The 141896-nt window shown below is 53.9% G+C and overlaps 2 protein-coding genes across 2 annotated transcripts; one reads left to right on the top strand and one right to left on the bottom strand.

The window, feature by feature from the left end:
* Positions 1-64790: 64790 nt before the first annotated feature.
* On the bottom strand, positions 64791-141105 carry PTPRU (protein tyrosine phosphatase receptor type U). The gene is made up of 30 exons (XM_064471567.1): positions 141014-141105; positions 123694-123822; positions 113465-113736; positions 113306-113387; positions 112489-112604; positions 112105-112279; positions 111180-111473; positions 107951-108259; positions 104127-104236; positions 103500-103701; positions 102550-102652; positions 102146-102419; positions 100411-100447; positions 99755-99893; positions 96008-96165; positions 93536-93726; positions 92254-92326; positions 91176-91252; positions 89562-89598; positions 89106-89203; positions 88895-89011; positions 88043-88197; positions 86386-86521; positions 86143-86292; positions 85804-85977; positions 83625-83765; positions 75520-75645; positions 72732-72889; positions 71504-71639; positions 64791-67968 (listed from the first exon to the last, which is right to left on the bottom strand). Exons 1-30 carry the CDS (start codon positions 141084-141086, stop codon positions 67906-67908), a joined length of 4305 nt encoding a protein of 1434 aa, XP_064327637.1. The 5' UTR covers positions 141087-141105; the 3' UTR covers positions 64791-67905.
* Positions 78350-80971, top strand: LOC135316812 (heat shock transcription factor, X-linked-like). The gene is made up of 2 exons (XM_064471568.1): positions 78350-79555; positions 80215-80971. The coding sequence occupies exons 1-2, from the start codon at positions 79037-79039 to the stop codon at positions 80719-80721; spliced, it is 1026 nt and encodes a 341-aa protein (XP_064327638.1). The 5' UTR covers positions 78350-79036; the 3' UTR covers positions 80722-80971.
* Positions 141106-141896: the final 791 nt, after the last annotated feature.

The following is a 141896-nucleotide window of genomic DNA, read 5'->3' as shown; positions in this document are numbered from 1 at the left end:
ACGATGGGTGGTTGAGAGCAGAGCTGGGTTTTTAGTGCTCCAGTCTAGTGTTTAACCCATTAGACCATGCCCCAGAGATGCTGCCAGCTGGTGGCTTGCCAGCACCAGGATGCTCCACCATTGCTGTGGCATTCAAGTGGGAGTGAGTGAAAGCCTGCAGCAAGGAAGAGTCCATAGGAATTTTCTTATTGCCTACATTGTCTCTCCAAAGCAAGAACAAAAATTAAAAACCTGAAATTTACCTATGCAATGAAATATTTTCAAAATGCTTTCCACCACATCAGGAGGTTTCGGGGCCATAAACAGCTCAGGAATTAGGAAAGAATTAAACTGGTGCTTTTTTGTAATTTTCTGAATTATTCCTTTGGCTTTCGGCCTTCCCGTTCCCACTCAGCTGGGACATCCCACTGCAGACCCAACTTTACTTTCCCTCTGGGAAAGGTTTCAGAGTGGGAGGTGCACCACCGCTCTCAGCTCATCAGCGCATCAGCAAAGCTAAGCAAATAGCGTTACATTAGGCTGCATCAAATCTCACTGAAGCTGGTGACCAGAATAGCTGCCTTTCACGTTAGACAGCTGTAAGCCATTATGAGCACCTGGATCTCAAAAGCCATCTACCCTTTAGAGACTTGGCCCACCCAAAATCTCACACCAGGCTCTACCCCCCCGGCTAGATACAAACCATCCTGCCAAAATTCAACTAACCGTCTTCCAGGGACATTCAGTCCCCAAAATCACATCTCTGCTGAGCTTGGGTCAGCGTCTTAGACAAGATCTCCGCTGAACTGCTGAGCTTTGTCCTTGAAAACCCATTCCCATGCTCACCAGTCAAAACCCAAGGAACAGAAATGTTTTTGTGATGGACAACCTAGAGAGACAGATACTTGCATGCGTATGTATGTGCGTACGTAGCCTAAAAGGCTAACGAGGGAGATGATTTTTAGTACGCCACATGAGAAGTTCCTACTGTCCTTAAGCCAAGATCTGAGGTTAAGAGGTGGAAATGAGGTTAGTACCCTGTTAGTTGCAGAAATACCCAGTGAAGGCTCATTCCCAAGGCCCAGCCAGGGCAAAATAGAAAAAAAATCAAAAAAGGATAAAATTGAGTTTGTTTTTATAATTCTCAAATTTATGAATTCCGGAACATTTTCAACATTGTCTACACTAAAATAAGCGCTTCCCGCCCTTTTCTTCCCTTTGCAATGTTCTGAAGCATTTTTAGGGTGTAAATCTTTCTTCAGCAGAGCTGGGAGGCGTGGGGTGGCTGCTCATGTGCCCCCCTTCATGTGACGCTGATCGTTCCCCAGCCCGGGCCGTAGTAACAGCGATGGGGGTGGGGATGTCGTCGCCTTAGGACACCCCGTTGAGCGAGACATGACCGCTCACCTTAGCCCTTGAAGGAAAGGGGTGAAGCAAAAGGGAAAAAGAGACAGTGAGAAGGGGAGAGGGAGAGAGAAACGAATTGCTTAAAACTTCTATTACTCTTCATTACCTTCTGCTTTATGTAACTTCCAAGGTTCATTTACCAGCTGTAAGTAGCCCGGTGCCTTTGTGTGTAAAAGTTGTCATGCCTATTGCTCCCATTAATGTACTGCATGAAACTAAAGGTAGCTCGGCTGGCGCCGCGAAGCCAAATCAATGTAACTAATGTACCGCGTGCAGCAAATCCGTAATTGTCCGTCGTTGGATTAGATGGATGGGCTTCGAGTGTTTGCTGAGAACAAGGACAGAGGGGGGACGACTGCTGGTGGGAGCTCCAAGTGACGCTTCCCTTGAGGCACAGACGATTGCTTCAAAAACTTTCCTTTCTTTGGCGACGCAGGGCCAGGTGATGTTGGATCAGTGGCCCGAGGGGTCCATTTAAACGAATGTCTTTTTTTTTTAGGGTTAAAATGTGCTTTTTGCAGAGAATCCTCAGGATTCCTTTGAAGTCTGTTGTATCTCTGCACAGACCCACTGGTTGGCTGTGGCCAGGACAGCCAACACCCCAGTTCTGTATAAAAACAGCAGTGAAGTGACACAACATGTTCTAAACACAGAAGAACGTTCAGATTTTACCTGAGGGAGTATAATTTTTTAATGTATTTTTCTTAGCACATACTTGTAGGCTTGCTCATGCCCTGAGCTCCCACAGGAGGCATCTTGCAGGGTTTTTTTCTTTGGGCCTCTCTTAAAAAAAAAAGAAAAAAGAAATGTTTTTAAAGAAAATATGCTGTAGCTCGATATTTAGGTGTGGAAAGGAGGGTGGGAGCAGCTGGCAGTAATGGGACAGCCCGGATTATCTACAGACCTTGGCTTATCTGGGTTTGAAAGTTGCAAACTGAGGTCTTCAGCCTGCCGGAGGCTCCCCAGCGTTGGTGAGGTCTCGGGTTTGCTTCCCAGCTTCCTACTCCAGATACAGCCTTCATGGAAATGAGCAGAGTTTTCTTGTTTGCAGTCATCAAAATATCAAAATATATGCATAGATAGACAGGATTACTCATGCCTTGGAATACATATTTTAGAGAAACAGTATAAATATTTTGAATTGTCATTCTTTAATCGTGTTTCCTTAGAGTTTGCTGGGAAGGGAGGATGCAACAGGCAGGGTGTGTGGGCCCCTGAGGTCTGCTTTTGAGGAAAAGTCTGCCTCTTTCTTGCCTGTTTTACTGCAGACCCCTCCAAAGAAAGGCTCAGAACAGCCTCTGTGTGACGGTGTCCTTCCTTCCCGGGCGGGGGAGCTGTGCTAACGTGCGCATCTCACTCCTGTGGGCTCTTCTGGAAATCCTAACACTATGGCAGCAGCTGTGATCTAACTCACGGCCCCTACGTTGTAGCCAGCCATATATAGCTATGTTACACACAATAAAAATAATTAAGCATTTCCAAGTCCATCGGCTGGTCTCTAATGTTCCTGGATGAGCCTGATGGTGTGTGCTGTGAAGGACACAGCAAAAACTGGTCCCTGCTGCAAAGACCTTGAAACCTAAATACATGAGAAGTTCAGAGGGGGACGGAGAAATAAGCACTGAGAGGGACAGTGATTTATCCAAGGTCACCTAACAAATCAATGGCAAAAGGTTTTCCAACCCCCACAGAAATCCCTCACAGCACAAAAATGTTTTCTTGTAATGCAAAAAATCCTCTTTTCTATATTTAGGTGCAGAATTACTCCTGAAACGCGTTAGTTCTCCAGGCTCCTCGGACAAAATAATGTTATTAGACCGAATGCCAGTGGAGGCAAAGATGATTTGACGTTTCATTGAAAATTGCACCCAGGACTATTAAGGAAGGGAAACTTATTTGGATGCGCTGCAGGCACGAACTCTTCAGATTTACACTTTTCAGTCAGAGCTGCCTGCAACCCTTCTGCAAAATTGGAGGAGAATTTCATACTTTTTTCTCCCTCTCTCTCTTTACACTGAGACAAATCTCCAGGAAAATTCATTACGTGGTTTAAGTGATGGGATTTATCATTCCATTCAGCTTCTCCAACTCGGAGCTCTCCTTGCTGTCACACCAGCGAGGCAATTCTAATTTGTTTCTTTCATATTTCCCGCACGAAGTTCACCTCTGAATGACGGGAAGAAAATAGAGATGAGAGCCTAGAATGGCTTGGGGCTATACGTAGCACCGTGGGATGATTTTCTGCCGGCTGCTTTGCTGTCTGGGGCTGGGGAGCCTTTGTAAATGGGAGACACTCCAGGCCAGTTCATGGGGACCTAATGCTATGAGACAAGGCTCCTGCATGGCACTGGCACAGATCAGAAGCCCAAATGGGTCTCTCAGCTACCATGGAGGAGGTTTCTCACCCCGAAAGGAGGGCTGCTGGCTCAGCTGGTCCTTGCGTGTACTGCATTTCCCTGAGATATCCGCATAGTCAGAGCTCTTCCTCCCATCCCTGCAAAGCACAAGGATGAAAACAGAGCCCTTCACTCAAGGACAGCTTCACACCTCCTCTGTGTAATGAGAAATCTCTGCTGGGCGGCCAGCATCGCCGGGAGGTCACCATCCTCCTGAGACAGGGCCAGAGTGTCCTGCAGAGCAGGGAGGAGATGCGCCAGCAGCTGGCTTAGTCAAAAACACCCTGGAGCATCATGAAAAAGCCACCAGCGCGTGAACGGCCCCAAGGCAACAGCGGGCCAAGGACAGATGCAGCATCCTCACTCGTGTCCCCCGATAATCGCTCAGGGTCCCATCTCAGCTGAGGTGACAGTCCCTGCTCCCCGCGCTCACTGTCCCTCCTTCCCCCGCCCAGGCTTGCGGGGAGGTGACCCTCAGCAAGGCACCGCGCAGCTGGGGAAGCCTCTGGGCTTTGAGCGTCTATTTTAGACAAGACCTAAATCTGGGACCCAAGTCCCACTTTAAATGCCTTTTATTATTTTAAATGTCCTTTATTAGCTCCAACCTTTATCTAGCGTTAATAATAAATTGATGACATTTCCTATTAGCCTCATATAAATACATCTTTGGCTAGTAAGCACTGTGGCCATATACCCGGAGAGTTTGTCTCTGTCTGCCTAGAGTTATCACCCCATAAAGAAGAAGCTGCTCCACACGATCATCTAATTGATATATTTTGCTTGATTCCCAATAAGCTATAAAAAGGTAGGTTCATTATGGGGAAAACTACAGTTTTTATCATCTTCTGCCTCATTCTAAGGGAGGATGAAAGGAAGAAATCCACTTTATGTTTACTAAAATATTTAGAACAAGCTGTGAAAGATGGAAAACATTTTAGAATAACTATAAGTTGTATTAATATGATAGTCCATTCTTGAGAATAAAAAGTAGTCGTAGGTAGGTAGATGGCTATTAAAGAGATAAAGAGACCTTACTTCAAATTGACACATATCTTATTTGATTGCAGCGCCATTCCCATGCGCAGTTTCAATGTTCTTTCTCCACTAACACCAAATTAATTAATTTTGATTATTGTTATTATGGCAAACGGCGAAAGGAATTAACAGTGATGAATCAGGCGCTTACTGCAAAGCGCGAGCTGGATTTCCTCCCGCTGAGACACGACCAGACCTGCGCACGGCTGCAAGGCCATAAAAATGATGGAAAGAAATGGGAAGGAATTCATGTGGCAGATTACAAAGATTCTTTGCAAGTTAACGTCTGCCAGACTTTGACGAGACCCAAGATCATCCCTGTGACCTACAAACAGAGACAGAAGTATTTTTACCCTGTTGAACTACGCTTTTGGCGCAGGAGGGGGTGGCGCGGTCATGGTGAGCGCCAGGACTGAGCCTGGCACCGGCTGAGCAACCAAAGGGCAATTTCTGCAGCTGCAGGACGTTGCCCATTTGAAAGGCAAATTTCAGTAGCAGGAAACCTGCAGGGCTGGAGAAGCGAGGGAGATCTGCAAAGCAGCTCCAGGGCTGCCGAGGGGCCTCTCAGGTCCCATCCTCTTGCCCATACCACGTTTGCAGTCAGCCCCACAACTCCTCTCCAGCTTGACTTGAACTGGCTTTTCTTGTTTTTTCCCCAGGGCATCACTGGGATAAGGGAGGCACCACTCACACTCCTGAAACTACCCCCGTTTTCTCCACTAATAAGCTCTAGGAAAATATCGAATGAACCGCTCCACGCCCCAAGTTACAGCCTGATTTTTCTTATATTTGTCAGGCCAGTGGGAGCTCGGCTGCAAAGCAAAGAGATGAGAACCAGCTCCTCTCATCTGTGCAGCTCTCTGCACCAGTCTCACTGTGCAGCCGGGTTCTGGCGTCACTGCTCAGCTACGTGGGGAAGGCACAGTGCTGCATCTAGGGCAGGAGATGTGGGATTCGGACGATCTGTATTCAAGTCCCACCGGGGCTGGAGAATCCCAGATCTTTGGGGGTTTTTATTCTGGCCTGGGAAAAGCTGGCATTGGTAAGTCTAAAAGGGCTGTGGGGAGAAAAAAAATTACGACCCTGACTGACGGGCATGTTGGAAAAAGGGAAAAAAAATAAAAACGAAACCAGCCCTACACAAATGAAGTTTAGCCTAGTTGGAGCATCCTAAAGCTCCAGCTTGTTCAAGGAGGGGATTGAGCTCAACAGCTGAAGAAGTCCCCACGAGAGGGCATTGCTGCAATGGCTCTGTGCAAGGCCCTGCATTTCCCTGCTGCTGTTAACCCCTCTGCAAGATGGAGATGGCAGTTGCAAAGTCTTCCTCCTCACACCGCGTGTGTCTTGGGGCTTGTCACAGCCACAGACTGGGTCTGCTTCTGTCAGCTTGGGGTGGACCCCTTCCACCTCTCCCCATCCCTGACATTAACACGTGCTCTAACACATCCTCATCTTAACCTGAGTGCTAGACCTGCTGGGATAGAGCTCACATTTTCGTGCTGCCCTGCTCTCACGTCGGGCAGGACAGACCGAGCAAACAGCATTTCAGTAACCACACAGTTCACACAGGCACTGAGGCGAGGGGGTGTTGCCTGGCTCGCTGGCATTTCACTTGCTTTCCCCTCCATGCTCTCAGGCTATTTGGCAGTGGGAACATGACTGTAGGCAGGGGCCTGGCACCTCCCAGCTTCTGGCGGAGACGCCAGTGGCATTGCTGCAAAGTGCCCTGCGGTACTGGGGGTGTTGGGTGTGCAGCATGGCACCGGGGCGGCCGCTGCACCCACGGGTTATTACGGAAAGTGTCACCCAGGCAAGCTTTTATTGGAATTCCCATAATTAATGTGCCTCTACCTTGAATCCTAGCCAGCACCTCGCCAGGGCTTACGCTTCCCTTTTACACAGCTGTTAGGGCTTGACGGGCCAAGGCTGCCAGCTGAGAAAGTTGAGACGATGAGTGTTGCGTAGGGACACATCGGCGATGCTCTGGGACACCCACACCACCCCTCAGCCCGGGGTGGCCAGAATGGCTCAGAGGTCAGGCCGAGGGTCTGTTCAGCAGGTTTGGGCTCTGCCAGGCATGGTCATTAGCTGCTTCGTATGGACAGGCAAGAAACTCTGGGCTTCACCAGAGAGCTGGGCAAGACGCGGAGGTTTGGGTCCCTGGGTGGTTTGAGCCTCCTCTGCCCTCACAACGGAGGCTCTTGCACTTTCTTAAGGATATATTTTGAGCTTTTCAGAAAAATAGGCAACAAGCAACACCCACCCATACACCAAAATTAATTTTGAATGGCTAACACAAGGCACAAGATAAGACCCAGCATGAGCCCTCCCCTAGCCCAGAGACCTGTCCCAGACACCCCATACCTGCCCCTACAGTGACAGGCCTGGCAGCTTCCTCTGCATCTGGTGGTGATGTTCCCATAGCCGCGTGTTTTGCATGGTCAGGATCATCCCCAGCCATTCAGGAGCTGCAAAACCAATGAAAACTTTGAGAAGCTAAATTCATCACGGAGCAGACGCCGTTTATTTGTTTATTTGTAGACACGAAGAAACAATACAATACTATTAGCAAGTCCTCAGCCACGCTGAGTGCGCACGGAAATAGCAGCGCCACGTCTCCCTCTGTTGAACCCAGCGGGAGAGCAAGGGCTGATTTAACAGGGAGGCGATGCAGAGGTGGCTGCGTAGGAGGGAGCGCAGGGAGAGAGGCATCCTGGCTGGCACGGATGTGGTACCCCACGTATAAGGGCACCGCATGTTCCCATCCCATATCTGAGCCAAACTGGGGGTCCTGAGGTGCAGGGATGTGGGAGGGAGGGGGGGATAGCAGGGTCAGAAGATAGCAGCAGGGGAAGGTACATTCCTCACCGCAAGCGTGGCATTCCTTTGGGGTGAGATTTGAGACAGACTAATGATTTAGGGGGGTTTATAACAGCAGCAGCAATACTAGCAAGCAGAGTTTGGGAGTGAGGGAGGGGGATGCACACATCTCCCATTTAACAGTCTCTAACCAGTCGCAGCATCACCCAGGCTGACCCAGGCTGCTTCAGCAGAGGTTTCCTTCCCATCCTAACCACTTCGGGGCTCCATCATCCCTTCCCTCTGGTGTAACCCAAAGCCTATCTCTGCCCCCCTTTCCCACATCTAAGGGATGCAGCTGTTTCTCTATTACAGGGAAGTTTTAGGAGCAGAATCCATTAGGGGCTCATTTACAGCCATGCCCTTAGGCAGACGCAAACCTCGCTTCGCTGAGATGATAGACTAATCCATCAACCTACTTCACCGCTGGCCTGTTCCGTCTGGAAACGGCATTACTGAACACAAGTACCTAACACCAGCCTGCGCCTGTCTTCTCACTCTCTTTGCAGCCTGGAGATGCTCAAGTACTCCTGGACCCCTGCGACTGACAGTCCCCGGAGAAAATCCATGCAGCACCATGCCCACGAGCCCCACTGCTGTGCTAAAGGGAGAGGGGCTCTCCACTGATCTGCAGCTTTTGCAAACATGTGGGCTGTAACCTCGCAGTCCGATCACAGGGATGAAGTTTGAGCATCTCTGGGACAAGGGGAAAGACCCAAATTGTGTCCAAGCCCAGGGCTGTAGCTTTCCTTCCTGCACGGAACTAACAACGTCAGATCAAATCTGAATTTACTTCCAGCTCCCGTTTTGATCAATCTCTAATTGTTTAGCAGAGGCTATTTGTTATAAGGGTATAAAAGCAGCCTTCTGGATCAGCCCAGAAGTCCATCTAGGCCAGTGTCCTGTACGGCCAACGCAAGAACAAGACAGGTATGAGCCATAAACCCTTCCCAATTCTAACCATCTGCAGCTCAGGGCCTTCCTGAGCCAGAAGATGTATCTGTAAGTAACTTGTATTTAAAAGCCCTTGATGGCCCTTTTCTGTATATATTTGCCTAATGCCTTCTCAAACCCATTTCTGCTTTTGGTCTCCGCTAGCCCTGGCAGTGAGTTTCACAACTGAATTACGCATTGTCTGAAACAGTCCTTCCTCTGTAAGGGGAGAGATAAAGTTATCTTGAATTTCATCTGTTGCTGGCATCAATCTGAACTCAAATCTTTCCTGAAGCTCTGTGAGGAAGTGCAAGTCATGCCTGCTCAATGCGTGGCAGGGTCCGGGTGCCCAAGGGATCCACAAGGGAGCTCTTGGTCTACCCAGGGCCATCTATGTTCATAAGGTGCAGCCTGTCCCTGAAAATCTCCCTAATTCTGGGTAAGTGTATTCCTATTAGGACCACGCCAAAGAACTGCACTTTCAAGCCTGTTAAGCTTTCCCATCATGACCAGGTTCCTTTTAAATCTCTTTCCATCCACTGATCTAATGGGACAGAAGATTTTATTTTCTTCCAGAGATGGAGAAAGTAAAGCAATTAATTTTTCAAAGTCATGCATCAAGAGAGGCGCTTGTACATCCCTAATAAGACATGAAAAGAAAGTCAACCCTTTCTAGAGGCTGTCAGACTGGATCCTCAGTCCATTTTCAGCTGGAGATGGGACAGCTCTGTCACGTCAGGCTAGTTATAGATCAGGCCAGATTTGACAGTATCAGCCTGACTTTCCAAAGTTTCCACCAGCCTTGTATCAAAGTGAAAAATAAATCACAGATCTCCCAAATGCTGTTCTCAACCCTCTCAGCCAGAGATGCTTGTGCATTTGTCCAAACAACTCTGTCCCCTTCCCTCTGCAAATTTCCAAAGGAGGCTCTAGTGCTGGGAAGCCTACATTTGTTATCTTTTACTGATACGACCTCATCACTATTTCGCCATAAACATTGTTTTAGTGCTGAATGGTGATGCTTTGTTTTATCGGCGCTCTCTCCACACAACCCAGATGGTGACAATGTTCCTTTGGGTGGTTTCTGAAGTACATGACAAGAAAGGAAGGACTGGGAGAAATAAAAAGTTCCTAACAACAAAAGGGATCAGCACACACCTCCATTCTCCTGATGTTAAACACTGCTGACACAGGCCCTACACTGCAGAAATCTGTAGCTTCCTTTAAATTAGCAATTCCACAGACACAGTAGGAGCTTGCATAAGAATTGTCCATAAAGGGAAGAGAGTCACAACATCAGCCTAGCATGAAACCCTGGTTTCTGCTTTTTAATTAAGATTTCAAGCTTGTGTCTCCCCTGAGGTGCTGTGGAAGGTTTTGCCAGATACAATGAGCAGCCGGGGTCCCTCTCAGCAAATTAGCTTTTCATAGGATCCTAGCTCTGCTCACATACCCTTTAGCAGCAAATCCTCGGTGCCGAATTTGGGGTACAGCATCCGCAAGAAGGTAAAGTCCAGAAATTGGGAACTGGGACCCCATCCTTGCAGGCTCAGGTCCTTTTGTGACTGCCCTTTCTCAGCAAGGTCTTCGGGTGATACAGGGAAGCAACAGGGCGGGAGTTTTGGTGCACCTCAACCTCAGTATTCAACACAAAACCAGTAACTCTTAGGATGACGTTTCCAGTGCTAATACCTGTGTTTATATTTGTTTAAAACCATTCTCTGCTCTTCCCTGTACTCTTAGTATTCTCCTGGAGCTTCTCTTTCCCTAGCTGCTCCTGCCTGCCGTGCATCCCTGCAGCCAGAAAGCAAAGTCAAAGAGACACGAACTATCAAACAAGTTATCTTGCAGCATTAAAGGCAGGTGTTGGCATTTGCATTTGTCCTGTTCCACTCCTCCATCTATTCCCTGTCTGTAATTTCAGAGCAGAGCCCAGTGGATTATAAACACCTCAAAGATGAAGCAGTAGCAAAACTGGGGATCCCTGCAGAGTGCTAAAAATAACCTTACAGACACAGGAGTCACAACCAGAAATCCCTGTCTCCCTCCCTTTTACCTCACTGCCACTTTAGGATTCATTTAGGAGGAAACAGAGACGCCATGGATACCCCAGCATACCTCTCCCCTGGCTATTGCGGCTTCAGGTGTGTCAGGATGCACTGCTGGGCACATCTGTCATCCCCGTTAATGCTTCCCCTCTGACGGCAAACCTTTCCTGAGGCTCACATCTAGCAAACACCACATCTTCCCCTGCCTATCCCTGCCTCCCCACAGGCAGCGCTAGATCCAGCCCAGGCAATCCCACAGAGCAGGAACTTTGCTGCCTTTGCACAGGGGCAGCTGAATTGGTCCCCACTGGAGACTGTTAGATGCCACCTGCAAAGCGGAGGGACAGGTGCCCCTGAGCAATGCATCCCACTGCTGGCTGTCACTGTATAAAGGGGACAGCAAGGAAGACTGCGCTGGAAGCACCTCTAAAGATTCCACAATCACTCTCATAAAGCATTTAATGTGTAATAAAAATGGCAAGTAAGTTATCAAGGGCTGATATGGAGAAGGAAGCTAATGCCTTGCCCTACAGATGTTCATAAAATATTAAGTAACTTTAAAAAGAGGAGGGAAAGGATGCAGTTCGATTGAGCACTGTTACAAGCAGGACCACTCTGCCAAGCAGTCAGTGAAATGCAGGATTTCTTTAGGACTCATTAACTCCCATGCCAGCGTTAATGGTCCTGTGGCCATTCATTCCTCTTCCTCCACACCACGAGAACAGCTTTATTTAGAAGCTGAGATTGGAGCCCAGCTCCGCGAATAACATTTGCCTGGATGTAATTAGGCATCAGCAGAGCAAAACCCCCCCAGCCAAGGGAGAGTGGAAATCCAGGTCAGGCAGTCCACCCAGCTTGAAAATAGATTAATGTGGGGAACTGGATGCCGTGGCGTGAACTTTTCAAGTCCCCATGTTTAACTGGGGGACAGAGGTAAACTGTGTAGAAAGTTTCTTTGGAGGAAAAGGGTTGGCTGCCCTTGGCAGTGAGCCGGGGGCTTTCATGCCCACTCGTCCAAAGGGATGGACCAATTCAAGCCAGAACCACCCGAGGAAAACCTGCCCGGCTCCTCGTCCAATCCTCCTGATGGATTTGCACTGGAGCTTGTTCTGGCACTGCTTTTTCCCCACCATTTCCAGGTGCAGGCAGCAGCGGTTAGACTAGGCTTTGGTGGGCAGCTCTAGGCAAGGCTGTGCTGCCAGACCCCGGCAGGGAGGAAGACTGCAGAGCACCTGCCTTCAATGAATGAGTAAAGAGCAGGCGATTTCCAGGCTGGTGTGCAAGAACCTCTCCCACGAGCAGTCGGGAGCCAGGAGAGATGCCGTCTGTCTCACTGCAGCGCAAAGTGCACCCAATCTGTCAAGCCTGGGTGATACAAGGGAGCAAATCGGTGCATCGTCAGAGCGACTCAGAGACAAGAAGCAACAAAAATCCCAAACTGATGTTTTGACACTTTCTTGTCCCGAATGAGGACAGAAAATTCAAAACATGTGGGGGGAAAAAATGGCAGAACTGGAATCCCATAGAATTTCCATTCAGATATATCAAAACAGCTCATCCTGGCACAGCAAAACATCAACCTGTCTTTGCCCACACTGCCACTGAGCCTGGGAAAGCTGTGGGACAGACACCGAGGCTGGGCTGGCACCCCGGGAGCAGGAGCCACAGAGGAGAAGCAGTTCTTCATGGTCCTTGAGCCAAAGAGGAGGTCGTGGTCTTGAGCATCTCCCTTGGGAAACGTAAACACCTGAGTTCGCATTTGGCTGCACCACAAATAATGAGGAGAAAACCATTTTGATAGGAATAAAAGCTATTCTTTAGGCTGAAAAGATTCAATTTTTTATATAAATGTGTGTGTCTGTTTTAGTGAAAAGGCATTAAGTGTCAGGAAGAAAAAAAAAAGACTCCTGAATTAAGGCTCATTTCATTTAAAAAATGTTGAAAGGCAGAACGCAGGCAGGTGTTGTGCAGAGTTTTCTTTGTTCATTGTCACAATTCAGCATGAATTTGCAAAATACTTTGACTAAATCCATTCTGATTTTTCTGTCAGAAACATTCCAGGTGACAATTTTTACCCAGAAAGCTCCACTTGTGGCAACTCAGACAAAACAGTTTAACATCAGCCCAGAGGGAAATATTTCGTTCCTACTTTCCTGAAGAAAAGAAATGAACACTTCCAACAAAATTGACACTTACAGGGGGAGATATTTTGCAGAAATCTCAATTTTTAAAGAAACCCAGTAGAAAAGGGATGTTTGAATGGAAAAACCTCAGTTGAGTTCAACGTGTCCACGACCTCACCTAAAGCTTGCCTTCCCCAGGCTAAAGCATCGGTTTTAAAGTATTGAACCAGCATTTCCAAATGCAGGCACCAAGGTGAATGCGCAAAACCATTCGCAGACTCCCCAGCCCCAGAAATCTGGAGGCGACGTTCAGCTGCCGGTACCCGAGCGGAGCCTCAGGAGCTGAAACCAAAGGGCTGGTATAATCCAGCATGTGTTTCCTGACATTGATGGAGTGACGTTAATTTATAGCAGCTGAGAGCCTGCCCCGCAGCCCTTCCCCGGGCTCTGCACCGTGCTGAGCACTGGCCCTGGGTAAATCTTCTGCTGTCCCCTCCATATGTCTGTCTCTGCCTCTGAGAGGGGTTATTTGCTCAGATGGGATGGAAGGAGAGGTGTAAACATCTGCGCCAGCCACAGCTTTTGCAACAGGGAGGACCAGCTCCCAGCTACGTAGCAGCGCCGCAGCGCAGCCTCCCTACGAAAAGGCTGAGAGCTGACTTATCACAACCAAACCCCCTTTCCAGGAGAGGCACCCTGAACTCCCCTTTCCAGAGCCATAAACTCCTTTTTATGCTTGAATTCTTCAGAGATGGCAAGACCAGCTGTTGCCCTCCAAACTCAGTGAGTCAGACCTGCTCCCACAGCATCCAAAAACCATCCCGTGCTGCGGCATGGTGTGCTCCTCCTCCTGCAGGACCTCAAGGGGATGAGACCCGAGGAACCCAGAGCGCTCAGGGCTTCCTCTCACACTGCTGGCTTTGCTAGACTTCTTTTAACTCCTTATTGAGCTTTAGATTTATTTTTTCTTTTTCTGCTGCTAAAATTTTTCTCCTTTACATTGGAAAACCTAGATTAGACTTGCCTTGTTCTTTCTCTGCAAGTCTCTTTTGTTTCATCTCATTCCTGGATGCAGCCCAGGTCTCGTTGGGGTGGAAGGAAGGAGGACACCTCCCCACCTGCGGACTCACAGCTGAGGTATCTGCATTAAAGGAAATCCCTACATCAGAGGGCGATGGTGCCTGCAGGACACTACTGAGCACTTTGTGGAGATGTTTCTACTTGGCATAAATGTGCATTTCGGACTGGCAAAGCAGGAGTCCTTCCAAACTCACTGTGCGGATAAAGGGGGCTGCAGCCAAGTGATGTAAATTAGAGCAGACCCTAAGCTGGCCTGATTGCAGCAGACCTGCCACCAAAACAGTGCTGGCATGGGACTGAGGAGCCATCCAAATGATCTCCAACAACGCTGGACTCACCTGAGCCCGACTCAAGCTTTCCCAGGTTTGCATGATTTCATTGCACACCTTGGTGGAGAGGTCCACCGGTAGGAAATGGGGATGCCACGTGCTCCAAACACAGCGAAAGTCTGAACGCGAAAGCCAAGGGATGTGCCAGGGCTGATTTGTGCTCTGAGCACCACCGCAGAGCTCAGCTCCCCGCAGCACCGAGAGCCGTCGGACTTGGAGCCGAACTTCACAGCTTGGCCTGTGTGCTGGGGGGAACCAAGCTGCCAGTGCGCATCTCAGCACCTTACCATTATTATTATTCCTACTACTAATACCACCACCACAACTGTATCAGCTAGAAATCCCAAGCATGCCCCTGCAGCAACGCACTGTAAAAAAAATAATAAAAGAAACCCTACAAAAATATGAATGGTCCTTCCAGAAAGGGTTTATATTTTTCTTGGCTAATGGCCCATCCCATGATTCGGGTTGAGCCAAATCCTAAATTCTAAGAAAATCTCCATCATCCCACTTCTGTTTGAAGGGAAACTGCCAACATGTCTCACCAATAATCATCTGAATCTAAGGAGAGACGTTCAAATTTATGATGGGAGGCAGAGAGCCAAGTCCCATTGATCTTCAGTGAAAATCCTTCAGTGAAGAATCCCTCATCCCCTGTCACCGGTGCAAAGAGCTGGGCTTCGCCTGCACAGACTATTTTGCTCTATGGCACTTATCATCATCAGGTCTGAATCCCTATTGCTATCCTATTATTATCTCTGATTAAGTGGGGTGGAAGAGGAAATTAGGCGATTCCTGTGTACTTTTAGGCTTGCAAAGATGTGCCTTAACAAGCTCTGTTTAACCCATTTGTTACCTTCAAAATAAAGTTTCCTGGGAGGGCTTTCACCACTGGGCTGTAGTCTCTCCCTCCTGAACCTAGGTATTAGGCTCAGGCACAGCACAAGTGGGTCAGGGTAATGACTCGCTTTCAGTATTTAAAGCCAGCCCAATAAATCCCTAAATGACTTTCTAACAGTGCAGTAAACTCCTCAGAACATAATCAATGTACATTAACAAAGTGCTGGAAGGCCAAGAAGTTCATGGGGGTGGGTAAAGCACATACCATGAATCTTTCCCACGTTGGTCTATTGGGCAGGAACCTCCAACTCCCATATTGCATTTGACATTTATAGATGGGAAATATTGTCTAAAGCCATTCATAGGCTAGCCTGGGTTTTTCAAAGAGGTCTGTTGGAGCAGAAAAGTCTAGGCTTGATTTTTTGAAAAGGTATATAAATGCCTTAAGATTCACGTGCATACAAAAAGGGATTTTTACACGTCAGAGAATCACAGAATATTTTTGTGTTGAAGGGACCTCTGGAGGTCTCTAGTCTGACCTCCTTCTCAGAGGAACTTCAGCCAGCCTCAGCGTTAGCTCAGGACCTTGTCCAGTCAACTTCTGAATATCTCCAGGGACGGCAGCTCACCACCTTTCTCAGGGTCATGTCCCGGGGCTGCAGAGCCCTGCAGGGAAGAGGCCTTAGTGCTAGGCAGCTTTAGGGGCTTCGTGACATGCGATGGCATTCAAAGGATGCCCGTTCCCCTATGGAGAGTGTGTGCCTAGTCATCTCCATCTCCTGGGGCTCAACACACCAGAGGACATGCCACTGCATGAGACGCTGGGCAAGAAGGTACTTAAAAGACCTGCTTGCTCTTTTTTCCACTGTATGTCAGCAAAATTAGTCACTTCTAAACTCGTTGTATTAGTTTTACACCTTAAGAGGAAAATGGGCCCAGACTTTGGATGAGTTTCATTCACCCTGACCTGTGCATGGGTTAAAGCACTTAAATCAAAGTTACACACCTTCAGCTCTCTATATAATATTTATGGAGGGGAAAAACCCCCACCAAAACAACAAATTATCTCATACTGCAGTCAGCTCTAAGGCAAACACTGGGCTTGGAAACTAGCTCAGACTTGGACACATATCAGCTTTTCAGGTTAGGCCAGACAAATCTTGCCCGTGGACCACCGTCAAGCCCCGAGCTCCAACCAGGATCTCCAGTCATCTCATTACCAGTGTTGTTACGGGATCAAGAGGTCCTGATTAGACCCTACACCCTGTTGTGCTAGGAGCTGCACACAGACACAAAGCCAAGTCGTGGCCCAAAAAAGACTGCAATAAAAATAGACAAGACAGATGGAGGCACAGATTTAAGGAAAGTCACCCAGCAGGTCGGAAGCAGAGTTGAAATGAGAGCGCAGGCAAGTAGCAGGTCCGAGATCCCCCAATTAATGCTTTTTCTTTGGCACTAAGGCACAAACCATATATTTCAAACTGCTCTGGCCACCTTGAATTCAGAGCCCAGAAAGCTGCAAAGCTTGTTTCAGAGATAGCTGGTACAGAGCCATAATGCCTGAAAACAGCTACAGCCCCAGACTGCTTCTCCCAAGACCCACAATTCATTTATGTCCCTGCTTTTCAGTCGCCCATGGCAATTTTCTCCGAAGCTGGGCATCCTGTCCAACTCCCACAGCTTTCCCTGGGCTCTGACTCATCTCACTAACCTTTTCCCAAATCCTCCTTCCTTTGGAAATCGAGATGTGTTGCCATTGCATCATTAGTTGTAATAGCAGCTATGATTACTGATAGATGTCATTAATTATTAGGCCAGCAATCACGTTAAGTATGTTTTTTGTTCATTATTACAGTGCTATATTTGTGTTAATATAATACTTACAAATAGTATTAATAGTAATTGCATCAATAATAATACCACAGTTGTGAAATGTTTATATAGCTTCCATCTGCTCAGAGATCCACTGTGATAGATAACGCTACAACCATCTGGCATCGCTGGGTGCTTTTGGCTCGTAATTATCAGTATGGCAAATCAGACAGCCGTCTCCATCCCAGGAGCTCCCACTGGTTCTGACTCGCCAGCAGCCGTAAATCACCTCTAAACTGCAGCCACTCCTGTTAAGGAAGACAGGAACCCACAGGCAGGAGTTGGGGGCAGCAAGACGTAAAGCAAGAGAGCTTCTTACTGCGGCGTGCAAAGAGGCCCGGAGAGGGGAACCTGCAAAACCACAGTGAAGTAAGGAGAAACACATCACTGCAAAAGCGCAGCCACTTTCAGAGCAGTTATCATTTCAGTTTCAACTGCTTTGAAATGTAGCACATGCATGGTTTTGGCTTTGAAGGCAATCTCTCCTTTCCTGGGCCAGTGGGTACTGCCCTAACGTGGCCCTCGCACGGCAAACACAGCACCCCACCGGACGCTATTATGCAGGCTGTATTTAATGCCTGAAAAACATCCTATAAGGTAGACATGGCACCTGCCTCTGTGTAGGTTCCCCCACATCACATTACCAGTCTCACTGCAAAAAGAAGAGCAGGGCAAGGGGGTCATGCCAGCACCGGCAGGGGCAGGGGGTGCAGGTTTGACAACAAATCCTGGACCCCCACAAGAAACCCGCACACGCTCAATTGGTCACAAGCGTGGCCGCCCATGGGTACACCCACATGAGTTTACCAAATGCCTGGTGGAAATGGCTAAAACCACTCAAAGAGGGGGTCATGCTCAGTGACCCTCTTTTTTCTTCACCCCCGTGACCAAAGAAAGAGCTTGAAGGCAAAAGAAAGAGTGGTCGTGTTCTCCCATCAAAGGTAACTGGATCTTGTCCCACAGGAGGAAACTGTTGGAAGAAGCTGCTGAAGCAGCACCATCCTGGCCAGGGAGTTTTGGTCTTGAGCACCGTGTCGTGAGCAGGATTTCGGTCCAGGTCTTTCTCAGGAGGTCTCCCAGCAGAACAAGCCTGAAAAACACGACTGTTGGGAAGGGTGTGTCAAACGACTAATGTTCACTTCTGCTTCTCATCAACCCCCGGAGGAAGCTTCTTTTCCAGAATGCAGTACTTCTGCTCCTGCTGTGGCTGCGCAGAGCTGCATGAAAATGAAGAGAAACTTGCAGAAAAAAAAAATTGTGGGTGGATTTGATCTCCTCAGGCAGGAGGTCCTGCAGGGATGGCAGCAAACCCAGGCCCCCAGGAGGCTAAGGATCTCCATACTGGCTTACAAGTAGCCTTGGAGACCACTGATTTCCTTCCAACACTGAGATCCCCAAGCAATACGCTGATTCCATGCCTAATTCCCCTAGCTAGAAAGCAGGGATGATGTTGTTTACCTGCCATTAGGAAACCCTCTGTCCTACCCAGGTAAGTCATTCAAACAGCACGTGCAGTTTTGGAAGATTCACTTTTACTTGCTGTAGCCAAGACAACACAAAAAGGTCTGGTTGCTGGAAAACTCCCAGCCCCTGGCAGCCAGAATCACTTCATTGCAATCTGGGAACCCACTTTTGATAATCTTGACCTACAGAGAGTACTACCACAGCAAATCCCAAGCAGAGCCTTTGTGCCAGGAGGAAAGAGATGGTCTCCGTGTCAGGAGGTCCTTGGGATTTGCCTATGAAGAAATCGAAAGCAGGACAGTTCAATTCTAAGATAGACAATGAGCTACTTCAGGAAAATAGCAGGAATCAGCACCAAAAATCTTGTATTTACAAATGTCACATGAACTCCTTTTACACCCTCTTTGGATTTTTTTACAAGTTTTTGGAGCTTCCACAAGATTTTCTGTTTTAAGTCAGAAAGATCCTTTCTTTTCTTGTTAGAAATGGCATTTGAAGGTAGAAGAGTTCATTCCAAGACAAATATCTTTCAAATATTCTCATCAAACAAGGAAAAAAATTCAGGCAATCTGGCATTTTTCTCTGTAGAAAAGAAGAGTTTTGACCACAACACCTTTTTCCAATGGGAATGTCTTTCCTGTGAAAGTATGTCTCGTTCTCCCAGGCATGTTCCTAAATGCAGCACGTTCAGGAAAAGCAGCAAGACGCGGCTCGTCCCCGCTCACCAGACACACAAAGGTTCTCCAGCTAAAATTAGGTGAAATAATGACACATGTAAAGAAAGGAAAAAAGTTTCAAATAAACTCTCCTTTTTTTCGCTCCTCCCAGCTCAACTGCAAGCTCTTCAAAGTTTTTCCTCTCATTGAGTTGAGTCATTAGTCTTCAGATAAGTGATGCTTGAGCCTTTGATTAAAATTGCTGGGGAGCGTCTCTGCATGATTAAAGAGAGATAACACAATAAAAGGAAGAGGACTTTACACCATTATTATGGCAAATAAGTGCAATTCCCAACCTGAGAGCTGCATCAACTTGTCTAATGTAATAAATGCTTCCCCTGTTGGAAATGTGTCAAATTAGACTTCAAGATGTCAGCCTTCAGTTTTCAAAGGCCTTGAAGCTTTACGGGGCGCTGTGTGACTGCAAGCCTAATACGAAGAAGAGCTGGAAGGTGACACTGCCCCATCGAGCAGGGCACAGAGGGAGTGATACGTGCTTGTTAGCGGCTGGCAACACCGGAGCAGTGTCTGCCACCTCCAAAAGGCAGGAGAGGGTGCAGGCAGACATGCAGATGCATGATGCCAGAAGGAGGAGTCTCGGGGTGGGGTGGAAGGGTGGACTTGGGACCCAGGAGAGGCAGGTTGCGTCTGCTCCCGTGCAGCAATGCGCTTGCACATGCGGAGGTCTGCCCAAGTCAGAGCCACCAGCTGCAAGCTCCTTGCTGTGAGGCTCTCCAAACACCTTCGTCTAGGGAAAAAGCATCATTTCCATCTTAGCCAAACAAGAATAGCTGTTCTGAAGGGGGAAAAAAGTCTTTTTTAGTCCAAGGAGAATATCTACCCAAGAATTTATTTCAGATTTATCTCACGATCTGACTCCATGACGTAGACAAGCCGAGAGTCTCTGCTTTCCTCCTGGAAGAATGGATCATTCATTCTCTCTGCGAGCATGACGTGGGGCTGCATTCTCTAACTCAGAGAGCAAAGGTACAATACTGCTGGTAGCTTGTAAAAGTGTACACAGATAGCTCATAGAAGCATCCTATCTGGGGCTTAAAATATACTAGTTTATCATGCAAATGATATGTCAACAGAATAGCTGTACTTGGCAATGCTTCCCAAAGTAAATTAAGCAGTTAAAGGTGCCACGTGTAATATTAAGGAGGTTATGTGTTACATATAATAGGCAGATGAAGCCAAGTTGTCAGGAAGCCAGGTTTCCTCAGAAATCTGAAATTCAACTCAAAGGAACCAAGGTTCGTGCATCTTCCCACTCGAGCAATGCAGAGATGGTGATGTTTGGGAAAAGCAAGGTCACGTTTCTGCCAAGACACCTCGAGGTGACACGGTCCCAGCTGAGGCCCCGCTGGGGTTTTATCCTTGAGACGAATGGTCCGGTCTCGGCTCCCCGGTTGGCATTTCAAGAGCCGGTGCACGCTGAGGGCTCGCATTGTGCGTTTTTCACAGCTTGAGCTCCATGCATCTGGGAACTATTTGCAAGGGTAAAAATAATGCATGATCCAATCTTCTCAAGGCTTTTCGCTTCCTGGAGGGTGGAAAAACCAGGCAAGGAAGAAAAATAAAAAAGGTCTTGGATTTTGGATTATTTCAGCTCCACAAATTGCTCCCTGAGGCAAGTAAATGTTGTAAAAAAACATACACAAATATTCAGATTCAAGTTTAACCAAATACCAGGACATTTGGATTTATTCAAGTGCCAGCAGCCCCCAAGTTTCCTAGTTATTTCAGGCTCACTTACATCAGCAAATGTTTTCTGTTTCACAGAAACTCGAAGTCAAACCTGGGGGCTCACAGGGCCTGAAAGAGTCAAATAAGTGTTCCCTGCCTGCCCCATGCAGCAGCTCATTACACTCCAGCCCTCACACTGCTCTCCAAAGTGAAAACGGCTCCCATGATTCATGGAGAATCAAAGCTAAAATCCCATTTGCTTACAGACGTGATGCTTGGCTTTAGGGGGTTGTTTTAAAGGGATGCGATGGAGTGAGATGCGGGGACCAGTGCTCCTCTGTCCCACCTTGCCTGGGATGCTAGTCCCACCCAGACCCCAGCCCAGAACCCCCCTTCTCCAGCACCTCCAGCCTCTCCCAGGTCCCCTAACCCGTTTGGCACCCAGTATCTTCATGGGCACCTTATTTTGAAGGGAAATCTCTTATCTCACTTATGCTCCAAATTTCAAGACTACCGTTAGCCTTTAGGCTAATATTTTTCACACATCCTGAAAAGCCATCCCTCCCCCTGCGCACACGTGCGCACATTCCTCATGGCCTGCTTCCCCTCAGGGCCCCATGGGACAGAAGAGACAATAAAATTTTGGTAAAGTAGGTGTTTCTTAGGCATTTTCTAACAGTTCACAACCCCATTTAAAATCCCTCTGAGAAGTACAGTAGGATGCGACACATAGCCCTGAAGAAAAGACGGTTTTGAGTTATTTGCTTCCAAAACATCCAGTGATGATGAGAAATCCAGCAATATCACCAAATCAATTCCTTTGCTGTTAAAAAACCACCGCCCTGCTCCTGGGCTGGGCTGTCCTGGCAAAGCCGCCCGGCCACTGATTCTTGTGCAAGCCTTTCCGTGCCATGTTGTGAAGCTCTCCAGAACGACCGTTTCTCTTCCCCACAGGTGTAATGGTGCCATCAGCCGGCTATTACCCTCTCTTTGCTAAATTAAGCAGATCACACTCCTTGATTTGCTCTCCGAAAGGTGTGATTTCCTGTTCATTCATCTTTTTCTGGCTTTTCTTTGAATCTCCTCCAATATTTCCACGTCCTTTTTGAACTGTGGCTACTGTGCCAAGTACAGGAGTATCATAACTTCCCTGTACAAAACTGGCCAGAGGATCACAAGTTGCTCATCGGTGACCTACTGCCTCCCCAGGGCTTTCCTCAGCCATCTGTTACCCGATGCTACACCTATTCTCTGCATTCCTTGGCTCCACAGCTGGGCTTCCTCCACCAGCTTTAGCCATCTAGGAGTTAGGTGATTTGAGTAAGTCACTGGTGTAAGTTGTCTCTACTGTCAGTAGAAAGAAACAGGCATAGTCCAGAGGCAATTCTTCCCGCTCTAAGGGTTATCTAAGGTACAATGAATAACTCCTGCTCTGGAGGTGCCTGTACCCTTCCCAGAACTAGAAGTGAACCCCGCATACCTCATGTTTAGATGGCCTTGGTTAAGTGAGATGAATGGTCTGACATTTGACCATACCAAAATACCATGTTTACTTGACCCAGGGCTGCCAGGCAAACCCGAAGCTCTATATCATTAACTGGGGCTCTGCAAGGGCCACTTTTCTTCACCAGTCTTCATGTCACTTTTAACATTTATCAATGAGGATTTAACAGATTCTTCTCTGTTTTTTTTTCCCCCTGGCTCATTCCTGGAGACATTAAATGGGACAGTGTCAAGACCAGCCATTTAGGGTCTCCACAAGAAACAAAGCTGTGTGATGAGAATCCCTTTTAGGACTCCATTTGGAAAACAATTACAAACCTCATTTATTTAATGTGCACCGTGTTGATTTTGGATGGCTCCGCTTTATCCATTAGGATGTCCTGTGATATGAAGCCAAATGCTTTTGAGAAGTTTGACCGGCTTAAGACTAAGTGTAGAGGGTGACAGCTGGCCTCCCTTAGACTGATGGGCTTTGAGGGCAGAAAGGCTTGTCACGACCAGGGGTTTGACCTCCTGAGCGACACCGGCTATAAAATTTCATCCATTAGGCTCCTTTGAAAGCCCAACGATAAATCTTTCAGGTCCAATTCTTCCCCTATACAGCTCCCCTGGAGGCACCACAGCTGCTCAGAAAGCTCCGTACGGTGCTGGTGGGGTCAGGGTGGGAAGGGTCCGGCTCCAGACGTACTCAGGTCTCTCCTACCTGTGCTGGCCTCGCAGCAGACTCCCGAAAGGATTCATATTTTCCATGCTGCTAATTTTAGGCCTTTGCTTTCCAACACCCACAGACTTGGAGACACAGCCTGCTGCCTCGCAGCAGCTTAAATGCTTTCTAGTGGCCTCAACCCAGAGATTTACACTGAGCCAACTCACTTTGAAACCCTTCCATAAAAACGCCTTCTGCAAACAGATTTGTTTCATTATCGTTGGGCCCGAAAGTGCCTGAAGTAACAAACAACTTCAAACTCCCTCGAATTTATTGTGGCACTAGGTTTGCACTTCATTTAAATCCTGTGTACATGTCTTATGGGGGGACAGGCAGGGGAAGGTGGATGGAGGGCCCTGGTGCAATGTATCAGTGATTATACTGCAATAAATATTGGATGGAGGATCTATGATAACATCTATTACGGCTTTATGAAATAGTGATAGCGTCTGAATACATATTGCCTCCTGAACAGCTCGTTCTGGAGATGTTTAATGAAAGACATCTGTCGTTTTATCCTTGAATCTACATGCAGGTGAAGCATAGTCTCCATCCTCACTGTAATCTCAGTAACGGCTTCCAGAGCTGTAAGGAAATGGCTCACCTATCCAAGGGGGTGGAGAGGAGAGAGACAGAGACTCTTATGTATACGGAGTCTTCCGTTTTGGAAATGAATTAACTTTGTGCTTGTCTGAAATCAATCCCTGCACAGACAACTAGCTTTAATGGGACCAATAAAAGACAGCGCAGGCTGCCGTGGTGAAGCAGCAGGAGAGAATGGGGACTCCCAGAAAAATCAGCTCATCCTTCAGACCTTTACCCCTGCCTGTGCACTTTTCACCATTTAACTCTGGGTGCAACACTGGGGCACAACAGCCCTCCGCTGTGCGATGCAAACACACTAATCCGTGGTACATATTCACCCCAAATGCCCAATGTGTTCCCAAATTAATGCCGGTGGTGTTATTACTCAGTTTGCAAAGTCTCTCCTGGCACGCACATGCATGCGTGCACACAAGCACCCCATACACCTGATTATATTTATCTTTACAGAACTTTCTTTTTAACACTTCTGCCTGCACAAAGCCCAGCCTCCAGCTCCTCCCAGCACAGGGAAACCAAAGCACACCATCTCCGCGCAACTTCCACTCGCTGAGCCCTAACTCCCTCTTTTCTCATGTACAAAACTCGAATGCCCCATTGCATGCGGCTGTGCGGTGATGCAGGTCAATGATCTACAGCAGCGACAGCCCCCAAAAACCTCTCTAATGTACGGGGGCTTGGATGCAGCCCCCACACTGCCCTGCTGCCACTTGCACCCTGTGCCACCAAGTCCATTCTCCTCTTGGCCCATCCCTCAAACTGGACATTTTGGGGGGAGGGAGGGGGAAAGAAAAAAGTTGGTTTCCTTCCACAACGCCCTTCTTACTCTCTTGGGGAAAGAAAGGCAATGTCTTCACAAAAGACAGGCAAGCCTTGCATGAAGGTATGTCCTGAAATACTGTCCCAGGGACCGAATGCGCTTCCCAGGGACGGGGAAATTTCGATGCACAGCAGTGAATCTCTTTGTTCACCTCCTGCGTTGTGTCTAGATCAAACCCAGGGACACTCCCCTGGCAAAGGACATACTCCCTGTTGATCCTGCGAGCAGAAGGTGACCCTCTGCTGTGAAGACAGAGTGGGGCAGCACCCAGAAGAGAACCGGTTTGGCACCCGCTGCTCTTGGCCCAGTCAAGGTTCCCGCAAAGAGCAGCGCACCAAACCTGTGTCGAGCCGACCGAACTGTAGCTGTTATTCCTCGTTTTCTGCTGCGGCGTCAAAGCTGAATCAAGAGGAATGGGAGGAAAGTGTGCTGCCTTCAGAAGCCAGATATAATTGAAGAGCAGTGACCTTTCCTCACCTGCAGAGAGAAAATGTACCATGAAAGTGTAGTACAAAGCAGCGTTGGCTCAGTTGCTGTGCTTTGTCCCCATTCAGTCCTCACTGAGGGCGGCCTTCACTTTATGGGTCCAGCTGCTTGTTTTGCAGATGGGAACACACGTTTCTGCCATTCCTAGCCCGAGCTATGGCCCCAGGTAATGGGACAGACCTCCCAAGCTTGAACCCCAGCAGCTCCTACCCAACCCTAAGGCCAACCCATTGACTAAAGTAACATAGAGAAAGATTCTTGGAAACCAGGCACCATGTGTTTTTCTTTCCAGGTTGGTGCTGCTAAATAGAACCGAGCCAATGGGCCTTTCCCCTTGCCTCGGCAGAGCCTGCAAAGCTGATTTCAGCCCATTTAACTCCAGGTTGTGACTGTAATACTGGTCCATGGACCAGCCTGTCAGCATCCTCCCGCCCTGGCCTTGCTCACACACTCGTCCAGAATTAATCCTTTCACCTTTGGGCTTAACTAGAAAGGACAAACTGCCAGCCCAGGGACTGCCAATCTGAGCCTCCTCAATTACCTCCCGAAGGACAAGAACCCTAATGAAACCTTATTTCCCAATGTTTATTTCCCACCAATACAAGATCCTTCCACTGAACCATGGCAACATCAAAAGAGAAACCAGAAATGAATGTGGTATCTCAGACATGTTTTCTGCAGCATCTCATAAGATCAATAGCAGCTTACAAGCAATGCTTGCCTGGGAACCTTTTCCCCCACTGTGAACTGACTTATCCATCCAGCAAGAGCCAGAGTCACTGCGGAGCAATACAACACCTTTCCCATAATTTGTTACCACATAGGAGAGTCTACTGTATTTACAAAAACAACATGCAGCACTCCCCTGCTCGCTGAATTTATGATGGGTGCGGCTGTGTTTCTCTGTCCGTACTCAGCAGGAGGAAACCCCGCGCCAGAGCCACCCCTGCTCTTCGTCCAGGGAGGCATCACCTCCACGGCCGGGGCACGAGGGAAAATGCTGTAAAAGCATTGTCAGAGACGTTTCTTGGTCCTGTCCCTTCACACTCATTCAATTTTCCTCTACACGGGCTGTGAGGCAGGAGCAACATCTCACTTCATGCTTGTGCAGACACTGGCCCTGAGAAGATCTTAAGAAAGGCATAAGAGTACCAATATAATGCAGGTGATAGACGATAACCTGCTTTTGTTGGCTTTTTTCCCTAGTTTCATTTCATAGTCTAAAACGTGTGTTTTTCTTTAATGAAAACTCAGCTTAGCATTATAAGCTCAGCTTCTTAAGAAATGGCTCGATTTTAGCACTATTATTTTATGAAAATGAGGGCAAGATCTTGCCTCTTCCAGTAAATTATGCCACTTTCTAGTTGAGGTTTCAAAGGAGTTCCGTGAGCATCCTGAAAGCCCTTGTGTGGACATTTTTTACTATGGTACCTTAAGTGGGGTATTAAAAAGCAATTTTAGCTAAATCAATGCAGGTTTAAATAGTAGCATAAGAAAAAATAAACACATGCTCCTCCTGACCATTTATAGGCTACCTAGATTACTTTCCCAGCCCCAGTTTGAGAGCAAAGTGCTCCAGGATCTCAGCTCACCCATCTCCAAGCAAGATCAGATGCGTGCGGGTACCTGCAGGTTTAGAACTGACGTGCATGGGGTTGGTACTGCCCTTTCCCCTTCTCAAAGAGACCGGTCCGTAGGCTCAGCTCATCTCTGCCCAGCCCCTGATTAAGGTTTTCTGTTCGAGAACGCACACCTCAGAGAAAGCAGCCAAAACGTACCATTCCTCCTTTCCCATGCCACCCTCCTTCACCTTCCATCTTCTACGACAGCGCAATTCTTCTACCTCCCTCCGTCAACCCCTTTGCAATGGCATTTCCCTTCCTGCTGCCAAATGGATGCTTAGGAGCATGGAGACAGTAAAGCATTGCTCTAATGTCCCTTGCTGATGCATAGTCTCCTCCCATTATTGGTACAGCAGCATCAGGTTATATGCTGTTAATAGCCTTTCCACTTGTTTATAGCTTCTCTGGCATCATTCCTGGATGATCACTGCTGTTTTACTTCCCCTCGCTGCTTCAGGGACGACCTCCCCTCAAGCAGCGGGACTCACGTGTCCTGTGTGCGATGTGCAATTCAACATGCGGGAGCTGGCAGGGGGGCATTACCAGCAACCAGCGCATCAAAAACACATTACAACAAAGCCGGTGAACCTCGTCTTGGATGGGGTGGCAGTGTGGGGGGAAGGGGATGTTTTTCTTTTTTTTCTTTTTTTGTGAAGCGAGTGAATAATTCATAGGCAAACCATTGACATGATAAAATCCTCCATTTCTCCTCTTTTGTGAATTGACAGTGAACAACTTTTCAATTCCTCCCCTCTGCATTTTCATTATCCAGAATTATTCACTAAACAATCGCTTGGAAAAATTCTGGGGAACAAATTCTCTGCTGGGGACATCGGTGCTGACGTCAGTGGAATTAGCACCAGCAGGAGCTTTGGTTCAGAGGCGATGGGCCATCCACAAACCTTCCGGCAGGAGGATTTGGCCTCTGCATTTTGAGCCATGCTGATCAGCTGTGACGGAGCAGGGAGGCTGGACGGTCCCATTTTCTCTTCCCTTAGATAAGCAGAGTTCTGCAAATCAGGTTTTCCATCGTGAATAGTTATGTTTACAAATTAACAGGGGTTGAAATCGCTGAGCTGCAACGATATATCGCATTGGCGCTTCCAGCGGAATTTCTGCCAGTGTGTTTCGTCTCCAGCCCTGCAGGACAAACGGGAACAAAGTGGGATTTCTAGATTTCCATTTCAACGGCTGCAAATGAGCCCTGCCCTTCCCAGAACACTCCGCACAGAGCCATACAGGGCTCTCTGAACCCACCGCCAGGCTCACCCGTACAGCTCGCTGCCTTTGATATTCATGGGAAGCGAAAGAAAACAACTGAATGTTTGCTTTTTAATTTCATGGGAAATTTTGAAAGTGGCTTTCGCTCGGTTCTGCACTTCATTTATTCATTTACAGACTGACCCAAACCCCATAAGAACAACTGAATGTCTTCAGTATACCGCAGCTCTGACTCAGAAAGTCCTTGATATTTATCTGCCTGCAGTTTCCAATAAGTTAAAGCCAGCTGACCTAAAATACGAAATTCCGAGGGAGCTCTCTGGCTGATGACTCCCAGTATCTGACAGCAATTGTCCGGGGTGTATTTTCTGTATTTATTTATTGTAAATGAGACACCTGACACTATGAGATCATAAGCAATTTCCAGCTCTCTCCAAATCACCGGTAGGGTTCCAGTTCCGAGCCTCGCAACACCATCAATTCTGCTGCAAAACTTTCTGTGCTGATTTTCAGTAATTTGCAACACATAACTTGGAGGGAGAGAATTGCTTGCAGTTCTCCCCTTCATCTCCTCATAAAAATCAGCCCACGTTGGGCAGGCCAACCAGACTGTTACGACCATAAAAAAACCTACAAATCTGGAGAGCTGATTCTCTGTTCTTCGAAATGTTTTAGGTCAGTGGCAAAATGTAAATATTTTATCCCTACTTCTAGTTCTGCCTTGGTGAGGATATTAACTTCTTTGGTCATTTCTGTGATTTAGCATCTGCTTTCCCCATATCACGTCCCACAGCATTTGGAGGTAGGTTAATTCCCGTCACCATCCTGTGTTTACACAGTTGACAAAATAATTTCCCACAAGTGACAACGGTTGGTAAACTCAAACCCGATTTCTGCAAAAAATTGGGATCTTTCCTTGCTGCCAGTTAAAAGTTCTCCCACCGCAGAGAGGCGAATTTCACACCGAGGAAACACAATTGCAGACCAGCAAGCTTTACTTCTGTGGTGCCTCAGATAATTGCCCAAGCAGGCTGGGAAGAGCTTCGTGTACAGCTGAAATCGTCACACACTTTCCCCTTTAAACCCCCTCCTTTGGCGTATGGCTTCCACCCGCTCCAGCACCTTGCAGCAGGACTGCACGAACGCTGTTAGCGATTAGTAACCTGTTCCCCGCGGATGCAAGGGTTGCTCGTGCACTCCTGTGCCAAGAGCGAGCACCCCACAAGGGACGCCGTGCCTTCGGCTCCGGCAGCGCTGCTGCGGAGGCAGGCAGACCCCGCAGCCGACACACAAACCTGCTCATCCTGTATTTTAGCAAAGGATCAGGGCACATCCATGGGTTTATAGTTTCAGCCTCAATCTCTCCAAGAGGTGCATCTCTGTGCCTCAGAATGACTCATTTCTGGTACGGGCAGCTTTTTCTGCCTACCACCCTCCCATCCTGGTGTCTTGGAAGATGCCACCTCAAGTTCTAGTTACCCAGCCATGCCATTGACCATCAAACATTATCTACTCCTTTATGCTTAAGCCAAACAAATACAAACCTCAAGGAGAGAAAGAAATAAAACCCAGGCCACCATATTTAGTCCCAGACAGCACAGCCGTGCTCTTCTCCCATCAGCACGGGCTACCCCAGGTGCTGGGAGCGCAGCAGAGTTGGGGCATCATCAGGGATCAAACTGCTGCCAGGAAAAAGGCAGTTGGCTGATGCAAAGGTGATTATCCCTTAGCTGAGTTTTTTGTTTGGTGGGGTTTGTGGGGGGTTTGTGGTGTTGGAGTTTGTTTTTCCAATAAAAAAAATGTGTAGGACCTGATGCCTGAGTTTCCTCATTTGGGGCAGGTGATCTGATGGCTGAGGTGAGGGTGAGAAGCTTAGGGACTGACGGGAAACCGTAGGCACAAAGAGGTAGCCCAGATTTTTTGATATCTAACCCCTGCTAACAGTGAGGATGTGTAAAGCCCTTTCAAACAAGGAGGACCCACATTGTGCTGCTCTGTACCGTCACCAGGGCTAGAATCAGAAAGAGAAGCCACCACAATTGCTGGCAGAGTGCTAGGGGCTCGTTAGAGACACAAGGCTCCTTAACCTGGCCACTGCACCACACCAACATGGCCACACTGCTGCCGAAAGCTAGTATGTCAGCCCAAGGTTGCAGTGCACAGCGCAAACAGATCCTGGATGGAGGCTCATGGTGACACCAGGAGCCAAACCCGGAGCAGCCCCCAGGCACGCAGCTCCCCGCTCGTTCCCTGACCTCCGCACACCCAGCGCAGGCACCGTCTGCAGGCGACAGCCCCACAGGTCTGACGTGTGCTGTGATACAGCCCGTCTGCTATGGGGAAGCAGGAAAAACACATCTCTCACCCTCTTTGGTGGGTCCCAGAGGACGAACCTTCCTAGCTCGAGGCAGGAGATAATTCTCGTGCCTCCTGGCCTCGCTCGATGTGTTTGCAAATCCTCCTGGTGTCAGCTGTCTCTAGGCATCCTGCAGCAGAGAGAGGGTTTTCATCAATATTCAAGACACACAGACGCAGGGAGAGAGAAGACAGGTAGGGAGAGCCTCTCTGCCACAGCCGGGTGAATGGATCTTGCTCGGAGGCAGAGCAGGAGGGTGGTTGTTGCAGGGTCTGTGTTCTGCCACAGGCACCAGCCAAGTTCTGGTCTTACAAAGTCCTTTTGTCTGTGTCCACGGCCACCCTGCGATGGCATTGTGTCCCAACCCAGGCCTGCGGATCGTGACAGGGAGCCCTGGAGCCGTTCCAGGGCTTTGCAAGCTACAAAGAAGCCCTGGTTCTTTTAATTAGCCGGAGAATGTAAATGAGCACGGCGTGTGCCCAGGCCCCTCCTGCAGAGCCCAGGAGAAAGTGTCACACGCTTCTGGGATCGCTGTCAGCAGATGAAAAAGCCATTTGGCACCCAGGCCGCTGGCAGCGGGCTCGCAGGCAGGCTCTGAGGGGCAGCATGAGCAGCAAGCACCCGCTGCAAGCAAGACCAGCCAGCTCCCGCACCGGTTCCCTGGCGTAAAAACCCCTGGGAGCTGCACGCACCCGAGATCAGGGACCACCCACCCTTGCCTGCAGGGTCCACAGAGGAATTGTCCCCCAGGATCAAGACCAGTGTTCTGGTACCACCAAAACCTTCTCCCCATCCATCCCCACACATTACCTGCATTCGTCCCACCACACAGCCCCAAACACCCATCCATCCTTCCCCCTACTTGCTCTTCTATGCATTTCTTTTCTTTAGGTCCTTTTCAGTGTGTCTCTGCTTATTTAAGGTTAGAAAGTCAGTGTTTGCCTTGTCTCATCCACTCTGTAGGAGTCCCTCCATCTATGAGGGAATAGAGGAGGATGCAGCCAAGCATCCTGCGAGAACAGGACCAAACAAACTCACCCGCCCTGTGCCTGGGAACCCCCCACCAGCCTCCACTATGCGGCAGAGAACAGTGGGGGCAGAAAGAGCTTTATTAAGGGGGACCCAGGGCAGGCAGATACCCATAAGGGCCTTTTCAGAAATATCTGAAGGCCCTGATTATTCCATACCAGGTTCTCCTGCTGCTCAGAGAACTGTAGGTTTATGCATTGTTGGCTTTCAGCTTCAGTTTAATCCTCTGCTTTTGTTGGTGTTACAGAATTAAAAGCAACTGGTGCTGCAGAAGAGCAAAGAGTGCACCAGAAAGGAGCCGGTGACCCATCGAGCACATGAGACTAATGAATGTAGACCGTAATTATTATTGACCCAAGACAAAATCCCTATCCTCCTTTTACTGGGTGCAGTCCATACTACTCCAAAAGACCAGGCTGAGCCATAATTTACATATTATTTACCCAGCAAATACCAGCCAGGCACCAATGCTGGGAACCCCTGAGGCATGGGGCGGAATAGCTCAGGCTGGGCATTTGCCTGAGCCCTGGGCTGATGGAGCACTGCTGGCACAGGCAGTGCCCACGTAACACATTCAGTCATTGCAGCACCTTTTGACTCAAGCTCTACAGGGTAGCATCCTTCTAAGAGGCCAAAACAGCAAGGGAGATCAGACAGGACCTGGGCTATAACCTCCCCAGCCCCAACTCCCCCCCGAAACAGAGACTATGCGTCAACCTTTGTTGCTCCCCCCTCCACCTTACACACTTGCTCCTCTCTGTTCCAATTAAAAGGAAGAAAAGTACAAGATCAAAGCAGGGAGATGGATCCTGTGGTGCAATGGGACCAAGGCGCCACGTCCTTCAAGGGCATGGTCCTCCTGGGAGCCTTCTGGCGGAACGGGGAGAGAAGAGCCTTCAGCGAGGCGAAGCCAAGGAGAGCTCCGGGCAGCCCCGCGGCTGGCTCTCCAGTTGGCATCACTGACGCTGTGGTGCCCTGGAGCACCCGTGTCTCTGCAGGGGAGGCTTTCATTGCAGCCCTCCAGCATGAGGAAATGGAGATACTCAACTCGCTGATATTACTCTGCAAACCAGAGGGGGAGGATGGGAAGGGGAACAGCTTGTCCCTGCCTGTCGCTTCGTGGAGGCTTTGCCTTTCACTAGTGACAGCTGATTAATTCCCAACCAAGTATGGGCAAAACTGGTGCCCCCGTCTGGTGCACAGCAGGGAAACCACCACAAAGATTAGCCCCTGACTACAAGTGACCCCCTGTGGAGGCAAGAGCCACCAGGCAGCATGGGAGTCCCCAGGACGCAGAGGTCGTGAATCATACTGTCCATGGGTACCTGAGGTATGAGCCATGCCCTAAGGGCTGTAAATGTGTGAACTTTCATTGCCAGGAAGCTCTCTCCAGGTGGGCTGGCCGTTTCCCTTGGGTAAGAGGAGGAGGGATTGCCCGTGCCTAGAGCCAGCGGTGCCATCCCCACTGTGCGCAGGAGGAGGGATGGCAGCAGATCTAGATAGTTTTAGGCACCTGGAGAAGGACCCGAGCTTGCTGGGGTCACAGTGCAGTGAAAGGTGGTGGCCAGCTGGGCTCCCAGCCCCATGGCCCGAGGCTCCAGGTGGGCCCTCACCAGCTCCGGCACCTACAGCAGAGCTTTTCCCCGGCTGCTCAGGTGGGAGGACACCAAGGAGGAGGGGGCAGGAGATAGGTGTCTGCATGCCCGGCACAGCCCCTGCCTCCAGGCACCCACGCAGGGCCACAGGGTGCCCCCTCCTTCCTCTCCCCTCCCGGCAGCACAAGGCACGAACCTGCCCTCCTGGACGCTGCTTTTCTGCTGGTGGTTTCTGAGTCACATCATTGATGTCACCTCTCTGCGTCACCGGAGCTCGGAGATGGATTTAATAAGCCTTTGTTTTCTTCAGCTAAGAAAAACCTCAAAGAAGCTTAGTCTCAAGGATCCCGAAGAGCAGAGGTCTCTCTGCTACTGCCACTCTCCCCACAGGAGGACAGATATAACTGCAAGAGGGTCCGGCAGGCTGACTGACAGCGAAAGCAGAGAGTCAGAGATCTGGGGAACAACATGCCAAAGACACACAGAGATGCCTGTAGCCTCACTGGAGCCTGCTACATGCCACCCTCCTCACAGGACACGGCAGGTGACATACTGCGATGCCTTGCACTGCCCTAAGTGTACCCACTTGCCTGGACGAGGGAGAACGGGCAAAGTGGTGGTGGCTCCACGCCTGTAGTCAGGGGACCCGGCAGCATCTCTGAGGGCTTCTAGACAAGAAGCAGAGATGTTGGCCTTCGCTCCCGCTTGGCATCCGTACATGCACGCTGGCACTTACCTGCTGGCACCATGCTCTTGTCCTGCAGTCTGGGGCCACCAAACCAAGAGACAAGGCCACGCTAGCATCTTTCTTTGGCTGCCCGGGAGCTTTTGTAATTCAGGTCACACCCAGGGAGTGAATCCTGCTTTACACTAGTATAGAGGGAAATTTAAGCCTCTAGTGTTTTAAATCCAGAGGCACAAATCATTGCAAAGCAGAAGGGAACAAAATTCATTTATGAAAATCAAGGGAAATGAGCATTTTTCTCTCTTTTATGAAGGTCACTAAGAAGGGGAGCATCACGTGAGGTCCCTGGGAAACCCGTAATGTAAATAGCCAGTGGACAGAGGGCATCTACTATTAATGAAGGTGTCTTGCCAAAATACATAGGCATCATATAAATTATTAGAAAATGAAATTCCAGTTAATTTGCTGCCTGGTCAGCCACAGTCCTCCTACCATGCTCGTAAGCCCAGCCAAAAACATCAAGAAAGAATTATATTGGTACTAGGCCAGCTGGTCGGCTTGATTCAGAAATCAGCACCACCTCCAGGACGAGGTGGGGTGAATGCTGCAGCCCCGCGGCCGGGTCATGCATTGCCACCCTCCCGTTGCAGGAGGGGGGTCCGTGGCTGCCATGCAGGTCCTCGAGAGCCAAAAGTGAAGATTCTCCGCTAGTTTGAGGGCAAGAAGCCAAATAATAATTTTTTTTAGAGCCTTGCTTGGTAAGGCTCACTTTCCCAGGGGCTCTAGAGAGCGGCTGATGTGCAAAGGCTCTAGCTGGTGGGAGTCTGTCACCTCTTGGCATGTGTTAGGGCTGAAACAGGCTACAGTCATAGTGCTGCAGACCAAAAAAAGGCCAGAAAAATCCGAGGCAATTCAATTTTCCTTTATCTCCCTACCATAACCCCCAGCTCCAGGCTCAAGTGCACCCATTTCATCCCAACCAGTGTCCTGCCCTCAGGTCGGGACAACAGCAAATGCCTTGGGAAGGACTCAAGAAGGGGATGACAACACGGGCACTTTCCAGAAAGCCTCTTCCAGCCCACACCCATTTGCAGCTCTGCAGTGAGCAGCCCTGGATGGCTCCTTCTGCCCCGTTACTCTCGGACTCTTCTCACCTTGCCCACAGCTCTCCGCTCTCTCTTTCTGAGATTGCAGACAGGGGCTGTCTCTGTTGATTGGGACCAGTGGGTTTCCAGACGACACGGAGATGACAACCACCCCCTTGCTCTAGCGATGCCTTGATCCCATGGGTAGGAAGAGACCCAAAAGGGGGAAGGCCAGCGGCGTCTTTCCCTTTTTTTGAAGGCTGCAATGATTGAAAGCAAATAAAAGGTGCAGGATCAGGTCTTGCACCTATAACCTGGAGTGGGTTTCAAGTACAAATCCTGTTCTAACTCATTCCCATTACCCTTTTCCCTTTGCTGCTCTGAACTATTGGCGCTTCATAGTACCAAATATTCAGCATGCTCCATGTAATTTTAAAACCATTATGTAAGCTGCTCTCTCCCCATCTCTCGATGTCTCCAATTGGTGTGTCAGAATGTAATTAGCTTTTGATGGGATGTTAAGATTTCTTGAGCTCCTGTGGAGAGGCAGCATGGGGAGAGGCGAGGCAGCGGATTGTGATTGTCACTCCCCATGGTAAGTGCTCAAAGACCCTGGAAGACTCATTTACAAAAATATAAAATAAATAAAAAAAATCCGAAAGCAACAGACCCAGTAGGCTCTAGTTTAATTGACTGAAATCACTGAGATTTTTTACCTCTGTGCTTTCTCCTGCTTGGAGAAAGTGGAAATTAACTGTCTCGTGATCGACAGGAGAATGCCATGCTGCGGCCATGGTCAGGGCTCTATTGCAAACCCGGCTCCTCCAGAGGCTGAGAAAGTCCTGTCCGAGCTGTTCATTCCTGCATTTCTGACCAAGGCTACGCTGTAAGCTTTGCTGCTGCAACCAGTCTCATCGTACTCCTCCACCCGCACCGGGACTATGTCCTCCAGCAGCTCTTCAGAAAGCCGCTGACCCCCAGCCATGCCGCCAGCACCCTCGCCGGGGCAGGACACCTCTCCCACGCAGCAGAAAGGGCAGGGAGATGTGCTGGTTTCCTGCAACTGCTTTCGCCACAGAACAGCTGATCGTGGCGAAGTGCAATCCACAGTCTACCTCCAAACGAGACGACTCTTGAAATCCAGATCTGCAATTTAAGGGTAGTTTGGTGTCTCTAAACAGCGTGGCAACCTCAGCTGCCATCCGTGCTCGGGCTGAGCTCCTTCAGTGCTTAGGAAATGACAGCTCTCCACCACGGTGAGGCAGGACAGCAGCTACTGCATTCCACGGATGGGAGACAGGCACACCGGGCATGGGGTGGCAGGTTTTAACAAGGAAGCAGCATTTACTAGCAAGGCCAGATGCTTCAGCATCTAGTTTGTCACCCCCTGAGTCCTTTTGCAGCTCTGGCTGCGGGATCCCATTGGAAGAAAGAGGACGCGGGTGTTCTGCAAAAGAATGCTCGTCCTTATTGATGTAAACCACGTGGGAGACGGGTGTTTCAGGGCTTACAGCCCCAGCCTTAGATGCTGCAGAAATCTGTCCTGGACCTTTTACAAAAACAAAGGCATGTTGGGGTCACTTTTCCAACCTCACAGACAGAATATGATGAAGACCTGCAGGACCTGTGCCCTAACAATCCATGCAGGAAATACCACATTTTCAGAGCCTTCTCCACACTCTTCCCCACTAGCTGAACCCTGTGGCAGTGTAAAACGAGGATGACAATTCCTCCAGGACAAGTTTTCTGCAATCTGGCCCGGCCTGAATTGTCACAAGATCATCTGCCCCAGCCAACGACAGCACATTGAGCATTTGCATACCTACAGATCTTTCTTATATCACCGAGCAGTATATTTGCCTACACATCAGCCCTGGCCCAAAGCCCACTAAAGTCATCGGATGCTTTTCATTAACTTCAACGGGTTCTGGATGAGGTTGGCTCAGTCTCATTCAAATGAATCCTACAGGATGCTCAAGCACACGTGCTTTCAGATCAGCCACACAACCACTGGCCTAAACACAAACCTGCCACACACTCCCTGCAAATGCACGTGGCCTGATATTAATACACCTCTGGCTCCGAATTAGTTGATGATGTGAAACACAGACACATCCGATACAATAATGAGCCATTCCCATCAAATGCCAATTCAACCGGATAATAGGCCATATTGATTGCTTCAAGGCCCAGACCAATTTCACTTGTCCTTTTAATGATTATTATGACATTATCTATATTATTTCTACTCAGCAAAACTAATTCCTCTCTCCCCACCCCGTCCCTCTGGATGTCAGTCCATTCAAGTCTCCATTCCTGCTGAGACAGAAGCTAAGGAGACCACTGCAAGGACTAGACTTAATTCACTTCTAAAGTGTTGTCAGGCAATTGCATTTTTTCCTCTAATACTGCCACTGGCATTAATGGAAAGAAAACAATAAATGTATCTGGTCACCTAAGTAGTCAGCCTCCCCTTTCATAGCTCTGCTGACATTTCGGTTTCCAGCACAGACAGTAATGCATTCCATTTTAATTTTAGCAAATGCTTTCTTTATGATCAAAGACATTTTTCACTTGTACTTGTTTGCATCTCCCTTAAAATTCAATATTTCATTTGGCGATGCAGGGTTATTGCCTGCTCCTCAAAATAAAGCATATGTGGCACAAGGATATTTCAAATTATTTTTTCCGGTTCCCTCCACTCAAGAGCATCAATTGCCTTTCCAGCCACTCCTGGGAGCAGCCGAGAGGAGTCAGTCCCCGTCCCTGTACCCTGCACAGTGCAGCTGGCCAGCAGGGCCGCAGACGAGACGTGGGACTTCTTGGGGCTGCCCTGTACAGGATCACCCAAGGAAAAAGCAAGAAGAGGCGTTTGAAAAAGCTTTTCGTATCCTGGGCCAAACACACATGTGGCTGCACTTACTGCTGCGAGCAGAAGCTGGATGTCCCCGCAGTTTCATCCGTACAAGACCCCTGTAGGCCGGGCGTGCCGATGAAGGCAGTGGCTGCTTCGGGATGCCTCTGTCCCAACACGCTCACCTTTCCCATATGCCAAACTGCCCGAAAGCCACAGACCCAGAGGCTGGGCGAGCTCAGGGCTCCTGCTGGCTTTAGACATCTGTAATTTTCAGGTGCTCTGAATAGAAAATAATAAAGCTGATGAGGTTCTTTTGCAGCAATCCTCCTCTCCCTTCCCTGCCAGGTTACCCCAAAGAGGTTTGGGCAGGAGCAGGTGAAGGTCCCATGGCATGTGCATTGAGGGGATGCAACTGGGGGACTTCAGTCCCCAGCTTTGGGGTCCAGGTCTGTCGCAGACCCCAAAAAGGCATTGGACAACATCTAAGCTTTGACCCCAGAGCTGTGACCATCAGAACCAGCTGCCTCAGAAATATACGGTACCTTGACACTCACACACTCAAAAGAAGCACCCGCCAGTCTTACAACCTACGTGGAGAAAACGGACAGGCAGTTTGCAAGATGCAGCATCGCCTATGGCCAGGGCAGCGTACGCCAAAGCGACACTGTCTCCTCTCTCTGCTGTGCCTTTCCCAGGTGTCCGCTCCTACCCCCGTGCAACAGCATTTGCCGTTGATCCCCCTCGCCACGGCAAAACCCAGTTCCTTTAAAGGCTGCCTTTGGGACCCATATGTCTCAGAGGATAATTACCAGATGCTTTTACCCGAATACCCCTCTGATCTCTGGCACTAAATAGAAATTGACAAGAGAAGTGGGTTGGATATATACATAGCTATTTTCTAATTTTCCGAGCAAATTTGGTTAAAGCTGCTGAACAAGAAAGCCTGAAACCTCAATAATAGAGCAACCAGACACGGAGAGGTAAGACCAGAGCTCTGAATTCAAAAATGGTTCCGCCCTGATGGAGAGGGACAATTTGAAAGGCTGAAGGAGATGTTTGCCCTCCCTTGGCCATTATGTTAAGGCTGCTGAGAAAGGCTTCCCAGCAAAGAGATTTTCACAATACAGCTATAACTCTGCCAGGGCCCGGCATGAGACTCCTCAAGTGGTCTGAATCCATCCTTTGACTGCCTTGACTCAACAAAACAGAGGGAGACGTTTTGTATACGGGCTGCTAAAGGCGCTCTGTGCTGGAGACGGTGCCCCTGTGCATAAACACCTTGAATAATTATAAAGCATTTCAGGTAGGAGGAGCCCCTTTAGCAACCTCTGTGCTTGCACAGGGGGATGGAAAGAGACCTTAGCTGGATGGATTTCTGCAAGGTGAAAGCAGCCAGCGCTCGAGTTATTCTGAGAGCAGGAATCAGCACAGGAGTTTGCCTCCCAGCTTCTCTGATGTCCCGTAACAGCAGCACAGAACAAAAGGCTTTGTCTCTGTTCGAGAAAGGGAGGGGTGTCCCAGTTCCTGCACACCTGCCTCGGCAGCGGCGGCACTGGGACGTGGCGGCACTGGGATGCGGCTGCCCTGCCTCACCTCTCTGTTCGTCGCTGTTGCTTGCAAGAGGTCTCTGGGAGCAGTAAGTGCATCAGCTCGAAGGAAGGGACCAGGAGGGTCCTGGGCAGGAGGAACAGAGCCTCTCGGTGCCGGAATCAGGAGCAGGACACAGAGCTGCTGGGGAAATAAGGCACTGCTCAGTGTCAGAGCAGCAGAACCTGCCCAGAAGTAGTTTTGCCCTTATTATCCACATCCACAGATCTCTGATTACGTGCGATGCAGAAGCTTGGCTTTTTCCTAGGAAGACTGGCTGTTGCTCACGCAGCCACGAGAGCCACCAGCTTGTGCAGCGGGTGTCGGTGGCCAGATCCACCCACGCCGCGTGTAAATGGCTGTAGCACCAGTGGCTCTGCTGGATCCCACTCTCAGCTGAGGAAAGCTCTCTTGAACCCATGTCTTCTCTGTGCTGTTCTTTTGATTAACTCATTTCTGGTAGCTTTTCAGGACATATTATCATCTTACTCACGGGTTTAGGGTTCATCTAAGATGCTAGGATTTGTTACCTCCTCTCTTCTGCTGTCTTGCTTTCTCCCAAGCCTAGTTCCCTCACACCCACAAATAGCTCTATTTTGGTTTCCAGTACCAGGAATTTTATTTTAATCGCTCCCCAAATTCAGATACAACAGAGGATGTCATGCAATTGTTTAGCATAGATGCACTACTTCTGCTCCTTCATGTATTTATTAGGCAGTGCCAGAAAGCACCACACCTCGGGAGCATCCTGGCTTCGGCGCAATGCAGTGCCTGGGGCGTCAGTCCCTCTGGAGCACATGTGGAAGGACAACTCTTCTGATCACAGAGAAGAGCCCAGCAATAAAAATCCATAAAACTAAACTGCATTAGGAAACCTCCTAGACTCATCTTCCCATATTAATTAATTTAATGCTACTAACTAGCCCTATCATCGATCCTTTTCAGTTTTTATTACAAGCTTTTTAATGGAGGTGGAAGGAAAATTGACTCTGCCTTAGTGTGGGTAAAAGTGACACGTTAAATATCAGTCCCAAGAAAAGTCAGACACTTAGTGTTAAGAAAAAGAAATTGGAAAAAGAGGAGGAAAGGCGAGAAGACCAAATGAAGTCCCCTACGATGAACATTTTCTGTGCCCACACTGCCAGATAAACCTGATTTGAGCTCCTGATTTGTTCAGAGCCTGCCAAGAGCAGGCTAAGAGATGAGCTGCAGCTTAATAAAATCAGCTCTGTCTCTCCTACAAGCCTGATGACACCAACACATGAAAACCATGGAGATAACAGAGGGTTCCCAAGGGCACAGAGCTGACAGCAGAATTTCCTTGCTGTCTTGAAACCACACCAATCAGCAACCATTTCTTCAGAGAATTTTGTGCCTCCTGGCCTTTGTCTCCACATTTTGCTCTCGTCTACATCGCCTCCTATACACTGAGTTCCTTCACTCTGAGGAGCAGAAGTCTGGTTGCAACGACGTGGCTCCAGAACACCCTAAAATCTCAGGATGAGGCTGCCTGCCTTGCGGATACCCACACATATCAGAACTGAGATGCTCTTGCTGGACAGGCAAAAGATGTATAAGGTATGAGATATACTCTCATAATTCCCATCACCTTTAAGTTGCTAAAAGTTTTGGACATTCCTCATAGCTCTCAAGTGCTCATAAGCTTTTTGCCTAAGAGTACCAAAGTGTCTTTTCCAATCCTAAGCCTAGGTATCTCTGGAAAGTTTGCTGACCTCTGCTTCACCACCTTTTTTCAGCTGGGAAGCTCTCTCCCCTGCCTAAATTGGCTTTGTACCGTTCTTCCAGTAATGCAACTTCCACTGTCACCTCTCTGAAGAGCACACTTACCTCCTTTATTAATCTCTGGATTTTGCATTCACCTTCTCTGGGCAGCTTGTTAAAAATGGATCTGTTTGTGCTTCTATCGATTTCAGGTGCTATTAACACTAATTGCCCTTCCTGCAAGTGGATTTCACACTGCTTTTGCTGAATACCTGTTCCCCTCCCTCCACGCTGGCCCGGTGCGGGCTGGCAGGGGGGTCTCTCCCATCCGCGCGTGTGTGTGCCCGTAAATTTAACCAGCTTTGTGTTGAGGCTCAATTCTGGAGGTGCAGTAGGTCTGAGCACAGGCTTAACGCCGGTGTAAACTGGGAGGAGCACTGCACAGGAGGAGATGGAGGTGCAAGAGAGGAGAGTGAGACCAGGACCCCTGATAAACACCCGGCGTTTGCTTTGCTCTGAACTTTCCCGGGTCAGGAAACAGTCCCACCTTGGAGGAGGGATTCCGTCCTGCTTTCTCATACCCAAAGCACCCAGCTCGGCAGGCACTGAAGCCTGAAATGCTTTGCTCTGAAGCCCTGCTACAGCAACAGCAGCACCAAGGGATGTGTCTGGTGGAGAGAGGGAGAGCAATAAGAAACATGGAGATCAAGGGGGATCTTCTTCAAAGGCCATGGCCTGGGCTGAGGGCAGCCTAAGGACAGCTGTGGAGGTGCTCAGAGGGGCAGAATGAGCCTAGAGAGCCCCATACCCATCCCTAACCCAGGTGTCAGCCCAGGATTAAACCCAGCAGCTACGCACAAATCCCTGTGTCTGGCTGCTTGGATGTCTTGGGCACCACCCTGGCGTTTTAAGGTCCAGGAGTCAAAACAACAGCAAGACCCAGGGCATCTGCACCCTCGAGAGCAAACTGCTGAAATGGCAACACGTGCTGGTGTTTAAATATTAACGAGTCAATAGCCATTAAATCCTGATAAACACCCAGATGCAAAACGCTAAATCTGGGGAAACTAATAGGATTATTAGTGCAGTAGGTGGCTTAACAGCAGTAAAACTTCTCAGCGTGTTCTGCAGCTGTGCTTAGGTTGGGTCTGAATCATGCCCAGCCTGGACAGAAAGAGCTGGAACCAGGGAGCTTGCCTGTGCCACAAGCCCTTTTCTGCCCTGTGCACATGCATGTAAGCATCCTCTCCCCTCTCTTTACTACGCATCTGTGCCCCAAAGGACTGGACTTTACCTTTCTGAAATAGCCAAACACCTCCGTCCCCTGGAGGATCCCTCCTGCCCGCACAAACTACACACCTGGTCCCAGTGAGGAGGAAACCCTCTCCCTGCACATCACCCGCTTTCCTGCCAGTGGCCATCTCACAGCACAGAAAATCAAGACACTCCTTTACGTACAAACTGCTCCTCCAGGAAAAGCTGCAAGCCCACAGGTGACCTGCTTCCAGCCCTTTTCACAGGAAAAACCTGAGCTACAAGGTGCTGCACCAGGTGTGAGCCTCCACCTAAAGCTCTGAGGCGTGTTCCACAGGGTCAGGTACCCAGCCCAGAAATGGGTCCAGCATGGCTGGGATGCAGCTAGTCCAAAGCTTGGGAAGCCATTTCTCTCTTGCTAACAACAGACTTGGAGCCACCAAATTTTCATGAAGAGAAAAAATATAGAGTTAAAGAGGAATAGCCAGTGTAAAAGCACCACATGGTGTCCACATACACACGGGTATGAATCTAGGTCTTTCTGAACATTTCTACACTGTGGAGAGCAGCAGCCTAAGGAGATGTATCTACCTAGACCGTGCAGAACACCTCGCTAGCCTGGTTGCAACCCTCATACACCTCCTGCAGACGCGGCTCCGAGATTCGTGCCATAAGGCCTCAGGAGATGGGAACATGCCAGCGTGCTGCAGAGGGACACCCCAAGAGTTTCCTGCCCAGGAGATACAAAACTCGGTGACTGCAGAGAGCCAGCAGTGTGAGCAGGGCAAGGGATATCCATCCACATGCCACCGTGGGCCTTCAAAGGGAAGACAGCCTGTGGAGAAAGGACGGCAAAGTTCAGCTCGCTGGAGCGGCTCCACCTCAGCTCCTGGGGTCAGCCTGTGGGCGCCAGGCTGACACACAACAGAGCCTTCCCCCCGACAGAGGAGCTGTGTCCTCGGGTTGGTCTCGCTTCATGGGCAGAGACACCCAGCAAAAAACACCCCATTGAAGGCGGGATGCACCTGTACCAGGCTAACCCCCCCTCCAGCCTCTGCTAAACCCACCTCTGCAACCCAAAGGACAGGATCTGTAGGGAGCAATGCAAACGCTGCGTTTCCACAGCTCGAAGAGAAGAGAGGCTGAGTCTGACTATACGTTACATCAGCAATAAATGTCATCAACTAAAAACAGGCTTCAGTTTCTAACCGTTGATTTTCAGTAAAAATAAAGACTGAATCCTACCAAGCCTAGTTAACTTGCAGGCAAGCTGACAGACCCAATCAGCTTGGTTTTCTTTAAACACTGTGGTACATGAGCATCTAAGAACTCTTACCTCCCGGTTACAGAATAGACCCTCGTTAGAAGTGGATTTTCCACTTGTAAGTGTGCCCTTACATCTCAGGATATAGAAAAAGCAAGTCAAGGTCAGGCATCTTCCAGTGCAAGAGCCCCCTTATCCCCCAGATGCTCTCGTATTTACAGCTTTTCTCCCAGTATTTCTTTTTCCTAGTATTTCTGTCCAGCCCAGATGGAAATGACTGAAGTAATAAAGCTCCCACTGTTTCCCCTGGAAGATTATTCCATGGTCTAACGGGCTTTTTGCCATTATTTTTTTTCCCCCTTCTTGACAGCTGAAATTTGATGTAGTTTAATTTCATCCCGTTATGTCAAGGTATGGAAAGAAATGAGAAAAACCACAGCTGTAGAGAAGAGTGCCTGAGATGGCAGAGGGACCTAGAGCGAGGACCCAGAAAGGTCTGTGCAGGATGAGGCTGAATACTGGCAGATCCTGTCACAGTCCCAGCGCCGCCGCCAGCCTGGTGAAGCAAGTTGGATAGTCCATCGCTCTCTTCTCCCCAGTCTCTGTTTTGCCCATGAACCAGAATAACAACCAGTTATTCCAGGTGCTCCCAGCAACTGCTGGTTGGGTAGGATAGACAGAAACACAAGCAATTTTGCATGAAAAAATTAATCCTTTCTCAACTCGAGGGACTAAAGTTCAGGGCATTGCAGCTGTAACAGAAAACGCTCCTCCGTCCCTGATCAGGATGTGTTATTGGGGAATAATTAAAAACAAGTCAGGGGTAATCAAAGGTAATTAAATACTCTCAGTGGGGAGCAACATGCTTGTGGGATGCTGCTGACAGGCAGAGCGCTTTCTGCCTGCACGGCACGGCAGCCCTCCAGGAAGGTTATGAGAGAGATCGGAATGGGGTGCGCGAAATGCAGCCCCAACTCTGCACTGGAGTTCGGGGCTCCCACAAACCACACAGGAGCCAAGCCTTGAGGCCAGACAGGCTCACGTCTTTGGGTTTGCCCACGTAGGACATCTTTCCCACCGTAAAAGGCAGGGAGAATTTTCTGAAGGAGCTTAGCTGGGGCGGGGGGGAGTTGCAGCCTGGGGAGGAGCTCGCAGCGTCGCTGACAGCACGCTCGCCAAAATGCAACGGGATGAGGCCACGCCACCTGCGGCAACTACCAGATACAAACAGGATCTAGGACAGGAGTAAAGCAACTGGTGGGACTGGAAAACACCTGGCTGGAGATGGGAGTTCAGCCTGAAGAACAAAAGCTTTCCCGAAAACTCAGCAGAACGCTGCTGGAGAGTGACATCTTCCCTGCGCTATTGGGAAAGGCTAATAACTATGGATTTATGCAGTGCTCCTAGTTAGACATGCGAGAAGTTTTATAAATACCCATTTACCGTTTTATATGAGCTTCAACTGCATCCAACTGTGTAACAATAGGTGGAGCTAGAACTACTGTCAGCTCAGAAGAAGGAGAGCAAAGCAATGTGCTAAAGCTAGTTTAAGAGCCAGAGTTAAGCCTGAGTTGGACGTGGGACATGCCCCAAGCCACCGGTCTTCAAGACCAGCCTGAGCACAGCTGTGCCCCACAGCTCATGGCAGACAGAGCCTGACCGCCAAAATACGTTGTATGGGAGTGACTTTTGCTTCGGGAACGACTTTCACATTAACACAAGACAATGACTTCATGGCTCTTACTACAGGCTTTGTGCCTGGTTGCGTCCACGCAGCCAGCACCGCCAAGCCAGGGCTCCAGACTTGGGCATTGGCTGGTTGTTCCAGGAAGGGCAGACCTCCAGATCTGTAATTGCAGCTTAAATCAAACTCAAAGTGCACAACCTGAACCAAGGCACTTTGGGTTGGGTTACACCGCCTGTATAGATGTTGCCGGGGGATGCTTCGTTCAGCCAGACCCTCACATACACTCAGAACTAGATCAAGTAAATTGGAAGGAGTGAAAACGGCCCTGGGCTGTGCTCAGGAGGGAGTGCTGAGAAGAGAAATATTTCCAGCAGCACAAACACCCCTATAGCTTTGTCAAGGTGGGACGGAAAGGACTCGCCATGCCTAATATATTCCCCGCCACAACATATTTTCCCCCTCTCCCATAAACCAAGAACTTGCTGAAGGGATGCCGAGCCCATGCCACGAAACACCGCAGCATTCGCACAGCAGGAAGGTGCTGGCCACGCCGCTTCGGACCGCGACAGGAGCCAGGCTGGCCTTTGAGGCGGTACCACTCCTCACCCACTCAGTCTTCGGCGCCTCACCCAGGCAGGTCTGCTGCTCTGGCTTCCCTCAAAGCCAGTGACAGCTAATTGGCTGTTTAGCATAAATCCAAGCTCCTGCCTTCCCTTGGGATAGAGAGAGTTTTTTCCTTCACTTCAGAGAAGCTAAACAATCTTGCGTTGGAAGGCAGAGTGAGGGGGACTGTGTAGGCTTGCAGCAGCCCCAGGGAGAGAGGGCATTCACGATGCTCTCCCCTGCTTCAGCCCCAGGTCAGTGCAAGCTCCAGGAGCAGACAGGGCTGACAGTTTCACCTGGGACATCTCTTGCTGTAAGGAACCGTATAGCATGAACCCTGTAGCTAAAAGCAGAAGGGAATTACAACCCCTCCTGCTCCTTCAGAAGCTGAAGGAAGCAGCTCCTGAAGGGGCGGGATGAAGACAGGCAGCCCCACACTGCCAGGGGCACAGCAACAGTCCTACCTGCTTGCAGGCACTGGTTACCAGCTGGGCACGGACCTTTATTCCCCTGCCCCCCCGACCCCTCACCATTTATGCATCAGCCTTTGCTGAGCTGGGCTTAGCCAAGGGTAGGCAGTTGGGGTGTGGGTGGGGGGTTGGTGTGTGCATTTCCCTACTTCTTGCAGCTCCTACAGCAACTCTTATAAATACCTGACCATGCTCGGGAGGGCACCTGGTCTCTGCGACTGGGTTTCCCACACCGCCCAGACAGCCTTTGCCCTCCATTTTCAAGGCAGAAAGAGGGAAGAGGGACAAAGTCATCTGCAAAAGGCTATCCGTGCACAAAGCCCGTCTTCCAGGCACAGAATGCGACTGCCTCTGGGCTGACTCACAGCAGCAACAGAGGAAATATTTAGCGCAGGTTAAAGAGGATGTCTCAATTCTACTGGACAAAGAGGCAGAAATACAGATAAGGAAAGAAACCCTGAAGAAAGAAACAGCGTGAGTAGCCCAAGACATGGCAAGAATAGTAGCGTACCTTTCCCCTTTCCTCGGTGCTGCTGCTCCTATACAGGGGGACCGTCTGCTCCCCCAATTTCACAGGAACCCAGATGTCACCGTGAACCGTCTCGTGGGGCTGGGGGAGAAGCAGAGAAGGGTTGGCTTTCCCTGGCTCGTTGCCGTTGGTGTAACTGCAAAGCAGAAGCGCTGAAGGGCACAGCCAAACTGAGGACTGCCGGGGCCTCCCGCACTCCTGCGGGCGATGGCGAGAGCAAGGAGTTACGGTCATTAAATTGTATCTTTCTGCTTCGTGGATGCAAATACAAGCTAAAAATCCTTAGAAGAAGCCTGAGAGAACATAAGAGGTGTGGATCATCCCACACGTTTACCTCTGAACCTAAAGGCACCCTATGGAGGGGTGGCTCAGAGCAAAGCAGGGGAGAGCAACGTCCTTAGGACCCACAACCCCCCGTCCCAGCTCGGTGAGCACTGCGGCCGAGGTTGCTTCTGGCTTCTGCACATGTGCTGGCCCTGTGAGGCCATGTTATAAAACTAGCCTCCCTTCAACACTTCATTATAAAAAGTGGTCAAAATTACAACCGAAACTGTATCCCGCAGTTTGTTGACTGGACATAGGGCAGGGTCTCAGACCTCCCAGCTGGCACGCAGCCAGCCTGAGCAGTTGCCATGAAGATGATTCTTAATTACACTGGGCCATGCAGGAAAAAAGAAAAAAGAGTTGCAAACCAAATGCTTTGATTAAAACAACTGATACTGGAGCTGTTCTGTTAAGACACAAAACTACCCACTTTATGGCAAGAGCTCCTTGCAGGAGCTGGTGGCTGTAAAAGATACTGGTTTCTCATCTGCTCTGAAAGCAGGGTTATAACTTGAGGGACACAAGTTTCCTTCAGCCAGGACAAGCGTGCCTGAAGCCCTCCATTCCAGGTCCCCCTAGCTTGGGCTGGGGACAGTTGCCAAGGCCCCAGCTGGGACCAAGAGTTCAAGATTGCTCTGCTCACACCAGGCTCCTCGGAGATCCCCAAGAGGCTCAAAGTCGTGAGCAGGATGGCTGCACCTGCACCCGCTATTGAGGATTTGGGTCCAGGGGCAAAATTTTGCCTCTGAGTGAATTCTCCTATGGGGATATTCTTCAAGGAAATTAATGAAATTTAATATTACACGAAGGTTTAAGCTCTTCACCAGGGCTGTGGCATGAACAAGACATTTCTTCTATAAGCAAGCAAGGTGACCTCTCCGGTCCTCCAGGACCTTCAAACATCTCCTCTCATTCAAGGGTTTTTAAGGCAGCACTTCAAATGAGAGCCTCTTCCCTGCTACCTTAAAAAGGGCAAAAAAACACATTGACAAGGAACATTAAAACTGCTTTAAAAGCATCAGAAGCAGAAGCCTTTCTCCAGGCTCCAGAGCCACTGTTGAAGCCAGGCACCAATTGCCCTGGTTGGCCGGGCTGCTCCCCGAGACAGCTGCGGGCAGCCGCGGGCGGCTGGGGTCGTGCTGGTTTTAATGGAAACCCGTTCACCTTGGCTGCATTCAGCGCACGGTGTGAAGTGCCTCTCTTTGTGAGACGCACTAAGTAATCCCTGCTTCCCAGTAAGATAATTAAGTTCCACTCGGTGGTGCGACTGCTACGATTTAAAGCACACACGCAGAATGAATAAAGGGTTGTGGGTTTTTCCCCCTAATAAAAATAATTGGATTTTACCAGCTGAGGGTGTTTCTTCTCCCCTTTTCAACAGCATTGCCATGGCGAGCTGGGCATGCTCAGCGCTGAAGCTTGGGCCATCCTTTCTACAGCAGGACCCAGCGAGGTGTGCACCCTTCACAGCACCCACTGGATGCACACAGAGGACGACACGGCCCCTGTTCTGCAGTGTTCATACTGTAAATAGATAAGAAACCAACCACAGCAGAACAATCTGCCTTTAGGAGCATTAGTTGATGTGAAAATAGAGAATTACTGGGATGACATCCTTATGCTGCCTCTGTTTCTGGAGGGTGTTTGACATACCCATGGGAACAAACACCCCCGTGAGCTGGCCCTGCAGCTGCCCGCACCGTACCGTGGTGACAAATGGAGCCACAACAGCAGTGACTACGGTGCCCTGGGGATCCCTGGGCTGGGTAAGGCTGATGCCTCCTCAAGTGTGTCTCCGTGTGTCCATATAGCTCTGGGAGGCCGCATATGGCAATGGCTGCTGGCACTCACGAGGTATAAGGGCTGCTTCGATTGAGGCTCTCTCCAAATGCCATCTGCCAATGTGGGCTGAGCCTCTCCACGTAGGACTTGCATGAGGAGGGGCTATTTCCATCCCGGATGAAGCCCGGAAAGCCTGAGCATCTCTTAAAGGGTGTGGGATCAAAATTCAGGAACCCATGAAATTTCTAAGCTTTGGAAAAGACGGTCATCTTAAATACCAACATGTTCACCTGCAGACCCCAAAGGATCTTGGAAAACACTCACCTGCTCCATCACAGCAGCAGCACATCCCTAAAAGTGGTGGGACATCACTGGCCGAATTTGAGCTATCCTGACCTAGCTTCTGTATCAGCCCCATCTCTATAGATCTGATGCCACTTCAGTAGAAACAGAGCTGTTCATGTTAGCATCAAGAAAGGATTAAATTCCTTAGTGAGCCGGTAATTACATTTTTACTGTAGTTTAAAAAGGCCATTTGAGGCCCTACGGAGCAAACATTTTCCCTTTTAATGACACCGTAATAGATTAAGAGGGACCTGTCTCCCAGCAAACATTAAACAAAGGAGATGGATTACCCTGGCGACCGGAGCGAGTTGATCTCCTGGGCACAGCTTGTGCACGGAGACACCGGGAAAACAGCTGCAACAGCTTCGGCACAGATGTGGCACAGGCAGGTCAGCACGGGCTGCCTTCACTGCCCCTTCCCGTCTCCAGACGGCCACCACGACAGTGAAGCTGTGCCAGGAAAAAAAGAAAACAGAAAGTGCTTTTGGGGTGGGAGGAGGTGTTTTTGCAGATGTTCTGGTTATTACAAGATATTGCCTGTGTGGAGGAGTGAAGGGGAGAGGCAGCGGGGGAAAGGAAATATTTATCAAGCTTCAAAAGAAACCGATGGTTGCAATGGAAGGGAAAGCGCACGCAGATTGGCTCCGATGGGAGCAGAATTAGTCCCAGTCTTGTAAGGATTTTTAAGTGTTCCCTGCTCCAGGCCACCACATCACTGCCAAAACCCGAGAGGGGTCTCTAATAATCTGGGTGCTCCGTGCAAAGCCGGGTGCTGCTGTCTGCCCAGTCAATGGGGGCCAGCAAGGGGTCCCAGACATCTGGGAGTATCCCCCATCGGCATCACCAGTGCTTTGCTCTAGACAGGCATCCAGCCAGGACACACGTTCCCTGTGCTGGCGGTGGGCCACGCCACCGACCCAGGAGGCTCGGCCGGTGCCTGGGCTGCCCCCAGGACATGAGCCATCTCCAGGCAGGACTGGAGGGGGGACGCACTGACCATTTCCACCACCTGCAGCGGGACTTTAGCCCGGCCAGGGCTCGCCGGTGGAGCCGCCTCCAGGAGAAGCGTGTGCGACTGGCAGGATGGAAATCTGCCTAATTAGCAACGGTAAAAGCAGCAGGGGCCTGGGCAGCCCCTGCCAAGCAAACATGTTCAAATCAAACTGCAGCTTCTTTGCTCCAAAGTTTACAAGATGTTTCTTTCAAACCATCATTAAGGCCTTCTGTCATCCCCCTGCACCGCCTGGCCCTCACGCCGAGGCTGAGATGCTAACGCTCCAGCCCCGTTCCTGTCCTGCTCCTGCTGCCCGTGAGGAGGAAAATGTCAGCACTTTGGCGTGGGTGGCATGGAAAGGCCAAGGAAACCTGAGGGATTGGACTTATCCTCTTTCTGGGTCATCTTCCAGACACGGCAGCTCTGTGAAAGGACACGGGGTAGCGGTTTCAGAGTTCTTTGGGAGTGCCAGGCAGTAGGGTGGCTTCCCCTGAGGCTGTAGATGTGTGAACCAGTGTTTAAACCAGAGCTGGCCAGCCACGACTCCAAACGGCACGCAGAGAAGCAGGTACCCCCAAGGGGCAATGCCTCTCAGAGTGGGACAGGTCCGGCAGGAGGCACGTCTGCTTGGGTCTGATGAAGGACCCAGCTTGTAGCAGAAGTCTGGGAAACTCCTTGGCCCTAAATAGGGGCTGGCAGGGAGATCAATGGGGAGAGAAATTAAGGCAGGTGACGGACATGTTAGACATCTCACCTGGATGCATTAAAGACAGGTGATAGAAAGGAAGGGTCTCCACAGGGAGGAGGCCAGCCCCTGACGATGGATGCAGGTGGGTCCGTGGGGATGGGATGGGTAGACAGCTAACTGGGACACAGTGGGCTCAGCAAGCCCCTGCCATGGAGGATGTCTCCTGCCTACCTTGGCTTTATTCTCTCCTCTTGACTTGCTTTTCTGCTGTTGCTGGAGACCCGGGATGATGGACTCCTGGCTCCTACATGCCACAGGCATTTCCTGGTCGGTGCAGCATCAAGTGGTGGTGGGACAGAGTCTGAACCAGAGCTGAGCTGCACCCCCGCACACATCCCCAGGCAATGCAGGCAGGGATGCAGGCAGGGAGTGCAAATATATCCCTACCAGGCCATTCCTTGTCATCAGCAGAAGGCTTTCAAATGGGAATGGCCCACGCCTTGAACACAATTTTTAAAAATAAGTTAATTTCCTTGGACTCAAATGCTTGGCAGCAAGTCCTACCTCTGGGTGAGTGCCCAGGCACCTTCCAGCATCACAGCAGCCCAGCCTGCTGCTTCGCTGCTAATTGCACTGCCCCAAACTCTCCATTCACAAGGCAAGCCTCAGGTGTTGGGACACAGCACTGAGGAAAGTGCCAAACGGCAAAGCCCCACACTCTGCAATCAGCTTTCCCTACTGAGTTGCATATCCACCCTTCATCATGAGGACCTGGGTGCACCTGAACAAGGGTGGGGGACCCCAAACTTTGTTCTGCATCCCCTTGGCATGTCTTGCCTGAGGGCAGTGAGCCAGGTCACGAGAGACCGAGGCGAGGAGGCAAACATCAAAAGGGGAAACGAAATGGAGAAACTCACCCCAAGTCCCCAGCCACGAAGAAAACCAGCCTTCCGCTGCCCTGCACAGAAGCACTCAAGTCCTCCTCCTCTCAGAGTGCTGCCTGATTTTCACTTTGTTGCCTGGATCAGAAAAGCGCTTTCCTGCCCAGTGGGGCATCCCTGCAAGGACCGCCCCGTGTCTGGACTTTGTAGAGGCTCTGTGGCTGGCCACCTCCATCACTTGCAATTAGCAGATGATCAAACTAGCAGACAAAGAGCTACAATACAGTTCTGGCCTGTTCCTGGCCTCTCATTACTCATAAATGGTCAGGGCCCCAAAGCAGCATACGCAGACCCTACTTCAGAGAAACTACAGCAGAATTCATTGCAAGACAGCACAGACAGTGAGCTAGGGTAAAAAATGAGCAGGGGGAAAAGTAGGTGGTGAAGCAGAGCCACATGTGATCAGCACAGCTTGCAAAACCTGCTGGGTGAATCCCCACGGCTTTTGCTTGTGCTGGGGTTTGCTCTGCTCCAGCGAGGCTGCTGCTCATCCCAAGCCAGCCCTGCCGCACGCTGCTGGGCGAGCGCCGATGCCTGCCAGGGAAGCGCTGGTTGCGGTGGCTGTTAGCAAGTGGAGGAGCAGGTACAAGCTTGGTCATTTTGGGAGGTTCATGCCCCTTTGTTGGGCATGAGCAGGCTGCGCACCTTTCCGTGCATCTGCACAGAGAGACACACTGATAGAGCAGCCACCTAACGACCAGCACAGCTGTAACAGGTAGAGCTGGTAGTGCTGGCTCCAGATCAGAATAAGCATTAACAAAGAATATCATGGAGACTGGCAGGCTCTCGGTGCTACTGGTTAAAGGGTTTGCTGCCCCATCACCCCCCCTTCCTTGCAGTGCCAGGGCACACACTGGGCCACCGTGGCCACCCGCAATCTTCCTTGTGGTACAACAGCACCGAGCAGCCGGGTTGGGGCTTGTGCTCAGCTCAGCCACGCCAAAAGGAGAGAAGGTACTTAATAAGGGGGCATGTGGACAGTGGGATTGGATACAGGGCAACGCAGAAACCAGCCCCGCAGAAATCCGCCTCTGCGACGCCGTTGGAAATGCACACCAAGCTTCGCAAAAATCTGTGTTTTGGGGTGGAGGAAGGCTACGGAAAAAGCACTGGAGAAATATCAGGTTTCAACACTCACAGTGTTGTGTTATTTCCCTTTTGGTGCCACTTTTTGTTTTGATTGAAAAATATTTTGTGGTCAGACACAAACCTCACTCTTGCCTGAAGAGCCACCTTCAACATGAAGTCCTGTGAGCTCCTCAAAGGGAACCGTTTAAAATTACAGAAAGCATTTTCCTAGCTTTGCCTCTTCCTTCCCAGGGAATTCCAGCATTTTTTGCTCTTTTCCATTTGAAACAAAGTCACATATTGGGGTCTCAAGTTCCCTGCCACACTACTCACAGCTCCCGAGTGGCAGGGCTCTGGCCCTGCTCCCACTCCAGGATATCATCCCAGGGAAAAGAGCCTGGCAGGCTTTTCCACACAAAACCATTCCTCCTGGAGCCAAGCCAAACACCTTCCCCTCTTGGCATGGCATGCAGAGGCCAGCTGGGCTGTCAATAGTTATTTAGTTAATGCTAAAAAAACTCCTTGGATCAGGAGAAAAACAGTATTTGCCCACAGGAAAATGCAACCCCCAACAACTTCTTCTGGTCAATTAAGGCAATGCTGCTAATTAGGGTTCCATCTACCTAGCTCACACACTTTCCTTGGCCAGCAGTTTGCTGCCCACCCTTATGCAGGCCTTAGCCAGCCTAAATAAAAAAAAGGCCCAAGAAAGCCATGGAATTGGGCAAGGACAGGATGCAAACAACTTCAGCTTCTGGATCTCGGCATTATATTTAATGTCAGCCAGAGAAATTCAAACCAAGGGGAGGCATTTGCCAAATAATCTACCTATAGGGCAGCACGTGCATGGGTTTTTAAGGCATTTGTGTCCCACCTTTGTGTTTGCTCTTGCTATAGGTGTGTGGAAGGGGAAAACCTATACAAGCATAACGCATCTGCCCTGTGTGGATGTGTTTCAGGCTTACTGGATGGTGCGAGCCTGTTTATTTATGTCTGTTTGTGTATCTGCATTCTGGCTGTTTGTTGGTATGGGCTGCATTTCCCTCCACATATGTCTCTGTGGCTACGCGCCTGATTGCGTAGGAGAGTTTCCCGTGGTTTTTTGGTGCCATTCCCAGGCAGCTCTGACAGCAAAAGGCACAGTGTGCAACGGGAAATTATTAGACAGCAAGGGAAGAAGGGGGAAGCACTGAGAAACGGTTAGTTTGGAGACAAAAGCCAAGTGGGGAAACAAGTACCCTAGAGGGTACTTTGATGGGTCCTCCCAGACACACAGCACGTGTGATGTTTGGAAGGGCATGCTGGGGTTGCACAGGAGGCACCCATGGCCGAGCAGGGTGAAAGGGAGAACCACAGCGAAGGAAACATGTTGCAGGTGCCCCACTGGATGGCTTGAACCTGCATCTCATTCCTTCTGGGTTTTAAAGGGATGTTTCACACTCACCCTTTTCTGGCATTTACACCAAGAAGCATCTGGAGCAGCAAACCTGTCTGCCAGCACCTGCATGGCTCAGAGGAGTGCCATGCCCATGCCACTGGCATCCCACACCAAAACACAGGGCTCTTCCTGGTACAAGGGTCATCCAATTCCTCCCACAGTGACTCCAAGCACAGCAGCCTCCAAGATAACCAGCCTGGATGGCCAGCTCTGCCGTTCAGACAGTGAAACGAGACGAGGCCACATCATGCGCTGAGCTGCGATGGCCCCAGGAGGCAACTCCTTGGTGCATCTGCGCTTCAGGAGCCACTTTCTCCCACACTAACAGACACAGCGCTGCCATCCCGTAGGCAGCTCACCAGGCAGTTGCTCACACACCTTGGGATAACAGCCATAGGCTCCACCAACCCAAAGGCTTCTTACTTCCCAGGGGTCTGTATATGAATGTTCCCTGGCCCTGAGGGCCTACACTCCTTCATTGCTGTCACCTGTGAAGCACCTGAGACTTGCCTGCCCTGGCTAATGAAGGTTAATGGCTTAATGATTCATCCATCCTTCAGCCCCCTTAAGAGCTTCCTTCTCTGTGTACTGACAGGCTGGGCAGCTGTTCCCTGCTCTAGTGGACTTACAAGAGAATAACTGGTTGCTTTGGGCCCCTAATACTATTCTCATATGGTCCTTCTGTGCTGCATTTGGGCTTGTCCACCACTTGTGACTGAATTTCCCTTTCCTGGGAAATTCTCTTTGCACATGAGTGTGCAGTGTGTCCTCCCCCCTGCCTGCTCATCGCCATCGTCCTTGTGGAGGCTCAGCCCCATAGCAGAGAGCAGATTCCCCTTTCATGAAGGGATTTGGCCATTCTTATCCCAGAAGGCACTCAAGTGGCCAGACCTTTACCTTCTAAATGTCTTATAATACCTGTGGGATGACAGAGAAGAGCACTTGAGGAAGCTGCCCATGGAGGATCATGGGGTGCAGGTGGAAATAAGCCCCCAGAGCGGTTTGCAGGCACTGAGCGATGTTGGCTCCCTCTGCCTTCCCCCAGCCAGACCCACATCATCAGCCCCATGGTGGGCCACCTCAGCTCCGTCCCACCGATCTGCACCCCTTGCATGGATAACAGCCCATGGCGTGGTGGGGGTGCTGGGCAGGGGCTGCTGCATCTGCACAGACCCCCTACACCCCAGCTCTTCATCCTCTCTATTTTCTAGCAGACATTGAGGTTCAAGCTTTCCTAATCCCCCCACGATGTTTCCCTCCCACCCACAGCACAGAGCAACCCACACAGGCCACTGTGTAGAAGCATCGCTCAGGTTATCTCCATGACAAAGGTCTCTGGGGGTCCCATCTATTACACTCCTATCAGCACCCCTCTTTGGTTCATTTCTTTAACTAATCTTCCCTGTGCATCTTAGTGGAAACAGCCCAGAGATAATAGCAGCAGATATGCGTTGACCTATGGGATTCCTGGAATGATCAAACTGTCAGATAATGGAATAAATCTTTCTCGTGGGCTGGGGATTAAATCAGAGAGTGTTAGCTGCTGCGGCTTCTTATTTATTTCTGTTCTCTTAAATTGCATTTCCCTTCCCCCATGAAGAGTGCCTGCTACCTACAGCTGTAAATTACTGCAAACCTTTATGGCAAGTTTAGACACTGAGTCTCTTAACCTTGCAAACATCTCTTGTTTCTCTTTATGGTCTCCGAAAGCTCTCAAGAAAGAGAAAGCAAAAAGGGGACTAAGCTTTGATAGTAAGCGCCTACCTCGGCATTGTACAAGAGCGTGACCCGGTCTGAAGATCACCTAAAATGCATGGCCTTGGTGTGTAACTCTCGGCTGTTTCACTGACTGGCTTCGAGACCTTGGATGCAGCACTTCACCTCCGCTTCAACAACCCTTCATCCGGCCCTGTCCTCTGCAGCCTCTTGCGGCTGAGGACGGTCGGCGCCCCGCAAACGGGGCTCAGGGAGCTGAGGGCGCTGCTCTCGTACATAGGCACATGTCCTTCCCCCCAAATGGAGCAATTCCCCATTTGCTTGGGGAGGCTGCGCCTGGATATCTGGGCATCGGGCAGCATCTCTGGGATTTGGGTAGAAGATGACCGTGACAGCTGTAGAGCTCAGGACTGCCAGGTTAGCTCCAAAAGAGTGGATGGAGAAATACCTAGAGGGGGCTTGGTCTCTAGTGTCCATATAGCAGGAACTTTTGATGTGATGAAATATGAGAAAAAAGGAAAAGCAAGGAAAAGCAAGAAGAGAAGAGAAGAGAAGAGAAGAGAAGAGAAGAGAAGAGAAGAGAAGAGAAGAGAAGAGAAGAGAAGAGAAGAGAAGAGAAGAGAAGAGAAGAGAAGAGAAGAGAAGAGAAGAGAAGAGAAGAGAAGAGAAGAGAAGAGAAGAGAAGAGAAGAGAAGAGAAGAGAAGAGAAGAGAAGAGAAGAGAAGAGAAGAGAAGAGAAGAGAAGAGAAGAGAAGAGAAGAGAAGAGAAGAGAAGAGAAGAGAAGAGAAGAGAAGAGAAGAGAAGAGAAGAGAAGAGAAGAGAAGAGAAGAAGAGGACAAGACCCAAAATCACCTAAGTGCAAAATTTGCTGTGAAATTATGACTAGCCTGGAAATGTTTCTACATTTCAGTACTTAAGTCCCAGGTTCAGAGGAGGGTCCTACCCAACCCCCTGATGTTCCTCCACCTCCCCAGGGTGAGCTGCCCCTGGTCCCCATGAATTAGCAAAGCATAGGGAACCTCCAGCCTCCAGCACGATGTATCTAGACGCCACTGAAGACGCCCAACAGGAAGGTTGGCTGTAAGACCCTGCTCTCCTCCAGCAGGATCCAGCCGCTCTTGCCCACCTCCCCGCAGCCCACCACCCAGCTCCCACCAGCACCCACCCCGCCGCAGGCAGCCAGCCCTGCCCAGAGATGGGGCCGGGATCCCGGGAGTGCCGTGTGAGTCACACCAGGCACCACAAATCCAGCAAAATGAGTACGATAGCTGGTGCTATTCAGGTGCAAAAAGCTTTGCTGTAGGGCATGTCCTACAAGGAAAACTAATCCCGTCGGAGCTGACTGCACAGGCTTCACCCCGCTGTACCGTGCCGCGGCGGTACTCCTGGTCTGCAGCGGGGGAGTGACACCAGAACCAGGCTCTGCAGGCCAAATTAGGCTAGCGGGCAGTATATTGGTGTTGAGATTAGCAGACTGATATCAAGTCCAAATGTGGCACATTAGCTTGAAAACACCTTTGCTCTAGGCTGGGGGGAAGCAATCAGAGAGGAGAGCGGCTGGTTGCGCGGTGCTGCCTGGTCCTGCAAAGCCAGCTCTCCTCTCCCTCCCCTCAGCAATTTTCACCATAGGAAACTTCCTTTGCATACAAAGCGATGTTTCTTGAGTTACTTCCAATCCTATTTGCAGCGGCCGGCGGTGTTCGGGGCCAGCTCTCCTTCCTCCCTATGCCAGATGCGCTCACAGCCAGATGCGACTGCGTGAAAAGGAGGCAGGAAGGGAGGCAGGGACTGTCGCACGGAGGGATGATGGTGTAGGTTTACATAGACCAAAATCTCTTGTGACTTTGTAATCCTTCCTTGGAGCAACAACTTTCTGAATCCTACCTCAGCAGCCCCCAACCCATATGCTCGCCAGGACCCCACTGAATTCCCAGGGACCTGCAGAGCCACCGGCATCCTCAAGGCTGAGCTCGGGGACAGCCTGCCCCTTCCCAGCCCTTCCCGCAGCCACTCCAGCCTCCCTGCCTCGATCTAGACACTTCTCGCTGTAAAGCTAGTCTTGGAAAAGACAAAACAAAACAAAACAAACGGGCTGTTAGACCTAGTTACCAGCCAGACATTCCTAATCAGTTTTGATTTTATAAAAACAAAAATCCCAGAGACACTGAGCCAGCCAACCCCTCTTCAAACCGCATTAAGTGTCCCACACAACAGGGAGAGACGAGCTGCTCCATATATACCCTTTTCTGTGTTTTTTAACACCATCCATTTAAGGACGGTGAAACTTGATCAATAGGCAGCACCGGCGTGGGCTGCCCGAGGTGCTCGCGTGCTGTTTCATTAGAAGATGATTGCTCTGCTGACAAGCTGCCGCCACGAGCCCACACTGCTACCCGCGGGGGAGCAACAGCCAAGTTCAAAGCCAGTCCTTCGAACCCACCCGCTGCTGCACCGCGGCGGAGCTCGAGCCGGGGCGGGTTCGAGGTCTACGGGGCAAAGTACACGGCCCATCGGGTGCCAGGGAGGTGGCACAGCTTTTCATGTCCCAAATTAGAAAACAAAACACCGCTGGCGCCCCAGGGGAGCTGCGGGGAACTTCCATTCAAACAGCAGCGAAAAAGCTTCAGGGCTTGGCGCGAGGAAGAGAAAAATCAGTGCGAACCGAGCGGTGGGGGGCTGGCGGCTGGGGGCTGGCATGGGGGTGGGGACGTGGGCTCGACTGGCCGACGCACAGTGTGTTTTTCTGCACCTCCCGCCCCACCACGGGGACAGAAGTGTGCCTGAGCCCGCCAGCGCTCAGCCGAAACCCCACTGCTGCAGGCAAAGGCTCCCCAGAGTCACGCCTCTGGGCTGAGCTGATTTTTCAGCCGCAACCTCTAAGCTCCCAGCAGAGCACTTCCCTGAGTCTCAGGGACAGTTCACCCTGCTGCTCACCTGGCTGCAGCCACCGTGCATCCCTGCAGGGATTCTTCAGGCCCTCATTTTCCGATGTCCTCGGTAATTTTGGGTGCATTCGTGTCTGACTGCCCCAAGAGATGCCCGAAGTTCAGACATGGCTGAGTGCCTCCTCTTTAGAAATCTGGCAGCTTTACCAACCAGCTGAGCCCTTTTTAATGGGCAGCAACAACATCCCAGGCACCCTGAGCAAGTCTTGCTTTGCTAAGCACTGTGCTGTCCTTGGCCAAGAGCTCTGTCACAGCCGGGGAGGGCGGCAGGACGGCAGGATCATTGTCCCCAGGGTGACAGTGAGTGATGGGAGATGCTCTGCCCGGTACAGGGGACTGCCCGGAGCCCTTCCCCAGCGATGCCGCGCACAGGGGAGCAGCCAACTAACTCCAGACAAGGTCATCCCAGAAGAGGTGAAGCACGGAGAGATGTCATCCTGAAAGTCCCCCAAAGAACCACCAACAAAATGAAGGAGCCGACCCAGATCCCCTCCGCTCTTGCCTCACCCAAGGGACCACCTTCTAGCCCGCCAGCAAACGGGCAATTTTTCATGCCACCGGCACCACCAACGAAATCTCTTTGGGATTGAAAGTCCTCCCATGGCCGCCTTCACCTCCTGGGACTGGATAGCAAAATGTTCTTTGGCTGCTGACCCCGCAGTGCAGAGGGTCTGGCGCATGGAGACATGAATCCAGCACATGGAGATGCAGCTCCAGCACATGGATGTGTGACTCCGGCAACCATTAACATGGAAGGGCAGGCCGAGCACCGTCGTTGGCCATCGGAGATCTCCTAGTGACTCAAAGGGCTTCAGGCTGCTCAGGGAAGGGACGACCAATTATCCGCTGCTGTTAATCTGCAGGGACATCCGAGACCACAGATAAATCACAGATAAAAGCTACCTCTTCCAGCAGGAACACCTGCCCTGTCCTGTAAACCTCTAAAACACAACACTAAGAGGAAAGTTAAATGATTCGTTTGGTTTTCAAAACCACGTCCTGAGAAAAATAACAAATTTTTTATCCTGAGGAAAATGCTTTTGGCAGCCCAAGCCCCGTAAGCTGCTTGGTAGTTCATTTTAGTTCACTGAATGTGCTTACACACGTTTGATTAGACACTCTACAGATTTTTTCTGTTAACCTCCCGATTTGAAATTCTCCCCAAATTTCCCAAGCAGGATTTTCTTGTCCAGCCCTTTGTATTTTATCTCCTTGCTGAAATACTGCTTTATAAATAGCAAGAGCTTTATCTTGACTCTAACCAGCAACCTCAACTTAAAGCTAAATGCATAATTTACTGCAAATTAAACTTAATGGGACTGGAATAATTATGTTGACTTTTGGAAGTACTTAAGGATAAATACATGATTAGATATTTTGCACACCGTGAGGAAATATTTATTTTGAAATACGAATTCTTCCCATTGAGCCTTTTGATGGGACATTTAGAGGTGACACTATCAGCATATAGATTACAGTACCATTAAGGCTACTTAAATAAATTACTCTGCTGCATTTGTAGCACTGGAGAGATGGGAAGTCTCCAGCGAAGTGTGGTGCCTGTGCCACTGGTTCACCGCACGGGCACGGGGCACTCGGCACAGGTCCTGGCGGAGCCCTTCAGCCTCAGCTCCCTGCGCCCACCACGGAAGACGTGCTGTGGGCATCCCTGCAGAGCCGGGCTGGCTGTGGGGCCGAGGTCATCCCACGAGGTAATCCCACCCAGGGACCCTCCGCGCACTTCCTTGCAAAAAACAAACTGAGCAACATCGGTACTAACTCGTACTTTCTCCCCAGGGAACCAGTTTTTATGGAAATTGCTCAATTTTAGACTGGCTTCCTTTTTTCTCCTGCAAGTCAAGAATTTAGGGAAATTTCAGCAGGAGGAGGATGTGCAGGATCCTTATCAGCAGTTCATGCTATAAAACCAATCATGACCACAAATTGCTCTTGCTTTTTGCTTGCGTTTTAAGCTCTTGCTGCTTATAGCTGCCCAAGAGGTGAGCAAAGAATTTTCAGCAAAGCGCTTTTGCAACGGGAAATCCCAGCTCGCTGCTGTGTGGGTTAAGGCAGCCTCACGTTAACCAAAACATTAGGTGAGGGGGAAACATCAAGCCAAAAATGTCTCACCCTTCTCCTCCTCCTCCAGGCTCTGGCTCCCACAGCTGCCGCTCGGCAAAGACATAAATCCCGGCCTGGTCCAGGCTGCTGCCGGCATCCCACCCTGCTCACGCGGGACGTCAGGCACCGCCCTGGGCTTAGCACAGAAATGGTAGAATGTGCAGGCTCCTCTTTTCTTTCGATAATGTTAGCAGAGTTTTCCTTTTCCTTTTCCTGGGCAGCTCCCCATCACAGCAAAAGAGAAGCCCCGTGAGCAGCCCAGGTGAAACCCTGGCTGGTTTGGGGCTTTCCTGGATTTTGGGTTCATGCTCTGCCGACCTGGGAGCTCGCCATCTCCGCACACAGCCAGAGGGCCAAGGGCTGAGAATAACCAGGCCGTAACATAAGTGAAACCCGGTGATATCTGCATGGGACGGACTGAGTTACGGAGCTAAACATGCTCCCTGTAGGATGGGGGGGTTGGTGAGGCACCCTGGCTTTCCTGCCTGGACCGCTCCAGCTCCCAGTTTCGGAGGTGAGCTCTGGTGCTGCTGCTGCTGGGAGCACAAAAGTAAGATATAAACCGGGGTTAACATTTTTTACACGTGAGCCCTATGTCAGCACAAGGCAGTGGGTAGCCTGAGGACCACCCCAGCGCCCAGCATGCACCTCCCATCCGCCCGCTCGTCCCCAGGGCCGCATTATGGTGCCTTTGAGATCAACCTCTCATGACCAGTCCAGGCTGTTGGGCTCATTTGCAAAGCAAGGGCGGACAGCTGGCCCAGGGACGGAAGCATGACACATGTCCCCATTCCGGTCCCACTGGATGAACTTGGGAAGTGTTGATGCTCGGCAGGGTCTCCAGAGGCTGGGGATCAGAGAGAGGATCATAGGGTCATAGAATCACTAAGGTTGGAGAAGGCCTCTAGGATCATCAAGTCCAACCACCAACCCAGCACCCTCATGTCTCCTAAACCATGTCCCCAAGTGCCACGTCTACATGTTTTTGGAACCCCCCCCAGGGACGGTGACCCCCCACCTCTCTGGGCATCCTGTGCCAGGGCCTGACCGCTCTGGCAGGGAAGACATTTTCCCTCATCTCCAACCTAAACCTCCCCTGACGCAGCCTGAGGCCGTTCCCTCTCACCTGTCACTGGTGACTTGGGAGCAGAGACCAGCCCCCCCCTCACTCCAGCCCCTCTCAGGCAGCTGCAGAGAGCGAGAAGGGCTCCCCTCAGCCCCCCCCCTTCTCCAGGCTAAACCCCCCCAGCCCCCTCAGCCGCCCCCCCAGCACACTTGGTCTCCAAGGATGGTGATGACCTGCCCAGCCTGAGCCATGGACAGCACTTGGCCTCACAGATACATCATGGGTGATAAATGGGCCACTGTAACTGATTGAATTCAGGTTTCACTTTAATGAATTAATCTGCCAAGGTTTATCTGGAGGGTTTTAACGCACTCTCCCCCCAGCCCCACTTTTGCCCTCACTCTTGACTCGAGACAACTTTTAAAATGTCACGTAAAAAGGAACAAGCCAAAACATGAGAGCCCCAGGTAGAACCCACACCAGGAAGGGACCCACTTTGCCTGAAGCACTGGAAGCATGGGGAACACCAACGAGCATTTGTACAGGGCAGGATGGGGTTGGTGAGGACAGAGCAGAGCATCCACTGGGAACAGCAACCCCTCCAGGCAAGGAGGAAGGGGGCCAAGGGGGCCAGAGATCCCACCTCTGCAACTACTGCTGGACACCAGCCGGGGGCCGAAGCTGAGGTCCCCCGCACATCCAGCGCTGTCTGTCAGCCTGAATTAGGGAACCAGCCTGTGAACAGATCAAGAGTACCCAGGTCACCTCCAACAATACCATGACATTGGCTTTGGGAGATTATTCCCAGGTCTACCAGGGGGTGTGTACTGCAGAAAACAGTACAAAGCAGGCGTTGAGTTGGTGCATAATTCCCGAAGGCCAAAAGTTGGGCGTTGGATGGCATATTTGGATTAGTTATTGAAAAGCAAAGTGTTCCTTTTAAGCGCCTTCTATCTGCCTGTGCCTGGCAGAGCGCGGCAGTGAGACCCGGGCGCCCGCAGCCAAGGCGCCCTTGGCTCGGCAGCGCTGCAGACCGGGGAAAGAAGCATTTCGCTCCATCCCATCCCCACCTCATCCCCATCCCCGGGCTAACCCCCCCAGCACATCACTCACCTGGACACGCTGATGAACCAGAGCTGGGACAGGAGGGACGTCTCCGTGAGACATCGCTATGGGACAGGGACCCGGACTCGTGGCCCTGCCCCGGCTCCGCAGGACGGTGCCGGTTACCTGTTGACCCTCCTGGGCTGCCCATGCCTTATTGACATATTGCAGGGATGAAGCAAGGAGGGAAAGTGATGCCACCCACCTCCCCGAGCTTCCAGGGCCTCAGAGAGCCACCACACCCAACCACCACCCTTGTCCCTGCAGAAACAGCTCCTTTTTTTCCTGTAATGGGGCATAGCAGCGAAGGGGCAATTCATCATTCCTGGTGGGTGCAGGGCCCCTGGGAGCAGCTGCTGTTTCTCTCTTCATTACGGACCAGCCGATGGAATGATGGCTTTCATAAAACCAGGGGGAAAGGTTTTTTCATCATTAGTGGCTGGTGACAGCAAGTGCCCAACGAGCTGTGGCTGAAATACAGCTTTGGAAGAGCGAGGCCCTGGCTCCGGCAGAGAGGGGACCGCGGGGAGGAGGGAAACCGGGCACTGAAGAAATCAAAAGCAGCTCTGGGTGGACGAGCCACCAAGCTGGTGGCCAGCCCGGCTGCATGCCCTGGGGCCAGGCTGTCTGCTGCAGCGGAGCTGGGGAAGCTGGGCGCTCGGAGCCACGCAGCAAAAACCTTGCAGAAGGCTGTCTTTCACTTATTTTTGAGAGATGTAAATTTATCAGATACTTTCCAGTTTGATTTGGTTTCAGGCTTGTTTTTTACACACAGTCACCACCACGGATAGCAAGCGGGCAGGGAAAGGAATAAGCAGCAGCAGGATGGCCTGGGGGCTACAGCTTTGCTGGGAGACTGGAGCCCCTCGCCGAGCAGGGGACATCAGCCCACTGCAGCCCCCCACACCGCGGGCACAGGAGGTTGCAGGGCTGCAGGGGCCAGCCCAGCTTGTGCCCCCGGCGCCCCGGGAACTGCCACTGCTCGAGGCCACCCTGCCCTCCAGGACAGCACCGCCGGGCTGGGGGACAATGGGCTCACCCCCAGGGACGCCCCTGCCAAGGGCTGACCCCGCAGGCCAGAGGTGACGGGCACACCCAGAGCCCTTCCCAAGTGCAGCTCCTGATTTTAATTTGCATTATCCCCCTCTTTATTAGTTATTGGTAAAATGTAATTACCGCATCCTTCACAAACCTTAATTAAAGATGAAAAACGGTCCTGACAAATCAATTAGATTTTTTTCCCCCCCCTTGGTCTCCATTAAATTAAGACTCAAGTGTTACTGGTAGTGTTTAATATCACAACAGATTAAAGTGAAGGCTGCTTTGTAATAAATAAATCATTGAAGACAATGCAGGATCTTTCTTCTCCAGAAGGCTTTTCTTACAATAGGGTTTCATTTTCCAGCTGGAAAACGCACTTTTTCCTCTGTAACACCTCTTCCAGCAACAGAAAACTTGCATCAGAAGCGTTGCAAGAAGTTGTGGGCACCCAGGTTGGCTGGCAGATCTTGCCCAGTCCAACCGTGCCGCTGTTAGGAGGAAACACACAGCAAAGCCCTGCAGGCACAAGGCAACACAGCCTCCTCTGCGCGGTGATGGGCAAACACGACTCCTCTGTGCCGCGAAGGTTTTGCAAGTCCTGGAATTTAACGCTGCAAATGTGCTCCCCCAAAATACCCTGAAAAGCAAGATACGGCCGATATGGAGGTGTTTTCTACAAGCTGCCTGGTGGGTACCTGCATCGGGGCTCGCTGCATCACAGCTCCCGGACCGGAGCCAGCGAAAGAAATCCAGAGGCCATCACAAATTTGGAACATTTATTTATGCAACTGATTTTCTTAAAAGGAAAGAAAGCAAATAATAATAAAAAAACAGTTCACAACAGCTGGATGTGTGTGGTACAATCCACATCGGACACGTTCCTCCTTCGCCATCCCTCCCTCGGTCCCACCACACCGTCCCCCTCCAGGGTGGAGCCGCCTCGTGGTACCAGTCCTTTTGGCAGCAGCTCTTGGGTGCTGCCAGCTTTTGGGGTCACTTTTTCTCACACAGACAAAATCGTTCCAATTTGCTGTTCTTCTCCAGTTTTAATATTTTTTTTCCTTTTTTTGTCGTTGTTTTGTTTTTATTAAAAAGAAAAAAAAGCACCACTCCAATCTGTAATACCAATAAACATTATCCATCTTAAGAACAGTATTTATATTTTTATATATATATTTCTATATATATTTCTATGTACAGTATGTCCTTGCCTCATGTCATACGAGCGTCTCAGTAGGAGTTGGAGATTGGTTGGTTTTTACAGCACTTTGATTTCAAAGTCTGCCCTTCAGAAGAGATGCCCTAAAAACCCAGAGACAGCCAGCAAGAAGATATAAAATAAAAAAAAAACAAACAAAAACCCCTCACTTTTAAAACATATATACAACTCCTCTAGTCTCTGGGGTCTCATTAGGACTACATGGGGTTTCAATTTTCTTTCTTTTTTTCCTTTTTTTTTCTTTCTGGCAACACTTTACCTGCAAAGCACCGGGGGATGCTCCCTCCCTCTGCACCGGAGGGAGGATGCAGGTGGCCCAGGCTCCCGGAGGGTCTGCGATGAAGCAGCATCATCTCTCCAGCCCCCAGGCACTGGGGCTGAATGGTGCCACCAACATCCATCCCCAGGCATTTCAGAGGTTCAGCTCAACCATTTTCATCCCAAACCAAACAATTTCTGCACCCTGGCACCACCCTGCACCCACCACACAGCGCCTTCCCCATGGCATCCTGGGGCAGCACGGACACGTCTACGGAGAGATGGGGATTGGGAAAAGGACACTAATTTATTCCAAGTCAAGGCTTGAGATGCGAGTACTGGTGTTACCAGGTACCAGACCGCTTTGCAGGGTCTGGTGGGGTAAAAAGACTCTGCAGTCACGAGATAGCATGGGCGCACGGCAGGGTTAGATGGCAGGGATAGAAAGAAGGGGAATAATGTGGTATAGCCCTTGGAATAAGTTATTGTCAGGCCGTGTGAATTATTCAGCAAGTACGCAGGAACACCAAGTGTCTGGGCAAAACCCTCCGATGCTGCTGAAACCTCATCACCACCCCTGGGTATCTGGAAGGCAGCGGGTGGGACATCCTCCAAGGTGGAGAGAGGGCAGAGATTTAGCTTGTTGTTCTCTTCCACCCTTGGAAGATAGATGGAAATATCTCCTGGGTTTGCTCATCCAGGGCGCAGCTGTTTCGGCTCTGTGGCCCTCGAGCTGCAGAAAGGTCCAGCCAAATGGCATCTTCCAAAGCTCTGAGTCATGGCATGGATCTAAATGAAACTCCCCAGGGAGAGGGATGCCCAGCCTCTGGGCAGGCAAGGTCGGAAGCTTCCCCTGTCCTGGGGAGATGGGGCTGAAGGATGGGGAGATGAAGGATGGGAGGGGATGAAGGATGGGGCTGCCCACGTGCAACCTCCAGCTTATGGAGGACAGTTTCTCATCTGTTCTGCTCCGTGCCCCCCAAAAAACGACTGTGAAGGGTTCTGCCTGGCCCTCAAGACAGAAACAACCTCCCTTCAGTTCCTCAAGTCTCTGAGGCAGCTCCCAGACCTGCATCCCTCTGGTTGCACCTTCTCCAGGCCATTTGCAGGGAGAGAAAACCCTGACCACAGCTTGATTACAACCAGGCTCTCCCCCGTATGCAGAAAGCCCTGCCTGTAATTACAACAATATCAGACAGAAAAAGTGACATCTCACACCTGACCAGAGCAGGATGAAGCCAAAAAGTATCAGGCACCTTCAATCACCATTCACATACGTTTGGCCCCAGGTGGCACTGGGGGTGTGGGGACCTCCCCATGCCCAGCCCCAAAACACTGCCACGGCTCAGAGCTTCAGCACAGCTCACCCCACAGCAACGGCACCACCAAACCCAACCGTCCCGCTTCACCAACCCCACCAAAAGCCAAGCAGCATCGATGGGCAACTGCCTGGGGCAGGCGTTCGGGATGGACCCAAGCTCTGAGGATTTTGTTTCTGGGCACCAAAGGTGTGTCACATGCAGCGATTCACTAGGAAAGGGTTAAAAATGGCCCCGGGGGCTGGTCCCTTTTGGTCAGCCTAGGAGGAATTAATTTGCTCCAGATGGAGAAAATGGTGCAGAGACAGAGGGGAACCATCACTTGAAAAGCTTTGCAAAGGTGCCAGGAGGGGTCCGGGTCAGTCCCTGCAGAGGGACATCACATGCCCGGTGCCCTCCACATCCCACCACCATCCCACGTCCCCGCGCTGTCCAGGGCTGGACACACAAAGGGTTGCAACTCACAGAACTAAAAAAAGCGAAGATCAAATTGATGGTGCAACGGGCAGAAACTCAAGAGCTCCTCTCCAGGGTCTTTGCTCCGGCTCAGAGTGTGGCCCCACCAAGGGCAAAACCTGCCAGCAGCCGTCTGGGCTCCTCAGAACAGCAGCTTCGATTCCACACACACAATTAAAAAAGCAACATCTCTTCTCCAAATATCCATCCTTCCCTGCTGGGAAACAGCCTCGGTTCCTTCTGTCCACCTCCTCCCCTCCCTGGCCTCCTCTCCAGCTGCTTTAGAGATGCCCAGGCAGCACCGCAGGGCCACGGCCTGCACACACCGACGCCACGACCGTGACTCCAAGTGATGCCGGGACAGGACGAGTCGTGGCATCCAGCCCCCAGCCGCTCGGATGTGCTTGGGGCAGGAAGAAAAGATGGAGAGCAGAGGATGAAGATGGGGACCCACCAACACGTCCCCACGTCCTGTCGTTTTTTTGTCTTGATCTGATGGGTTTTCTCGTCGGGTCCTTTGCTGTTTCCCCTCCTCACCTTCAGCACTAACACAACGTCCAAGTGCGAAACGCACGGTTGGCACGACCCCTGCGTAAGCCCTTGCCGCAGCTCCCCTGGCGAGGTGCTATCTGGTCTCCAGGGACTCCAGATATTCCAGTGCTATGTCGTAGCAGAAATGATACTGCTCCTGTTTGGAGAGAGAAAAGAGGGTGTTACGATCCCAAGCAAACTATTTCCCAAAGCTTTTCAAGTCAAAATAAGTTTCAACAGCCCCAAGGACAAGCCTGTGAGGGGTTCTATGGGATGACCACACAGGTCAGCCCTCGCTGAGGGCTGCGTCCCTCTCCTGTCCCCTGTGACAGTCCTGCTGAAGCAACAGCCGGCAGGAACTCTGCTCTTGGCAAACAGCCCTTGCTGGGGAAGGGGACGAGCCATTCCGCCGGTCCAAACACACTGCACGCACCGCATTTCCAGCATTTCAGGGGCGCACGGCACCTTCGCCTCCCCCGAAGGACAGACAAGGACTGCGACGTCCTGCTACCGTGAAAATACAGTTTATTCACTACAACCAGGGTACAAACCAGGCAGCACCAGTGCGGGGCTCCACCGACCAGCCTCTCCCACAGAACCCCCATGACCGCTGCAGAGGTTGACATCTGTCAATCAGATGGTGGCAGAACTGATGGGGTCTGGGGTCAGAGGTGTCCGAAATAAAACCACGGGCATGAAATCGAGGGGTGTTTTTATTTTTTAGTTCAGCGGAGGCTGCAAATGGGCAGCATGCCCAGGTGAGTGCCATGGCCTTGCTGCACCCATTGTCCAGAGACACCCTGCCCCAGCTGCCAGGACGTTTCTCATCACAAATTCTCCTGCTGCAGATAAAAATTTGCCATTTTCCACCCCTGGCAGGGTTTTGGTCTGGGTGTTTGCTTTGCGTGGGGGGAGAGGCACGAAGGGAAGTCCCAGGAGCTTTCACTTCCAAAAATCCAAATTTTCCAAGGGAAACACCAAATAAATGAGCATTTTGGTGCTGAGGTCAAAGTCTGACCCGCCTGCAATGGCTGGGCCAGAGCCAAGGGGTGCGAGCAGGAAAGCTCCTCTCTGAGCCTGTGGCGAGACCGGGCTCACTCTCCCATTCTTTCCCTTTCCCAAGACAGCTATGGATGGTGTCAGCATCTTCCCACCCTTTGCTCTCCCCCGTAGCTCGTCCCCAGCTGCATGAAGGGAAAGCCCAACATGGCTGGCTCCTAGTTTTAGAGAAAAAATCACTGAAATTGGGCTTGTGAAGGCAGTCTCATCCATTCTTTACGTGACCTGTTCTTGTGCTGTCCTGCCCTCGTACAAGTCACAGAACAAAGAACCATAGAAGCGCTAAGGTTGGAAAAGGCCTCTAGGATCATCAAGTCCAACCACCAACCCAGCACCCCCATGTCTCCTAAACCATGTCCCCAAGTGCCACGTCTACATGTTTTTGGAACCCCCCCAGGGACGGTGACCCCCCACCTCTCTGGGCAGCCTGTGCCAGGGCCTGACCGCTCTGGCAGGGAAGACATTTTCCCTCATCTCCAACCTAAACCTCCCCTGACGCAGCCTGAGGCCGTTCCCTCTCACCTGTCACTGGTGACTTGGGAGCAGAGACCGACCCCCCCTCACTCCAGCCCCTCTCAGGCAGCTGCAGAGAGCGAGAAGGGCTCCCCTCAGCCCCCCCTTCTCCAGGCTAAACCCCCCCAGCCCCCTCAGCCGCCCCCCAGCACACTTGTGCTCCAGACCCTGCCCCAGCCCCGCTGCCCTTCTCTGGACACGCTCCAGCCCCTCCAGGCCCTTCTTGTCCCGAGGGGCCCAAACCTGAGCCCAGCATTCGAGGTGGGGCCTCCCCAGTGCCGAGCACAGGGGCCCCATCCCTGCCCGGCCCCTGCTGGCCACACCAGTGCTGACACAAGCCCGGGGGCTGGTGGCCTCCTTGGCCACCCGGGCACTGCTGGCTCATGCCCAGCCGGCTGTCAGCCAGCACCCCCAGGGCCTTCTCCGCCGGGCACTTCCCAGCCCCTCTGCCCCAGGCCTGGGGCGCTGCCTGGGGTTGGTGTGACCCAAGGGCAGGGCCCGGCACTGGGCCTTGTTAAACCTCACACAACTGGCCTCGGCCCATGGATCCAGCCTGTCCGGGTCCCTCTGCAGAGCCCTCCTGCCCTCGAGCAGATCGACACTCCCACCCAACTTGGTGTTGTTTGCAAACTCACCGAGGGCACCCTCGATGCCCTCATCCAGAGGGGATCCAAGCTGGACCTTGGAAGTGCCCACCCCCATGAGATGGTTCCTCCTTCAAGCATCCAACAAGCAAAACCAGATAGAGTCAGGGAAAAAAAAAACCAAAATCAGGTTTCTGATGCCGCTGTGAGCACTGGGACATTGTGGGAGCATTCAAGTGTGACAGCAGGGAGGGAAAGGGGACAGCTCATCTCCCGAAATCCTCATCGGCAGCTTGAGCACCGGCACGAAAATCCTGTTATCCCCCGCGCGGGTGGGCAGCTGCTCGGAGAGCCCAGGTGGGAGCAGGCATCAGGGGAGAAGGGCTTCAAAGCGAGGAGGCTGCGACAAATTAGATTAAAAGCACATAATGCTTTTTGGATTAAGAAAAGGGATTGTTTCCATCTATCATCATATAAAAATAAACCCCACAGGCAAACAGAGGGGGAAGATGCTCAGGCAGCAGGAAACTGCTACGCGCCGCTGCTCTCCGCTGGGCTGCAGCTCTTTACACCGGGCGAGGATCCGACCTCCCAGTGACTCCAGTAGATTGGGATTCCCAGAATAGACGGTTCAGGTTCATTTGAGGCTGGAGGACGCTCATGTCCTGATGTGAAATGTTGCCTTTTTTTAATACCTTTGCAATTTAGCCCAATGGGTCTGGTGCCTTCATGCTTGTCACATCATCTTTTCATTATCTCCATCCCTCCCTCTGCTCCCCGTCCCCTCCCTCACCTTCTCCTCCACTTCAATTCCTAATGCAAATCACATCCCCTCCTCGAAACCATTTCATTTTGCAAGTTAGGGATTTTATAGTCTAAACAGGGTAAACATTTCCAGCTGACTTGCTTTTAAAACACCACTAGGCACCTGGATTCCTCCACCACGGGGACAGACACGCACCTGCTCCCTCCCCTGTCCTGTTATCGAGGGCCTGAAGTAGGGCACAGGCTTTTTACCCTGACCCGCTGCCACCTCCAGCCTCCCCGTCATGAAACATGGCTCCATCGCTGCCCCCAGCAGCTTGTCCACCAACTAATTTCACTCAAAACACCATTCCCTTTTGCATTTCCAACAGGAATTTGTCTGACTCCAACCTCAGAGCTGCTCCTGGCACCGCAAACCCTCCGAAAAACCGCAATTACATCCCATGAATTAATGTGGACCTGCCTTACTACTCCTGGGAAGGATTTCCGACAAGCCCAACATCAACGCCCAGGACGTGTTGGCATGGCAAGATGAAGGCTCCTTTCAAGAGCTGCCTCACCTCCCTGTCCACCCCAGCCCCCGGCACGGTGCTGGCACACTCACCAAGACATGCTCTGCAGGAGGCTGCCCGTAATACTAATCAGATTTTGGGATGGGAAAGGAGGTTTTTTGGGAGGTGAGCATGTGCCAGCACCTCGCCTGCCTGCTGGAGGAATGCACGGGGATCAGCAGCTGGGGTGGACGCCACGCCGGTGGTGTCTGGTGCTTACCAAGGTCTCTACCATATTTGGCTTGTAGTTGCGGAGGGTCTTTGCAGCATAGAAAACATCTGCCATGTTGTGACACTTGATCATCTCCAGGATCATGGTGGAGGCACAGAAGGTGCCACTCCGGCCACCTCCGTTCCTGGTGGGAAAAACACATGCATTGGTGGTGAGAAGATGGCTTTAGAGCTCCTCCCTGCTCCCTCTAATTCCCCCTTTCTCTATCCATTCCAGGAGATGTCCCAGAGCAGGGGCTTATACCCCGCAGTCCCTCCAAACTGGGGTTCCCGAACCAGACCCATGTGGTGGCAGGAGCTGTGATCCTGCCCTCCAGTCCTCAAAAGAGCCACAACACAGCATGAAAACACCTTTTTGGACCATCAGGGCTGGATCTTGGACATGTGGGCTCAGTTTCCAGCCCTGCCATGGTCCGATTCCTCACGTGACCTTGGGGAAGCCACTGTGTCCTTCTACTACCCTCTTCCCATCCGCAGGGTGACCCTGGGCTGTTGACCTGTTGGGTAGTGCTGGCTGGGGGAACCATCCCACATTTCACCCAGCGCACAGCTCGCTGGGTACCTCCCCAAATCCTGGGCTGAAACCATCCCACACCACCACATCTGATCTCCGGCAGCAAAGGGGAGCGGGGAGAGGAAGACAGAACATGATGCCACTGTTTTATAAAGCATGTCCTCAAATTATCCTTCGGCTAATGAAAATGGACGAGGCTGTAATTAATTTTTGATTAAAGGCTCGCCTGCTGTCTCTACGAATCTGCGAACGTGCTAAGTCCCATCCAGGGAGAGCACACATGGGTGTTTGTGTGAGCCAAACCCAGCTGGGAGGAGAGAGCATGTCCACCTCGATGAGAAGCAGGCAGTGGGAGCTGCACAGCTCCTGCCACGTCCCTTTGGAGCCGGTTACATGCACGGGACGTGGTGACAGGGCTGGGACCTCTGCCGAGCCCCACCGCAAGGCAGGGGACCGGCGTGAACAGCGGCGCTGCTGCTAGCAGGCGTCACTCCCGCTGAGCATCCATCTCATGGAGAAGATTTGACATGGTGATCGCAAAGTGCCTCACCCAAAACTCATGTTGTGGGAGAGATAGCACCATCTGGGGACAATGTCACACCGGTGAGACCTTTTTAGAGGATTTCCAGGCAGAACAGTGGACATGTGAGCTGGTGGCATCTCCCCCCACACCAGAGCCCACTCCTCGCCAGCTGACACTCACAGGCAGTGCACCACGGTCCTGCCATCGCCACTCTCCTTCTGCCACCTCTCCACTTGGGCCAGGAGGTGCAGGAAGGACTTCTTGGAGTCTGGGATGTCTCGGTACGCGGACCACCGCAGGTACTGGAAATGCCGGACCATCAGGTGCCCCTCCTGCAACTAGAAAAAGCAAACCTCATCAGCTTGAACCCAAGGGCTGCCCTCATTTGTCTCCACTGGAGGTTTGATGGAGGGCAAGAGGGCTTTGTCATGCATTAACAGTAGTGGAAGAGCAGAAATCCCTTTCCTGGTGCTATTAGATGGATGGTTCAGCCCTCTCCTCCACAGCTCACACTGGTCCCACCACCCCATTCCACCTGAGGGAAGCTCTGCTGACACAGTTTATGGTAACTCACAGCATCTCAGACCGTCTGTGTGCCTCACAAAACCTGTCACCAGACGCCTGAGCCTCCCCAAGGCTTCTCCATCACACCCTTGTCTTGCCTGCAGAAGATCCCAGGGGACGTGTTTTGTTGTGCTCACTGTAAACCAGAAGCTGCCACCCACGGAGGCGGGGAGCAGTGGAAGTGTGCCTTAATACCCTGGTAATCTGGTTAGTTTTGAAATCTAATCTGGTTAGCAGGCTGCAGGAGAAAGATTACATCCGCAAAGCTTTTGCAGGCAGATGTGGAGCTCTTGCTCAGAAGTACTTGGGGCATCAGGAGTACCTGAGGGGTGAAACCACGGGTCAGGCACTCCCAGCCACATCTGGGGGCTCAGCAGCACACGTGTGGAGAGCACGCATCAGAGGAGAACAGGGGGATCAGACACAGATGGGGGGTTCCCCAGATCTGGCAGACTCCATCCACCTGATTTCAGATCCGTGATGCAGAGGACAAGCACCAGACCGCTCCAACCAGCAAGACCGGGTATTCCTGCAGCTCTGTAGGGACCCCCCCAACCTGGGAGGTGGGTGTCAGGGGCATTTGGTGCCCACTCCAACCAGCACACCCCAAATGCCACGGGGCTTTTCTGAACCTTTTCAGGAGCTCCGATGTGGGTTGGCGACATGGCTGGGATGGGATGACCTCCCTAGGCTCAAGCTTTCGCTTCCAGCTGGAATCCAGGAAGGCAGAGGGGGAAGATGAAACAAGTGAGTGGAGTTAAAACAGGAGAAAACTCCTCTGACAGCCCAGGAAGGAAAGTTCTGGGATCTGTTTTGAAGCTCAGATGAAAGCTCTGTCTGGCTCTGGAGGACTTGTGACGCCCCCCAACACCCAGCTCCCCTCCAGCCAGCAAGGCTTGGCAAGAAGCAGCTCCGTGCGCTTACCAGTATTCCTCCAGCGATCTGCTCACTGGGGAAATCTCTTCTTAGATCCAGAGATTTCAGTCACGTTGCATTTTAATTTAGCATGGGGTATTTTCTACCACCTGACAGCAAAGCACATTTGGTGAATGTTTTTGTGCTGACACCCAGGAAATGCCAGATGCTCCCATGGGGAGCGCGAACCAAAACCCTCGTGTTAAGAGTCCAGATAATCGGGATTTCTCTTCTGACCCAGCTCCCATGCTGAAGCACCCTTCCCAGCCAGGCTGTCAGCCAAGCCGCGTGCTCCCTAATTCCCATCTGCCTGATGACCTCCACTGGAGCATCAGCCTCAGCCTCTTGGCAACCCTCGGGAGATTGAAAGGCCTCAAGGATGCCACCTCTTCATAGCCAGCTTTTGTAGTTAAATCAGCTTTTTTTTTCCACGTACAGTTCTGCACCCATGGGGCTGCTCATTGCAGTCCCTGTCCCTGCTGAATATCACTGCGTTTCTCATTTAAAGGCAAGCTGAACCTGCCAAGTGTCGATGCAACAAGGACAACAAGTGAAAACATGCAGATCTTCCCACCCTGCAGGAAGAGGGCTCTGCTCATCCCAGGGAAGCTGCCGTGCCCATGCAGTGACTCTCCATCCTGTGGTATATGCATGGCAAGGCAGAGATGGACCTCCAGGCAAGATGAGAAAGGTCTTCCTACAGAGTTATCTAAAATCTTGCAAGGAGCTATGAACTCCAGAAAGGTTGGATGGAGCCAGTGGCATTTTGACGGGCTCCTCTCTGACAGACGGGAGCTGTGCCTGCATCCTCTGGAAGAGCTGGATTAGGCTGAAAACAACACCAGGATCTGCAGCATCATTCAGTTAGTTTATATGCAGAATTATCTGGCCAGGCAATGCCGAGCTCTAGGACTACGTGGCCTCACTTGATATGTCATCCTTCTGCTCTCCAAATGAGGTCTTCACCCATGGAAAGAAGCTCTTAGCGATGCCGCAGCCCTTCTCCAAAGCAGCAGCTAACAAAGTGATCGACCCCCTGCACACAAGCTCACCCAGGCCGGATCTCTACACCAGGAGATGCCTGGGGGGCTCCCGGGCACACACACAGACACGCACAAAGCCCGGGGGGCTCCCGGGCACACACACAGACACGCGCAAAGCCCGGGGGGCTCCCGGGCACACACACAGACACGCGCAAAGCCCGGGGGGCTCCCGGGCACACACACAGACACGCGCAAAGCCCGGGGGGCTCCCGGGCACACACACAGACACGCGCAAAGCCCGGGGGGCTCCCGGGCACACACAGAGACACGCGCAAAGCCTGGGAGCCCCCCGGGCACACACAGAGACACGCACAAAGCCTGGGGGGCTCCCGGGCACACACAGAGACACGCGCAAAGCCCGGGGGGCACCCGGGCACACACACAGACATGCACAAAGCCCCCCCGTCCACCCTTGGCTCGCATGGAGCCAGAGGAGAGAGACTCACCCGTGTGATGTTCTGGACTCGGAAGAGACGGGACACAATGTCCTCATCCGCCGCTCCAGAGACATACTCCACCTCCATCGGGCCGTAGTGCTGGAGCCCCGGCTCAGGCCAGTACTGCAGACAGGGCTGTGGAGAGAAGAGGCACAACTCGTGGTGTCCAGGGACACGCACTGGGATGTGGGAAAGGGCATCATGCATCACAGGCAATGTCTAGTGGAATGGAGTGGTTGGTGGTAGACCCTGAGAGGGGTGGCTGGTACAGGGGGTTGGGCCCCCAGATGGGAAGCTGGACCGAGGGACTTACTCAGGGGCCACGGCACATTGCCAGGTGGCCTCAGCTTGTTAAGGGATCAAAGCTGAATGGTCAGGTCCACCCCTTAGCACCCACATAGCCCTCTCCTGCTGCACAAACCCACCAGCTGATGCTGCCAGCAGTGGGCTTTGGTGGTCCAGAAGGCGGCAGGATGGCCCCTGCCTCAGTCCCAGCAAGCACAGGGCTGGGCTGCTCCAAGCCTGCTTTAAAACCCCACCGGCTTCAGAAGCAGCTCCGCCATCAGAAGCAACACAACGCGGGATGACAGTCCCCCTTGCCCCATGGCCAAGACACGGCTCCACGTCGAAGCGATCCCAGCTTGCAGCTCTGGTAAGGGCTGGGGAGCAGCTCCTGCTCCCCGCCACATGTCCAGCACGGCACTGATGGATGGCTCAGTCCAAGAGTCAAGGATGTGAATGTTTTCACACCGTGACAGCTGGGAAACCAGCATCGACACAAAATATATGATGTTTGTCACCACACTTTAACAGGGCATTTAGCATTTCAGGCCATCTAACGGCTTGGGCCTAACTGCATGGCAAACGTGTTTGAGAAATAATTGGTTATTAATAGGGGCTATAAATCTCCAAGATCTCTAAGCCTTCTGGACTCAGAGCTATAATTTGGATATTAAAACTTCCTTCGGCAAGACGTAGTTCAAGTGAGGGATATACCCTCTAAGTCACCTTTCAGAGCTGCCTGCTGTAAAGGTTGATTTATTACCTGTTGGTCCTAAACTGGTAAACATTTAAGATCCAGCTAAATATTGTAACACAGACATCCCTGAAGAATAGATGTCCAGAGAGAGAGAGGCAGGGCTGAATAATGAAGAAAAATGGCAGAGTCCCCATCAGACAGAGCTGGGGGACAGCGGCCTCTGCAGGGGACGGGGACCTGGGGGACGATGGCACAGGGGCGGGCAGCTCCTGTGAGGCTGTAGGTCATTTCTGGACCGTGGAATAAAAGAACCGGTTGACAGAGAGAAATAAAATCGGTTTTCCTGCCTCCTTACCTGCCATGGTCCACTGCAGCTGGGTTCAGCTTATAGCTGATGTTGGTGCTGCAGATGGGAGGTGGTGGATGGTCACTGTGAAGGGACAGTAAGATGGTGGCACTGCTGCAGCACTGGGTTTTCAAAGGGGCACTTGGTCCCTGGCAGGTATCTCAGCGCATGCAAGGGTAAATGTGAATCAAGGTGAAAAATGCACGCAGAAGCATCAGTCACCCTCCCCCAGGTGGACCTGCCAACTACTCGGGCAACCTTGCCAGGGCAACAAAGCTGCTCTGCTCCATAGCCACACTTGCAGCCAAAGCCCTTCCACACTCCAGGCTCCAGCACCCCTCTGCACACAGAGGGAAGCCAGGCAGGGCCGTCCCGTGGGGAGCAAAGCCCACAGTGCTCACAGCACCGCTGCTGCCAGCCAGGGCTCGATGCAGCAGCGTGCCCAGCCCCATCCTCGCACCGGGACCGGAGAGCCTGCCCGCCCAGCCCAGAGCCACCCTTGGGTGCTGGCTCTGCACCGACACCCTCCCCTCTGGACTCACAGAGGCCCAGAGATGCAACAGCCAAGACAACAACTTGCTTCTCAGATTTTCAATTGAAAACACTCTTCATGGCTCTGTGTTGCTCTCGTCCGGTTCACATCATTGATGACTGCCAACGCTCCAATCTGTCTAGATCCCTCTGCAAGGCCTCTCGTCCCTCAAGACAGTCAACAGCACCTCCCATTTGGTAGCATCAGCAAACTTGCTAACGGTGCATTCAACTCCTGCACCCCGACCACTGACGCACACACTGAGCAGAACCGCTCCCACGACTGAGCCCCCAGGAGCACCGCTGGTCACCGGTCCCCAGCCACACGTAGCCTCACTCACGACGACCCTTGGAGCCCTGCCACCCAGCCAGTTCTTCGCCCACCGCACCCTGTACCTGCTCGGCTCACATTTGGACAACTTGTCCAGAAGGACGCTTGTGAGATCCAGAAAAGCTGCAGCCACCGCCTTCCCTTCATCCACCACGAGAGTCACCTTATCATAGAAGGACAGCAAACCAGTTAAACAGCACTTTCCCTCGGTGAACCCATCTTGACACTGCTTGGTGACTGCGTTGTTCTTTAAACGCCTTTCAACAGCACCCAGAATGACCCTCTCCATCATTCTTCCAGGTACTGAGGTCAGACTAACAGCTCTGCAGTTTCCCGGCTCTACCCTCACACCCTTCTTGTGGATGGGAATAAAACTGGCCACCTCCCACTCAGCAGGGACCTCCCCAGACTGTGGCAGATGGTCGAGAGGGGTCCTGCCATAACATCCACCGGCTCATCAGGTACTCTGGGGTGAAGCCCATCAGGCCCCCCCGACACTGAGCAATATTCAGCTGATGCATCTGGTCCCTCACAATTTCACTATCCACAAGTGGAAAGTCACTCTTCCCGCCGTTGTCCGCCTCTGACTCAGAGGTGGTTCATAGCTTGACAAAAGGGTGAGAGAACATCGCTGAGGTTCCTCGTTTGGGTTCTAAAGGTTCTACAGCAAAGAAAAGCAGAGGAGCCCAACCCAAGAAAAGAGCAGGGCGCAGGGCACAACTTTATTTCACTGCCAAGATGCATTTAGGTATCGTTTCACATGTAGTTCATCCTGTGGAGCAGCACGGAGAGCCTGCTGAAAGCTGGGAGCATCCCCAGGGTACATGGACAGCCACGACAGAAGCAGCGCTGCTGAAATCCCAGAGCGGGGCTTATCCCATAGAAGAGGGTACGGGCATTTCTGCACAGGGGGAAGGCGCCCAAGGGAAAAACTTCAGGTCTGGGGCACTTGGATGCCCAGCGCTGCAGCCGTCCCCATCCATCCCTGGGCACCACCTCCCAGGGCCCACGGGACGCAGCACTGCCCTAGCAGGGCATTCCCACTGCACACGCAGTCGATTCACTTCTCGGCTCAAAACTGCTCTCCCCATGAGAAGAAAACAGGGCTTTTCAGCAGTTCCTTCTCTCCTCCGCTTCCTGTTGCCGGGACGCAGGTGCCACGCTCTGATGTCACCGAGATGCAGCACAGGCGTCACCGTGAGGACAGAGAACTTCCCCTGGCGCTGCCCAGGCCGCCGCACCACGGCGTTCGTCCCGCTGACCGGCAGCACCGGCCCTGGCTGGCCGGGGAAAGGGCCAGGCGGGAAGTTGCAGCCAAGCTGTGAACAAAGCCGTTGAAATGGAGCCGCCTTCACCAGCGGCATCCCGGGCTTCCGACCCGCAGGAGCCCGACTCGCGGGCGGGTTCAGCTTCTCCTGACCACGCGCGAGGTGACACGGGAACACCCTGGGATGCTGCCACCGGACCCCTCGCAGAAGACGGCGCCTGTCAAGGTTTGCCTGATGAATCCCGGGCCGCCATCATCCCCCGCTATTTCTCAAAGGAGGTCTCTGCCAAGAGCAACCAGTTTGCAGCCTCCCTGTTCATCAAGAAACTCTGGAAGATCGTCGGCAGCCATCGCTTCCGCTCAGTCTGGTGGGGCGACAGCGGGAACTGGGTCGTGATCGCGGAGAGACTCTTCAGAAGGGAAGTGCTGGGGAGGAGGGGACCCCTGAGGCTCTTTGAAACCGACTCCATGAGAGGCTTCCTTCTCCAGCTTAACCTCCACGGCTTCTGCAAAATGGAAGCGGATTCTCCCGTATCTGTCTCCACTGAGGAGCTGCGAGCAGCAGCAGCGGCAGGTTCTGATCTGGGCAAGGTACGTCGCTTCCACCGCACGCGGAAGAGCCCTCAGGACTATGGGCAGGAGGGTGACGTTCAGATAAAATAAGCCCTTACAAGAGAGGAGATGGGGATGGGAGCAAACGGGCTGATTTCCTCGCGCGGGTCATCCTCAGGAATTCTCGATGCACCATTGCGGAGGAGCAGAAATGCTGACAACACAGAGTTTGGTCATTTCTGCTTACTCTGAATCGGTGAAACGGAAAGACCGTCCCATCGTATCGCGCTTTTCTTGTGCTTGCTCTGTATCTGGCTGCGTCTAAACTTTAAATCTTCTTGTGGCACCTGCTGGACGCCAGAAAGACACACGTCAGCATCAGCACTGTTGCCAACGTGTCCGCTCCATGCTGAGGTGCCTGAAAACTAGTGGTATTTGGGTTTCTCCATCCATTTTTAGGCTTTTTAATACCCTACACTCCTCTGTTCCCAGTTGCCGAAAACACAAGGGTGGTTAGTACTTAACTAAATGCAAAACCCAACATTTTTTTCAGCTGAAACTTGAGGTTCAAAATGCCCCAGAGAGCCCTTTTTAATGCCCATGTCTGTCTCTTCTGATGCAGACGCTTAGTTCTCGCATTTCTGCCCTCCTCCTCCTTGGGACGATGGCAACTAACTCCCCTCCTTTGCATTTTGTAGCTGCTCTTCTACTACAGCCCCTTTGTCAGGAGGGATTACCCCAACCTCCTCAGGTTGTGCGCGCAAAGTGCTGCGGAAAGAGAGCGAGCCCCAGCTGCACCCCCGCGGGGCCCCAGGGCGAGGGAAGAGCACCCGAGGAGACGACGACCTGATGCCCGGCTGGCGGTAGGAGCGGAGGAGGCAGCGAACACCACGCACACAGCTGCAAGCCCCGGCTCCGCACCGACCGAGCCGCGGGCTGACACAGCCGCCCACGCGGGCAGTGCCGCTCCCTCCCCACCAAAGCGGCGCCGCGGCCACAGCCCCGCTGGCAGCCGGGAGGCGGCTCCCGCTCCACCGCGGCTTCTCCACACGCTGTCGCACCTCCTGCCCCGGACAGTCCCCTCGCGCCAGCCGTGGCGCTCCCCGCCTTTCCACCTGGGCAGACAGATCCAGCTGCTGCGCAGGGCCCCGGGGCTGGCCTGCCTCCGTCCCGCGCTCCCCGGTTTCTCACGGCCGTACCGGTAGCAGTTTTTGCCGTGCCCGGGCCAGGGCCGCCGCGTGGCCAAGCTCCAACCCACCGCCGCTGGCCAACCTGCGCCTGCGGGCCAAAGAGCGCAGCTGCCGGCGATGGCGCCGGGCCCCAGCGGGGGCTGCACCAGGAAGAGCAGAGACCTTGGGGAGCAGGTAAGCGCCGTGCAGTGGAAGTGCCTTACTACAGGGATAAGTAATGATACGCTGTTTGTTGTTCTCAGTAATAAACCTTTCCCAGCTGCCTTGTCCTGTCTCTACAGGCTCACAGTCGCCGTCTCGACGCCCGGGGCGGGGGGTTGCCTTCGGGGACATGAAGGGTTTGGCTCCAGCCCGCGAACGCCAAAGGCCCCAGGCGCCGGCCCCGCACTCAGCAAAACCCAGCAAAAGGCCAAGCTGGGGCTGATCCAGGACCTGCACCGGCACCCAGGGCCACTCAAACCAACCCAACCCCTCATGGCTCTTGGCGAGTCCGTGCCCCTTCCTCCCCCAGCTCCCCCGGTCGCAGCGGGGCTGCAGGGAGCAGACTCGGCCTTCTCCTGCCCGTCCCGCATCCCACCTGGGGATAACTACAGCATTGCAGCTGGCAAAGCCCTACATCTCTGCTGCAGGAGGCACACAGCGGGCTTACGGAGGAGCAGCCTCTCCCATCACCATTGACTAAGGCTTCCTTTAGAGAAGGGGCTTTCACCGCAGCATTTAAACACGATGCTACTTCATGATCCCCTTCCTTCCTTCCTTCCTTCCTTCCCACAGAACAGGGAATTCCAGGTTTGCCTGAGAGCAGACCTCTAACTCCTGCTGGGGAGGACGCTCCACACTTCACTGCCATTTATGCAAACACCCACAGTGCTCATGAGAAATTCCATCGCCGCTTCGTAGGTTCACAGCAAACGTGCAGCGCGACACAGCACGGCCCGATCGCGAAAAGCTTCCCTGAATTAGGTCCCGAGTCAGAGAGGTCAGTATGTGATTCTGCCTCCCGAGTTAAGCATCCGTACGCAGACGAAGAGGACAACAGCCAGTGCAGCTGGCGCCGGGACGCAGTGGACAAATGTACTTCATCTCATGCTTGTCCCGAGGAGCCGAAAACAGGTATGGCTGCGTCAGTGGCTGGGGTTATGGAAATCGGAGACCTTCAGTATATCTGAGAGCTTTCCAGGTCTGCACACAGCCACGGAGAAGCAGATCAGAGTAGGAACACTAGTTCGAGCAGGGTTCACAGACGGAAACATACCCGATGAAGTCATGAGCGGTAAAAACGCTAATCCACAGGGGGGATGTCACTTGTACCGACCCAGGAGTTGAAGACATCTGGGCTTGTGACACGGTCTGCACCAGAGGACACCCACATCGCTCCTCGCTTCGGGTTTCTAAGCCAGTGCTCTCCAAACCAGGGTGTGCCGCACACTCCATCGGGACACGGGAAGGAAATAGTTGAACTTCACAGAATCCCGGAATGGCGGGGGCTGGAAGGGCCCTCTGGAGCTCATCCCTGTCCCACCCCTGCTGGAGCAGGCACCCCCAGAGCAGGGACACAGGGCCGCGTCCAGGCGGGGGGTGAATGTCTCCAGGGAAGGGACCCCACAGCCTCTCTGGGCAGCCTGTGCCCCTGCTCTGGCACCCGCACAGGGAAGGGGTTTCTCCTCATGTTCAGGTGGAGCTTCCCGTGTTCCAGCTTGTGCCCGTGGCCCCTTGGCCTGGCGTTGGGCACCACTGAAAAGAGCCCGGCCCCATCCCCCTGACACCCGCCCTTCAGATATTGATAAGCATTGATGAGATCCCCCCTCAGCCTTCTCTTCTCCAGGCTGAACCAACCCAGGTCTCTCAGCCTTTCCTCCCAAGGGAGATGCTCCAGCCCCTGATCACCTCCGTAGCTCTCCGCTGGACTCTCTCCAGCAGTTCCCTGTCTTCTAGTCATTTTTATTTCATTTAGGTTTCCTCATACAGCAATGGTATATTCTCAAGAGTAAATGACTTCTTTATGATACGTTGGAACGAGACAGGGAGCAACCATGAAAATCTCTCGTACCACACGGAGATTTGCTGCTTATCTCACGGCAAAGGGCTTAAAAGAGCTGTCGAACTTAAAGGAATTTTATTTAACAAAACGACAAGCGTTGCAAGCTTGCTGACGACCACTTGCTGTCAGTAGTATGCTACCTCGCAGATACTGCCCAAAAAATAAACACGCTTACGGTGCCCCTTCAAGGGCAAGGCACCGTTTGAACGACGAGTGAGACAGTAACTGCTCTTTGAAAGGAACCCATGCTATGGAGAGAGCATTTGCTAAAAACCCGAACCCACAACACCTTCCAGGTAGTTTAATGTGAGGCTGAGCATGGCCCCCTCCTCCCCAGCTTCTGTCCCCTCTCCCCCAGGTAACGGGACACCTCCCCCCACCAGTTCACCACATCTGCACATCCCATCACACCGCAAAACCCACGGGACAGCCGCTTTGCAACAGGCTGATTTGCAAAGCCGCACTGACACGCCACCAGTGCCCGAGAGATGAACGTGGGAAATCCCACGTGCCTCAGTTTCCCCTTTGCAAAAGGAGGATAAAAATCAGTTCTTTATAACAAGGTTATACTTGTCGTTAACCTTGTGCCTCCCTGAGGCACCAACACAGATTATGGTACAGCAAAGCAACGCCAACCCATCGCCAACGCAAGGAAGCCAGGCTGCTTTGCTGCTGCCTCGTATCTTTGGCTCCAGCTGGCCAGCCCTGTGCTTACAGGGGGTAAACCCTGGGTGCTGTAGCCAGTCCCATCTCCCCTCGCAGAGGAGCGGGAGCTGAGTGAGCAAGGCAGGGGCTGCAGCACTGCCGTGGCGGTGGGGTCAGAGCAGGACGGGGCCACCCACGGGCCCAGCACAGTCCCCAGGGCGGCAGCACTCACCCATGCGGAGTTGGACTGGTTGAGCTGGTTGAGCATGACGATGGAGGTGCAGCCGTAGTCATACACCAACCGCCAGAAGTCGGTGGTGGTGTTCTGCAGCGGGTGCAGGGTGACGATGAAGGCAGCGCTCTTGGTGTAGCTCTGCAGAGAGGGAAGAGGAGCACCTTTAAAGACACGGTGGTGGCACTGAAGCCACTGCTGTCGCACCCCGAAAAAACAGCACAACCAGAAGATGAGTGCCACCAAAGCCACCTTCTCCATGGTTGAACAGAGCTGGTCTCCCTGGCACAGCCTCGGTCCCTGGAGAGATGCTATAAAAACAGGTCTAACTGATCCCCGCCCTTGGTGGGACAAAAGCACCTGCTTTCTGCTCTCAGCTCTTGCAGGGAAGGGTGTTTTGCACAAATACCTGGGCAAAAGATGTCAACCTCTGAGCAAAGCAGAAGCCGTGGCTGCCAGGTGGCCGCAGCCCTCAGCTCTGCACCCTGGTCCTGCATGAAAGCACCACCCACGGCATCATCCCCCCTCCCAGCACCCCAACACCTCCAGGCACTGAGAGCAGCAAAGAGACAATGGGGTCAATGGTCTTTTCAGAGAGAAGAAAATCCAAATTAAAGACTTCTAGAGACTGCAGGAAGGGGGGGAAGGAGGGAAATGACTGTACTTCTTGTTTGTGCTTTGAATGAGATTTCTCCCCTTGGTCATCCCGATGCTGGCTTGCTGAGGGATGGGGAGCCAGGCTCAGCGCTGCATCAATTAGACTTTTAAATTAACACACTTTAGCTCAAGCCTCTTCAGACACAGAACAGAGCAGAAAATGTTCTGTGCCCACGAATTAGCGCAGCTCTCTGCTAACAGAGAGTCCTCTGGCTGCTGCAAAACCACCTCATTTAGCTCAAGGAAATGCCCTTACGAAACCTTTCCTCTTTCCTCCTGTCCTGCCCGTGGGGCGGCAGCGAGACCCCCACTTTCTGCGCTCAAGGAGGTCGATGAGAGCTGCAGGGCGAGGGGGGTTTCACCAGGTGTTGACCAGGCTTGCCTTGGCACTGGTGTAAATGACAGCGGCTGACACGGAGCAGAGAGCGGCTCCACCACAGTGCCACCGGCACCGCCGCAGCGCTCAGCACCGGCGATGGGCAACACAGACCAATCTCATCTGACAGACAGACGGACTAAGCAAACCGCTTCGGCACTTAAAGAAAATGAGCTGTGGGGTTTATCCCTTCAGCGAGAATTTCATCCAAAGGGCTTTTTCTGTCTGAAAAGAAATTTCTATTCTCTGATCCCATAGCAGAGATTAAGGGAGGCTCAGTAGTGTATAAAAATAAAACAGATATGCAAACACCGAGCAAGCTGAAAACAAAGCTCCCACCCCTCGGTAGCCAAAGCCCGCAGCCCGACGGGTGCTGCTCCCCAGCTGCCACCTCTGCTTTACAAACTGCTTCTTGCTGCGAGAGTAGGTAACAGGAAGATGAGGTCTGCACAAAGGTAAATCACCCAAGGGTGAAAAAACCCAGGGCTCAGCCGGGTGCTGGTGCTCAGCTGCCACCAGGAGGGTTCGGGGAAGGTGCCCAGGGTGCGGCAGGGCTCAGCGCTGCTGGTGCAAAGCACCCCAGCTTATTTCAAGGAGAGGAAAGTGGTTTCAGTGATAAATGACCCATCACTCGGTGTGGGCTCAGAGCCTGCAGCATCCTCTCTGCTCTGCTTTGCGGTCGTCAGCAGGTAGGAAATAGCTTAGCCATCATGGGTGTCCTTTCTAACTGCACAGTAGCTTTGGGAGCAGTCAGAGCCCCCTCAGTTGCACTGGGAGGATGGGCAGGAGGATACACGGCAAGGTGCTGGCAGCGCATGGGGGAGCTCAGTGCTGCCAGCCCCTCCCAGAGCTTCCCCTCCCTCCTGTGCTCCATTTTCCTACGAAATAAATGAAGACCCTTTGTTTGCAGCTTGTTAGACCAGCCAAAAAGCTCTTTCAAGATGAGCAAGATGATGCTAGGCAAAAAAAGGGTTGAAGGACCCCACTACACCGGCCCCAGCCCTTCCTCTCCCTGCACACAGCTGCCATGTGCCTTCACACCCTTGTGCAAAACAAGGGTGTAAATTCAAACCAAGCGAGATTTTGCCGTGAAAAGCTGCCCGAGACAACCCAAACCGGCCCCTTCCCTCCCCACAGCACACTCACATCAGTTAAGGCCGCGTTGATGTAGTTGTTGCTGTCTCCGTCCACGGAGATGAGGAAGGGAAGGCATCGGTCGGGCGGCAGGACGTCCATGCTGCGGTTCCTCTCCCGGTTGCGGGGCAGGAGGGCGATGCTGCACTCCTCCACGTCCAGGTGCGGAGTCACCGAGTTCAGGGTCTGCGAGTACACATGCTCCCCTTAGCTCCTCTCCTGCCTGCACCAGGGCCAAAACCCCCACCTGCTGCTCGTCAGAGCCTGCTGGTGCCAGCGGTGGTGGGCACCAGGAGGGTGAGGAGCAAGGCAGCGTTGCAGGTGGGACGCAGGGATTTTGGGGCCGCTCACCTGGAACTCCTCCCGCAGCTGCGAGGAGTTGCTCTGCGGCTCTATCCTCACCATCTCCTTGTAGGTGGGCTTGAACTCGCTGGCGGGGATGCTGGTCTCCCCGCACAGGCAGGCTTCCAGGATGGCGTCGTGAATGAAGACGTACTGCTCCTTTCAGGGGGAGGAAAGGGGAGAGGGCTGAGCCTCCACAACCTGCTGGTGACAACAGCCCCACGTCCCCGGCTGTCCCCAACACCAGCTCACCTCTGTCTGTATCATGTTGATCCTCCGCGAGCAAAGGGTCTTCACGCAGTTGTAGATGTCCACGACACCCTCACACTCAGCCATGTCCAACATAACGTCCAGGACGATGTAGCAGCCTGTTCTCCCCGTGCCGGCACTAGGGATGGAGGGGGAAAACACAGCAAACACATTCCCAGTCTGCACAGCATCCACACACGGTCCAAGGCGCCAGCGGGCACAGAGCAAGGTCTGTGGGGCCAAGGGCTCAACATACAGCCCCTGCCCATGGGTGTGGGCACAGCTGGGGTCCAGGCAAGGAAGGCGCCAGGACCTCGCACGCCTCCATAACCACAGCCCACTTTTGCCTTAAACCACCTTCTCCACCACCCACTCAAACACACTGCTACAGTGGCCTGGGGGCTGCAAGATGGTCAGGTGGTGGGTGGGAGCGTGGGCACCCACATCTACGGTTCATTTTTGCTTTAAGACAAGAAAATACAGGGTTTTTGCAACAAAACCAGTAGCTAAACCATCTGAGCGCCAAGAGTCCTCCGGGACCTCATCCCAAAAGGGCTGACAGAGGCAGCGGGAGAGGAGGATGCTCAGCGCTGAGCCCTGAGAGCACAAGGAGGCACCCCAGCACAGAGAGGGTCTGAATTCCCCCAGGGAGGACCCTCGGGTGAAGGCTGAGCCCAGCAGGATGCCTGGAGCCAGATGACCAAGCAGCGGCGATATCCCAAATCCCGGCATGCTTGTCCCTGCCTTGAAAGACCTACCGATGCAACGACCCTCCCTGCGATGCGTCGGGAACAGAACCACTCCCCCCGCTCCTTCCCTACAAAGTCTTTTCCAGTGAAATACTAATTTCTGGGGCTGATGAATCATTCGCCGTGATTATCAGTGATTACAGGCTATGGGCACTAATCACACTCGCTGCTGCCAGTGAATGAATACTGATGAGGCAACTGACAGGGAGAAATCAAATAAAAAAAAGTCCCTCCTGCTCATCAGCTCCTCCTTGTTTGCCCAGCGGAGGAAGGGCCATTAACCTGTCGTGTGGGGATGCCTGCTCGGGGACAGAAAGCCACCGCTCCCCGCTCAGACATGCCACCGGTGTTCTCCCAGCTGCAGTGTCCCAGGGGCTGAGCCCTGTGGGGACAGCCCTGCGGGTAACCCTGGGAACGGGGCTGCCCCTCCCCACCTCTCCCTCGGCCAGACCCAACGTCCTGACCATCAGCAGCGGCCAAGCTGCCCGTCCCCTCGTGCCACCCTTGCCCACGGGGGCAGAGCTGTGTCATCAGTAACGGGTGCTGGGGCAGGCTCCAAAAAGGTGCTGCTCCCTGCTTGGCCCCCCTGGACCACCAACAGCCGCTGCCACTAGCCCAGGGGTGATATTTTACAGCCAGATGCCATCGTGGAGGGACATCCAACCTCACACCACCAGCCCCAGTGCCTTCCCTGCCTCAGCCCTTCCTGGTTACAAACCCAATTTATGTATTTTATATTTTCCTGCTGAGTATTTTAGCATCATTCAGAGCTTTTAGCATCACTCGGAGCCAGAGGCTAAGCACCCACCCAGGACACAGCGCTCCCCCTGCAACGACCATCCATACCCCACCAAACCCCAGCCCAGAGGACGCTCCCCACAGCCAGCTCTGCCCCACGGCCATGCACATACCTGCAGTGGATGACGATGGGGCCGGCGTCGGGCGGTGTGGACGCCTTCACCCTGCGGATGAAGGCCAGCAGCCCCGTGGCATGGTACGGGACGCCGTGCTCAGGCCACGACGTGAAGTGGAACTGCTTCACCTCATGCCGGGCCGAGTAGCCCCGCTGCAAGGGAAGGCTGAGATGGAGCGAGGGTGCACAGGGAGGGCAAAGCTGCCCAAACACCTAATTTTCTTGGGAATCCATGATTTTGCCAGCTCAGCATCCAGCGAGACAGACCACGCAGCAGTCGGATGCTTTGACAGCCCCACAGCTCCCTCTTCCTTGGCTGCAAGAGGGTTAAACGCCAGCTGAAGGAGGGAGAGGAGGAGGCGGCGGCAGCCACGGGCCTAATTCCATGAGCATCTTTGTGACCTGCCCTATAACTAGACACTAATTTCACATTCCTGTAGATTAAGGGGTAAATAGCACCAGCTCCATCCCCAGGTACTGTGCTGGAGAGTAATGGCCACATAACCTGCACTCCAGCCCGGAGGAGAAAAAGCATCCTTCACCCTCGCTGCAATTATGTGGTGCTCACATGGAAATTAAATACTCACTCACTGCTGAAACCAAAGCAGGGCTGAGCCGCTTGCCCCGGCAGAGGGCACAGAGCCAGGGAAAAGGCAAAGGGAGAAGCTACCAGCATCCCCAGGGCTCAGAGGCTGCTCCTCCATCAGGGGTGAAAGCCCCATGTTGGGGTAAATAAATAGGGTGTTGGTAAATGCCAATCTAGCGATGGTTAGAGATGCCCGAGGCAGCTGGTCCTCTGCCTGCGAGGGCAGGGTCAGGCAGGCCGCGGCTGGCAGGAACGGTGCCGTACCCTCTCAAGAGCGAAGGTGCGGACGGCGTACTCAGCCAACGTCTCCGACTTCACCAGGGTGATCTTGATGTCCCCGTACATCTCGGAGTCATCTGGCCAGTATTTGGAGCATTTCACCTTCAAGGAGAGGACGGGATGGGGTTTCAGCTCTGCGGAGGAAGCTTCTGGCAGAGCCAGAGCCAGGAGGGAGAGGGATGGGATGGGTCCTTACCCGGCCCACCTCCACCAGCTTGGTTATCATCACGATGCTGGAACAGTGCTCCTGCCACACCATGCGCCAGAAGTCATACACCATCTCCTGCTTGGGCCCTGCATGATGGAGGAAAGGCCACCAGAGATGAACGGGCACCGTGATGCCACCACATTTCCCCTCCTGCCTCTGTGGCACAAACACCCCCACAGCATTTTAAGCAAAACCAAACCCCAATACCCTCCACGTTGGCCAAAACCACCCCTTCGCCCGGGGACACACAGTGCTGTGGGGTGGCAGGAGGGGTGGGAGCTGCTCCACATTGCTACCGCCCCGTTTGGCCCCGAATCAGCCCCTTCCCTCCCCTTCTTGCCCACACAAGGTTAAATCCCACCAGGGACAAAACCCAGCTGCTAAATCAGGAGCTGCCAAACCACCGTCCGAGAGTGCACAGGGAAGAAGGATGGGGCAGCTCACCTTGCGTGGCTATGAAGTGGTTGGACCTGTGGTAGCCCTGCAAGGGAAGCAGAGACGTCAGTCCCAACTTGAAGGGACACTGGGACACTGGAAAGCTGCGGCACAGCCCCGTAAAACATTTCCCAGTCAGCCAAGTGGTGGCAACCCCCCACGTCTGCTGGGCCAGGTCCTGGCCACCAGTGTAGTGCCACCCGCCACTGCAGGAGCAGGCAGCGGCTCAGCAGCCACCCTGCAGCCGGTGCACCCTGTCCTGGGAGGGTGCACGTCCCACATCCCGTGACAGGCTCATCTAACACCCAATCCTCACCCCTGTAATGCACCAAAGTCCCCAGCAGCACTCTGTGAGCATCCTGGGGTCCATTGGCTCGACCCAGTGATATCCCATCCCTCAGCAGCCACACGATGCTGAGCGACAGCCCCGCTCCCTTCCTTCATCCCAGCCACTTACTGAGGCCGTTCCCAGCTCTTAACAGGGACACGCTAGCCCGAAGAGCATGTCCCAGCGAGGCCACTGCCAAAGGGACCAGGGACCCAGTGTTCCACATCCTGGCCATGGCCACCCACCACAGGTCCTTTCATGGGGGATTTCTGTGGGTTGAATTCAGCCTCTCCTCCAAGCACAGGGCCCCTGCTCTCCGTCACCCCGGGGAGGATGTGCCACCATGGAGACCTCACTTTCCCCTTCCCTGGACTGTACCCAAGTTCATCCACACATTTTCCCAGCCTGCCTCTCCCAGGTGCTATTTAACGCCACACTGCCCGGTATGACACCTGGGAGGAGATGGGAGCACAGAGAAGGACGGAGAGGGGAACTGTCTACTTACTTCTCGATTAATCCGAATCTTAAGGATCCCATTGGGACACAAGTTTGAGAGAAAAAGATCAGAGACAGAGACATTAGTGAGGTACAGCTCAAGAGACAGGTTAGAGCACTAGCCCCAGAGCAGGTCATGGAGAGCCACAGGGGAGAAAGGACACACGGGGACAGGGGACAGGCACGGGGATGCTGCTTGGGCACAGGGAACCCATGATGGTTCATCAGGCCACCAATGCCAGATGACATCCTCTGGAAAGGAGGGAAGAGTGGCACTTGCTGCTGCTTCCAGGAGATGCTCAAGCCCCGTGCCTGAGGGAGCCTTCCTGCACCTTCCCTGGCCGCTGGAGGCAACGGGGACATCACTCTTGGGCAACATCACTCTTAGGGGACACCAGGGCTGAGCTCTGCCCAGACTCACAGGCACTGACAGGATCGGGGGGTATCCCAGTGAGTCCCCAGCTGGTCCCTTGGCCCATTCAACATCTGCATCCTCCGCCCAGGGAGGAGGGAGATCCGTGGCCACGAGAGCACGTGAGGGGAGAAGAGAGGATGAACAAGGGGAGGAGAGAGGGAATGAGAAAGGAGGGATAGAGTGGAGCAGAGGAGGGAGAGACGCAGCAAGCAGAAATTGCTGATGGACGTGAATCAGGCAGGCTCTTCATGGCATTTCTCAGGTCACAGATCAGCCTGTCCTGGGCTGAGCTCCTCCAAACGCTGCTGGACAGATGCTGACAGCCCACGGGACTCTCCTGTCCCAGCCCAGACCCTCCATGGAGAGAGGCACCATCCCCACTTACATCGATGTAGTTGGCATTGATGTAGTCTGAGTTGGGATCACCCAGCAGCGGGTGCAGCTTCACACGGTGACGGTCGTCTGGAGAGCAAGGGGAGAAGGGACCATCAGCACCCCAGGGGGGTGAGCATGGGGACGGCATGTCACCCCACCACGTCCCTGGGCGCCCTTTGCGATCGTTTTGCACCAGAAATCTGCCAAACGCCGGCAGGTGGGTTGTATTCGGGAGCAATAAATACAAGCTGGTGGAGGTCTTTCCAAAAGATGGTGGCTTAGACCAGCAGGGACACGGGGGAGCGGCTTTCAGCACGGTATCTCCCTGAGCTCTGCCCAGTCCCGCCACAGACAGAGGGCACCCACCATCTGCCCCGGCAGGGCACCGGGATGGCCAGAGCCCAGAGGGCTGAACGGAGAGCTCTGACCAACGTTCGCTGTCCACCTGGGGACCTGGACAATCCTAGAGCAGAAGGGATAAATCTGTGGAACAAAGCATGTGGGAGGTGGAGAGCACCAGAGCTCCTGGGGGCCCAGGCTTGGTGTCTCCATCCCTGCAGGAACAGCACCAGAGGGGCAGCCTGGAGCAAGGTGGCCGTGCCATGTTGACTGTGGAGGGAGCTGGTGAGGGGCACCCCCTCTTCCACAGGGTCAAGCCATTCCCCAATCTTCTGTTCTAAAAACTCATCCTTTAACCCCTTTGTCTCATCCTGCACATCCATACCAGAAGCTCCCTGGGACTGAGCTGCAGTTTCTCATCAGTCCATACAAGAAAACACCCCCCGTTACCTGGGCCCTTCCAGCACCACCCAATATCATGGTGATGTTACCATCACCCCGAAGTGCCCCATCCTCAAGAGGTATCCAGCCCCAGCCCTCCTATTTGCTCCAGTGCCCGATGCCCAGCAGGAGCTCCCTGGCTGGGACCCCTGCATTAAGCAAGGACCTTTCTGCTGCCCTTGACCAACCAAACCCCGCCAGTTTACCCCTTGCCATGGGCCACACACCTACCAAAAAAAGCCCCCAAAGCCCTTTAGAAGGTTTTTCAAGCTGTTCAGGGTGTCTAAGCCTTTGCTAAAGGCACTCACATGTCGACACGTGATCCTGTCTCCCTTTGGTCTTGTCTTTCTTCTTCGAAGCATCCCAGCCTTCAAAGAAACTCTGTAAGGAAGGGATGGCTGTCACGACCCGAGGGCAGGATTGTAGGGTTTCCCCCAGCCCCACAGCCTTCCCGGGGAGCAGGGCAGACAGGGTGGTCTCTGCACCCCAGCAGCCAGGTCCCACAGGCCCAGCTCCATCTCCGTAGCACGCTCTGCCAGCTACACACTTCTGTTGTATCCACAAAATACCCCATTTTCCAGCAAATTATAGACTGCCTGTTTTTTTTCCAGAGTTGGTTGTGGTTTTTTTCCTAAACCTCCCCAGTCCCTTTCTCTCCCCAGCACAGAATAGGTTTGTGTGTAATAACAGTAACATTCATAGATTGGCGTAAGAGGAGGGAAGTGGAAGGAAATTACATGTTTTCTCCCCTCGCATAATATCTGAGTGCTTTCAAATGACTAGTTCCAAGAACATACAGCAGCTTTTCAAGGAGCAGTAATGATTATAGCAAGGCCTGGTTTGTCCAATACATGAAAGCCGGGGGAAAAAAGCTCCTGCACTTGAAACAACGAAGCATTAAACAGTAATTTCACTGGGAAATTTCAATTGCCAGACCTGTGGGACACTGAGGAGTCAGGAAATCAACCCCACCGGGCGCACTGCGGCAGAGGCGCGCAGAATAACCCACTCCGTTACAAGCGCGCCGGCAGGATGGGCACGATGCAGCCAACGACCCTTGGGAGGGACTTCCCTCCCTCTGGGACCACCCTCTCCCATGTCCTCTCCCTGGGGTCTTCACGGTCTTGGGAGCTGCCAGATTATAGAGAATTTGCTTGTCCTTAGGCTATGGCCACGCTTATCACAGGACAAGTGTGTCGAAGAGCAGAAGAACATGACACCACGGTGCCCAGGAGGACCTGAGAAAGGGAGAAGCATCCGGGTCCCATGCAGGAGGGGCGGGATGATGCACTGCAGACGGGAGAGGTGCAGGATGGCTGGTTTGGCTCATCTCAGGGACCTGTTCAAGCTGACAATTAAATCCTGAGCTGCCAGGACCAGAGATTTGATCCAGACGCAGGGTCACCCCTCGTGCTGATGATGCCTGTCCAGAGAGCTGTGAGCTCCGGTTCCTGCTGTCCAGAGCAGTGCGGCTCCAGGTCTGGAGCATCTTCTCCTCACACACAGGTCCTGCCCGCACTACCTTGTCCATCCTACCTCCCACCTTCCCCGAGACGCCAGCACAAGGTGCTCGCACCAAGATACTCTCACCTCGTACTCCTGCTTGAAGCCATAGCCTTCTGCTGTCTTCATCTGGTTGATATGCTGGAGGAGATCCGCCACCCGCACGGCGGGATGGAGCTGCCCAGTGTGATACGGCGAACCTTTGCGGCCACACTGGCGGCGGGGGGAGCCCCCCAGCAAGCTGCTGGACTCATTGACCACGCTGCTGCGCTGGTCGCCTGCAGAAGGGGAGGGAGAACCAGGGGCCATCAGGGGAGCAAAGCCTTGGACCGCAGCCCCATCACCTCCTTGCACGCACAGAGGAGGACGAGAAGGCACCTGGGAACACCCCCAAGAGATGCTGGTGCTGCAGCCGGTCTCTCTCTGGGGGCCACAAGTGGTCCAGACCCTCTCTGTGCTCTCTGCAGCTCTTCCTACATCACAAAGCCAAAAACAGCCTTTTAGGACCACAGCAGGTCTCGCAGAAATCAGTGGGCAGGACCTTAAGAGGGTTAATAAGCTTATTTCCCATTGATTAGTGCAATTAACTCCCAACCAGACGAGTAAGAGCTACATGCCCAGACATTCACACAAAGTCCTGACTTGAATAATCGCATTGCCGAAGTCTCCAGCCCAGCTTAACAGTTAATTTTCCTCGCTGCTAGATACTGGCACCTTATTCCTAGTGCTGACACAAATGGAGCTCGCTGCTGTTTAATGGGGGAGTTTATGCAGTATTTACCTGGTTTATACCTTTGCCATGTAATTACCAGCAGAGCCAGACTAAGACCTCGCCTGCGTTTGTCGGGGCAAGGTCCCACACTGGCTCCTGAAACCTGGGTTTGCACAAAACCTGACGCTCTCCACTGCTGCCAAGAGATGCAGCAGGCACGGACCCTGCAGCACCCAGCCTGGAACACCATCCACACGCTGCTGGGAAGCAGCTTTGCAAGATGGTGCATCCTGGATGCCGTCTCCCCTAACAACATTTCTAAAAATCACCCTTGCCTGCTTGCTCACAGAGCTCCCAGGCTTTATTTTTTTTGGTCTGCTCAAATGCAAGGAGCTGCCCCTCACCCCCCGCCTGCCCCTCCCAGCTCCCTGTGCAACGTGGGTGCAGTGTGGGGGCAACACGGGTGCAGCACACACACAGAGCAGGGTCTCCATCAGGCACCACAGCCCCAAGGAGACAATGCTCCAAGCTCTGCAACCAGAAACAGCTCCCTTGCAGGCCACCAACGCGTGGCTGAACCAACGGGACAGCCTGGGACGGCCACGCTGCGCCCCATGGCACGGCTGACGGGCGCACCGGCCGCTGGGTTTAATGATAAATTAGTTGCAGGCGTTTGCAAGGTGCTGACAGTTCTGCACGGCCACACGCTGAGCCCCACTTGCGTTTCTGTGAGAAGTATCCGTGACTTTTTTTTTAAACACAAGGAAACTGAGGCACGGTGGGGAGCAGCCCCCAGCTGGTCACGGAGCAGAGCAGCCCATTGCCTGCATTAATTAATGATGCTTATGGGCAGCGGGTGGCCGGCAGAGGCTGTCCCCAGCTGTGGCAGAGAGCCCAAGCTCCCCACATCTCATCCTCCACCCTGTACCAAGCAGAAGGATGAGGAGCAGCCAGCAGCAGAGCAAGCAAGCGGGTGGGAGCAGGATCAGGCCCCAGAGCCCCCTCCCCTAAAGAAACCGAGGACCAGCAGCCCCAGCTCAGCCCACTCAGAGACCCACCAGCCTTTGAGCGTTTCAAGGACAGTAACCAAAAAATAATACACCTAGCTAGATGTATTAAGAGAAGAAAAACTTTGCCCTCTGGGCTTCTATTATCCGCGAGACAATGCTGGGAAGCGTATTAATCCCGCAGCCGGTGGAGAAGAGCTGCGGGTAAGCAGCATCTTGAAGTTACTGTAACAGATGTTATTAGCATATGGTTGAAACTGGGGCATCCAACGAGTTATTTTACAACTAAATCAGCACCAAGATGCATACCCCGGTGGGTGTTAAATTATCAGTCTCCCTCCGATGTAAACACGGTGGGTCTTTAACCCTTCAAAGCCCAGGGCCACGCAGAACCCTGCGGAGCAAAGCCACGCCAGGTGTGCTGAGTGAAGGCTGGTGCAAAGCTTTCAACCACAGCATAAGGCAAAGAGTTGGGGTTCACCCAGCCTCGGGGGGCTGCAGCCAGCGTTTGAGCCCCCAGATGGCCTCAACCCTCCCAGCCACAAGCTCAGATCTCTGCTGCCAGAGATGAAGATGCAGAGACCCAACTCGAGCCTTCAGCAAAATCTGGATGACAATAAAAGCTACTACAGACCCTGATAAGATCGATGCCCTTGGATGCTTCCTTGCAGGGCACGGGAAGGCCTGCAATGTGTCACACACATCAGGCTAAAATAGATGCAATACCCAATACTGACCCTCAGGTAAATATTTCAGTTGTTTCTGGGATATTTAGGGGACCCCTGTCGCAGCTGGATGGGAGTGGGGAGATGCTGGGGTTCCCTGTTCCCCATTCCTTACCTCGGTTGCCATAGTTGTGGGTGTCCATGAAGGAGAGCCCCAGGCGCTCGTCCTCCTGCAGCGTGCTCTGGTCGGTGAAGCTCCTGTCAATGGCACTCATCATGTGCGTCTTCTCGTGGCGGTAGTTAATGGTCGCTTTGGTCATGTTGACGGGTTTTCTGCCAGCGGATGCAAAGGTGAGGAGGGGGAAGAACAACACGTAAGCAGGGCTGACCTGACAGTCCTGTAAAATCACCTCAAAGCTACCGGGCTCGGATTATTTCGGGGAGTAGGACAGATTATTTCCCCCAGTGGTCACCACGCTTTGATCTTCCAGTGCCCCAAGCTGGTCACCGTTCCATGTGGATCATCCCACGCCGGCCGCAGCAACTCCAGCTCCTCATCCTCAATGCTCCCTCCTGTCCCCTCCCCAAAACGCCCCACGTCTGGAACAGCTGGGATCGCTCCTTGGGCAAGTGAAGGCTCTCCTTGGCCCGCTGGTGTTGCACAGGGCAGCCCCAGCTCTCCTCCAGCCCCGTTTCTCCCACCCATCGCGCCGTGCCACCCCCACTGCAACATCGACCATCCAACACGCCACGTGCACCACTGCGCTGCACGGTACGCGTGCAAGCGGTAGGAGACAGACATGGACCTCGTGGAGCAGGTCCAGAAGGGGGCCCCAGAAGCGATCAGAGGATGGAGCACCTCTCCTATGAGGAAAGGCTGAGAGAGTTGAGGTTGTTCAGCCTGGAGAAGAGAAGGCTCTGGGAAGACTTTATTGCTGTCTTTCAATACTTAAAGGGTCTTATAAGATGGGGCCAGACTCTTTAATAGGGCCTGTAGCGAGAGGACAAGGGGTAACAGTAGGCTTTTCCACCCCATGCAAGGTCCCCGTTGGGGATCCCAGAAGCTCTCACTGGGACTGAACCTCACACCCCAAATTTGAGATATTTAAGAAAAAAAAATTGATGGAATGTTTTTGAGGCAGCATCAGGCTCTCAAGAAGCCAGAGCAAGGATTAAACCAGGGAAAGGATAAACAGGAGATCTGAGCCCACACCGGCATCTTGGTGGGGCCGGGACACCAGAAGGCACTGCCAAAATCCAGAATTCAACCCGGAGCCACTGGCCCTTCCCCTTTACGCTGCCTTCGGTCTCTAACGAGCGCAGCGGCATTATTTTCCCCGAGCCAAAGAGGCCCTTAAAATATACTTGACGGAGAAAAGGACTTGGAGCAGCAGGGCAAGGGGGGCCAGGAGGAAGGGCAAAGGAGAGAGAGAATGACAATTACTTACGGGTAATAGGAATAAGAATAGTAGTTCCTCCTGGCAAGCATGCAAACAAAAGAGAACAGCAGAAGTTGCATAAGCAGCTTTTTTCCGGCATAGGGAAGGGGGGTTACGGGGCAACTCGGCTGCCAGAAAATTAAATGCGCCGTAAAGAAACCTGGGTCCCCTTTTGCATCCATAGGTTATTTACTCCGGGCAGGGGTCGACGTCCAGATGGCAGAGCCCAAGCACCACCTCGCAGGGTGACCACGGTCCCCGCACTGGCGGTGGGGCGTCCGTAGCACCCCTGTCCAAAGGCTTATTCCATAACTTTTAAGACTGAAAGGCAAACATGTCCAAAATGTAGGGCATCCCCCAGGGAGGCAGTCAGGGGCCGGGCAACCCCAGTGAGGAAGGTGGGGTCAGGACGTGTTTTCAGTGCACCATTTATTAAGGGCGAGCATATTCTGGGGGCGCATTTCCATTCCACCACATCAGTATTTTTCCAACGGCAAAACACTCTGGAGGAGATTTATGGGCCCGTCCCAGCTTCCCAACAGCCCTGAATTCAGGGCCCTTGGCACTAGGTCTGATTTGTGGCTCTGGTTTGTCCTTTGACAGGTTCACCCCAGGATACTGAAGCAAAGCTGCTCCTCCTCCTCCTCCCGCCCCGCAGCACGGGCAATGGGAATGCAGCAGCCGCACTCCTGGCTTCCTACCCACCATCCCAACAGCATTGCTCCCGAAAACACATCGGCACCGCTGGCATTTGCTCCATCAAGGACAGATCCGATGCCGTATGCACGGGCATCAGCCCAGAGCAACAGCAGGCAGGGAGCCACGAGCCAGTCCTGCACCCCTCGCAGCGTGCAGGGATGCCACAGCCTTGCTTTTCCAGCTGGCATAAAACAGCAAGAATCCTTGAAGGGAGAATGAAGCCATAAAGATATCTGCAGATTTACACGGGCTGAGGTTGCGCCCTGCTATTTTTGTCTCCCCGCTGGCTGTTAACGTGCTTTCCTTCCATCAGCCCAAGCCCTGCACGGGGAAGGTGTTTAATTGCTGCCCTTTCTCCCCTGCTTTGAGAGCCCCCCCGGCTCTGGGTCGCCTCGAGTACCACACGGTAAGAAGCTGCTTTCCAGGGCGCTGCGCCCGAGTGAAAAGCAGCAGCCGCATCCCCAGCGCCCCCGGGGATGAGTGTCCCGAAAAGCCCTCACCCTCCTCCCTCCCACTGTGCCGTGATGGCCACGGCTGCATCCACACCAGCCCTGCTCGGCTCCCCAGCGAGCAGGGACCCCTGTGGGGGTGGGAGAGCAGTTTGGGGGTCCCCAGGGACCGTCACCCCTGGGAAAACATCCCCTTCAGCATGCACCCAAATGTTAACGTCTTATTTAGAGCCAGCTGGAGGCTCTCAGCAAGGGATTGCTCACATTTCTCTGGAAGCTCAGTGGTTCCCCATTAAAACAAGCCCAGGAGGATGCAGGATGATCCGAACACCCGCACCCTGGGGTGGGCACTGGCAGGCAGCCCCCTGCCCAGCCCTGGAGGGAGGGGAATGCTGCCCCTCCCAGCCCTCTGGAGGAACCCAAGCCCAGGACAAGAGCCAGAGTCTGCCTGTGTATTTCAGCAGGACACACTGCGCTGCTTTCCAGGCAAAAGCTGTGGATGGAGGTTTCTTTTTGGCCATCACCTCAGAACCAAGCACCCCCGGGGCTCTGCTCCCACTGGTGCTGGGAGGTGCTGGGTGCTCGCCCACCATCTTTGGGGCATGGCAGAGTGGCGATAGCAGAAACGTGCCACGACTTCCCCTCCTCTCCGTCTCCAGGAGCACCAGCCCAATGCAAGGGAATCATATGTGGCCCCATCCCTAACCCAACCCTGCAGTAGGGGACCAGCAGAGCCGGGCTCCAGACAGCAACGCTCATGAGGACGGATCTGGCCCCAGGCTGGCCAAGGCAGCAGGGGAGCCCAGAGACAATATCTCAGTGCAGATCAAGCTGATTTTTGTAATTTTAGGCTAGAGGGTTACAGGGCTGCACGCCCTGGGGTCCCCCAGCTGCTGTTCGCAAGGGGAGAGCTGGTGGGACAGGGACAGCTGGGCCCCTCCGAGCCCGATCCTGGCCAGGAGCATTTCCGTTAATGCAGAATCGACAGAGCAGCACAAAGGCAAGAAGCAGCAGAAAAAGAGGCAAAAGACTGAAAAATATGGGGAAGAGGGACAAAGCTGCAGAGCCCCGGGGCAAAGGGACATTCCCAGGACTTTGCTCCTCGGTCCCCAGTGTCCCCAGTGCCTCCTGCCATGCCGGGTATCACAGAGCAAGGAGGGCACCATGCCTGGCAGGATGCACGAGCGCATGGGGGCACAGCTCAAGGGAGGGTTTGGAGTCTGCCCAGCGCAGTTATCACCACCAGTAACTCCCAGTTAGTGCTGGGGTGGTGAAGGGCTGAGCTGGAAAGAGGGGACAGACGGAGGCACCAGCCGCCACACCGGATCTCCTTACCCTTTCCGAATGATGACGATGATGGCTCCCAGGAGGATAATCAGGACGATGAGCCCTCCGGCACAGATCCCCAGGATCAGGCCCATCTCCTCCGAGTGCTGCGACACCTCCAGGGGACGTTTGCTCTCTTTGCAGGCAGCTGCCAGGGGACAAGGACAGGCAGGAGGGGTCAACGCTCAGCTCCGGGTAGGGGGTCAGCAACATCAAATGGGAAAACACTGGGATTTGTCCCATGGGATGCACATTGCTCCTTGAACACATTTTATTCCACCGAGACGTTACGGGGCTCTGCAGTGCCACACCATGACCGTGGGCGAATCCTTCTCTCTGTTCCCATGGGGTGAGACGGTCCCTTTATGCCACCTTTTGTCATGCCCAACATAAGCTTGTCCATCCCCGGATTCAGCATCCAGCACCACCGACTCCGGCCTCCCACCACGATAACGGCATTAAACTCAATGAAGGGAAAAAACCAGATACCAAAGAAAGCAGGAAACAAGAGCGTGGGATGGGACTGTAATAACCACTGCGCACCCCCCGACCACCGCCAGCGCCAGCAGCGACGCCCGCCGGCACAGCCCCGACCGCCGGAGCAGCCACAGGTTCAGGTATGAAGCCTCAGCGGGATCACGCTGGCTGGGAGAGGGAGAGCTCACCTTTGCGGGCGATCCGGACACAGTTCAGCCGGGTTTCCTATAGAGGGGAAAAAAGGGGGGTCAGTGTCGGATGAGCATCCCAGTGGCTCCACTCCTGCTCTGGGCAAAGCTGGTCCCGTTGAAGCTTTGACCCCCAGATCGAGGGATTTTGCAGGTGATTTGTGCTGCAGCACCTGCTGCTGAGCTGAAGGAGCTCCTGGGGACACACACACCAAGAGATGCTGCTGAATGACCCGTCCCCAGCATCCCCAGGTTTAGCTGAGGCCATCGCTCCTGGCACAGAGGGGACAGGAAAGCTCAAGATCATCAAAAGAGGGACCCAGCAGACCCAGCTGAGCTGCAGGTCACAAGCACGTCACCGACTTCAGCTAAAACACTCCCAGGTCATCATTCAGAGCTTCACGGTGGAGGGGCAGGGGGGTTCCATCAATCAACGTCTACAAGCCCCATCCCTGGTGCTCCACGCATGGTGCCAAGGTTGCCATGAGAGCTTCCAAGCTCAGTTCTCCCACAGTTTTAGCATTTGCATTTTTTCAGGGATGGGTTCAGATAAAATATTCCATCTTTCTGTGTATCCAACTTCTGTTGCAAAATAAAAAGCACCATTTTGGCAGGACCACATTCTTCGCCAAGCATCCTCCAGCCCCTCAGGACACCAGTGCTGGCAATGCTGCTCCATTGGTCCCTGGACCTAGACGTGCCCACATGCAGCATGCCCGCTTCCCCCCACTGAAGTCGCCAGCTCTTGCTTCTCCTGCTTCTTTCTCCATCTGGCACGAAAACCACAAAAAATCCAAGCTGGGATCCAGCTTTTTTGCAACGTCTGATAGCAGCCGGGACAAATCCATTGCCTCCCAGCAGGAACGCTATAAAACAGCGTCAGCCACCAGTTATTATCCAGCAGTGCCCGAGCGAGCCAGCACTGAGATCCTCCTTGTCCGTCTCAGCTCTAATTACAACCCAGCAAGGTGTGAATGATCCAGGAGCGGAGGAAAAGATTCAAAAACCGGCACCTTTCTGGCAAGATGGAGCCGTGCAGGATAAGGATGCTGTTGTGGTCCTGCTGCTTCGCTTTCACAGCTCATCCTCCCTGGGGTGGGACAGGAGCTACCGGAGCCCGTGAAGCCGAGAGGGTCCCCAGGGGGTCCCAGTGGTCCCACCGGTGACTTGGAGGAAATCAGCCCAGGGGGATGGAGGGGCTGCTACAGCTTCCAGGAGAGAACAGGCAGCCGCAGGCGGGGAGCAGGCAGACTGGGAACTCAGCAGCTCCCGGGAGCTCTCTGCAGCAGCCACTGTGTCAGCAGCGTGTCCCAGTAACGCGCACGTGGCTCTTGCTGCCCAAATGGTCCTTTTCCACCCCTGGGTTATGCCAGGAAGGTGGTCGATCCCACACTGGCACTCGTTGGGGTCCTGGCTCATACCGCAGTGGGTGGTGGAGGCTGGGCTCCATCACCCCCAGCATTGGCACAGGGAGGGGGACGGGTACAGCCTGGGGGTGCTGGGAAGAAGGGGGACACCCACCCATGATCTCAACATGCCGTAAGGGTGGCCCGGAGCAACAACTGCCCCTGAGCAGGACACTGTGGGTGAGCCCAGAGCAGGGACCCAAGGGAGGGGAATCTAAAACAAGTCCCGTTTTTTCTGACCCTCCCCCAGACCCAAGGTGGGCTCCTGCCTGGTCCAACCAGCACCCCAGATACCCCAATGGCTGCAGCGGGGTCCCACAGCTACTCACCCCTTTGAGGTTGCTCATGGCTTGGAAATAGATGAGATACGCCTTCTTGGGCTCCAGCGGTGGGTTCCAGTAGCCGCTGTAGGTCTGGTTGTCCCCCACGGTGAAGGGTTTGGCTTCGGTGAGGCTGCTGGCGGGAAGCTCGGCCCCGAAGTAGTGTACAGAGCCCCGGGACACGGCATCGTCGAAGGTGAGCGGCACCGGGAAGCACTCCTGCCCACCCACCTCCCGCTTGAGCTTCTTGGGCTGGTCTTCTTCTACAATAACCTGGTAGGTGCTGGTGAGGGCCAGGCACAGGTTAGCTTTGTGAAAAAGACAGTCCTGCCCCTCCCATGATACTTGACCCCACCATCCATGCCATGCCACCCCATCTGGGGGGGTCTCACCCTCGCACAGCCCCAGCCTACCTGATTGGAGCCCCTCTGCCCTGTGCCGGCCGCAGCAGCACCGTGATGGTGCTCTCCGACTCGCTCAGCGGTGACGGCATGTCCCCGTAGTCAAAGGTGGGAGCTGCAAAGGGAGCAGGGGAGAGCGGGTAGGGGTGAGTTGTGGTCCCCGGGGATGTACTTGGGGCTGCCCCCCGCTCGGGGAAACTGAGGCACAAGCAGCCTTGCCCATGGCAAGGCATCGCTGAATGGTGTAATGGGGATTATGACAAAGGAAAAAAGCCCTCACAGTTGGGAGAGGACCCGAGGGTGTGTGCTGAGGGGGGTTATCAACACCGGTCTGGCAGAGGGGAGGAAACAGCAGCAGGATCCAACCTTGGCAGGACCCAGCCTTGAGATGCAGCCCACGTGTCTGGGGACAGCACAGCTCCAAACCGCCGGCACAGTGCAAGCATCCCACCCAAGGCAGAAGCACACCCAAGCCAGCCCAGCAGCACCCCCAGACCAATGTGGGGGGACGCCCTCATGCCTGGCATGACCCTGTGGTCCCCCAGCCAGCACTAGCGACCGCTGGGGTCCAACTCGTGCTGCTTTGCAGTTTCAGTGCCCCCATTAGGGCTCATCTCAGCCCATTTGCTGTGGTTAATAGTGACGCCTCAGACATGAGCAAACAGCCCCAAGCGCTGCAAGGCTTACTAACACAGCCCAATTAAACCCTCGCTTGTACACTGATAGCTCAGCTGGCACCAGGGTGCCAGGCTGCCGGCCAGAGACCCACGGGCAGCCCAGTCGGTGGGTTTGGGGTCTGCCCGGGTGGCTCATGGCACAGCTCCCACCACCAAGAGCATCCTTCAAGAGCAGCAGCCAGTCACCAAAATCCAGGGGAGCGCACCGGGGGCTCCAGCACTGCCATCGTACACCTGTGCAGAGGAGAAGCCCCAGCACCAGGCGTGGAGCCCAGGGGAACCTACCAGAGATGTTGGTGGTGATCTCAGTGAGCGCCGTCTGGCCAAAGCCCTTGCCGGTGCGGGCCCGGACCGAGAAGAGGTAGGTGGTGCCGGGGTGGAGGTTGGAGAAGACGTGGTAGGTCTCGTTGCGTAGTTTGGAGACGGTGCGCCGCGGGCCAGGCACGTTGACCGCCGGGTCGGATGACTCGATGCTCTGGTAGCTGATCTGCAGGGACAGGGCAGAGCATCACCAGCAGCCACAGGAGAGGGGAGAGACCCCGGATCCAGGCAAAAAAAGGGGTTAAAGAGATGAATTCAGAGGAGAGGATGGTCATAGGGGCAGCCTAGAAGGCAGACGCTTTTTGGGGTAAATCAAAAGCAGAGGTTCATTGGAAAAGCCGTTGCTGGATAATACCAGGGACCCCAAAAGCAGGACTCCCCAGCAGGGACAGACCCTGCTAGCAGGAGGATGAACGCAGGCTGGATCCGTGCTCCAAATGAAGGGCTCGGGGCCAGCGCTAACGCTGCAGCCACCCTTAATCCCCACAACCAAAAGCAGCAGCTGCCCCAGATCCCCTCACTGCACCCCCCCGACAGTACCCTCCCGTGTCCCCATGGGTCCCCCGGGTGTCACAGCCGGCCGGGACACACCTCGTACTGCGTGATGAGGCCGTTGGGCTCCACCGGTTCCTCCCACTTCAGAAATATCATGTCCTCCAGCGGGGTGAAGGTGAGGGACTCCGAGGCGATGCCGCCAGGGACTGGGGAAGGAAAGGGGACATGCTTGGATGCGGGAAGAGGGTGGGCTGGAAGGAGAAATCCTCTGGGAAACCCCTCCAGGCGGGTGCCGCATCTCTCCCCCGCAACCGAGCCACCATGTCCCCTCTGCCACGTCACCCAGCTCCAGCACGCGCCACCCGACGGGGCTGGTGGCTCCCCAGGGCGACGCTCCTCAGAACAGCAAAGGTCCCACCGTGCTCCCGGGCCCACTGGTGACATTTTGCCACGTGGGGGGAGGTCCCCATGCCATGGCGCAAACCCACAAGGAACATTACTGGCATCGCCCAGTTTCCAACAGCGCACAGCAAGTCCCCCACGCGCCGTCACCGTCAGAGCTTGCCCGAGTTCACCAGTGCGAGGAAAGAAAAAAAAAACCAAATTCCATTTTCCCACAGAACCCAAATCCCCCCCTGGAGCCAGCAGCATCCTCGGGAGACATTGCTGGCTCTTCCCCCGCTGAGCAATAACATCCTCATCTGCAGATGGGCTTGACATGCCCCAGCCTTCCCCTCTAATTAACACCAACAACAATAATAACCGCAAATAATAATAGCGATCGACGGCACCGGGATCAATATTCGCTTCCTCACCAAGGATTTCTTGACCCGAGGGGGTCAGCGAGGAGGAGCGGAGAGGCGATGGCCCAGCAAAGACCACGATTCACCATCAGCATCCTCCACTGCGGGCTTCAGTACCCGAAACATGCACCCTCTTGTTGCAGAGGGACATCCACTTTTCCTCTCTATTTTTCTTTTTTGCAGTTTTTATTCAGATCTAATTACAGGGCCGAGAGAGAGGGATCGCCTTCCCTGCGCTTCCCACCGTGCAAATACACAATTTCCACTTGATTTACAAGTTAATTTAACCAGAGGCGCCGTGTCCTACACGTGTACACAAGGCACTTAATAAATTTGCGAAGAATTACAGAAACCTTTACAGCAAGAATGTGTGTACCTCCACAGATATTTTTATATAGAGAGAGAGCTTATGTATTTTTACATCTATAGGTACAGCACCATGCACTTGCATATGCACCAGGTTGAGATCAGAGGTGCACAACAGCTCCCAGGTGTGCATATATGCCTCTGCCATCCATATATGCACATATATATTTATTTATGTATACCATGTATTTAACTATATATTTATTCTGGCTGGCACTGCACGCACCCTGCCTGCGAGGGAGAGAGCTGGCTCCCTGCACTCATCTCCCCGCAGCACCCACACACCGCAATGATATTTCCACGGGCACTTGGGATTGAGTCTCATGGTTTCACGCAAACACAGACCAAAATCTCCAGCTGTGAGTCGCCAACCTTCCACGGATCTATATGGGGCCCTTAAACACCAGCCGGGCAACCTATGGGTCCAGCACCCTCTTCCCTCGGTGCCCTGCCCACGTGCCCAGGAGCCAACAGGACTTTGCCCGGGGTCCAAGATGGATGCTGTGAACAACGCCCTTGATTTGGCCCAGGGATTAATGCCAGAAATGGGTTTTCCAGCCCAAAACCAGGGTTTACCACCCAGGACGGGGGTGCAGCCCAGACCAGGCCCCCCTCCAAGACAAGCCCCAGCACTGCATCAGCGCATGCTGCAACTGAAGTTGACCTCCCGCCAAAATAAACAATAATCAAGGGTCCTATTATTAATGAGCCCTCACCACCTTCCCTTAATTGCCCGGGCAGCTGCTCGTCACCCAGTTGTGGGAGCTCGAATCCTCATCGCCCTCCCAGGCAGGGAGACCCTCGGCCAAGCCTGTGTGGAATATTTGCAATATATCCACTGGTGGATATCCACCGACTGACCCCACCCGAGACCGAACGCACACGTGGTCCCAAGTTCAGTCCAAGGGGGAAGCTGCAAGTCCCGGGTAATCAAGGCATAGGGGAAAGCAGCTGGAGTGATTACGGTATAGCAAAAAAAAAGAACCCATCTGGAGCTCCTGTATTAATATTCAATAAAAAAACAGCTGGAGCAGTCACAGCACAGTGAGAACAGCTGAAGCAATTACAGCCGGAAAATAAACTGTCAGGAGCACGAAGCTGGGTGCCCCCAGTCGGGCAGGCTCAGGCTGGGGATACGGGAAGTGCTGATGCGCAGAGAAAGGTGCCGAGTTTAGGCTTTAAAGATGAAAACGGGACCCGGAGACCCTCCCGGCTCCGCTGCAGCTCTGCAGGCTTTGCTTTCCAGCCTGGGAAATGGGAGCGCTGAGCAACACACACGCAAGCTGCACATTTTGGTGGGTCCCAAATCGAGGTGAGTCCCGCGCTGGGGGATTTCATGGCAGGCCTCTCCCTGGGGGTCATCCAGGAGCTGTCTAGATCCTTCGCAGTTATCAGTTCTTCCGCCTTAATTGCTGATACTTAATGCTAAAAAGTGCTTCGGAGATTAATCCCGTTCTTGTTTAACAGTAAGTGCCAGTGCCTCTGCGAGAGCCAGGGATGCTCCGGCCACACTCGGCACCCAGCCCCCAGCCCGGGGCACAACAGCTCCTGGCACCCCATGCAAGCCCCCGCCCCACCGGCCAGTGGTCAGAGCAGCAGCATTTGGGGGCTGCCCAGCTGGCCTTGAGCGCGGCTGGGCTGTCACGGCACGCGGACGAGATGCTGGTGGGGCAGCAAAGAGGATGTGACGAGCGGAAGGAGTCAGTAGCGGCAGCAGCCAAACCTGGATGCGGCCCATCGCTGATGGGTGGCACCGGAGACAGGGAGCCAGCTCTGCCCCTACCTCCTGCCACGTTTGCTGGATCTCCAGAGCCCAGAATGACCTGAGCACCCTGCTGACGGAGAGCTGCAGCCGGGGACCACGGTGCAGTGTAAGGCCAGACCTGGGAGACCTCTCTGGTGGCCCCAGCTCCAGGACAACCTCGGTGAAGGGCTGGACAGTAGCAAGAGGTGCCAAACCCAGGAGTCCTGGAGCAACACTGGAGCCTCCAGCAAGGACATCAGCCGGGAAGGGGAGAAGAGAAACGGCTCAGCTGTTCAGAAGCAACGCTGCTGGCAAATAACCGGGGCCAGACAACCCTTATCAACACGTGCTCATCTGCAGAGCTCGTTTGCACAACCCAAACCCACCCAAGATCAGACTTAACCGGAGAAGAGCACTGGGGAAGCCGAGCAAAGCTGCGCTGGGCTCGGGGTAACAGCGCTCTCCCAGAAACATAACAACGCCGAATTAATCAGCGACTGAGCAGATGAAAGACGTCACCTAAGCGCGAAGCATTATTTTGTTATTGTTATTGGTGCTAGGCTTTGGTTCCACACTAAGGGATGGGCGAGGATGACTCGTGCTGGGAGAAGCCAGGCATTGGCCAACTGTTGTGCCCTTCACCAGACCAGGCACGACTGAAACGCTCCACTCGAAGGACCAGGGCAGCATTTCTGCAGCAACATAGGACGTTCCTCCGCCAAAGCAACCGGTGCTGCCCCATCCCCATCCAGTCCCCTTGGCCCCCCGCGCCGCTCCCAGCACTTCCCTTCCCCAGCCACCATCACTGCTCCTTTCTCTCACCTCCCCTTGCATAGCTCTGGGGCTGCAACACGCTTTTCACCTTCCCGTTAGCACAACGGCCGCCAGGAGATATTCTCGTCACGCCCCTGGCCAAGAGCCACAGACGTGTACCCTGCTACGCCCCAGCGGCTCACCAGCCACGGAGTCACGTTTTTGGGGATGGTGCACCCCCCGGGCAGACTCACCATCCTCATCTGTCTGGAATACCACCTCCTTGCCCTCCTTGCGACCCTCGGGGTTGGAAAGGATGAGCTTGACGTGGATGTTCTTGTAGGGCAGCAGGTTTTTGATGGTGTAGCGGTTGGTGTTATGCTCCATCTTCACACACTCCCGGAAGGTTTGGTTGTGGCTGGTGCCCACGAAATAGCGGTAGCAGAGCGAAACGGTGTAGGTGTGACAGCGGGTCAGGTTGTAACCCAGCGGCTCCCACTGCAACGTCAGCTGCCTGGACTGGATTTCGGAGAAAGCCAGGCCTTTTGGGGCCCGCATGGGCTCTGTGGGGAATAGAGACAGGGAGAGATGAGCTATGAAGCAAAACATCTCATGAGTTTATGTGTATTATCAGGGAAAGCCCTTTTTTACAGCGTAGGAACAAGAAGGGTGGGTGTGGAGAGCAACCCTGACACCGAATCCAGGGCCAGCCCCGGCACAGGGTGCTGCTGCCCTGCAGACAGGGCTGGGGACATCACTGGGTCTCAAAGCCACCAACACCGCAGGGACAGCAGCCCCCGCTGGCTCATCTTCCCCTCCGGAGGTGAAGCCGGGTACCAGCCCCGGGCCAGCCCAGAGCCATGGCAGGCACTGGGGGCATCCGTGCCACGAGCAGCCCCAAATAACCAGATAAACACACCTGCAGGATGGGATCCCTCACGCTTTCATTGAGCCCATGTCAGACTCTCTAAAGGACAGAGACCGAGCGCCGTCACCAGGAAGGAGTTTAATTATGTCCAATTGGCATGAACAGGAGAAGTCAGATTTAATGAGGGGCCAAGCTCCTTTGCCACCAGCACACACCCATGGGTGGTTTGGGTTGATGACAGTGAGCTCCTTTCCATACCCAAGGGTGGTAGGAAGGACACCGAGAGGGAAGAAGGGTCTTTGTCCACACTGTCCCAGAGCTGATCCCTCAGGCAATTCCCCTAGGATTTGCACTGCAGAGGAATTTGGGCAACTCAGGGTTGCAAGAGGCTTCTGCAGCCTCAAGGGATGCTCCTGTAGGTCCTGATGCCCTCGTGGGATGGTGCAAAACCCGAGCTGAGGGCAGGGAGGGGGAGGCAAGTGCAGCAACAGGCACACAGCCTTAAACCCATAGCCACGTCTGGCTCTACCAAAAAACACCAAACCTCAGCCCCAGTACCCAACAGCGTCACTCCCGTTGGGGTGCCAAGGGCACAGGGTCCTCTCCTTGCTCCTCTCTGAGGCCTCCAGAGCCCCCCACACCTCCCCGGGCAGCACCGCATGGTGCCAGGCTTCAACCTTCCCCCTTCCTTTTTATTCCAGTGTATTTAAATGCTCCAGGAGAGAAGCCAGCAGCACGGCACCCGGGGCTGATGACAGCGGCAGCACATGGCTGCATCGGGAACCCGCCCTCGCCCCGGGAGCTGCAGCATGCATCTACCCAGTGGCTTTTTCCAGGGTCCCCTCCCAGGCCAGATCCTGCAAAGGACGAGCTGGCGAGGCTGGGAGGATGCAGAGGATCCAACAACAGCCACCTTTCGGGTAGAGGAAGGGTGGCTGTGTTGCCATGCTCAAACCCGCTATGACCCAGGAGAAGGTGGGGAGAAAAATACATTGATATAGCACATGGGAAGGCCCGGGGAGCCTGAACGTGGTAACCATAGGATATTAAATACAGGGTGCCAAGAGCATCAAACAGCATCATCGGCTTCAAGGTAATACAGAAATCTAGGCTTTCTCACAGCACCTCTGAAAATGGTTCTGGGATGAAAAGCTGCCACCAGCCCTTTGCCACGATGCCCGGGTCAGGGTTTGCACCTCCCCCTCCACCAGCACCGGCCGCTCTCTTCGCACACCCGAGCGCACCCATCTCCGAAGCTGACCCGGCACATGGGCTCCCCACAGCCAGAGCCACCGGGGACACCCCACAGCCCCGGGGACGCGGCCGGGCCCCGCTCCGCTCCTGCCACGTGTAAGGAGGATGTGCCCACCGGTCCCCGTTTGCGGGGCGATGCTCCCGGCTCGCTCCCAGCTCAGCAGCACGGACCTCCGCTTTTGTTGGGTTGGGGTTTTTCCTTTGCGCAGGGTCACAGCCCAGCGTCATGGCAGCGCCGGGTCTCGGGCTGAGCACGGCACAACAATCCCGTGCCTGCATCACGCCACCTCGCTGCCTTCGACTTTGCTCAATTACCAGCCCCTAAACGCCAGCATCGGGAAGGCAGTTGCCATGGAGTGTCTGAAACGCCACCGCCAGCCCCAGACCCACCGCAGACAGGGACGACCCCCAACCCCGGTCACCCCCCCCCGTACCAACGCGCAGGGATGTAGACACCCCCATCACCCCCCAGACTGGCAGCATGGTTGTACTGTGGGGTCGGTTGGGACATTTTGGCACAGAGAAACCCCAGTTCCCACCTTCCCTGGGGACACCCCAAGGGGGCTTCGGCAGGGATGGGGTTGCCCTGAATCACCCCCCAGTCATCGCCGTGCACGGGAAGGCAGCTGACCCCCCAGCCAAAGCTACTGCCCCTCCAGGGTGGCATAGCACTAATATAGTTTTAGAATAAATATTTTTAGAGGCACAGACCACTCAAAACCAGGCACTAGAGAATAACCTACAGCTCCCTCCGAGGAGGGAACGATGTGGGAACCTCACCAGGGACAGCCAAGGGGCTCACCCCCTCAGGGACAGCGGTCCCAAGATTTGGAGATGCCCTGAGCTGGGTCCGGCCCCAAGCCTGCAGCCCCGGCGGAGGGGGAGCAGCCGTCTCCTGCCGGCATTTGCCCGGCTCCAAGGATGGAAACCAGCCACGTGGCAGCTGCTAACTCTGTGCATGCCATCGCTGTGCCTTCCCGCACCGAGGTCACGCCCAGCTGCTTTTGGCTCCAATCAGCAAAACCCCACCACCCACCAGGGCGTTTTCAGGCTGGATGGATATTCAGCCCCTCCGCAGAGGGTGACTGCGTCGGCTCAGGATCCAGCCTCACCCATACACCCTGCTATCCTCCAGCCAACGGGGGGTTAATTAGCCCTGAGATGCTGTGCACAGCCACTAAAAAGTCAGTTAAAGGCAGATCTGTCGGAGGAGCCATGCTTCAAGCCACTGGACTGCTTGAAGCTCCTGGACGGCAGCAGCAAACACCCTCTGCACCCATCCAGCCCCGCCCGGGGCTCAGGGCGGCAGGCGACCTTGCCCAAGGCCACCCGGGGTGGCCGGGATGCAGCGTGGCACCCACCTGCACACTTGGTGCGGCTGATGAGGGGCGGCCCTGGTTTGCCCGTGCCCCCCTCGCCGGGCCGGGTCAGGAGGACACTGATCTCGTACTCCGTGTCCGGATCCAGGTGCCAGAGCTTGTAGGTCTGCATGTTGACGGCGTGGACCTCCGACCAGGGCCCCGAGGTCATGCGGTACTCGATCTCCTTGCGCACAATGGGGCCGTCGCCGATGATGGAGTTGGTGTTGAGCTGGATGATGAGGTAGGTGGAGCCGGCCCGGAGCAGCTGTGGGGGCGCGATGGGTGTGGGGGGCTCTGGAAGACAGCAGAGATGGGGCAGGTGGAGCAACCCCCTCCAGAAGCATCTCCAGCATCCCCAGCCCTAGAGCCAGGCCAACACCAGCACAACCACAGCTACCACTAGTTTGGTTTTTTTTCACTAGCTACAGTCAAGACATTCCCACCATCTCTTCCCTAACAAACCCATCTCCTTTGGACTGCAGGGCACAGGGCAAACTCGGATCCCCCACCCAGAGGGCACAGGGATGGACACCGAAGTATGGGAGGGCATCATCCAGTCTTTAAACTTCAGCCCGTGCGTATGCCCTCCATCGCTTTCAGCAAGGCCTTAACAGCTGCAGTAGGGTTTCATCCGATCAAACCTTAATTATCTTTATAAGATATACTGCCCAGCGTGGTGCTGCACAGTTTCACCATAATTAATTAATTCTCACCTACTGCAATCAAAAATAAATGATCTAAAGCCACGGGGAAAGGTAGTTTCCTGGGTTTATGTTGAACCATCCATGTATAGCGACTCATTCCCAGCAAGAAACTGTGATCTCACCTCCCCAAGCATCCCACCTTCCTCTTCCTCTGCAAACAGCGGAGCAGAAATAACCTGTCCATGACCCAGAAACCCAGCAGGCAACAGCAAGTCACCCACCTTTCACAATGAGCTCGGCAAAGTTGGAGACGCCCGCGCCGCGGCTGGACTGGGTGATGCAGCGGTACAGGTCCTGCTCCTCCTTGGACACCTCGTCCAGCTGGAAGGTGGCCAGGAAGCGCCGGTGGCTGATGTGCTTCACGGAGGCGGCAGGGACCACCTCGCCGCTCTGCCTCTGCCCCACGGGGAGAGACAAGGCGTTACCAGGACATCCAGAGCCACCAAACGGATCCCCAAATGATGTCTGCTTAAAAGGAGGGGGGGACTCCCCATCTCCCACCTGCCCAGCAGTGTGTTCCCCCAGAGGGGAGGCACAGAGGCGTTCCAGAAGCGATGCACAGGGTTGACAGTGGAGATGCTGGTTTCACCACCGCCGTTGCTCACCTGCATGAGGAACCGCTCGGCCTCGGCAGCCTTGCCGGCGGCCACGCACTGGAAGGTGGCGTTCTGCCCCGCGTTGACCTCCACGTCGCCCAGGCGGGAGAAATGAGGTGCTTTTGCTGCCGAGGGATGCAAGCGAGAGGTGATGAAGTGGCCGTGCTCCGAGGGGACCCGCGGTAGCATTGCTGTAAAAACCCCGCCACAGCCCAAAAATTCACCCAGGATGCCATGGCTGGGGCCGAGCTCCAGGTGCGCTTGATCCCCGTCCTCACAGCCCAGCTCGGAGTCAGGAATTTGTTCCCATCCCCATACAACCCACCAGTGTCCCGGGGAAGGATGCGTCCTTCCCCTCCAGCATCCCGCAGCACTGCGGCCAGATGGGGGCTACGGGGCTGATAAAGGGGTGCACGTCTCCTACCCCAGCTTGGAATAAAAAGGGGTGAACCCCAACAGCCAACGTGTTGGGACAGCCTAGGATTTCAGGTTCCCACCAGGCCGGGTGGCCCCTCTCAATGGGGATGTTCATGTGTGCAGTCTGCGTTTCTCCAAGGTTTTATAAAAACTCAGTAATGGAGACAGAAAAAGGAGCTCCAGAGGAACCCAGGAGGTGGAGCTCCACCAGCCCAGGTGATGACAGCACACCCAGGTGCCACCAGGCTGAACCCTGGCATTAGTCCCTCGGCTCTCCCCAGCACCATCCCAATGGGCCCCAGCTCCAAACCCTGCTGCCCAGCCCAGCAGCACCCACCACCCTGCTGCCCTTCAGGGTCCCCCACCCTCGGGTCCCCCACCCTCAGGTCCCCCATCCCGTGACACTCACAGCACGGATAATTCAAGAGCAAAATATCATCCAAGCCAAGATAGCCCCTGCGCTCGCTGGAGACCACCGCCTCGAAGAGGACCTGCCACACCAAACAGAGGGGTCACCCATTGCCAGGGGGGTCCGGGTCATGCAAGGGGGGGGTCCACTGGGCCTCACCTGGTACTCGCTGGGCCAGAACAAGCTGACGGCCAACTCCGCCTGGTGCCACTGGTGGCCGTGGGAGCCGGAGGCGTTCCAGACAGCGCTGCCCACCGGGCCCCCCGTCACCCGGACATAGGCGCTGAGGGTGCCGGGGCTGTGGCCGTCCCGGCTGTACATGAAGTAGCTGAACTGGAGGCAGTGGGTGTCATTCTCGCTCAGCGCCTGGAAGAGCAGGTGAGATTTCTGGCCCGGAGCATGCTGCGAGGAGTTCACCATCAGGTAGGAGCCTGTGGCGGGAGGGAGAAGGGGGGTGGAGTGTGGAGTAATCCCCCTATTCCACATCTCCTGAGCCTTGCCGGCAGGGATGGAGAAGGTGGAGGATGCAAGATTGCAGAGATGCACGCAACCTGGCAACGATGCTCAGGTCCTGCTGGGTACCGGTCCGCGCCCACCGCAGGGACGCGCAGGAGAGGAGCCAGGGACCAGGTCAGTGTCAGGCACCCTTTTGGGCAGCAGCAGGACACTGAAATGGGACCTGGCCACTGGACAAGCAGGAAAGGATCAGACCCGCTGCCTCCAGGAGAAGCTGCTCGCAGCCGCAGTCCCCCAAGACACCAGGGTTGGTAATGGCTTTGATGCCACCGGAGACCCTCCGCCTGCTTTTCTTTAATGCTCACAGCTTCAGCTGCATCAATACTGCCCTCCCCAGCCAGGCCCCAGCCGTTGAATTTCCATTCCCACCGCCTCGTATCATTTACCACGCAGTTGTCGCCAAGTTTAAACCGTGCTCAGCAGGCGCTCGCAGGGAGGGGCTAAAAAAGCACTCGTTGGCTTAACGAGTGACAGCACAGCAGCTCTCCTGGATGCCCACCCCAGTCCCAGCTCCCCACCCACCCACCCCACCCCCGGCAGCTGCTGGTACCCCACCTCACACCACCCAAAATCCCAGCAATGAAACCAGGAGTCCCAGCGCCTGCCCCAGTGCAACGCCAAAACCGTACTTATGGGGCAGGCAGGATGAAAATCCCAAAGGCAGCATCCGTCCCTGCCCCACACGCCCCATCCCAGGCAGCCCGGAGGCAGGAGGGGGACACAGGAGTCGCAGCTCTTCGCGGCAGCTCCCGGCACCATCCGGCACAGCCGTGGGGCTGCGACACGGGGCGGCTGGGAAGCTGCCCCATCAAACCCTCCCCATCGCCAAAGGCAAGGGGATTATTAATATCCCTTCCATTTTAATAACAGCAGAAGCTGTAAGTAACAAAACCGGGCCATTTATTCAAGTCTACCATTGTTTTCCTGACAGTGGGCGCTTAATTATTAATAGCTTTCACCGCTGGTTAATTTAAATGAACTCACGCGCTTTCCTCCCATCAGCTCCCAGTGAGCAGGCACCAAGAAAAACCTAACAAAGGCAGCAGAGAATTGTGGGGGGCACACATCTGTCCCCTCAGCGTTTGGGAGCTGCACCTGGGGTGACCCCAAAATGCCTGGGGGGACCCCAAAACACCCAGGGGGTCACAGCATCAGCTGGGGAGACACAGTGCTGGGTACTGCTCTGCAACGCATCCTCCAGAGGCGGGAGCTGGGACAGGGGAAAGAAATCACCAAAAAGCAAAATTTGTCCCATGTCACCGAATCGCACGGCTGCCCAGCACTCCTGGCCCCTCCGGGCAGCTATTCAGGGTGAAATAAAACGATAACAATTTATTTTCTCAGAGTCAACACAGCCACATTTCACAAACAGAGGGAAAAGCACTATGTCCGTATTCCTCCTCTTTCTCCCCTCTACCCTTTTCCTCCGGCGAAATTATTTCTGCACTAACGAGAGCGGCTCCATTTGGCCCCAGCAACAGCAGCATCGAGCGCAGGCACCGCCCCGCGCCAGGGGACATCTTCCAAAAGCCACCTCCAACCACTCCATCTTCCAGGCTCTCATTAACGTGCGCAGCCCCTTCTTCCTCCCCCCCCCTTTAAAAACAAAAGGCCAGAGGACCAAAATAAAGAGACCAAAATTAAACCACTGACAAGTTATTTTAAAAGACAGAGAATGGCCATTAAAGTCAGCTGGGGCCACAGACACAAACGGGTGCCAGTCCTCCGCTGCATCACTCATCTGGCAGGGTTTCCCCACCACGCACTATTTTTCCCACTTATTTTTCTTCCCAGCATTGCTGCATTGGAGAAACACGGCTCCCGCCGCTCCGCTTTTATCCTAATTATATCCTCCTCCCCCATAAGTGACTGGTCCCAGCTTCAGCTCCAAATCCAGGATAGGAGTTGGGGTTTCTTCTTAGACACAGGAGAAGCAGCTACTTAGCCCTGTGCTGGGGTGCTGCTTTCTGCACCAGAGCATCCCCTGGCACAGACGAGGGCAGGCAGCTCCTCACAGAGAGGCGGCCCAGAGTTACAAACGGCCTCAGCAGCCCCTGGTTTGGTTTTTTGTGGGTTCTGTGGTGGTGGTGGTGTGTTTTTCTGGTTTTTTTTTTTTTGTTTGGAAGGGGGGTGTGGGGGTTTGGGGTTTTTTTTAGGGTTTGGTTTTTTTGCAAGGGATGCTTTTGGTTTTCACTGAGGTCTTTTGGTTGGGTTTTATTTTTTAATGCACCCCCGGTGCTCCCAGGAGCAGCAGAGGGGCTCAAGGAAGCAGTGGGACAAGGAAGCCAGCTGGTGACAAACAGGTGACAGCCTGCACACACACACTGCTACCACCCACTCGGTGGGTGCCAGGCGTTCACTCCTGGTCTTTTGATCCAGCTGAGATGGTGCTCAGCTGCTCCAGGGGATGCTCAGCACCCTCCTGGGGGATACAGCAGGGGTCCCCCAGCCACCTTCCACTTGGTCCCTGTTAATCCACCACCACTGCCAGGGTCACCCCTGAGCCCCCAACACCGCAGGGTGCTCAGCTTCCACCAGGATCCAGCAGCTTTCCCAGCCCGGACAAGAGCCCTGCAGCAAGAGCTATGCAAAGCGCCAAATCCCAGTTTTTAAAGCTTATCTTAATTGCTGCCAGCAAAGCCAGAGATGGGGATGGAGGAGATGGGCCATCCCAGCCCTGCTGCACCCCAGAGCTGGGTGGGACAGGCAGGACCACTCCCATCAGTCAGAGGGTTATTTTTGAGCCCTGTCTGCACCTTGGCATTACAGCAAAAGTCTGCTCCAAAACTCATGATGGGGAAAATAATTTCTAAACCTGTCACAAAATGGGAGTCACAAGCAGCTCCACAAGATGCCCCAGTTGAGGGAGAGGATTCAGGTGCACACCAATAGCCATGCATCGCTCTTTAATCCTTCCTCTGGTCCTCAGGTTAAGGTCAGTTTGAATCAAGATGCCAGTCCAGGAGAGCTGTCACCCCGCCCTGCAAATAAGTCAGCTGTGTGTCCCCAGCTCAGCTGCAGCAATAATTCATTTTTTCAGGTGGGCTTTTAGAGAAGAGCCCAAGTGCTCTCTGGAGAAAAAAAAAAAAAAGACTCAAAAAGCACTAAATAATATCTCAATCAAACATATAAAAAGAGAAACAAGTTTCCAGCAGCATTCCCTACGGGAAAACCATCAATTTGTTACACAAAAGCCGACGATGAGGTTTAAGCTGCAACATCAGCCCAGAGGCGCTGTACACAGAGAGCCTCCCGCCCAGCCCAGCAAAGTCCTCATGCGGGGTTCTCCAGCCAAATTTTCCCACTTGTGGGATCATCAGCCCTTCCTTGGGATTCAGACCAGGTCTTTTGAGGATAACTCAGCACCTCTAATAATCTTGGCCACGAATCGGATAGCAATGAGCTCCCAAGGATTTTTTTCCCCCAGCGTTGGGCTGAAGCCCTGCTCACCCGCAGGGAAGGAGCAGTTCCCCCCATTGTGCTGCCGGGCCCAAAGGTCCTGCCCGAAGCTGCCTGCATCCCTCCAGGAAAAGCCCAAAACAGCCCAGCAAGAAGGAGGGAAGAACCTGCTCCCCCTGCTTCCCTGTCTGAACAAGTTCTTCCTCCTACAAAACCACAGAGGGATAAAAATAAAAATGGGGGAAAAAAAAAATCAAAGAGCTATTAAAAGGCAGCAAAAGGCAGGCAGGATGACAGGCAGAGGGTGCACTGCCAGCCAAGAGGTGCCAGGGGACCAGGTCTGAGCACTGCAGCATCTGCCTCCAGGAAATCACTTTGGAAGATGAATACCAACGGTGCCTCCTCATGCGCTGGTTTTCCTTCTCAACATGGAGCCAGCACAGGAATCAGGTACCCGCTCCCCACTTCTGCACCGAGCCCCAGGGCAAGCATCTTGCGGGGAAGCCCCAGGACCAAGGGCTGATCTGCCACTGCCACAAGGTCCTTGGACAGACTGGAGTAATTACCCCAGGAACCAAAAATCAAGCTTCATTTTCCAAGGTTTTTATGGATACGCATCAGGAGCTTGTCAGGAAGCCGTGCCGGAGCTATCAGCCAAAGGAGCGACTCCTCAGAGGGGATGGAGGGACACGGAGCTCATGCGGGTGGGGACAATGGCTCTGTCACCCCCGGTAAGGCCGTGCCGGCGCATCACGATGCGGCTGGTGGGGAGCACGACAGCAGCTCTGTGCACAGGGAGAGGGAAGAGCCGAGCAGGGAACAGAAACTCCAATTCACAGAGGGTTTTCTAATGTCACAGAATCATACACAGAACCCCAGAATCCCAGGCTGGAAGGGACCTCAGGGATCATCTAGTCCAACCTCTCTAGGAAGAGCCCAGCCTAGACAAGATGGCCCAGCACCCTGTCCGGACGACTCTTGAAGGTGCCCAACGTGGCCGAGCCAACCCCTTCCCTGGGGAGATTATTCCAGTGGTGACTGTCCTCACTGTGAGAAATTTCCCTCTCGTGTCCAATCGGAATCTCCCCAAGAGCAACCTCTGTCCATCCCCCCTTGCCCTCTCCATGGGACTCCATGTAAAAAGGGAGCCTCCATCTTCTTTGTAGCTGCCCCTTAAGTACCGGTACATGGGGATGAGATCCCCTCTGAGCCTCCTTTTCTCAAGGCTGAACAAACCTAGTTCTCCCATCCTATCCTCATTTGGCAGCTTCCCAGTCCTTGGATCATCTTGGTGGCCCTTCTCTAGACCCCTTCCAGCCTGGCCACATCCTTTTGTATAGCGGGGACCAGAACTGGACACAGCGCTCCAGGTGTGGCCTGACCAGCGCTGAGTAGAGCGGGATAATGACTTCTTTCTCTCTGCTGGCGATGCCCTTTTTGATGCAGCCCAGCATCCCGTTGGCCTTCTTGGCCGCAGCAGCCACTGTTGGCTCATGTTGAGGTTCCTGTCCCCCAGGACCCCCAGGTCCCTTTCCACAGAGCTGCTCTCCAGCCAGGTGGGTCCCAGTCTGTGCTGTGCTCCCGGATTATGTTTTCCCAGGTGCAGGACCTTACACTTCTCCTTGCTGAACTCATAAGGTTCTTGCTGGCCCACTCTTCCAGCCTATCCAGATCTCCCTGCAGAGCAGCTCTCCCTTCTGGAGTGTCTGCTTCCCCACTCAACTTGGTGTCATCAGCAAACTTCATCAGGCTACGCTTGATGCCGTTATCCAGATCACTTAAAGATGTTGAATAACATTGGGCCCAATATCGATCCCTGGGGGACCCCACCAGTGACAGGTTGCCACTTGGAAAAGGAGCTATTTACCACCCCACTTTGGGTGCGGCCTGTCAGCCAGTTCCCCACCCACTGCACAGACCCCTTGTCTAGGCCACATCCATTTCTCCAGAGGGGACTGTGGGGTCCATATCAAAGGCCTTGGAAGAGTCCAGGTAGACAATGTCCACTGCCTGCCCCACGTCAGCCAGGCAAGTCACTTTGTCATAGAAGGCCACCAGGTTTGTCAAGCACGATCTGCCTTTAGCGAAGCCATGTTGGCTTTTCCCAATCACGTGCTTCATTTGACTTGTGATGGGCCCCAGGAGGATTCGTTCCATAACTTTCCCAGGGATTGAAGTAAAGCTGATGGGCCTATAGTTACCCGGATCCTCCCTCGAGCCCTTCTTGTAGAGAGGGGTAACATTTGCCTTCCTCCCGTCCTCTGGGACATCCCCCATTCTCTACAACTTCTTGAAGATTATGGAGAGCAGCCTTGCGATGCCACCTCTCTCAGCACCCTCGGGTGGTTGTTGTCAGGGCCCATTGATTTGTGGGGGTCAAGCTCCTGTAGTAATTCATGTACTAACGCTTCCTTCACCAATGGTGGGTCGGTGTTTGGATCAATCAGCAATTTTGTTCCCAAAGCCTGGGACCCAACAGTGCTGGTAAAGACCGAGGTGAAGGAGGTCTTGAGGACCTTTTCTGCCTCATTGGTGATTGACTCTCCTTTTCAGTTTAACAGTGGGCCTGTGTTTCCCTTCTTTTTCTGCTGATGGTTGACATGCCTGAAGAACCCTTTCTTGCTGTTTTTCATGTCTACAGCCAGTTTCAATTCGAGCTGGGCTTTTGCTTTTCTAACTGCGTCTCTGCATGCTCTGGCAATGCCCTTGTAGCTCTCGGCAGATAATCCTCCACTTCTCCATCTCTGGTGTGCTTCCCTTTTGGATTTGAGTAGACCCAGGAGGTCATGGCTGAGCCAAGGGGGCCTCTTGCTCCGCTTACTTCCTTTTCCTTCCAAGGGGATAAATTGGCTTTGTGCTTCCAAGAGAGAGTTCTTGACGAATTCCCAGCTCTCACTAGATCCTTTGTCTTCCATGGAAGTGTCCCATCGAACCCCTCCGAGTTGAGCCCTGAGTGCACTGAAGTTTGCTCTTCTAAAATCCAGAACCCTTGTCTTAGAGGTGGCCTTCAGCACACTCAGCAGGATCCCCAACTCCACAACATTGTGGTCACTGCAGCCAAGGCTGTCACTAACCGAGATGTTACAAAGCAGGCTTTCTCGGTTTGTGAATAGCAAGTCCAGCAGCACCTCCTTCCTGGCTGGCACATCTAACATTTGTATCAGGAAAGAGTCCTCTATCATTCCAGGAACTTGGTGGGTGACATGCAAGCTGCCGTGTTGTTCTTCCAGCAGATGTCTGGGTGGTTGAAGTCCCCCATCAGGACCAGGTTCTGTTGGCCAGAAGCTTGCTTTAGTGCCCCAAATATCGCTTCGTCAGCTTCGTCATCATGGTTAGGAGGTTGATAGCAGATGCCCACTGTGAGGTCCTGCTTGGAGATGACCCCTTTGACTTTAACCCAGAGACATTCGATAGAGCAGTCGCAATCACCATAGTTGCCTAGTTTTTTGATGCTCATTAAGTAATTTCAACTTGTATTTCATCCCAGGAGCTCCAGAAGTCAGCCTGATTTCACTCCCCTGTCCCAACCCTGCCTGCTGGACCCCCCCCCACCGCCTGGTTCCCCTGCTCCTCAAAGGGCTTTGGGGTCCGGCCAAATCCTGCAAGCCCTGTGGGTGCCCAGCAATGCCAGGTGCTGCAGAGCAAAGCATACGCTGCCCCTCCTCTCCCCAGCTTTGAAACAGAGGGGCTTGTAGGAGATTAGATATTGCAGTGCCTGAAGGCAGGTGTGGACCAGCCTGGCACACAGGGGCAATGCTTGTGGCAGAGCAGGAGGAACGCACACCTGAAGCATCCAGGGAGAGTTATTTTGGTGCAGACCCCTCATGCCTGCCTTACCTGGCTCCCTGCAACTGCTCCTTAAAAAAACCACAGCAATAAAGAGCAGAAAAAAAAAAAAAATCTTGATTGCAACGTGAGAGACCCATCCGTCATCTTTAGGTAAGAAAGGGAGACAAGTCAGGATGAGAAGGGGGGGACCCAAACCAAACAAGAAAGCAAAAAGAAAGGGGGATGCAAAGGTGGAGGCGGGTGGCCAGCAGCCAGCATCTGCTCCAATAAATCCTACGCTCCTTGAAACTGGCTGATCTCCAATAAAAACTCGTTTTAATCTAAGACCACGAGACTCCTTTGAAAAGTGCTCCCTGGAGAGGCTCCAGTGCTGTGAAATACTCTTCATCCACCTAGCTGCTGGGGGCACTGAGAGGGGTGATAAGGCTGCAGGAGCCTCGTGCAAAGCTCCCCATGTGTACTGGAGTGAAACTACACAAAAATGGGCTCTCTGCACCCGCTGGGTGCCCCAAGACCACAGGCAAACAGTGTCTACTCGGTATTAGGGGAACCCCCACTCTGGGGACAAGCATCCTTTGGGGCCTCACCACCGATCAGCATCAGGGACGGGTGCTCTTCCCGGGGGCCTGACCCTGTGATGCTCCGTGCCCACAAGCTCAGCCTCAGAGCAGCCGACCCGGGACGGCTGCATCCACTTCCCCATCAACTCTGGAGTGTATTGCTTAAACTTTGCATTAATTTAAGCCCCATCTCTTGCTAACCCATGGAATATTTCCTCAAACAGGGAGAGCAGCCCCATTCCACCTTACCCCCTTCAGCCCCCTGCAAGCCCCCAGACTTTCAACTCAGGCAGTTTGCTGCTGGTTTTAAATCACAGCTGAAAAGTCAAGCAGAAAACCCAACTAATTACAGGTTTAAGACCCTCCATCATGAGCCATCTCGATCCCCAGCTCTGCTTCACTGCCCTGGGAATCCCCCCCAGGACACACACAAATTAAGACAGTTCAGTTTGAAGCAATTATTTGGAAAAACATCTAGGAAGAGCGGGGATCTGTCAGCAGTCCTACAGCCAGGCTAAGGGTTGGTTTGCCCTCAGCCAGCACATGCCAGCAGGAATGGGGAAAGGCAATGGGAAGAGAAGGTAAAAGAAGAGGAGGGTTAGTGGAGGGGAAAAGCCAAATTAAGCCCTGGCACAAGCAAGGCATGAGATAAACAGCTGGAGGCGGATTGATGAAGCAGTAAAGAGTTTTCTATAAAGCAGTTAATGTTTTAATAAAAAAAAAGGATGTTTTTACTATCAAGCTCTAAACCAGCTCTCCTCTTTCTGCCCATCTTCAGCATAGGACCTGACCTCCAGGCTGGGCAGGAGGAGCTGGAGCACTGGGACGAGGCAGGAGCCCATAGTCCGGAAAACAAAGAGCTTCTCCAGCCCGGTACATCCTGCAGAGCAAATGGGTACAGGGACAACTCGGGGGGGGTCACAGCGGGACATGGGCCAGAGCTGGGAGCAAACAAAGCTCCCAAGTGTCACACAGGCACAGTACCCACGCCATCCTCGTGGGAGATGGGGAGCTCCCCACAGCTGCCCAGCTGGCTCTGCTCCCCCAGCCTGGCCATTAGAGAGGTGCTGGACCCAGAAAATAGCAAAAGCTGGTTTAAAAGCAATGAGATTTTAAATAAAAAGAAGAAAAAGTCTATTTGCATTTTTTTCCTTACAGTTTCTGAGACTTCAGAGATGCCTCCAACTCACAGCCACGAGCCCTTCCACACACTTGCAAGAGCCAGAAACAGTTTTTCCCCCTCTTTTCCACATCTCCCAGAGATGGGAGTTTCTCATGAGCCTGCAAAAGCAGCACAAGCCGACATGCCAGCAAGGAAAGAGCAGGCAGTGGCTGCAGATCCCAGGCAGGGAGAGCAGCTCCGAAAGTGCCCCTTTGCGACGGGCTCTGGGCGCACCCCGGCTGGCGGCAGCCGCAGATGCCGTGCTCAATGCCAGATGGGGAATTTGGCATCACTGGAGATGCTGCTGAGACCCACGGGAAGCGTGGAAAGCTGCCCGAGCTGCTGCCATCCCGCTGCTGCGGGCGGGGAAGTGCCATGGCAGGGGGGACACCCCACACCCAGCCCCCAGCCCACTCAGGGACCAGGGCTGGGGGCAGCAAACGCAGTGATGGTAGAGGTTACGTGCATGGGAAACAGCTGGAAATCTTGGCTTTCTACCCCAAAAAATACATGCCTGGACCATTTGCAGGCTCCCTCCCCCAGCCCCCTGCCCCAGGGTGGGTTGGGGGTGGCATGGGGTAACACCCTGCCAAGGCAGTGACACGGGGCTCAGAGGTAACCAGAGCCACCTGATGTCCCTGTCCCTGCCATACTGTTAAAAATCCTCATCCCCCCAGAAGCAGCAGGGTCCCACATCCCCTGACCCCAAACACCACCCTCCCCAGGGCCACACAGCATCCCTCCCCACCGCGCTGAGGACCAACACAGCTCATCACACCTTGCCAGCTGACACAGCAACATGCCACGCATGCAACCGAGGACAAGTCAGGCCTAAAAGGCTGTGGGAATTAAACCAGAAGCCACGTGGTTTGGCTCTGGGGTAAAGGATAAAGCAGTGGGTTTGGAGCCATCCTCGGGGACGCAGGGGGACGAGCGTGGCCCCGCTGGGGACCAGGACTCACCATGAGGCAGGTCGGCTGTCAGGTGAGGCATCATATAGCTGCGGACGAGCTCCCACCCAAAGTCATCGTCCTCGCCCTGGCTGTACTCGCACTGGTTCAGGTCACCGTCCTCCTCAAAGGTGCAGCCGGCTGCAGAGAGAGAGACCCCATCAGTCCCCCGTAAGAGCCCGCAGAACAGCTGGTCCCTCCCCAAAAGCCCTGCCAGGGTGGTGTCCTGTCCCCATCTGTGTTGTCCCCCTCAAAACACAGGGGGACCCCAGACATCCCGATGCGCACCAACAAGCAAGGGTATGGTCCTGTCTGCTGCTAATCCCCCCACCTCTCCCATTCAGTTCCCCCACCAGTGAAGTGAGCTGGCAGGTCTCAGCCACAGGAGCAGGGTGCAGCTCCCAGCTTTGCTTCCCGGGGGCCAGTCACTGAACAGGGGATTTCTCCCAGGAAACAGGCACTCGACCGCAGTCGCAGAAGGATTCACAAGACCCCAAGGGCTTCTGCAAAAAATTCTGCTTTGACTTCAGCTCTCCACCTGCCCACATCGTTTTGACCTCGAGTTCTTGGGGGTCTGTCCGTTGCCTGACACGACAGTGGCAGGTCTCAGCCAGGACTTCCAACAACCCGCAGCAAATGCATCACTGAACCCCCCCAGCTGTGGGCTGACACTTCTGAGCCTTTTATTTATCTTGTGGGGGCTTGGGGTTGTTTTTATCCTTTGCAAGGAGCAAAGGCAAAAGCCACACACCGGCTCCCCAGTCTGCAAGGTGCGCGGCTGAGCACGGAGAATCAAAATAAATACCAAGAGGCCACTCACCCCCACGTGCATGGAGGTGACATGGAGGCAGCACGCTAAGGCACCCACCGGTCAGCCCCCCCATCCCGCACCCAGCCCCCCGTCCCTGAGCTCTGGGGCTGGCTTTGCCCATGGGGCTGCTCCGGTTTGTTAACACTGACCTATTGTTCCATTAAACCCATGGATTACACACGGACCAGGGCGCCAGCGCTAATTAATACGAGCCCCTGGGCTGGCGAGGGCAGGAATGTTAAGAAAGCCCTGAGCAAGCAGAACGAACAAAGGCAAATATTCCCTAATGGGCCAGCATGAAAGCAGAGCCTGGCCGGGGGATTATTTCTTCTGGTTTTTTTTCCTATTTTATCCCCAAATTACATCAGTAATTCCCACCACCACCCGGGGATTTGCCAGTTAATGGCCTCGCTGCTGCTGGCGTGGGTTGTGTGTCCCCGTGCTGGCGGATGCTCAGACACTTCGCTTGTGCAAACACAAGTCCAAACACTGAAAAACAGCCCATAAGATGCCCAGAAAATTATGATTCCTGACACTTTCATATATAAAAACAGATTTGGGTCTTTTTTCCCCCCTTCACACTTATTTTCTAAAGCACCAGGATGTACTCCAGCTCCATTGCCAAGGATTTTTTTTTCCCTTCTCAGAATCACAAGAAACTTCTTTTTAAAAAACTAAAAGCAAATTCTCTCCTATTCATACGCCTGGAAGCACCGAGACCTCACAGCTTTCTTAAAATCCTTCCCAAATTGGAGCGTCTACCCAGCCCACGTGCGGATGTGCCCCCGCACCGCAGACCCCCATCCTTGGCTCCTTCAGCTCTCGCCACGAGACACGCCGGATTTTGAAGAGTCTGAAACTTGGCTGCGCTTTCTAATGGGAGAAAAAGCACAAATCTGTCAAGATTTTCCAGGAAGGAAAGAAAAAAATTTTTTTTCAAAATAAAACAGTGTCAGAAACTAAGTGCCAAGTGATTTTAAAAAAAAGCCCAAGTGTTTCTTCCAAGATCTGCTGAAATGGGATATTCTGGGAGGGAAAAATTTGTTCTTAGTGTTGGGGGTTTTTTTTGGTCTAAGAAACCAGAGCAGAGACAAACAGTATTTCAGGCTGGCAGAGCCCCATTTCCCTGGGAAAAGCAGTTTCTTCACCCCCAGCCGCTAATGACGTCACGGAAGACGTACCCTCCTCCTCCTCCTGGGCTGGATCTCCACCCCCCCACACCCCACTGCCAGCCCCAGCACAGCCACTGGCACCAACTGGCCCCGTGCCTCAGTTTCCCCACTGCTCCATCACCCCAAGGCTGGATCCTCGGCCACCTGCGAGACGATGCCCAGGCTCCAGAGGCTTAAAACGCAATTACGGGGAGCAGATAATTTGCTGGCAGAGGCACAGCTGGCCGAGCCCATCCATCTCCCTCCTCGGACAGGCTTTTCCCGGCGCGAGCCTTCCCTCCCATCCGCTCCCCCCATCCACGGCACGAAACGAAGGCAGCCTGACCAGCCACTCCATCTCACCAACAAATTTGTCTATGATTTGTATACGCAGGGAAAAATACAAAGGGTTTTGCAGAGCCTTGGTTTCCATGAGCTGTGGGACGCTTTTGGCACCATTTCTCCCCCTCCGAGGGCGGGCTGGGGAGAAGCTCGACCTCCAGCCCCTTCTCCCTCCCCATCCACAAGATTAATAAGGACATAAAAATTAAGATCTGAGCAATTAAATGCCAACTTCCCAGCTCCAGAGGGGGTGGCTGTGGGACCCCCAACACCCGCAGCAAGTCAAAAGGGATAAACACAGAGCAGCTTTCAAAAAAATTAAGGTTTCATCAACAGGTTTGCAAGGAGAGCAGGGAGACTGCAACCCAGAATAGCCATCTGCAGCAACAGGGATGGTTATACCCCCCCTAGGGTTGATGGCAGTGGGACGGGGTCTGTTGGAGCCAGCCAGGACCGCTCCGGGCCCAGATGCTCCCTAAAAATCACCAGGCAGAAACAAGGAGCCCCCAGTCCCCAGCCCTGGCTCGTGGCCAGGGTAACAGCAGCTCCGGGCAGCGGGATGAAGGCAGCAAGCGTGGGAGGCGCGATTCAAATGCAAGCGCGGCTAAAAATACTGCCGAGAGCATGACATTCTGCTCCCCGGGGGCACAATGCATACAAGAGGATGCCCAAACACCCCAAAGTTGCCTAAACCCCTCCAAACCCCGGAGCCTGCCCCAACACACAACAGGCACCCATGCCAAGGACGAGATGTAGCCCCCTGCCTCATTAAACACCCTGCGGGGCAGCCCAGCACGAAGCCCCCGCAGCACCAGCACTGCAGCGTGCCCAGGCAGAGGGGAGAAGAGAGGTGAGTGCTAGCATGGGGGTTAAACACCAGGTGAACCAAATTTTAAGGGATTCACCAGGGAGACAGGTACCCATGCTGCTCAGCATCTCCACTGCCACCCAGCACCCCCCTCCCTGGGGAGGGAGGGGAGGAAAGCCAGGGAGGGGGAGAGAAGGAACAAAACACTTACAAAGAGGGAAGAAAAGAAAGACCAAACCACCAAGTACAATGGACGGCGTCTAATTAAATCTCCGTGGCCACCGAGGAACGTGGCTGCCTGCCCACCAGCCCACCCGGCGCTCTTTCATCCACCGAGTCTACGCTCCTCTCGCTCCAAAGTTAATTACACACTTAAACCTTTTCTGTTTAACCTCCTGCACCGTGGGACAAGCTCCACGGGCTTCTCTTTTATCCAGCAGCCTTGAAAAGGCTCCCGCGCTAAAGGGCAGCCCGGCACCATCCGCGATGGGACCGCAAGGGGTGCTCCCATACCCCGCGGGGGGTAACCACGCCACCCAGACCCTTCAGGGCATCATCGCGCGGGGATGCTACACACACATAAACATACAAGTGGAAAGGGTTTATTAAAAAAGTGTTTATACCCAAGCCTTAGCAAGCACAAGCTCCCCAGCACTATGAGATTCAGGGTGGGTGCCCAGGAGTCCCAGTCCAGGACAAAGCAAATCCAATCCATGGAAAAAGCCTATTTTGCTCCCATCTTGGCTTAGCCCCAGTTGTCTTTGGGGTGCAGCACCTTAAGGGCACAAGCCCCACGGCACCCCACACCACAGGCACCAGCTGGGAAAGCTAACACAGGCAACCTTTTGGAGCCAGGATTAATTTTTCATTCCTGCAGCTCCTGCCCCTCATCCCGGGTCATTATGAGCAGGAATCGGGTACCCACAGGACACACCACGCGTCACATCACCCCGGCTGCTGGGCGGTCACATGCAAACACCTCATGCAGTGAAACAGAGCTACGACCCATCGTCACCCTGGACGCACCAAGAGGCAGCAGGGATGAACATCTCCCAAATCAGCATCTCTCAAATCATTTTTAACTAATTCCCAGGAGCAGGGACAGAACTGGAGGCTACAGAGTCACCCAGCCCCTGACTATCACCCAAGACCTCCCTGCAGCGCAGGAGGAAGACACTATTTTACTGCACCAAAGTTCATTACACAGGATAAATGGTTAATGCCTCTGCTGCAAATAGGGAAACTGAGGCCTGCAGGTGACCTGGCAAAGTCCCATCACACCTGCAGCAACCGGCATCATCCCCCAGGGACAGCAGAAAGCCCAGGGAGCCGGGGTTTGCTGGGATACAGGATCCCACTCCAGCAGATGCTACCCCTTCCCCGCCACCCCCACGGAGCCGAGCCAGCCTCCCACCGCCCAGATCCCGGCTGCTATTTAAAGGCTATTTCCTTGGCATGCTCCTACGGGAATATGCCCCGGGAAGGAAACGCCGGGAGCCGCTTTCCTCCAGGCGTCAGCAGACACGGGGGATAAGGAACACATATTGCAATTCATCTAAAATTAGATACACTTCTTACCCAGCAAGATCCTGTACATACCATACTGAGGTTCCCGGTCGAGGTTATTGATGGATAAGGGATCGGAAACCCCGTTTCTATCTGCGGGGGGCTCAGACTCCTGGGGGATGATGCTGTACAGGGGTCTGGGACTCGCGCGGGGGATGTCGCACCGAGGAATCCAGCTCAGCAAGGAAACCAAGATGCAGCCCAAGTCCTGTGCGGCAGCATCCTGGCATCTCACACCGATGGAGGCCCCCACCACACAGAGCACCCTACCGCTCCGCCGCCAACCCCAAAGCCTAAACACCCCGGGGTTTCGGTCTCAGCAGCAGGAAAACCTCTTCTAGTCCAGGCAAAGGGGAGCTAAAGCCCCCCTTAGCCACACTTTGCACACTCAAAGGGCTTGGGGCACAAATGCAACAGGCACCTGCAAATGTTTTTGTGCGTTACACACACCGGAGATTACGATGAACACCCTCCCTGCTCCTCTGTTCCACCCTTCTGCAAAATAGGAACATTTAAAAAAAATATTACCGATTTCCTGGCCCCAATAAAAGCTGATTAGAAGAATATGGAAAGCAGCTCCATTAAAATTCTCACCAGTAGTTTGTTTTGCTTCTCCAAATCATTTTAAATATTGCATTTAATAGAAAAATAATTTGCTCAGCTGTAAGAAACATCAATTTGCAACTTGAAGCCTTGTATATTAGCCAAAGAAGCTAATGTGTAAACATTAGCAGCTCCAATAACACATGGGGTTTAGCCAATGCAATTCCAGAGAGAGAGCAGCCAGATATTAAGACGGAGGATTTGCATAATAAGTCACTTATGCCTGATAACCTCAGTGTTGGAAAAGCGCAGGACTAGGAGAACAATATCCGTCTACCAGCAACTACAGAAGTCATAAATCTTTTTTTTTTTGCCTGTTAGACTTTATGGTTTTTACCTGCTAGTCCCCATGGGGTTTTAAGCCTCCTGTGGCGAGTGGCCAGCCCCTGGGAGCCTCCAAGGGACCACAGGCACAGGGACAGGGGGAACTGGGAGATATGGATTCATTACAGGCATCCCCGAGCCTGGGGAAAGCAAATACAACTGGGAGAATACAACCCTGAAGGGTCTGCAATGCCACAGGGCCAGCTTGTGCTTGGGCAAGGACCAGGTATGTCGTGCATCACCTTATCATGAAGATGCATTTAAAAGCGAAGTGGGAATAACTCATCTCACAAGTCAGAGCCCTTCCTTGGGCACACCCAGCTGCAGAATGCAGCTCCCCTTCCCTTCCACCCCCAAAAGCAGCTCCTGGGGGGAACCAGCACTGGTGGGACCAGGGTGCTGCATCACCCCAATGCAGGTGCATCCAGGCACCGCAACACCCCACTGCTTTGCAGCGATGCTGTAGGGCACAAGCCAAGAGGTTTTGGACCCACAGCCGGAGCAGCCACAAGTATTTAACAGCCCACCCAAGTGCTGTCCCTGCACGGGACCTGGATCCAGCCAGCGCTGCTCCCGGGGGAAGGACCAGCAGTATTTCTCCATTATTTATATCCAGGTTGGGAGAGGACCTGCAGCACAGAAACACCCTCAAGCTCCCCAGCCAGGAGGCCACTAACCTGCAACACAAGTGCTTTAATAATGAACCATTACTTAATTAACATAGTCAGGGCTGCCTCTTTGACTCTGTAGGAAGAAAAACAAGGCAGACCTTTGGAAACCTCCATCCTGCCCTTATTGATCACTTACTGTGCAATTACAGCTCCTGGGCTATGGAGCCACCTGGCACCTTGGGAAAAAGGTAAAAAAGTGGGAAATAATGAAAATAAATTGAAAAAAGGGGGGGAAAAAAGGGGCGGGGTAACCACTTGTCTCTCCCTGACTTTTATTACCATCAGGTCCCCATGGCCCTGCTGAAGGCTATTGACCCCACATGCCCACAGATGCAGAAAGACCAGGACCATGAGCCCTGGTTCCCCGCTTTCAGGGAACCCCTGAGGACAGAGAGATGCTCCCTTGACACAGGTTCAGCAGGGAAAGCAGCCGACAGAGCAGCATCAAGAGCAGACCAAGTTTTCCAAACCAACCCCATTTTGCAGGGGATAAAGATGGGGGAAACCCTCAGTCTCCCCCCCAGCAGCCTCTCACCCTCTGGGTACCACCCCTCTGCAGTGATGGATGCAGGAAGGAAGGATGCTGGTGGGCTAATCCTCCTGTGATGGAGCACGTGCCAGCACTGGCGGGGCCTTGGGGAGGCAGCTCAGCCGCGTTATTTATGGCCTTTCGAGGCGGAGAATGGAGCCGCTTGCATTGCTGAAGAGCCCTCATGCGGCAAAACCAGCTGGTGATGGGGCTGCACGGTCCCCATGTTCAGCAACCAGTCCTCCGGAAAAATAAGAGCAGGGAGGAAGGACAGGGCAGAGGAGCAGCACATCTCAGTGCAATGCAAAATCCGGGTTGGCATCCTCCTCCTCCCATTGCACTGGGAAAGCTGGGAAAAGCAATGTGGGAGGATTGACACTGAGGTTTAAAGGTGGTGATGGAGCTGACATGGACAAATCCATCACCTGCAGGCCCGGCAGGCATGAGGTCAGGTAAAACCCCCTTTGCTATTAAATGGGGGGGGGAACAGACAGGATCTGCTGGGAGTCAGAGCCGCTGGCAGAAACCCCCATGGGAGGAATAAGAAGGTGCTCCATCCATCCTTGTCCAGACGTCTGGAGTCCATGTCACAGCTCTGGGGAGCGTGCCTGAGACAGGCACCCTTCCGCCAGTCAACAGTGGGGGTACAGCTAATCGAGCCCAAAAATCCCGTCAGTAGGTGTGTTTTTACTAGTCCCCAAATTGGGCTCAGCCATCCCTGGCCAGCGCTGGCTTGGACATTCATCCACCCTTGAGACCAGGGTAAAAACCAGCATCCCAGTGCTCTCAGACATTAAAACTTCTTTTAACCAGGCAGATAATTTCCTCAGGTCCCCCAGGTTCAGACACCCACGCAGGCATTAGGTATAAAAGCACCTGGCACTTCAGGACAGCACATTGTAAATCCAGAGTCGCAGGAGCCTGCGGATGCCTTTCGTCAACAGCTTATTTATTGCCTTTAATACCTCCCCTCTGTCGCTGGCACCACCAGCTGCGAAGCCAGGTTTGCTTTGCAAGTGGTCAAAAAAAAAAAATCAAGTCTCCCTTTTTTCTGGAAAGCTGCTCAAAGTCCATCCCACTCCCCTTATTTTCATAGGCCCTATAAAAACTCAGCTGAGATGCAGGCAGGCAGCCACCCCCTGCCCCTTCCAGCTCCGAGGGTGAGCAGGCAGGAGCACCACAGCAGCAGGGACACCACCGTGCCACCGCACTGCTGAGACCTGGCAGACTCAGTGCATGCATGGGTGTGAACCCACGTCCCTGAAAGGAAAACCCTGAGTTTGGCCGCATGAGATGAGCTGGCGGCTGACAGCCAGGATGCAGGATGGATTCACAGGCAGTGCTGGCAGCCAAGAGGGTACACGGTGCATCCACCCGTCACGCACCCCAACCCCTTCCTTCGCTCTTCCTGGATTGCTCCCACACAGGGACCCACTCCCCAGCCCCACAGCAGCACCCCAAGCCCCCTGCCCCCACCCTGCCAGGGTCTGTCCCCCTCCCCGCATCTAGGCAGGGCAGGGCATCACCCTCCCTGCAAGCCCACAGAACCCCCAAGCCTGGGTTTTCAGCAACCCCCTGGGATGCAGCACCTGCACGTACCACATCCCTGCCATGAGAAGGCTCAGGACCCTCCATCCAGCCCCAGGGAAAGGAAACCTGCTGCGAGCAGCAAGCGATGCTGGGCCGGGGGGTTCACCTGCAGCACACCCTTCAGTCCCCCCAAACCGCCCCCACCACAGGAGCTCTCACCACACCAGACCCCACTCCTCTAACCCCCCTGCTGCCATTCCACCACTTCAGATGCCCAAAGCCTCACTCCTGCTATTGCCTTCCCCAGTTTTTTTCTCTTGCTCCTACAGACCAGGACGCAACCACTGCCTCATCCCAATCCCAGCACAAGCATCTCCACCCCCCCATCCCACAGCCACCCATGACGGGGTGTCCCACTACTCCCCCCAGGCCCAGGCATGGCCCTGTTTGGACCCCAGTTGCAGCCTGGGCAGAGTTTGACCAAGGCACTGTGCTCTCACCCTGCCCCACTGCCGGATCCCAGAGCTGCCCCCATCCCCGCGGGGTTGCTGGTCTGCAGCATCCTCAGCCCATGCACTGGTCACGCGCTAAAAGCTCTGGGATTACACTAATTCTGCAGCAATAACAAAACTTTGGTGGAGCGCCAGTTGGGTGGTCAGAGGAGAGACCCTGCAGTGGTGCTGGAAGTGCATGCAGCAACTCGCAACCCCACGCGAGCACCTTCACCCCCTCCCTGCGCACACCCTGCCCCAGCCAAGTCCCAGCTCCCATCCCTGATGGGCTGCAGCCACCAAACCCAGCCCAAGCAGGACAGCCCTGCCGCCCCACGGGAAGAAAGGCAGGGGACTGCCCCCCTCCACAGAGAAATGCCGTTCAGAGCCAGGCACAGCGAGCAGCAGCTCCCCAGACAGGAGCCTGGATGATTTACTAAATAAAAAGTTCAGCTAATAAAGAGAGGAACAGCAGAGATGCACTGCTTTAGTTTGATACTGTTATAATCAAAGGAAAGCAAGCTGATTGCTGGCTGCAGAAAGAAAAAAAAAAAATCAATGGGACATTATCACTCAGCTGAAAATACTGTAAAAAATAAGCAGCATGGGGAGAGTCCTTGGGAAAAGACCTTGCTGGGCATCAGCAAACCCCCCATCACATCCCAGTTCCCACTGGGAGAGGGCAGAGCCTGTCCTGGCTCAGGGAGGGGCTTCAAGAGTCACCCCGGAGCTGACTCCTTCCCCAAAAACACACTGGAAAGCTCCAGCACTCACCTCCATCGGGTGCCCCACTGCCACCAAAACCACAGAACCAGACATCCCAGCAGGGACTTCAAGGTGCTGGGGGTGGGGGGGACCAGGGATCACCCACCTCTGCTAATTCAGTTAGCCAAATTACAGCACCTAGTGATTATATGAAGAGCATTTATTCTGCTAATTACAGAGGGCTTTACCATGATGCTGCCAACAGGCAGGGATGCGCTTGTCACAGGGTTAGGAGCATTGCATGACCCAGGTCCTGGCACACGACAGTGCATGGGGCTGCCCTGCCCCATGACAGGTCCTTGTCCCCACGGGTGGGCTGCCAGCAGCAGGGAAAGGCCTTCGAGGAGACACCACGCTTGGGCAGATCTGCCTGGACTCGCTGACAGGTGTTAAAATCCCTGCTGTTGAACCCTCCACCATCACAGCTCAAGATTCAGTGGGAACCAAGGCACTGGGGCTGTGCACCATGGGACAGGGAGGGGGCTGCACCCCAAGGAGCCCTGCAGAGCACCCCCAAAACCAGAGCCACTCCACAGACCCTCCAAATCCATCCAAGCAAGGAAGTGCAGTTTGTCCATAATCCATCCCTCCACCTGCCTTCACCACCATAAGTGAGCAGCCGCGATGCTCCATCCCCTTTGGCCCATCAGAGAACAGGCCATTTCCACCATCTCCCATCAGACAGCAAGGAGACCCCCGGGCAGCACCCCAAAGCCAAGCCCCCCACACTGGGGGAGCAGCTGGGCTGCAGCAAGCATTTCATCTCCTCTCCCAGACTGGCCACCTCTCGCCTCCCGGTGACATCCTCCTCCCAGCGACATCCAGCTGCCCCAACCAGTGGCCGACCGCGGGGCAAAGCGCGCTGGACCGAAGCAGCCCTTGCTCCTCGCCTGGGCTAATTAGGCTGAAGGTCTCCTGCACAAAGCAGGATCCCAGGCTCAAATATCCAGGGGCTGCCACAGCCAGTCTCCGTGCACGGTCGTCAGCCAGCACCAAGCACGGCTGCAGGGACAGTGGCCTTGTTAAGACGCATCAGGTCATTGGTGTCCCTGTCCTCTCACCCTGCCTTGTGAGAGCTCAGAGCACCTCGAGCCAGGCGGCCGCTGAATCCCAGCCACAACCCTGACTGACTTAATGACGAGAAAGGTCTGATCCACATGGGGGGGGGGGTTCCAGGAAGTCAAAGCAATTTACTGGTTTATGTAGGGCTCCCCCAGGGGGGTCCCCAGCACCCAGCGCAGCCCCGGAGCAGGGAGGAATGGACCCTCTGCCACCCCGTGCAGCCAGGAAGAGCTGCAGCTGCAGGGAGGTCTGCACCAGAAATACCCTATCATGGTATTCTCAATATTTTTCAAGCCAAACCAAAAAAAACAACCCAACACAAACAGTGGATTACAAAATAAATATTCAGAGTCACTCTGGCTGCAACGCATTTACAGCCCCCAGCTGCAGCGAGGGTGCAATGCTCCGCTCCCTGCTGCACCCCTGCCTGGGATGGGGGGCTCTCCCTAGCCCCCTGCCCACCCACGATGGGAAGCAGTCAGAGGGGTCCCCAGGCAGTGGGGTGCACCGGTGGGCATGGCAGACACTGTGTCCCTGCTCCCCACATCAGTGACAGGGCAGCCCAGCAAAGTGCCCCCTCCCCTCTCCAAGCTGGGGCCACCAGACCCAGTGCAGGGTGCTGCAGGGCAGAGCGGGGCGCACGAGGGACATGAGCACCCACCCTTGCCCAGCTCCCCTTTCCCCAGCATCTGGAGCAGTTCAGGGGGCAGGAAGGCCATGAAACAACCAGTTTATGGCCAGCCATGGTTGGGAGGCTCCTTCCAGCCCTGAGTGCCAGGCACGGCAGGGTCACATACCAGAACTGCACTGAACCCTGAACTGCAGGAGTGTCACCCTCCCTGCACCCCTGCCCCCGCTGCAGAGTGACCAGCCGCTCTGGCACCCCAACAGCCAGGCATCCCCCAGGAATGGCCCCCCCTGCAGCCCCACAGCAAGGGGGAGCTTTGCTGTCCTGCTCCTGCAGGAAGCAGAGTGCCAGCACCCAGATTTGGGGTCTGGCAGAGGAGCACGGGGACAGAAGGTGGGGACAGCCCCATCCTGGCTCACAGAGCGTGCAGCTGCTGCAATCCACACTGGGATTTGCTCTCCGGGTGGGAGAAATTGGGATAAAAAGCCTGAGCCCATTAAACCTGGAGGAAGCCCACGGGCTACCCCGGGACATCTGCCCCTGCCAGCCCCGGGGCACAAGCAGGTGCTGCAAACCAGGGCTGCGACACCCCAGGCAGGACCCAGAGGAGCATGAAAGCAGCCAGGGGACAAGCTGCAGCTAACAACCACCCAGCAAGCAGGAGCAACACTCCTGATTAAAAATAAAAACAAACCACCAAAAACCAGCTCAAAAGGGCAGCTGATGTGTAAACCCCCGCCCTTCACAGTGCCAGCAGCAGCTCAGGGAACAGGGCTGCCCCTGCAGGCAGGAGGCAGGCAGGGGCTCTGCCTTTGCTTTCCAGCAGCTGGAACAGAGCTGGACTTTGGCTTTTGATCCAGGCAGAGGATGTAGAAGCAGCCACTCCCAGGGCCAGGAAACAAAACAGCTCAGGGAACATCCAGGGAAGTCCCTCCAGCACCAGCCAGCTCCACAGCCTTCCTCCTCCTCCCCAGGAATGCCCTTCACCCAGCAAGGAAGAGCAGGTCCTGCATCCCCAGGACCCGCTCCAGCCAGGGAAGGCCAGGGCACCACAGGCTGGCACCCCCATCTCCCCCACCCCGTCACCCACCTGCATCCATCCCAATCGGCAGCAGCTTCTGCCAGGCCACCTGCAGCGGAAAGAAAAAGCTCCATCTCCAGGACATATTTATTTTAAGGCTGCCAACGAGAAGGCAATTAGCTCCGGGGAACTAATTGCTGGGAATCCTCCTTGTCCGGGGAGGGGCAGGGAAGCCTCAGTTTCCCCAAGCACAAGGCAGGGGTCTCCAGCCTGGTACAGGAGAGTGTGGTCCAAGGAAAGCTGCAAAACAAATCCCAAGCCGCTGTCGGGGAGACGCGGTGGTTTGGGAATCTTGACATTTAATCACGAAGTAACTAAAGGTTCCCAGACATGTCTAATAAGACAATTATAGTGCATGTTAATAATAGATTATTAAAAAGCTTATTTATGGAGGTTTAAGCAGGCAGATGGCAGGGCTGTGTTGATAAGGCTCTCCAGAGCCTGTGCTACCTCTGAGCATGCAGCAGGGATTTACCTGCCTCTGCCTCGCCAGCCCCTCATGCTTAACCCTTGCACGACTGCTGAAAGCAAAGCAGCAAATCCCCAGGGGGGAGGTTTGCAGCCAGAAGAGGATTTATGGGGTGTTTTGGGGTGCTCAGGGCTCTCTGCAGAGAGAGGATAGGGTATGGGTTGCGTGCGATGGAAGAGCTCCATCCCGGGTGCAGTCAGGGGGAAAACCAACATCAACAGGCAGCAGGGAGGTCGTCACTGCCAGGGCAGGGGTCAAAGCCACCAACAAGCATCTGCCTTTGTCTTCCAGGACGCATCTTTGCTCTCAGGGGCCCCAATCCTGCTGGCAGGCTCCCAGGGAAGCTGGAATGGGGCTGGTTTGTCTTAGTTTGGACAACAAAGGGAACAACATGGAGTGTGGGCCAGGAGGTGAGTCACCAGGATCCCTGTTCCCGCAGGTCCAAGCACCCAGCAAAAAAAAACATGAAACAGGAGTTTTGGAGCAAGGAGAAGCAGGCAAAAATGATGCAAATACAACTGCAAATCTTGGTGGGAGGAGAAAACAGGCATTGCCACCCTCTACCACAGAGCTGCAGATACGGAGCCAGAGAAACGGGTCCATCCAGGAACATCAGCATCACTCGGAGCATCCCTAAATTCTGCTTCACCCCCATGGGCAGTGAAGGTCCACCATGATTCAGTGCATGGAGGGGGGGGACACTGGAGAGCCAAGTGCTTGGGAGCAGGAAACCTCTGCCCAGAGCACACTTGGGTACATCAGCATAAGTGGGATTTTTCCAGAGCATCCCGGCACAGGAGCCTGGAGGGTGTTTGCACTGTCTGGGGGCTCAGGGAAAGACCATGATACTCCCAGGGCATTAAAAACACACACGTAACAGCAAGCAAGAGAAAGACTCTTTCCCAGAACAGCAGAACAGGCAGAGGGGGGAAAAAATCCAAGCCTGAAACAAGCTGAAAAGGAAAATACAAGAGTCTTGCATATTTTATGTGGTTAGTGAAGGTGGGGTGGGGAAAAAAAAACACCCTGACATGGGAGAGCCCATCACAAGCCAGGCGGAGGGAAACAAACACCGGGCAAAGCGCTGGAAAGTGCAGGATAAGGCACCCAGAGAGCCCAGAACACTGACCCTGTCCCCAGCACCCCAGGGCTGGTGCAGGGGGCTGCCGGCAGCACGCGTCCCTGCAGCACCCAGGCACAGCCCCCAGCTCCTAACCCCCCACCCAGCCCCTGCGCTGGGATGCACAGACACAGCATCCCTCTCCCCCCACTTCTCCAGGCATCCTCCCCGTGACCCCCACTGATGAGGACGCTGCGGTTAACGGCCAGGGCGGGGGGATGCCAGGCAGATTTGTTCCGCTCCCCGACCCCAATCCCAGCCCTGGGGACAGCGTCTGCTCGGTAGTTCCCATTCACTCGACCGAGACAACGCAGCCACCGCGGGTCAGATTCACCCGGGCCACCTCCTCCAACGGCCATCCTCAGGGGGTGACAGGACCCTCAGGTGGCCCCAGCCCACCTGCCTGGCCCCCAATGAGGGGTTCATCCAGCACAACCAGCAACCACCCTGCCAGCACCCCCCACAACAGTCCTAGTGCCTGTAGAGACGCCACCAACCCCAGTCCAGGCTGCTTGGTGGCACCAGTCTCTGAAGTGGAAGGTCCAAACCCAAATATTTGAGCTGGTTAATTGTTGCTAACGCAGTCAAAGCCAAGTGCGAACAGCTTCCGCATAATTCCGGCGGGAGTGCCACGCAGTGCCAGCGGCTGCAGGCGCCTGTCCCCACCGCAGGTCTCTGCTGCCAGCACTGCTGCAAAACAGCCCAGGAGCACAGGGGGGACGGGGCAGGCTGGGGTACACCTGGAGAGCAACTTACTGCTGAAGGTTTGGGGTGCATGGGTGCAATACAGAGAAGAGCTGCACCCTGTTCTAGCAAGGGAAGGCAAAAGGAGGTAAGAGGCGAGCCTGCAAAAGCCACTGCCCCATGGCCCAGCCTGCAGCCCAGCAAGCCAGCCTGCTCCCAGCCAGGGGCTTTTAGCACGGGGAAAGGCTCCCTGCCTTATTGTGAAGAGCCCAGAGAAGAAAGGTGGGGCCAGCAAATGACACCAGTGACATCTCCCAGGTCCCTGTCACAGCCAGCTGACACCATGAGAGCACAAGGAATGAGTCGGTGTGGAGGTTCAGCAGGCGCCTTTCAACACCACCCTGCACCCCAGCCCCCCCCCCACCAGGATAAGCACAGCTCAGACAGGCACTGACAACTTAGTCACTCTGAAATCTTAATGAATTGCCAAAGTTTAGCAACGAGCATCCCAAGCCATTGGGGAGGCTGACACCGCAGCACCCAGCTTCTCTCGCAGCTCAGCCGGTCACAGGCATGCCGTGCCTCAGTTTCCCCACTTATGGAAGGGATCACACTATGCCCCTTCTTTGCAAAGGAGCAGCAAGAAAACAACTTGTTTCCCAAACACCCACAGAGCCAAGCAGCTGGTCCTCCCCGTGACCAGCTTCGGGGCCCCTGGTGACCCCAGAGCACACGCAGCTGGCTTAAATATTTCTTTTACCAGCCCTGCCTGCTGTGCAGCCCCAAGCCCCACAGGGACAAGCCGGGTGATGCCCCCACAGCCGGCCAACGTCCCCGCAGCTGGCCAAGCCGCATCAGCGGGAGCAAACAAGAGGATTCATTTAAAAAGCAGCCAGTAGCGATAGAGCCGTGGAGTTGGAGGCAGACCCCTCACCTCCAGCCAAACCCAGCCCCTCCGGCTCCACCGCGGAGCTGAGCCTTCTCTGCATCTACCAGGAGAAACACTGGAGCCAACATGCTCCTGATTTACGCCAGGAGTGGGCTCGATCCTGCCCTTTGCAAATGCTATCTTGCACGGAAGGAAGCCCCTGGAGGGGAAAGGGTTTGCTCAGGAGGGGGAGCCTCCCCACAAAGCCCCCCCAGCCCCACTCCACCACCAGCAGCACCAAATCCTGGCTACCATCCCTCCAGCCCCTCGCAGGCTGCTGCGGCTTAGTCACGACAGCCAGAGAAAGGCAGGCACCTCAGGGCTGGGGAGCGGCACAGCTCAGGAGCCCCGGCGGGTGCAGAAGCCCCTTCCTCTGCCAGAGGACCCAGAGCCCCTCACCAGCCGCACGCCTCAGTTTCCCTATTGCCTCCTTGCTCTGCCCTGAAGCACGGGGCTGCTCCACGCACAGATCAGCATCTCCCCCCAACCCCAGCGCTCGACTCTTCCCCCCTCCAGCTGCCCCAGTAAAATATAAGCCCATTCCCTCCCCATCTCCTCCACCTCACGCGAGCTGCGGAGGGCCTCAGCTGCTTCGTACTTCCCCCACCCATCATCCCCCAATTCTCCGTACAGGTCAGCCCTATTTTGCTTACTGCTGATAGGTGTCACTATTTATAATTTTTGGAGAAAGGCCACTACCCAAAAAACCCCAATGCACCAGCATGGGGACTGCATGCAGGTGAGCCGCTTCATTTTTAAGGTTAAAAAATTCAAGAACCAGGCAAAAATACACCTTAATGCACAGACCATCACCCAGGAGCTGGAGGCTGCAGCACGGGGGTCCCCTTGGAGCAATGCACCAGTTCCCTTCTCCCCGATGCCTCAGTTTCCCTTGCAAAAAGCACTCTCAGCCCCAGGTAGCGCCTCGGGAGCCCCAAATTCACCCACCTCTCAGCACCCAAGCCCCGCTTCTGCCTCCCAAAGGGGTCGGGAGCAAGCTGTGCCCCGCACCTCGCCTCTGCCCCTTCCCCAGCCCCCGCTTGCAGGGTCAGGCCGTGCTCCTTCCCGGGGGGGGGGCCCGGGAGAGCCGCGGGTCTCACCGCCACAGTGCTCGAGGGAAGGCGGAAAGGTGGGAAAAAAATTGCAAATAAACTAAAAATAAAACGATCGTGCTTTGGTAAAACTCTAATTATATCCCTGTGACACAAAGGGAGCCGGGGAGGCTGCAACCGGAGAGCGGCCTCGGCTGCCACCTGTTCCTTCCGCAGGGTCCCCACATTCCCCCCAGCCCCGGCCCCCGCCGGGACCCCCCCGGGCCGAGCGGCGCTTGCAAATAAATACCGGGGCTCCCGCCGCGCCCCGCGCGGGGCTGCAGCGCCCGGTGCCCCGGCCGGGCTCCCGACGGCGGGCGATGCCCGCGGCGCCCGAGCCGCCGCTTCCCGGCGGGGCTCCCCCCGCAGACGAGCCCCCGCTGCCACCGGGGTGAAGTTTCCCTTCCCGGGGGTGCAGCGGGAGGAGGGGTGGGGGGGCCCCCCGGTAGCGGGGAGCCGCCGGGCTCGGGGTGCAGCCGAGCCCCAGTGCCCGCCGGCGGGCTGGGCACCCTCCGGCCGCCGCTGTCCCGGTCCCGACGGCCGTTCGCTCGCCCCGAAGCGGCCGCGGCGGCGGGACGGGCAGGAGCAGCCGTGCACCGGGAGCGGCGGAGCCCTCCCCTCGCCCCACCACCGGGGGTGCTGGGGAGCGCGCAGGACACCCCCCACCCCCGTTCTTACCGGCGGGCGTCTCGGTGTCCAGCGCGCAGACCCGCAGGGCGAGGGCGAGGAGCAGCGCCCGGGCGCTTCGCATGGTGCGGCCGGGGCGGGGGGGAGGGAAGGGGGGCGGCGGCGGGGCCGGGGGGGGGGCGGGCGGCGGGGCGGAGGCGGGGGGGGGGGCGGGCGGAGGGGCCGCCGCCGCCGCCGCCTGCGGGCCCCGCGGTTCCGGCGCGGCGGCGCAGCGGGGCACGCGCGCCCGCCCCGCGCCTCAAATACCGGCGGCCGCGCGGCGGCGGCTCGCTCCGCCCTGACGTCAGCGCCGCGCGGGCCCCGCCGCCGCCGCCACCGCCACCGCGGGCGGGCCGGGGGCGCCCCCTGCCGGCCGCCTCGCGCACGCGCAGCCTGAGCCCCGCCCCCCCGCCCGCGGCGGGGTTTTGGGGGTGTCCCGGGGGGGCGGACGGCTGCTGGGGGGGGCTCCCCGGGAGCGGGGCGGGGGGAGACGGGGTGCCCCGGGACGGCGGCTGCTCGGGGGTCGCGGCTGCGGAGTTGGCGTCGGGTGAACGGGGGGCGGGTGGGGGGGCGGTGGGGACCCTGGGTGCGGGACAGAGCATGGCTGCAGGGGGTCCCCGGTTGCACGGGGGTCCCCTGTTGCAGGGAGATGCACAGCTGCAGGGGGGTGCACAGCTGCAGAGGGGGTCCCGGTTGCAGAAGGGGTCCCTGTTGCACTGGGTTCCCTGGTTGCAGGGGGATGCACAGCTGCAGGGGGGTGCACAGCTGCAGAGGGGGTCCCGGTTGCAGAAGGGGTCCCTGTTGCACTGGGTTCCCTGGTTGCAGGGGGATGCACAGCTGCAGGGGGGTGCACAGCTGCAGAGGGGGTCCCGGTTGCAGAAGGGGTCCCTGTTGC

This window comes from Phalacrocorax carbo, chromosome 22 (assembly GCF_963921805.1).
Source record: "Phalacrocorax carbo chromosome 22, bPhaCar2.1, whole genome shotgun sequence".
In the NCBI taxonomy this organism is placed as follows: Eukaryota; Metazoa; Chordata; class Aves; order Suliformes; family Phalacrocoracidae; genus Phalacrocorax; species Phalacrocorax carbo.
This window is presented reverse-complemented; position numbering and strand designations above follow the sequence as displayed.

Bases quoted from the DNA above. Each gene is read 5' to 3' on its own strand.
- LOC135316812 (XM_064471568.1), top strand. From the start codon at position 79,037: ATGGAGCCGCCTTCACCAGCGGCATCCCGGGCTTCCGACCCGCAGGAG. The intron at 79,556-80,214 runs GTACGTCGCTTC...TGCATTTTGTAG, and splicing joins CAGGTTCTGATCTGGGCAAG to CTGCTCTTCTACTACAGCCC.
- PTPRU (XM_064471567.1), bottom strand. From the start codon at position 141,086: ATGCGAAGCGCCCGGGCGCTGCTCCTCGCCCTCGCCCTGCGGGTCTGC. The intron at 102,420-102,549 runs GTAGGCTGGGGC...GGCCCTCACCAG, and splicing joins GGCAGAGGGGCTCCAATCAG to CACCTACCAGGTTATTGTAG. The intron at 83,766-85,803 runs GTGAGTGTGCTG...CCCTCTCTGCAG, and splicing joins TCAACGCGGCCTTAACTGAT to AGCTACACCAAGAGCGCTGC.